This window comes from Ranitomeya imitator, chromosome 3, assembly GCF_032444005.1.
Source record: "Ranitomeya imitator isolate aRanImi1 chromosome 3, aRanImi1.pri, whole genome shotgun sequence".
Taxonomy (NCBI): domain Eukaryota; kingdom Metazoa; phylum Chordata; class Amphibia; order Anura; family Dendrobatidae; genus Ranitomeya; species Ranitomeya imitator.
This window is the reverse complement of record NC_091284.1, coordinates 486887067-487031245: the sequence shown is the minus strand read 5'-3', so window position 1 is coordinate 487031245 and position 144179 is coordinate 486887067. Positions and strand designations below refer to the sequence as shown.

The following is a 144179-nucleotide window of genomic DNA, read 5'->3' as shown; positions in this document are numbered from 1 at the left end:
ACATTATCTGCTTGCCTCTTACAAGATACTTGCTGCATGGTCGTGAGAAGAAGGTCAAGCTTTATTGTAATTGCTGTATTTGTAGAACCGTCTAGCAAAATCATTAAATAATGCACCAAAGATATCTCTGCTTTTAACTACTTGGAGACCACTGAATATGTACCAGGTCCTTAAAGGACTGCCACAACATTTTTTTCTGTATTAAATATGTGTGTGCCTGCGTACTGTAGTGTGAATGTAGTAATATATTCACCTATCGCCAGTGTCTCCAGTGTCCAATGCCATTCTTCTGATGTCACCGCTATGCAGACTGGTCAGGGTCATGCTGGGCCCTGCGTGACCTGGAAATATCTTTTAGGCCGGTTTAACACGTCAGTGGCTCCGGTACGTAAGGTGACAGTTTCCTCACGTACTGGAGACACCGACTCACGTAGACACATTACAATCAATGTGTCTCTGCACATGTCAGCGTGTTTTCACGGACCGTGTGTCCGTTTGGAAAACACGGAGACATGTCAGTGTTCGTGGGAGCGCACGGATCACACGGACCCATTAAAGTCAATGGGTCCGTGTGCAGTCCGTGTGCCGTGCAGGAGACAGCACTACTGTAAGCGCTGTCCGCCCCGTGTGTGGTGCTGAAGCCCCATTCATTTCTTCTCCCCAGCAGCGTTTGCTGGAAAGAAGGAATGAATAATCGTTTTTTGTTTTTTTTTTTAAATAAAGTTGCCGGTAATCTGCCCCCTCCTGCCCCCTGTGCGCCCGCCCGCCCGCTGGCATTAAAATACTTACCCAGCTCCCTCGGCGCTTACATCCTCTCAGCGTCGCTGTTTGTCCTGTATGAGCGGTCACGTGGTGCCGCACATTACAGTGATGAATATGCGGCTCCACCTCCCTTAGGGGTGGAGCCGCATATTCATTACTGTAATAAGCTGAGAGGATGTAAGCGCCGAGGGAGCTGGGTAAGTATTTTAATGCCAGCGGGCGGGCGCACAGAGGGTGGGAGGGGGCAGATTACCGGCAACTTTATTTTAAAAACAAAAACGCTGCTGGGAAGAAGGGATGAATACCGGCTTCAGCACCGCACGCAGGGGACAGCGCTTAACTGTAGCGCTGTCTCCTGCATGGTCCGTGTGGTCCTCAGTCGGCACACGGGCGGCACACGGCTGCCGCTTGTGTGCCACCCTGATGTTCAACGTAAGCACACGGACAAACGGATAATTCCGGTACCGATTTTTCCGGTACCGGAATTATCTGGACGTGTGAGACTGGCCTTACATTGAAAGCCTATTGAGGATCAGAACAAGGTTGGCCACCTTGTGCCAACAAGGCTGCTACATCATTAAGGAGGTAGCAAAATCATGCTTTGGGCCAGATTCATGGGGAGAACTAGTAGGCTCCTTTAACCCCTTCATGACCCGGGGTATTTTCATTTTTTTATTTTTGTTTTTCGCTCCCCTCTTTCCCAGAGCCATAACTTTTTTATTTTTCCATCAATATGGCCATTTGAGGGCTTATTTTTTACGGGACAAGTTGTACTTTTGAACAACATCATTGGTTTTAGCATGTCATGTACTACAAAACGGGAAAAAAAAATCCAAGTGCGGTGAAATTGCAAAAAAAGTGCAATCCCACACTTGTTTATTGTTTGGATTTTTTGCTAGGTTCAATAAATGCTAAAACTGACCTGCCATTTTGATTCTCCAGGTCATTATGAGTTTATAGACACCAACTAGATTCTTTTTTATCTAAGCGGTGAAAAAAATTCCAAACTTTGCTAAAAAAACAATTTTCTCATACCTGAAGTATCTCAATTTTTTGTGATATGGGGGTCAGGTGAGGGCTTATTCTTTGCACGTCGAGATGACGTTTTTAACTACATCATTTTGGTGTAGATACGTACTTTTGATCGCCCGTTATTGCATTTTAATGCAATGTCACGGCGACCAAAAAAACGTAATTCTGGCTTTCAAAATTTTTTCTCGCTACGCCGTTTAATGATCAGGTTAATCCTTTTTTTACTGATAGATTGGGCGATTCTGAACTCGGGTATACCAAATATGTGTATATTTGATTTTTTTTTTACTGTTTTATTTTGAATGGGATGAAAGGGGCGTGATTTAAGCTTTTATATATTTTTTTTTTTTTCATATTTTTTTTTAATTTTTTTTTTACTTTTGCCATGCTTCAATAGCCTCCATGGGAGGCTAGAAGCTGGCACAACTCGATCGGCTCAGCTACACAGGAGCGATGCATAGATCGCTCCTATGTAGCTGAATTCCTGCATTGCTATGAGCTCCTACCACAGGGTGGTGCTCATAGCAATGCGGCATCAACAACCATAGAGGTCTCAAGTAGACCTCTGTTTGTTATGTCGACGCATCGCTGACCCCGATCATGTGACAGGGTCAGCGATACGCTCATTTCTGGCCCGATGGCCGGAAGCGGTAGTTAAATGCCGCTGTCAGCGTTTGATAGCGGCATTTAACTAGTTAATAGCGGCGGGTGAATCGCGATTCCACCGGCCCCTATTGCTTTCACATGTAAGCAGTTCAAAACAGCTGACATGTCCTGGCTTTGATGCAGGCTCACGAGGTCAGAAAGGGGTTAAGGTCCCTCAAGATGTGAAAATGACTAACAAAGTGTGTAGAGTTTCTGTCAGATCACTTTCTTCCGTGGCACAAAAAGAAGAACCGTGCCATCAGCAGCAAATTATCTTCATGCATGACAATGTACCATGCTGCAAAGAATATCTCTACGTCATTGCCTGCTATGGGCATAAAAGGAGAGAGTCATGGTGTGAACACTATCCTTATCTGACCTCAAGCCTTTTGAGAACCTTAAAGCTATGTTCACACTAGGCTTTTTTGCAGCGTATTTTTATGCCAATTTTTGACAGTACCAGCTATCTGTATAAGATTTCAGAATTCAGATATTCATGCACACAGCTTGGTTTTTTTTGTTATCAGTATTTTCTGCTTTACTGCATTTTTTGGACATCAAGAAGGTCACTTCTTTCAGCAATTTTTCAGTATTTTTCACCCACTGAATTGAATGGAAAAATCACATGAAAAAAACACACCAAAACCACCACAAAAAAACGCAGCAAAACCCTCAGCTTCTTTCCTGCCAAGCATTCAGGTTTTGCTGCAGAAAAAAATGCCAGGAGTAAACTTAGCCTTAAGGTACCGTCACACTAGACGATATCGCTAGCGATCCGTGACGTTGCAGTGTCCTCGCTAGCGATATCGTCCAGTGTGACAGGCAGCAACGATCAGGATCCTGCTGTGCTGTCGCTGGTCGGGGAAGAAAGTCCAGAACTTTATTTGGTTGCTGGACTCCCCGCAGACATCGCTGAATCGGCGTGTGTGACACCGATTCAGCGATGTCTTCACTGGTAACCAGGGTAAACATCGGGTAACTAAGCGCAGGGCCGCGCTTAGTAACCCGATGTTTACCCTGGTTACCAGCGTAAAAAAACAAACACTACATACTTACATTCAGCTGTCTGTCCCTTGCCGTCTGGTTCCTGCACTGACTGCTGGCCGTAAAGTGAAAGCAGAGCACAGCCACAGCGGTGAGTCACCGCTGTGTGACTCACCGCTGTGCTGTGCTTTCACTTTCACTTTACGGCCAGCAGTCAGTGCAGGAACCAGACGGCAAGGGACAGACAGCTGAATGTAAGTATGTACGGTTTGTTTTTTTACGCTGGTAACCAGGGTAAACATCGGGTTACTAAGCGCGGCCCTGCGCTTAGTTACCCGATGTTTACCCTGGTTACCGGGGACCTCGGGATCGTTGGTCGCTGGAGAGCTGTCTGTGTGACAGCTCTCCAGCGACCAAACAGCGACGCTGCAGCGATCCGGATCGTTGTCGGTATCGCTGCAGCGTCGCTAAGTGTGACGGTACCTTTAGAGTACCCTCAAGCAATAAATCTATGAGGGTGAGAGGCAGTTCACATCAAAACAGCAGCTCTGAGAGGCTATTTTGTCATCATGCAAAGAAATTCAAGCAGAAACTACAGGTGCCTCTCACAAAATTAGAATATCATCAAAAAGTTAATTTATTTCAGTTCTCCAATTTAAAAGTGAAACTCATATATTAGATAGATGCATTACAAACAGAGTGATTTATTTCAAGTCTTTATTTCTGTTAATGTTGATGATTATGGCTTACAGCCAATGAAAACCCAAAAGTCATTATCTCAGTAAATTGGAATACTTTATAACTCTAGATTGAAAAAACGATTTTAACATCTGAAATGTTGGCCTACTGAAATGTAAGTTCAATAAATGCACTCAATACTTGGTCGGGCTCCCTTTCCATCAATTACTGCACCAATGCGGTGTGGCATGGAGGCAATCAGTCTGTGGCACTGCTGAGGTGTTATGGAAGATCAGGTTGCTTTGAGCCTTCAGCTTGTCTGCATTGTTGGGTCTGGTATCTCTCATCTTCCTCTTGACAATACGAGGTCAGACGAGTTTGCTGGCCAATCAAGCACAGTGATACTGTTGTTTTTAAACCAGGTATTGGTACTTTTGGCTGTATGGACAGGTGCCAAGTCCTGCTGGAGAATGAAATTTACATCTCCAAAAAGCTTGTCGGCAGAGGGAATCATGAAGTGCTCTAAAATTTCCTGGTTGACGGCTGCGCTGACTTTGGTCTTGATAAAACACAGTTGACCTAGACCAGCAGATGACATGGCTCCCAAAGCTATCATTGATTGTGGATACTATTACTCTATCTAATATATGAGTTTCACTTTTTGTATTGAAGAACTGAAATAAATTAACATTTTGATGATATTCTAATTTTGTGATATGCACCTGTATCAAAAACTCACAAGCTCAATGGATGCAAGAATTGTGAAGGTGCTAGAGGTGCATTCCCGCAAACCGCCATACATGTCTGGCATGAAGATCACTTTGAGCGGTGGCGTGATCAAAAGCAGGTGTTAAAGCCCTATGAGAGCTGACACGCTACAGCAACCCTCATGATTGGTGCTAGTGACAATCGCAGGTGTTTAACCACTCTGATGACTCTGTCAATCGTGACCGTGACATCGATTGGGTTGCAGGAGGCATTGCCATGTCCACGGTGACCTGACCTATAAAACTGGCACACTAGTTAACGTCTTCAGTGAACACCATAAAAAAAAAATAAAAACATGGCAAAAAAATTATTCTTTTTCATCATACCAAACAAAAAGAGGAATAAAACACGGTCAAAAAATCGAATGTAAATATAAATGGTATACCTGAAAACATCAATTTGTCCTGCAAAATACAAGCCACTAGCAGCAGAAAAATAAAATAGCTATAGCTCTCAGAATATCGCAATACAAAAACATTTTTTTATACATTAGTTTTTATTTTGTAACAGTGGCAAAACAAATTTTTTTCAATATAAGTGTGGTATTGCTGTAATTGTACTGATCCAAAAATTGAGCTGCCTTATCACTTTTACCACACGGGAAGTGGCATAAAAAACCCCACAAGAGCAATTCCTGAAAAAAATGGGTTTTGTTCATTCTGCCTCCCAAAAATCAGAATAGAAATGGATCAAAAATTGTTGAGTGACTGTTAATGATACCAATAAAAATGTCAACTCGTCTTGCAAAAATAAAGCCCTCTCATGACTCTGTCAGAAGAAATATAGAAAAATTTTAGCTCTCAAAATATTGCGATACTTTGTTTTGCACAAAAAAGCGGTTTTCAGTGTGTGATAGCAGCCAAATATAAAAAAAGATATAAATCTGGTATCACTGTAATTGCACCAACCCGAAGAATAAAGTTGTCTAATCATTTATACCACACGAGGAACAGCATAAAAAATATATAAAACCAATTCTTAACCTGATTTTTTATTAATCTTCCTCCCAAAGATTGCAGAAAGGCTTGGTTCACATTTATCCTGCGCTCTGTGCTGAGCATTTACAGCGGGGTTTCTGTGTAAATATCTGAAAAACATGATTCAGATGAATCCACAACAGAATATTCCCTATAATGAGGCAGATGGAGACACTGGACGCCTTCTGACCTGTGATTCGGCATTGTCCGTCTCTTTAAGCGAACACAAAAGAGCGATAAACCAGTTTTGTGCAACTGAAAATAAGAACAGACCGTTGAACAGAAGCCAGACGTAGTCAAGATTAAAGCTACTGCGTCATCAATGTCGACCCTTTAATGAGTCTTGGATCAAAGCCAAAACCGGAATCTCAAGTCATGTGGCAAGACTCGTTGAAGGGTCAACATTGACTTCTAGGATTGCTGCTTCCTTTAGGTGGCATTTGAGTTCTAGTCCTCTCTGAAGAGACAATTTGCATATTTCCCAGAGGAGCATTGTGGCTTTAAGTCTCCTCATCTCGGTATGCTTAACATGTCACTCTACATAAGGAAAAAAGTTACCCTTTGGATACTAGTCAGGCGCCTCTCATACAGCCAAACCAAAGCTCACAATTTGCACTGATACGGGGCAGTACAGGGGCTGCAAATTGAGACCTCACTTCTCGGCCTTTTGGCTAAGATCAAGTGTAGAGTCTTTCGAAAAGGTGGCTTTTGGCCTGAGCTGCCCTAGTAGATTGATAAATTGCACACTGGGGTTTGGCTTGTTAGTACGCCAGGTGGCTCATATAGTCAATTGGTGGAAAACATGGCCCTCCAGGATCAACGCCATTGGGCTGGGTAAGTTTGAAAGCCCGAGGTGCGAAGTGCCCCAGGAGTGGTGACCCTTGGGTGCCTTAACTCACTGGGCTTGGGAAACCCACAAGTTTGGGCACATTTTGCACTGCACTTCAACTATTCTTTTTAAGCACACACCCTTAATCCAAGCCTTCTGGCTAGGATAGGGGAATTTTTTAATTCCCTGTGGAAGGTCTGGCCAACATTATGTTGTGGAAACCTTTACCTTAACTTATTTATTTTTCACTGTTTGTGTGTTCACTATTTCATGTGTTTGTCACTTGGAATTGTTGGATGCGGTTCCCTTATGGGTTTCCTTCTGATAGGTCTATTGGGGTGTGGTCATCAGGTTCCGCTCCCCGCTGACCCCTGACTGTCCTCTTTCAGGAGGGGAGTCGACAGTTGAAGGTTCCCACCTCTCGCTTGGGTGACAGCCTGGGCTGAAGCTGGGAGTGCGACTGAGGCTCCCTTGGCTTCAGCTGAGGGAGACAACTTAGTCCCTGACCCTCGCTGTGGCCATTTGGCTCAGAAGGATGGGGAATGTTTTTGGGGTCATAATTCTGTAATTTGTTTTAGCAAAAAAGCAATATGAGAGATTGTTTTTTGCAGGACAAGTTGTACTTTTAAAAACCACCATTCATTTTACCGTACAATGGACTAAAAAATGGGCACAAAACTCTAAGTGCAGTGAAATGGTAAAAACATTGCCCTTGTTTTTTGGCAACCTGATTTTCCAGGGCAGTATGATTCCAGTGATACTAAACTTTTGTAGTTTTTTTTTAAATTTATTTATTTAAAGCGGGGAGAGAAATTCAGAGATTTAAAGCAAAAAAACAATTTGATTTGTGCCGCGATTTTCTGAGGTCTGTAACAATCATACTAGCAGTGACTGGGAAAATAACTTAATTTGCATGCAAATAAGGGGACGTAAAGGTGCACCATTACACCACCTCATTTTGCATGTTAGGGGCTTCCCTTACTGATTGACAAGAGTCTCCTACAAGAGTGAGTGCTTCCTAAAGTCAAGCATCATGTGACCGCAGAGACACTGTATATACTCGGTCGCATGTGGACACAGTGGCCGGGTGCGTTCTACTCCTTGGCTCCTCTCTGCTGACACCGCATACTGCAGGATAGCGAGAAGCATTAGCAGAGAGGAGACACAGAGAAAAACACAGCCGGGCATCAGCAGTATCGGTACACACGTCGGTTGACTTTAGGTAGCTCTCGCTGTCAATCAGAAGTGGGAAAAGCCTTCAACTTGCAAAATAATGGGGCGTAACGGTGCAACGAACTCTTGGTCATGCCAAGTGTGCACTGAAGCCTGTTTAGTACCATTGCAACCTATTATGACATTAGATACTCCTACAACTAGCAGGCTTATATTAGGCGCTTCCCACAACCATACAAATCCAAATAGAAAGCAGAAGCAAATGCCCAAAAATAAAATTATCAACTTTATTATCACAAAAAAGACTAAAATAGTACACAGACAAATAAAAGATTGAGATGCAATACAAAAAAGGACTTTCCAATCACTTAGTACACCAACCAGTAATAGTTATCAAAGATGAGCAGCTTGTTCCTCAAATATTTTCTACATATCCACTCATGGCCTTTTTATAACAATAAATAAGTTAGACTGCATCTTAAATTAAAGTAACATCAAGTGATATATATATATATTAGAGCCAAAAAAGGGACTATTTTTATGTAGTACACAGAGCGTGCTAAATTATCTAGTTGCCCATGACAAAGTAATGTCAGTACATAACATCTGAATTCTAAATGGATTACTTTACTAACGTTAACCGCTATTTACTCAAAATAATTAATCAAATCCAGGTAAAGTGCATAGTGCTTGAAATATACAGTACATAGGTCCCATCATAGAAAGAAAGAAAATGCCACATTGACATGAGTCATGGGTATAACAATGTGCAGAAGCACCTTGAAAGTCCTTAGATGTCAGAATGAAGGGGTGTGTTTATATTGATATAGTGGTGTACCACCTACTTGTATTATTCCACTGTCCTAAGGATAAACGCCTTAAGCGCTCCAAATGTGCTAAGCACCCAAAGTATCCATGAGATGGCATATACATATATATATATATATATATATATATATAGAAAAAAATTGGAACAGCATCTACAGAATACCTTAATGCAGTGCAAAGCTTTCCCAGCCAGTAATCAATGTATGGACTGTGAGTGTCACAGTAAACGGATAGGAGGGGCTTGTAGGGCTTGCGCCTCCAATATTTTCCATGTCCGGCTGTGGTGGGAGGTGCTATACTTGTGATCAAGTGCATCTCAAACACTGTGACTTTAGTTTGGGCTTATGTCCTGGTCCTATTATGTATGGCACACTGTAGTTTCTTCTAAGAATATGATTGTATCTCTTGTTTGGTTGGTCTGAGTGGTGGTGCTCCGGTTCAATAGTCAGAAGTATTATGGATCCAACAATATAACAGAATATCTGGCCAGTTATTATGAGTCCGCCGCTACCGTTTTGTTAATATTAGTTATAGTTTATTCTGTTTTCCTGCCTGAATTACCGGCATCCTGTGTGGGCGAGGTTTTCCCTTAATTAAAATGGCGGCTTGATCCTCGGGATCGTTCTGCGCACCTGCGAACCGTGGCATTGTGGGTTTTTTGCCTCTGACGTCACGGACATGCGCAGTGTGTGCGGACAGACGCCGTGAGCTGAGACATGTGGATTTAGGTAATGTGCTTACTGTTTCATATGATCGCGGTACTTGGGAGTGGAGCACCTGATGGAATTTGATTTTAAATGATTGGTAATTGATCATTGAGGTTGTTTTATGAATAATCACGCGACACTTAATATTTAATGTTCACTGATTATGTATATTATGGAAGCATTGTGCTTCATATAGACTCACTGATTTATGAATAGCTGCTACATGTAATTTATTTATATTTGAGATATTGCACATAATGATTTTTATAATGAGATTGACATGTGTTTGTTATAAAAAACCCTTTCACCTTTGTATTCACTGCATGAAAAAGGATTGTTGTATCCGAAACGTTGCCACGCCGTTCAGGCAATAAAGTCCACTTTTTTCTTTATTTTTTGTGCTGCTTTTCTTATTTTTTTCATATTGTTGGAAGCCATTGGATTACTGGCTGGGAAAGCTTTGCACTGCATTAAGATATTCCGTAGATGCTGTTCCAATTTTTTTCTATATTACTTTTTTCGTGGAAATTTGCATCAACTGTTTGTTTCTTCTGTTTTCTTCAATTTTTCGTTTTTTGTATTTTTTTCTTTTGATTTTTGTCTATATTGTGCTGTGGACTATGGAGCACAAGATGCCTGAACCTGGCGTATTTGCATACACTAATGAGGACGAAGATAGAATTATTGGAGAGGTGGTAACTGATGCCACTTTTCTGAGTACACCGTCATTGTACGATTTAAAATTCAAGTATGAAAATATTCTGAAAAAGTCTACGACCCTGCAATTACATTTTACCACACTCAGTGAATATTACAAGGTTAAAAAAATCCCGAGGGGTCTCCGCTCCAACATACGCCCCAACCTTATGATTAATGACTCTTTTTTCTGTGAAAAATTTAGCATGATATCGAACAAATATGGGCTTGATATTATTTTGCTGAACATTGAATTCCTACAACAAGAACTGAGGAGGATTAATTTGGAAATTCCTACCTTGGAATCTGGGTTAAAAAGTCTTATGAAGGATGATGAACTGATAAATTGGAAAGAAAATTTAAAAACTAAAATTGACAAACTGCGTCTGGAATTAGAGGATACAAAACGAAGGAAGTGGAACCGTGATATGGATGATTATAAGGAAGGAAATATTTATAACTGGCAGAAGGATAATACGGGAAATTGGAGAAAAAAAGGTCCTTTCCTATCAAAGAACTTTTCCTATGTATGTGATGATAATTTATTGTTGTTTAACCATGATTCTCCTAGGTTTAGACTCCATAAAAGAAAAACCGAAAATGGTAGAAAAAGAGGAGGAAAAAAACATCGGAGACGGCAAAAAAGAGAAAAAAGGGAAAAACAAGTCACCAGTGGAGAAGCAAATGGCGACGAGAAGCAAGGAGCAGGCCAGATTGTGAACATCTCGAACAAAATACTCTCTCAGGATCAGGTATCAGTACTAAACAAGGGTTTATCCTTTGGTCTCAGTACACATGTGAACTGGTTCCAGTTAAACTTAGACTTACAATATTTTTTTAGGCTGATAAAATTAAAAGAGTGGTTCAGCTCCAATCCCGGTAATGAAAAAATCCCTTTAAGTGAATTGAGTCTTAACCCCTTAGCGACCGCCGATACGCCTTTTAACGGCAGCCGCTAAGGGTACTTAAACCACAGCGCCGTTAATTAACGGCGCTGTGGAAAAAGTCAATAGCGCCCCCCAGAGGCCGATTTTCTCCGGGGTCTCGGCTGCCGAGGGTAGCCGAGACCCCAGAGAAAATGATTCGGGGGGTTTTTAACCCACCCCGCATTTGCGATCACCAGTAATTAACCGTTTACCGGCGATCGCAAAAAAAAAACGCGATCTCTTTTTAATTTCTCTGTCCTCCGATGTGATCGCACATCGGAGGACAGAGAAAAGGGGTCCCAGGTGGCCCCCCAATACTCACCTAGATCCCCCGATGCTCCTCGTGTCTCCCGGTGGGCGCCGCCATCTTCAAAATGGCGGGCGCATGCGCAGTGCGCCCGCCGGCCGGCACCGGGAGAATCTTTGGGGTCTCAACTGCCGGGGGTAGCCGAGACCCCAAAGAGCATGATCGGGGTCGGTATTACCGACCCCTGTTTTGCGATCGCCGGTAATTAACTGTTTACCGGCGACCGCAAAAAAAAAAAAAAGGTAAAGTGTAATTCTCTGTCCTCTGATGTGATCGCACATCAGAGGACAGAGAAATAGGGGGATTCGGGAACCCTAGCATACTCACCTAGGTCCCTGGATCCTCTTGCTGCTCCTCCTGGCCGCCGGCAGAAGAACATGGCGGACGCATGCCCAGTGCGCCCGCCATCTGTCTCCATCTGCCGGCCGGCAGGAGAACAGCAGTTGGGGCTAAAATTAGGGTTAGGGTTATGGGTAGGGGTAGGGTTAGGGGTAGGGTTAGGGGTAGGGCTAGGGTTAGGGGTAGGGTTAGGGGTAGGGTTAGGGGTAGGGTTAGGGGTAGGGTTAGGGGTAGCGTTAGGGGTAGGGGTAGGGTTAGGGTTAGGGGTAGGGCTAGGGTTAGGGCTAGGGGTAGGGTTAGGGGTAGGGTTAGGGCTAGGGTTAGGGCTAGGGTTAGGGCTAGGGTTGGGGCTAAATTTATGGTTAGGGTTGGGGCTAAATTTAGGGTTAGGGTTGGGGCTAAATTTAGGGTTAGGCTTCTTTCACACTTACGTCGGTACGGGGCCGTCACAATGCGTCGGCCCGACATACCGACGCACGTTGTGAAAATTGTGCACAACGTGGGCAGCAGCTGTAGTTTTTCAACGCATGCGCTGCCCAATCTATGTCCTGGGGAGGAGGGGGCGGAGTTACGGCCACACATGCGCGGTCAGAAATGGCGGATGCGACGTACAAAAAAACGTTTCATTGAACGATTTTTTGGGCCGACGCTCCGCCAAAACACAACTGATCCAGTGCACGACGGACGCGACGTGTGGCCATCCGTCACGATCCGTCGGCAATACAAGTCTATGGGCAAAAAACGCATCCTGCGGGCACATTTGCAGGATCCGTTTCTTGTCCAAAACGACGGATTGCGACGGAATGCCAAACGACGCAAGTGTGAAAGTAGCCTTAGGCTTCTTTCACACTAGCGTCGGAATCTCCCCGTCGCAATGCGTCGGGGAGAGATTCCAACGCTAGCGTTTAACGCTTTGCACAATGGGTGCAGCGGATGCATTTTTCCGGCGCATCCGCTGCCCCATTGTAAGGTGCGGGGAGGTGGGGGCGGAGTTCCGGCAGCGCATGCGCGGTCGGAAAAAGCGGTCCGTCGGGAGAAAAAAACGTTACATGTAGGGTTTTTTTTCCCGACGGTCCGGCAAAGCACGACGCATCCGTCGCAAGACGGATGCGAAGTGTGCAAATCCGTCGCAAAAGCGTCACCAATAGAAGTCTATGGGGAAAAAACGCATCCTGCAAGCACTTTTGCAGGATGCGTTTTTTCTGCAAAACGACGCATTGTGACGGATTTACAAAAAACGCTAGTGTGAAAGTACCCTAAGGGCTAGGGTTAGGGTTGGGGCTAAAGTTAGGGCTAGGGTTGGGGCTAAAGTTAGGGTTAGAGCTGGGATTAGGGTTAGGGTTTGGATTAGGGTTGGTATTAGGGTTAGGGTTGGCATTAGGGTTATGCTTGGGATTAGGGTTAGGTTTGGGATTAGGGTTAAGGTTAGGGTTGTGAATAGGGGTGTATTGGGATTAGGGTTAGGTTTGAGGTTAGGGTTGAGATTAGGATTAGGGGTGTGTTGGATTTAGGGTTTTGATTAGGGTTATGGTAAGGGTTGACATTAGGGTTGTTTTGGGGTAAGGGTTGTGATTATGGTTAGGGTTAGTGATTAGGATTATGGATCAGGTTGGGATTAGGGTTAGGGGTGTGTTGGGGTTAGGGTTGGAGCTAGAATTGGGGGGTTTCCACTGTTTAGGTACATCAGGGGGTCTCCAAACACGACAGCCAATTTTGCGCTCAAAAAGTCAAATGGTGCTCCCTCCCTTCTGAGCTCTGCCGTGCGCCCAAACAGTGGGTTACCCCCACATATGGGGCATCAGCGTACTCGGGATAAATTGGACAACAACTTCTGGGGTCCAATTTCTCTTGTTACCCTTGTGAAAATAAAAACTTGGGGGTTACAAAATCTTTTTTGTGAAAAAAAAATTTTTTTATTTTCACGACTCTGCATTCTAAACTTCTGTGAAGCACTTGGGCATTCAAAGTTCTCACCACACATCTATATAAGTTCCTTGGGGGGTCTAGTTTCCAAAATGGGGTCACTTGTGGGGGGTTACTACAGTTTAGGTATATCAGGGGCTCTGCAATCGCAACATAATGCCCACAGACCATTCTATCAAAGTCTGCATTCCAAAAAGGCGCTCCTTCCCTTCCGAGCTCTGCCGTGCGCCCAAACAGTGGTTTACCCCCACATATGGCGCATCAGCGTACTCGGGATAAATTGGACAACAACAATTGCAGTCCAATATCTCCTGTTACCCTTGTGAAAATAAAAACTTGGGAGCTACAATATCTTTTTTGTGGAAAAAAAAATATTTTTTATTTTCACGACTGCATTCTAAACTTCTGTGAAGCACTTGGGCATTCAAAGTTCTCACCACACATCTAGATAAGTTCCTTGGGGGGTCTAGTTTCCAAAATGGGGTCACTTGTGGGGGGTTACTACAGTTTAGGTACATCAGGGGCTCTGCAATCGCAACATAATGCCCACAGACCATTCTATCAAAGTCTGCATTCCAAAAAGGCGCTCCTTCCATTCTGAGCTCTGCCGTGCGTCCAAACAGTGGTTTACCCCCACATATGGCGCATCAGCGTACTCGGGATAAATTGGACAACAACTATTGCAGTCCAATTTCTCCTGTTACCCTTGTGAAAATAAAAACTTGGGGGCTACAATATCTTTTTTGTGGAAAAAAAAAATATTTTTTATTTTCACGACTCTGCATTCTAAACTTCTGTGAAGCACTTGGGCATTTAAAGTTCTCACCACACATCTAGATAAGTTCCTTGGGGGGTCTAGTTTCCAAAATGGGGTCACTTGTGGAGGGTTTCTACTGGTTAGGTACATCAGGGGCTCTGCAAACGCAACATAATACCCGCAGACCATTCTATCAAAGTCTGCATTCCAAAACGGCGCTCCTTCCTTCCGAGCTCTGCCGTGCGCCCAAACAGTGGTTTACCCCCACATATGGGGTACCAGCATACTCAGGACAAATTGGACAACAACTTTTGGGGTCCAATTTCTCTTGTTACCCTTATGAAAATAAAAACTTGGGGGCTAAAAAATCTTTTTTGTGGAAAAAAAAATATTTTTTATTTTCACGGCTCTGCATTATAAACTTCTGTGAAGCACTTGGGCATTCAAGGTTCTCACCACACATCTAGATAAGTTCCATGGGGGGTCTAGTTTCCAAAATGGGGTCACTTGTGGGGGATTTCTACTGTTTAGGCACATCAGGGGCTCTCCAAACGCGACATGGCGTCCGATCTCAATTCCAGCCAATTCTACATTGAAAAAGTAAAACAGCACTCTTTCTCTTCCAAGCTCTGCGGTGCGCCCAAACAGTGGTTTACCCCCACATATTGGGTATCGACGTACTCAGAAGAAATTGCACAACAACTTTAGTGGTCTAATTTCTCCTGTTACCCTTGTGAAAATAAAAATTTGTGGGCAAAAAGATCATTTTTGTAGAAAAAATGCAATTTTTTTTTTCACGGCTCTACGTTATAAACTTCTGTGAAGCACATGGGGGTTCAAAGTGCTCGCCACACATCTAGATAAGTTCCTTAAGGGGTCTAGTTTCCAAAATGGTGTCACTTGTGGGGGGTTTCCACTGTTTAGGCACATCAGGGGCTCTCCAAACGCGACATGGCGTCCAATCTCAATTCCAGCCAATTCTACATTGAAAAAGTAAAACGGCACTCCTTCTCTTCCAAGCTCTGCGGTGCGCCCTAACAGTGGTTTACCCCCACATATTGGGTATCAGCGTACTCAGGAAAAATTGCACAACAACTTTAGTGGTCTAATTTCTCCTGTTACCCTTGTGAAAATAAAAATTTGTGGGCAAAAAGATCATTTTTGTGTAAACAAAAGCGATTTTTTATTTTCACGGCTCTACGTTATAAACTTCTGTGAAGCACTTGGGGGTTCAAAGTGCTCACCACACATCTAGATAAGTTCCTTAAGGGGTCTAGTTTCCAAAATGGTGTCACTTGTGGGGAGTTTCCACTGTTTAGGCACATCAGGGGCTCTCTAAACGTGACATGGCGTCCGATCTCAATTCCAGCCAATTCTGCATTGAAAAAGTCAAACGGCGCTCCTTCACTTCTAAGTTCTGCGGTGCGCCCTAACAGTGGTTTACCCCCACATATGGGGTATTGGCGTATTCAGGAGAAATTGCATAACAAAATTTATGGTTACATTTCTGTTTTTACACTTGTGAAAATAAAAAAATGGTTCTGAATTAAGATGTTTGCAAAAAAAAGTTAAATGTTCATTTTTTCCTTCCACATTGTTTCAGTTCCTGTGAAGCACGTAAAGGGTTAATAAACTTCTTGAATGTGGTTTTGAGAACCTTGAGGGGTGTAGTTTTTAGAATGGTGTCACACTTCATTATTTTCTATCATATAGACCCCTCAAAATGACTTCAAATGTGATGTGGTCCCTAAAAAAAAATGGTGTTGTAAAAATGAGAAATTGCTGGTCAACTTTTAACCCTTATAACTCCCTAAAAAAAAAAATTTTGTTTCCAAAATTGTGCTGATGTAAAGTAGACATGTGGGAAATGTTATTTATTAACTATTTTTCGTGACATATCTCTCTGATTTAAGGGCATAAAAATACAAAGTTTGAAAATTGCAAAATTTTAAAAATTTTCGCCATATTTCCGTTTTTTTCATAAATAATCGCAAGTAATATCGAAGAAATGTTACCACTAACATGAAGTACAATATGTCACGAAAAAACAATCTCAGAATCAGCGGGATCCGTTGAAGCGTTCCAGAGTTATAACCTCATAAAGTGACAGTGGTCAGAATCGCAAAAATTGGCCTGGTCATTAAGTACCAAATTGGCTCTGTCACTAAGGGGTTAAACAACTAAACCTCAAGAAAAAGAGTAATTTTACCCCATCAGAGAACTCCACAGCTGTGGATGCATTTATTACCGCGGTGTCCAAGGACATTGAGAAACTACGAAATAATTGTCCAAAAGACTTTAAACATCCAAATATGACGGGGAGTGAGATTAAGGCCCTACACGATTTGATGAATGATGAAAATATTATAATAAAAAAGGCCGATAAGGGGGGAGCAGTTGTGGTACTCGATAAAAATGAATATGTTAAAGAGATTATGGGACAGTTGGCGGATCCGGGGGTGTACGAGAAATTAACCAGTGATCCAAAATTTACTATTGCCAGAGAAATCAAGAATATCTTGGACCTGGCGATAGGGAACAAAATAATTGATCAGGATTTATATGATTTTTTGATTATTAAATCCCCGGTTACCCCTGTGCTATATACATTGCCTAAAATTCATAAATCTCTCGTGCACCCTCCGGGTAGGCCGATTGTTTCGGGTTGTAATTCCATTTTGTCAAATATTGGAGTCTTTCTGGACAAAGTTCTTAATCCGATTGCAAGTAGTGCAGAGTCCTTTATTAGAGACACAACAGATTTTCTGGATAAGGTGGGTGGCATAGAGATAGTGGGTGAAGTGCTGTTGGCATCTTTTGATGTCACATCACTGTACACATCTATTGACCATGGCCGAGGGTTAGATGCAATACGTAAGAAACTGGCGACTACAGAATATTCTACTGAAACAAGGGAGTTCTTGCTACAGTTATTGAAATTGGTGTTGACTAATAATTACTTTTTATTTGGTGATTCTTTTTATTTGCAATTACGCGGGACCGCCATGGGCGCGAACATGGCGCCCGCGTATGCAAATATTGTAATGAGTGTCCTTGAGGAAGACCTCGTCTGTGTGTCCCACCACTTTAGCTATGTAGCGGCGTGGTGGAGATACATAGACGATGTCTTCCTCATTTGGACTGGTACCAGAGATACACTGCTCGAGTTTCATGGATATTTAAATACAATTGATGAAACAATCAAGTTAACTCTTGTGTACTCGGACGCCAATTTACAATTCCTGGACGTGAATGTCAGGATGGAAAATGGTAGACTTGTTACCCAATTGTATACCAAAGCTACAGACAGGAATGACTTGCTGCTCTTTAGTAGCCAGCATCCGAAAAAAACGAAAGAGTCCATCCCTTATAGCCAATTAATAAGAGTAAAAAGAATTGAAAGTAATGAACAATCTTTAAAAAAATCTATGGAGGAGACTCTTGAGAAATTTTCGAATCGTGGCTACTCAAAAAATTTGTTACAGAGACAAAAAAACAAGGTGGATTCAGTACATAGGGAAAGTTTGCTTCAAATTAAACCTCGTTCAAATGAAATTAGTCGCATCCCTTTTGTAACCGCTTACTGTGAGGAAAGTAACATGGTTGCAGAGGTTATACGAAAACATTGGGGAATGCTGCACAGGTGTATACCTCAGGTGAAGGAGTTTTCCAAACCTCCAATTCTTTCGTACAAACGGAATCGTACTATCGCTTCGACTCTAATTAAGTCAGATATTGGCACTTTTAAAAAACAAGGTCAGGCTACACTGACGGGTATGGGTAGGAAAGGATGTTATCCGTGCCTATCATGTGTCAATTGCAGTTTAATTTTAAAGGGTCAAAATTTCTTTCATCCTAAAACTAATGAGGAGTTCAAAATACGGCATTATCTGACGTGTGACTCAGACTTTGTAATCTATTTGTTACAATGCCCCTGTTTGTTATGGTATGTCGGTGAGACTACATGTGAATTCAAAACAAGAATCAACCAACACCGACATACCATAAGAAAAAAACGTATGGACCTACCAGTCTCTAAACATTTTGCAGAGAAAGCACACACAGAGAAAGATCTGCGGTTTCGTATCATTGATACGATACCAGTCCAAAGGAGAGGGGGTGATCGTGTTCAGTTAGGGAGATGGAGTGGATAATGAGGCTGAGGACACTTAAACCATATGGTCTTAATGTAGACTTTAAATTTAGTCAGATTATGTGAAAGTATCTGTAATACAATGACGATTTCATTCTTTTCCTGACTCTTTTGATTACAATTTTAATGCTAGTTGATTAGTAATTTCTGTTTGTTTTTTATTTATTTGCAGGGGGTTCCATCTTGTGCTGCGATCATGTGGAAACATAAAGGTCTATGTCCTTTGCCTATGGGGATGTCGGTTTCTAATGGCAAAGATATTTAAGACAAAAGAATTTGTTTTGCTTCTGTTATAATACTTTTATTATTTATATTAAAAAATATTTTTTTCTTTATTCGGTACTGGCGGATTCATCCTAAGTAGAGATGTATATAACAATATTAAATAATAAATGATATGGTACCGTGAGCAACCACGATATGGCTGTGCGTCTGATTATTCTCAAAGTGATCTACAATATGTGGCCACAATGTATGGACTGTGAGTGTCACAGTAAACGGATAGGAGGGGCTTGCGCCTCCAATAGTCTCCATGTTCGGCTGTGGTGGGAGGTGCTATACTTGTGATCAAGTGCATCTCAAACACTGTGACTTTAGTTTGGGCTTATGTCCTGGTCCTATTATGTATGGCACACTGTAGTTTCTTCTAAGAATATGATTGTATCTCTTGTTTGGTTGGTCTGAGTGGTGGTGCTCCGGTTCAATAGTCAGAAGTATTATGGATCCAACAATATAACAGAATATCTGGCCAGTTATTATGAGTCCGCCGCTACCGTTTTGTTAATATTAGTTATAGTTTATTCTGTTTTCCTGCCTGAATTACCGACATCCTGTGTGGGCGAGGTTTTCCCTTAATTAAAATGGCGGCTTGATCCTCGGGATCGTTCTGCGCACCTGCGAACCGTGGCATTGTGGGTTTTTTGCCTCTGACGTCACGGACATGCTCAGTGTGTGCGGACAGGCGCCGTGAGCTGAGACATGTGGATTTAGGTAATGTGCTTACTGTTTCATATGATCGCGGTACTTGGGAGTGGAGCACCTGATGGAATTTGATTTTAAATGATTGGTAATTGATCATTGAGGTTGTTTTATGAATAATCACGCGACACTTAATATTTAATGTTCACTGATTATGTATATTATGGAAGCATTGTGCTTCATATAGACTCACTGATTTATGAATAGCTGCTACATGTAATTTATTTATATTTGAGATATTGCACATAATGATTTTTATAATGAGATTGACATGTGTTTGTTATAAAAAAAAACCTTTCACCTTTGTATTCACTGCTTGAAAAAGGATTGTTGTATCCGAAACGTTGCCACGCCGTTCAGGCAATAAAGTCCACTTTTTTCTTTATTTTTTGTGCTGCTTTTCTTATTTTTTTTCATATATATATATATATATATATAAATATATATATATATATATAAAGATGTACATAAAGATGGAGGAGGAAGCGGCGTGTCTACGCCGCGAAACGCGCGTTGGGGCGTTTTCACCGGTGAGGTCCCCTCATCCCTCTCCCCCCACGGGCATCAGGTGAGCTCTCCCTGCGATTGTATGTCTGACATTGGGGCCGTTCTGGCCACCCACGGCCTTTGGCTGTGCGCTCCTATTTGAGTGTGAGGGCAACGGCGAATCCCTCTCACACCATACTACTTTTACCATATGATTTACTTGTTTCTATTTGGTGTGATAGGGAACGTTATGGATGCCATTTTGTACATGCTGCTAGGCTCTGCACACATTTAGTCATCCATTAGTCAGGCACTGCCACTGCGGTGGGGGCTTCTCTTTGGCCAGTGTATTTTGGCTCCTGTCGGCTTGGTGGGACATATTTTGTTCTGTGTTCCCACCTATCCCAGTTTATGGTACCACGCTTTTTGCAGGGGTACTCCCCTTTATTGCCAGATTACAACCACCTTATTACTCTACGTGGGGGCGGTGGGTTGTGGGATGTGTTTCTCCCCCCCTTTTTTCATGTTCTGTCATGGTTTACAAGATTACGCTCATTGTGTGTCCTATACCCCTCTTTTAACTTTGTTATATTAATAAAGATTTTTTACATTATTACTATATGCTCCTGTTCCTCCTTCCATTTCATGTTTAGCGTTTGGAGCGATTATATAGAGTCTGGGTGACTACTACATATACTTGTTTAATTTTCTTTCCCAGATCTCTGATATTATGTACTCGGTATCTTGTTTGGCATAAAGATGGTGGTGTACGACCTGATTGGTGTTATGACCTGGTGGTCAGGACAATAATGGACCTGGTGGTTAAGAGCACACGGAATGACCTGATAGTTACTGATAATAAGGACGAGCTCTGGGACGTGGGAACTCTGCTGACTGCAATCCCTAATCCTATAAAACACACTAGAAATAGCCGTGGATTGCGCCTAACGCTCCCTATGCAACTCGGCACAGCCTAAGGAACTAGCTAGCCCTGAAGATAGAAAAATAAAGCCTACCTTGCCTCAGAGAAATTCCCCAAAGGAAAAGGCAGCCCCCCACATATAATGACTGTGAGTAAAGAAGAAATACAAACACAGAGATGAAATAGATTTAGCAAAGTGAGGCCCGACTTACTGAACAGACCGAGGATAGGAAAGGTTACTTTGCGGTCAGCACAAAAACCTACAAAAAGACCACGCAGAGGGCGCAAAAAGACCCTCCGCACCGACTCACGGTGCGGAGGCGCTCCCTCTGCGTCCCAGAGCTTCCAGCAAGCAAGACAACAATAAAAATAGCAAGCTGGACAGAAAAATAGCAAACCAAAGAAATACAAGCTGGAACTTAGCTTCTGCTGGGAAGACAGGTCACAAGAACAATCCAGGAGAGAACTAGACCAATACTGGAACATTGACAGGTGGCGTGGAGCAAAGATCTAACTGGAGTTAAATAGAGCGGCAGCTAACGAATTAACCTCGTCACCTGTGGAAGGAAACTCAGAAACACCCACCAGAGGGAGTCCATGGACAGAACTCGCCGAAGTACCATTCATGACCACAGGAGGGAGTTCGAAAACAGAATTCACAACAGTACCCCCCCTTGAGGAGGGGTCACTGAACCCTGACCAGAGCCCCCAGGCCGATCAGGATGAGCCAAATGAAAGGCACGAACTAGATCGGCAGCATGAACATCAGAGGCAAAAACCCAGGAATTATCTTCCTGACCATAACCCTTCCACTTGACCAGGTACTGGAGTTTACGTCTCGAAACACGAGAATCCAAAATCTTCTCCACCACATACTCTAACTCCCCCTCAACCAACACCGGGGCAGGAGGATCAACGGATGGAACCACAGGCGCCACGTATCTCCGCAATAACGACCTATGGAACACATTATGGATGGCAAAAGAAGCAGGAAGGGCCAAACGAAATGACACAGGATTGATAACCTCAGAAATCTTATACGAACCAATGAAACGAGGATAAACTTAGGAGAGGAAACCTTCATAGGAACATAACGAGACGACAACCAAACCAAATCCCCAACACGAAGTCGGGGACCCACACAGCGCCGGCGGTTAGCGAAACGTTGAGCCTTCTCCTGGGACAATGTCAAATTGTCCACCACATGAGTCCAAATCTGCTGCAACCTATCCACCACAGTATCTACACCAGGACAGTCCGAAGACTCAACCTGCCCTGAAGAGAAACGAGGATGGAAACCAGAATTGCAGAAAAACGGCGAAACCAAAGTAGCCGAGCTGGCCCGATTATCAATGGCGAACTCAGCCAATGGCAAAAAGGACACCCAATCATCCTGATCAGCAGAAACAAAGCATCTCAGATATGTTTCCAAAGTTTGATTAGTTCGTTCGGTTTGGCCATTTGTCTGAGGATGGAAAGCCGAGGAAAAAGACAAATCAATGCCCATCCTAGCACAAAAGGATCGCCAAAACCTCGAAACAAACTGGGAACCTCTGTCAGAAACGATGTTCTCCGGGATACCATGTAAACGAACCACATGCTGGAAAAATAATGGCACCAAATCAGAGGAGGAAAGCAATTTAGACAAAGGTACCAAATGGACCATCTTAGAAAAGCGATCACAAACCACCCAAATGACCGACATCTTTTGAGAGACGGGGAGATCCGAAATAAAATCCATAGAAATATGCGTCCAGGGCCTCTTCGGGACTGGCAAGGGCAAAAGCAACCCACTGGCACGAGAACAGCAGGGCTTAGCCCGAGCACAAGTCCCACAGGACTGCACAAAAGAACGCACATCCCGTGACAAAGATGGCCACCAGAAGGATCTAGCCACCAAATCTCTGGTACCAAAGATTCCAGGATGCCCAGCCAACACTGAACAATGAATCTCAGAGATAACTCTACTAGTCCATCTATCAGGGACAAACAGTTTCTCCGCTGGGCAACGGTCAGGTCTATCAGCCTGAAATTTTTGCAGTACCCGCCGCAAATCAGGGGAGATGGCAGACAAAATTACCCCCTCTTTGAGAATTCCCGCCGGCTCAGGAACACCCGGAGAGTCAGGCACAAAACTCCTTGACAGGGCATTAGCCTTCACATTCTTAGAGCCCGGAAGGTACGAAACCACAAAATCAAAACAGGAGAAAAATAACGACCATCGAGCCTGTCTCGGATTCAACCGTTTGGCAGACTCAAGATAAGTCAAATTCTTGTGATCTGTCAAGACCACCACGCGATGCTTGGCTCCTTCCAGCCAATGACGCCACTCCTCGAATGCCCACTTCATGGCCAACAACTCACGATTACCAACATCATAGTTACGCTCAGCAGGCGAAAACTTTCTAGAAAAGAAAGCACATGGCTTCATCACCGAGCCATCAGAACTTCTTTGCGACAAAACAGCCCCTGCTCCAATCTCAGAAGCATCAACCTCAACCTGAAACGGGAGCGAAACATCTGGCTGGCACAACACAGGGGCAGAAGAAAAACGACGCTTCAACTCCTGAAAAGCCTCTACAGCTGCAGAAGACCAATTGACCACATCAGCACCTTTCTTGGTCAAATCAGTCAACGGTTTAGCAACAGTAGAAAAATTAGCGATGAAGCGCCGATAAAAATTAGCAAAGCCCAGGAACTTTTGCAGGCTCTTCACAGATGTCGGCTGAGTCCAATCGTAAATGGCCTGGACTTTAACAGGGTCCATCTCGATAGTAGAAGGGGAAAAAATGAACCCCAAAAATGAAACCTTCTGAACTCCAAAGAGACACTTTGACCCCTTCACAAACAAGGAATTCGCACGAAGGACCTGGAACACCATTCTGACCTGCTTCATATGAGACTCCCAATCATCCGAAAAGACCAAAATATCATCCAAATACACAATCAGGAATTTATCCAGGTACTCTCGGAAGATGTCATGCATAAAGGACTGAAATACTGATGGAGCATTGGAAAGCCCGAATGGCATAACTAGGTACTCAAAATGGCCCTCGGGCGTATTAAATGCTGTTTTCCATTCATCGCCTTGTTTAATACGCACAAGATTATACGCCCCTCGAAGATCTATCTTGGTGAACCAACTAGCCCCTTTAATACGAGCAAACAAATCAGACAGCAACGGCAAAGGATACTGAAATTTGACTGTAATTTTATTAAGAAGGCGGTAATCAATACAAAGTCTCAAAGAACCATCCTTCTTGGCCACAAAAAAGAACCCTGCTCCTAACGGTGATGACGACAGGCGAATATGGCCTTTCTCCAAGGACTCCTTTGTATAACTGCGCATAGCGGCGTGCTCTGGCACAGATAAATTGAACAATCGGCCCTTAGGAAACTTACTACCAGGAATCAAATTAATTGCACAATCGCAATCCCTATGAGGAGGTAGGGCACTGGCTTTGGGCTCATCAAATACATCCCGATAATCCGACAAAAACTCTGGAACTTCAGAAGGAGTGGAAGACGAAATAGACAAAAATGGAACATCACCATGTACCAAAGAAATAATGATCTTTACTTGTTGAACAGGGTCACCTGAGGAGCGAGGTTTCAAAGCAAGAAACAATTTACAATTATTTTTGAAATTCAAGAACTTAGATCTATCACCAAAAAACAAATCAAGAATTGGAATCCTAGGCTCTGACATCGGATTCTGAACCACAAAATCTTGAATGTTTTGTACCCTTGTAGTGAGATTATCCATCCAGGAGGACAGACCTTGAATGTCCATGTTTACACCAGTGTCCTGAACCACCCAGAGGTAAAGGGGAAAAGAGAGACAAAACACACTGCAAAGAAGAAGAAAAAAATGGTCTCAGAACGACTCTTATCCCTCTATTGAGATGCATTAGTACTTTTGGCCACGTGTACTGTTATGACCTGGTGGTCAGGACAATAATGGACCTGGTGGTTAAGAGCACACGGAATGACCTGATAGTTACTGATAATAAGGACGAGCTCTGGGACGTGGGAACTGTGCTGACCGCAATCCCTAATCCTATCAAACACACTAGAAATAGCAGTGGATTGCGCCTAACACTCCCTATGCAACTCGGCACAGCCTAAGGAACTAGCTAGCCCTGAAGATAGAAAAATAAAGCCTACCTTGCCTCAGAGAAATTCCCCAAAGGAAAAGGCAGCCCCCCACATATAATGACTGTGAGTAAAGATGAAAATACAAACACAGAGATGAAATAGATTTATCAAAGTGAGGCCTGACTTACTGAACAGACCGAGGATAGGAAAGGTTACTTTGCGGTCAGCACAAAAACCTACAAAAAGACCACGCAGAGGGCGCAAAAAGACCCTCCGCACCGACTCACGGTGCAGAGGCGCTCCCTCTGCGTCCCAGAGCTTCCAGCAAGCAAGACAACAATAAAAATAGCAAGCTGGACAGAAAAATAGCAAACCAAAGAAATACAAGCTGGAACTTAGCTTCTGCTGGGAAGACAGGTCACAAGAACGATCCAGGAGAGAACTAGACCAATACAGGAACATTGACAGGTGGCGTGGAGCAAAGATCTAAGTGGAGTTAAATAGAGCGGCAGCTAATGAATTAACCTCGTCACCTGTGGAAGGAAACTCAGAAACACCCACCAGAGGAAGTCCATGGACAGAACCAGCCGAAGTACCATTCATGACCACAGGAGGGAGCCTGACAACAGAATTCACAACAGATTGGGTTGTCCGGGTCCCTAACGCGCGTTTCGCGTGCAGCTTCTTCAATGGGTGGTTTCATGTGTGTGTGTTAACTGCCTGTGTCTTTATACCGCTGTGGGTTAGGGGAGGCGGCGGTTGGATTCGGCACTTCCACCGGCATGCCTGTCATGACGTCACCCCCAGATCAGTGTCACGTACCTCTGGCCTGTAAACTCCCATCCGATGCGTCAGAATGGGGGCGCAGTCAAGGGCAGCACAGACGCGTCTCCAGGGAGACACATAAACAGGAAGCCAGCGAGAGCGCTCACCGCACATGGTGCTGGGGCCAGGAAGTAAAGACATCGTGTGAGACATTAAGTGTCACCCGACTGTATCACCTGACGTGTCAGGATGTCATATCCACACATCAGGTGATACAGTCAGTCTTCTCCTACACTTTACATAATATATTTATACTTAAGCACTATGCACTTGGGAGCTTTCTCTCTTACATATATGCCCTCTACCACTGGTGTGGATATAGATTATATTAAGCCAATATTTTGGCAATTTTCTATTAATTGTTTGCACGTGATCTGGCTATCATGATCGGAGGCATTTTTGTATTGTTTTCATTTTTTCTGTATTGTGTACAAAAGCTTCAGGCTTTTTTTAGTGATTTATTGAATACATTATATACTGTTTGAACTATACATTCATTGTGGCCTGTCTTGTATTTCTTGGGAGGTCGTTGTGTTAATTGTTAAACGAATTTGTTCTTTTGACTTATACTAGGACTAATATGTACACCCGTTTGATTTCTGTTTTTAGACAGATAGTCCGCAACAGTACCATGGATTCTAAGGCCAGAAAATCAGTCTGGCGGAAAAAAGCTACTAATGTGTTTAATACGAATGCCTCCGTATCTAATATTGATTCATCTGTATCAGATAAAGAAATGTTTAGAAAATATAAAAACGCAATGTACAAGAAAACTAGATTCTGGTGGACGAGGACGGCATTGAAAAATTATGTTGACCAAGAGATTGTACCTAGAGGTTTGCGAATGCAGTTATTTCCTACGTTTGAATTGAAGGACGAGAAATTAATCAAAAGATGGTCTAATGCACCTACATTGTGCTCATTAGAATTTCTTAAAATAATCATTGAGAGCAACATACAAGCTATGTCAGAGATTGAGATTGAATTGGAAAAACTGGAAGAGTCTATGAAAAAGGACATTAAAAAAGAAACATTAGAAGTTTGGTCCACTGATTTTAATAATGATCTAGAGAAATGGGAAAATGAAGTATGCCAGAGGAAGCATAAAAAATACCTGAGGGATGTTAGAGATTATGAAGAAAACAAAATCTATAGATGGCAATGGAAAAAGAATAATATTGACACCAATAGACAACGCCAATCATCATTTAGCTCGGTGTCCTCTGTGTCGGACACTAGTGCTTCCAGTCTCAATCGTGGATCTGATATGACCACTAGATTTAGAGCAAGAAAAAATGAGTATCCCAAACAAGCTGACATTTTTCTAGGGCTCCAAAGCACAGAGCTGATAAATTTAAGGTAATCAACCTTTCTGACCATTGCCTTACTAAGATACAAATTGAGGTTTTAACCAAGGGACAAACTTTTTCTCCCTCCCAACATTTAGACCCATTCATAGCCATCACGGATCTTCATCTCTTCTCTAGAAAAATGTTACTACAACGCATGCATTATAGATCTGATTTGGATGATCTCTTTGCATCCATCCATGAAAGGGAAGCACTCGCCAACCTCGAGGCCTTTGAGGAAAACAGCACCACATTGGTAAGCCAAAAATTCCCTGTCACTATTGGGCAAATCAAAAAAATTTCCCCCTCTCAGTCTCTGCTCAGCAGTTGATGTTTTCACGAGATTGGTTACCACTGATATCGAAAATCTATGTCACAATAGGTATGGTGGTTCCAATTGCAGCAGAGCTGAGAGGGAGGCTATCGACACGCTGGCTAATCTTACTGATGTGGTGTTCAAACCCTCCGATAAGGGTGGAAACATCGTTATCTGGCCCAACACAATGTACGAGAAACAAACTTTGAAGTTGCTTAATGATAGAAATTGCTATTGCAAACTGGCTTATAGTCCAATGCCCTCCTTCCAAGCTGATCTAGTTAAGATTTTAGAGGCCTTTGCCCAAGGTATTAGACCAAATGGAAAAAAAGAGCGCACTACCAATAATTTTAAATGCTAAATCCTAGTCGGGGTGCAAAGAAGCGGCCAATATCATGAAATGGAACAAAAGAAAGGAGCCACTTATATGAATGCACACCACGAACAAATAGAATAATGATACTCAAATATAAGAGCAGGAATTTTTATTGACAAACCACAACTTCAAAAAAAGCACATAAAACATAATTAAAACCAATGATGCATGAAACAATTGATCCGTATGTAAATGTTACAAATGATATACAAATACAGACCTGCACAACCTTATAAATAATGAACAGCCAACCCTCTGACTCATGGGAATAAAGGCACAGAAATAGGTGAGGCCTAAAACCATAAAAGGTTTTAGGCCTCACCTATTTCTGTGCCTTTATTCCCATGAGTCAAAGGGTTGGCTGTTCATTATTTATAAGGTTGTGCCTCACCTATTTCTGTGCCTTTATTCCCATGAGTCAGAGGGTTGGCTGTTCATTATTTATAAGGTTGTGCAGGTCTGTATTTGTATATCATTTGTAACATTTACATACGGATCAATTGTTTCATGCATCATTGGTTTTAATTATGTTTTATGTAACATAGTAACATAGTTAGTAAGGCCGAAAAAAGACATTTGTCCATCCAGTTCAGCCTATATTCCATCATAATAAATCCCCAGATCTACGACCTTCTACAGAACCTAATAATTGTATGATACAATATTGTTCTGCTCTAGGAAGACAATAGTAACATGTGCTTTTTTTGAAGTTGTGGTTTGTCAATAAAAATTCCTGCTCTTATATTTGAGTATCATTATTCTATTTGTTCGTGGTGTGCATTCATATAAGTGGCTCCTTTCTTTTGTTCCGTTTGCCCAGGGTATTATCCCCCAAAAATTTGTGGACATCATTAGGGATATGCACCCGCATTTGCCTACTCTATATCTGATCCCTAAGATCCACAAGGATCAATTGGACCCGCCAGTTCGATCTATAATTTCTGGAGGTGGTAGCCTATGTGAGATGGTCTCCAGAATCATTGATCACTACCTCAAACCCCATGTAAGTGAATTGCCGTCCTACATACAAGACACAAATGCCGCTTTACGTAGAATTGAAGACATCCATCTCAGCGACTCAGCTGTAATGGTTACAGCTGATGTCGAAGCATTGTATACTTCCATCCGACATCACGATGGTTTACAAGCGGCACGGCTATTTTTGAGTTCTAGTAATATGGACCATGACATGGTTGCATTATTGATGCAGCTCCTTGAGTATGCACTAATGGATAACATTTTTATATTCAAAAATAGCACGTATTTACAACTACAAGGTACGGCGATGGGGGCAAGATGTGCCACCTCATACGCAAAGTTGTTTCTCGGGGCCTGGGAACGTGATATTTTCACATGTGCACCTGTACCTCAATCCAGCCTGGTTTCGGGCTGGATGAGGTACATTGACGACATTTGGTTCATATGGGATGGTTCGGTGAATATGTTGAATGCCTTTATGGCTCTTCTCAATTACAACAATTTAAACATTAAACTCATCTACAAATTCGGCAAACTTAGGAGAGGAAACCTTCATAGGAACATGACGAGATGACAACCAAACCAAATCCCCAACACGAAGTCGGAGACCAACACAGCGCCGGCGGTTAGCGAAACGTTGAGCCTTCTCCTGGGACAATGTCAAATTGTCCACCACATGAGTCCAAATCTGCTGCAACCTATCCACCATCCACCACAGTATCCACACCAGGACAGTCCGAAGGCTCAACCTGCCCTGAAGAGAAACGAGGATGGAAACCAGAATTACAGAAAAAAGGGGAAACCAAAGTAGCCGAGCTGGCCCGATTATTAAGGGCAAACTGTTGTGAATTCTGTGGCAGAGCTCCCTCCTGTGATCACAAGTGGTACTTCGGCTGGTTCTCTCTGTGAGCTTCCGTTGGTGGAGGAAAGTGGTACTGCGGCTTCTGAGTTTCCTTCCTCAGGTGATGTGGTGAAGTCGTTAGGTGCTGCTCTATTTAACTCCACCTAGTGCTTTGATCCTGGCCTCCAGTCAATGTTCTAGTATTGGACCTGTTTCCTCCTGGATCGTTCCTGTGGCCTGCTGCTCTGCATAGCTAAGTTCCTCTTTGCTATTTGTTTGCTGTTTTTTTCTGTCCAGCTTGTCTATTTGTTTTTTACTGCTTGCTGGAAGCTCTGGGACGCAGAGGGTGTACCTCCGTGCCGTTAGTTCGGTACGGAGGGTCTTTTTGCCCCCTTTGCGTGGTTTTTGTAGGGTTTTGTGTTGACCGCAAAGTTACCTTTCCTATCCTCGCTCTGTTCAGAAAGTTGGGCCTCCCTTTGCTAAATCTATTTCATCTCTACGTTTGTCTTTTCATCTTAACTCACAGTCATTATATGTGGGGGCTGCCTTTTCCTTTGGGGTATTTCTCTGAGGCAAGGTAGGCTTATTTTCTATCTTCAGGCTAGCTAGTTTCTCAGGCCGTGCTGAGTTGCATAGGGAGCGTTAGGCGCAATCCACGGCTGCCTTTAGTGTGGTTGGAGAGGATTAGGGATTGCGGTCAACAGAGTTCCCACGTCTCAGAGCTCGTTCTTGTTTTTTGGGTTATTGCCAGGTCACTGTATGTGCGCTGACCTCTATGTCCATTGTGGTACTGAATTACCTTTCATAACAGTACTGGAGGCAAAAGTACTAATGATTCCCAATAGAGGGAAAAAAGAAGTTCTGAGACCATTTTTTTTCTTTGCACTGTGTTTTGCCTTTTTTTTTTCCCCTAGACATTTGGGTGGTTCAGGACACAGGTGTAGCAATGGACATTAAAGGTCTGTCTTCATGTGTGGATCAGCTCACGGCAAGAGTACAAAGTATTCAAGACTTTGTGGTTCAGAATTCTATGTTAGAACCGAGAATTCCTATTCCTGATTTGTTTTTTGGAGATAGAACTAAATTTCTGAGTTTCAAAAATAATTGTAAACTATTTCTGGCTTTGAAACCTCGCTCCTCTGGTGACCCAGTTCAACAAGTTAGGATCGTTATTTCTTTTTTGCGTGGCGACCCTCAGGACTGGGCATTTTCTCTTGCGTCAGGAGATCCTGCATTAAGTAATATCGATGCATTTTTCCTGGTGCTCGAATTGCTGTACGATGAGCCTAATTCTGTGGATCAGGCAGAGAAGAATTTGCTGGCTCTGTGTCAGGGTCAGGATGAAATAGAGGTATATTGTCAGAAATTTAGAAAGTGGTCCGTACTCACTCAGTGGAATGAAGGTGCGCTCGCAGCAATTTTCAGAAAAGGTCTCTCTGAAGCCCTTAAGGATGTCATGGTGGGATTTCCTATGCCTGCTGGTCTGAATGAGTCTATGTCTTTGGCCATTCAGATCGGTCGACGCTTGCGCGAGCGTAAATCTGTGCACCATTTGGCGGTATTACCTGAGCTTAAACCTGAGCCTATGCAGTGCGATAGGACTTTGACCAGAGTTGAACGGCAAGAACACAGACGTCTGAATGGGCTGTGTTTCTACTGTGGTGATTCCACTCATGCTATCTCTGATTGTCCTAAGCGCACTAAGCGGTTCGCTAGGTCTGCCACCATTGGTACGGTACAGTCAAAATTTCTTCTGTCTGTTACCTTGATCTGCTCTTTGTCATCGTATTCTGTCATGGCATTTGTGGACTCAGGCGCTGCTCTGAATTTGATGGACTTAGAGTATGCTAGGCGTTGTGGGTTTTTCTTGGAGCCCTTGCAGTGTCCTATTCCATTGAGAGGAATTGATGCTACGCCTTTGGCCAAGAATAAGCCTCAGTACTGGACCCAGCTGACCATGTGCATGGCTCCTGCACATCAGGAGGTTATTCGCTTTCTGGTGGTGCATAATCTGCATGATGTGGTCGTGTTGGGGTTGCCATGGCTACAAGTCCATAATCCAGTATTAGATTGGAAATCCATGTCTGTGTCCAGCTGGGGTTGTCAGGGGGTACATGGTGATGTCCCATTTCTGACTATTTCGTCATCCACCCCTTCTGAGGTTCCTGAGTTCTTGTCTGATTACCGGGATTTATTTGATGAGCCCAAGTCTGATACCCTACCTCCGCATAGGGATTGTGATTGTGCTATCGATTTGATTCCTGGTAGTAAATTCCCAAAAGGTCGACTGTTTAATTTATCTGTGCCTGAGCACGCCGCTATGCGGAGTTATGTGAAGGAGTCTTTGGAGAAGGGGCATATTCGCCCGTCATCGTCGCCATTAGGAGCAGGGTTCTTTTTTGTAGCCAAGAAGGATGGTTCACTGAGACCTTGTATAGATTACCGCCTTCTAAATAAGATCACGGTTAAATTTCAGTACCCCTTGCCATTGTTATCTGATTTGTTTGCTCGGATTAAGGGGGCTAGTTGGTTCACCAAGATAGATCTTCGTGGTGCGTATAATCTTGTGCGTATTAAGCGAGGCGATGAGTAGAAAACTGCATTTAATACTCCCGAGGGCCATTTTGAGTATCTAGTGATGCCATTCGGACTTGCCAATGCTCCATCAGTGTTTCAGTCCTTTATGCATGACATCTTCCGAGAGTACCTGGATAAATTCCTGATTGTGTACTTAGATGACATTTTGATCTTCTCGGATGATTGGGAGTCTCATGTGAAACAGGTCAGAACGGTGTTTCAGGTCCTGCGTGCTAATTCTTTGTTTGTGAAGGGATCAAAGTGTCTCTTTGGTGTTCAGAAGGTTTCATTTTTGGGGTTCATCTTTTCCCCTTCTACTATCGAGATGGACCCTGTTAAGGTCCAAGCCATCCATAATTGGACTCAGCCAACATCTCTGAAAAGTCTGCAAAAGTTCCTGGGCTTTGCTAATTTTTATCGTCGCTTCATCTGCAATTTTTCTAGTATTGCTAAACCATTGACCGATTTGACCAAGAAAGGTGCTGATTTGGTCAATTGGTCTTCTGCTGCGGTGGAAGCTTTTCAAGAGTTGAAGCGTCGTTTTTCTTCTGCCCCTGTGTTGTGTCAACCAGATGTTTCGCTTCCGTTCCAGGTCGAGGTTGATGCTTCTGAGATTGGAGCAGGGACTGTTTTGTCGCAGAGAAGTTATGATTGCGCGGTGATGAAACCATGCGCCTTCTTTTCCAGGAAGTTTTCGCCTGCTGAGCGAAATTATGATGTGGGCAATCGAGAGTTGCTGGCCATGAAGTGGGAATTCGAGGAGTGGCGTCATTGGCTTGAAGGAGCTAAGCATCGCGTGGTGGTCTTGACTGATCATAAGAACTTGACTTATCTCGAGTCCGCCAAGCGGTTGAATCCTAGACAAGCTCGTTGGTCGTTGTTTTTTGCCCGTTTTGACTTTTGTGATTTCATACCTTCCGGGCTCTAAAAATGTGAAGGCGGATGCTCTGTCTAGGAGTTTTGTGCCCGACTCTCCGGGTGTATCTGAGCCGGCGGGTATCCTCAAAGAGGGAGTAATTGTGTCTGCTATCTCCCCTGATTTGCGGCGGGTGCTGCAAAAATTTCAGGCTAATAAACCTGATCGTTGCCCAGCGAAGAAACTGTTTGTCCCTGATAGGTGGACGAATAAAGTTATCTCTGAGGTTCATTGTTCGGTGTTGGCTGGTCATCCTGGAATCTTTGGTACCAGAGAGTTAGTGGCTAGATCCTTTTGGTGGCCATCTCTGTCGCGGGATGTGCGTACTTTTGTGCAGTCCTGTGGGATTTGTGCTCGGGCTAAGCCCTGCTGTTCTCGTGCCAGTGGGTTGCTTTTGCCCTTGCCGGTCCCGAAGAGGCCTTGGACACATATCTCTATGGATTTTATTTCAGATCTTCCCGTCTCTCAAAAGATGTCAGTCATTTGGGTGGTCTGTGATCGCTTCTCTAAGATGGTCCATTTGGTACCCTTGTCTAAATTGCCTTCCTCCTCTGATTTGGTGCCATTGTTTTTCCAGCATGTGGTTCGTTTACATGGCATTCCAGAGAATATCGTTTCTGACAGAGGTTCCCAGTTTGTTTCGAGGTTTTTGCGAGCCTTTTGTGGTAGGATGGGCATTGACTTGTCTTTTTCCTCGGCTTTCCATCCTCAGACTAATGGCCAGACCGAACGAACCAATCAGACCTTGGAAACATATCTGAGATGCTTCGTTTCTGCTGATCAGGATGACTGGGTGTCCTTTTTGCCTTTGGCTGAGTTCGCCCTTAATAATCGGGCCAGCTCGGCTACCTTGGTTTCACCGTTTTTCTGCAACTCTGGGTTCCATCCTCGTTTCTCTTCAGGGCAGGTTGAGTCTTCGGACTGTCCTGGTGTGGATACTGTGGTTGACAGGTTGCAGCAGATTTGGACTCATGTAGTGGACAATTTGACTTTGTCCCAGGAGAAGGCTCAACGTTTCGCTAATCGCAGACGCTGTGTGGGTCCCCGACTTCGGGTTGGGGACTTGGTTTGGTTATCTTCTCGTCATATTCCTATGAAGGTTTCCTCTCCTAAGTTTAAACCTCGTTTTATTGGTCCATATAGGATTTCTGAGGTTCTTAATCCTGTGTCTTTTCGTCTGACCCTTCCAGATTCTTTTTCCATACATAACGTATTCCATAGGTCATTGTTGCGGAGATACGTGGCACCTATGGTTCCATCTGTTGATCCTCCTGCCCCGGTTTTGGTGGAGGGGGAGTTGGAGTATATTGTGGAGAAGATTTTGGATTCTCGTGTTTCAAGGCGGAAACTCCAGTATCTGGTTAAGTGGAAGGGTTATGCTCAGGAAGATAATTCCTGGGTCTTTGCCTCTGATGTCCATGCTCCCGATCTTGTTCGTGCCTTTCATATGGCTCATCCTGGTCATCCTGGGAGCTCTGGTGAGGGTTTGGTGACCCCTCCTCAAGGGGGGGTACTGTTGTGAATTCTGTGGCAGAGCTCCCTCCTGTGATCACAAGTGGTACTTCGGCTGGTTCTCTCTGTGAGCTTCCGTTGGTGGAGGAAAGTGGTACTGCGGCTTCTGAGTTTCCTTCCTCAGGTGATGTGGTGAAGTCGTTAGGTGCTGCTCTATTTAACTCCACCTAGTGCTTTGATCCTGGCCTCCAGTCAATGTTCTAGTATTGGACCTGTTTCCTCCTGGATCGTTCCTGTGGCCTGCTGCTCTGCATAGCTAAGTTCCTCTTTGCTATTTGTTTGCTGTTTTTTTCTGTCCAGCTTGTCTATTTGTTTTTTACTGCTTGCTGGAAGCTCTGGGACGCAGAGGGTGTACCTCCGTGCCGTTAGTTCGGTACGGAGGGTCTTTTTGCCCCCTTTGCGTGGTTTTTGTAGGGTTTTGTGTTGACCGCAAAGTTACCTTTCCTATCCTCGCTCTGTTCAGAAAGTTGGGCCTCCCTTTGCTAAATCTATTTCATCTCTACGTTTGTCTTTTCATCTTAACTCACAGTCATTATATGTGGGGGCTGCCTTTTCCTTTGGGGTATTTCTCTGAGGCAAGGTAGGCTTATTTTCTATCTTCAGGCTAGCTAGTTTCTCAGGCCGTGCCGAGTTGCATAGGGAGCGTTAGGAGCAATCCACGGCTGCCTTTAGTGTGGTTGGAGAGGATTAGGGATTGCGGTCAACAGAGTTCCCACGTCTCAGAGCTCGTTCTTGTTTTTTGGGTTATTGCCAGGTCACTGTTTGTGCGCTGACCTCTATGTCCATTGTGGTACTGAATTACCTTTCATAACAGCGAACTCAGCCAAAGGCAAGAAGTACACCCAATCATCTGAAAAGACCAAAATGTCATCCAAATATACAATCATGAATCTATCCAGGTACTCTCGGAAGATGTCATGCATAAAGGACTGAAACACAGATGGAGCATTAGAAAGCCCGAATGGCATAACCAGGTACTCGAAATGGCCCTCGGGTGTATTAAATGCTGTTTTCCATTCATCGCCCTGTTTAATTCGCACAAGATTATACGCCCCTCGAAGATCTATCTTGGTGAACCAACTAGCCCCCTTAATCCGAGCAAACAAATCAGAAAGCAGCGGCAAAGGATACTGAAATTTGACTGTGATCTTATTAAGAAGGCGGTAATCAATACAAGGTCTCAAAGAGCCATCCTTCTTGCCCACAAAGAAGAACCCTGCTCCCAATGGTGACGACGACGGACGAATATGACCCTTCTCCAAGGATTCCTTTATATAACTCCGCATAGCAGCGTGCTCTGGCACAGATAAATTAAACAGTCGGCCTTTAGGAAACTTACTACCAGGAATCAAATTAATAGCACAATCGCAATCCCTATGAGGAGGTAGGGCACCGGATTTGGGCTCTTCAAATACATCCCGGTAATCTGACAAAAACTCAGGGACCTCAGAAGGAGTGGAAGGCGAAATTGACAACAATGGAACATCACCATGTACCCCCTGACAACCCCAGCCGGACACAGACATAGATTTCCAATCCAACACTGGATTATGGACCTGTAGCCATGGCAACCCCAAAACGACCACATCATGCAGATTATGCAACACCAAAAAGCGAATATCCTCCTGATGTGCAGGAGCCATGCACATGGTCAATTGAGTCCAGTACTGAGGCTTATTCTTGACCAAAGGCGTAGCATCAATTCCTCTCAATGGAATAGGATACTGCAAGGGCTCCAAGAAAAAACCACAGCGCCTGGCAAACTCCAAGTCCATCAAATTCAGGGCAGCGCCTGAATCCACACATGCCATAACAGAATAGGACGACAGAGAGCAAATCTGAGTAACAGACAAAAGAAATTTAGACTGTACCGTACCAATGGTGGCAGACCTAGCGAACCGCTTAGTGCGCTTAGGACAATCGGAGATAGCATGAGTGGATTCACCACAGTAAAAACACAGCCCATTCCGACGTCTGTGTTTTTGCCGTTCAGCTCTGGTCAAAGTCCTATCACATTGCATAGGCTCAGGCCTATGCTCAGAGAATACCGCCAAATGGTGCACAGCTTTGCGCTCACGCAAGCGCCGATCGATCTGAATGGCCAGCAGGCATGGGAAATCCCACCATGACATCCTTAAGGGCTTCAGAAAGACCCTTTCTGAAAATTGCCGCCAGGGCACACTCATTCCACTGAGTAAGCACAGACCACCTTCTAAACTTCTGACAGTACACCTCCGCTTCATCCTGACCCTGACACAAAGCCAGCAAGATTTTCTCTGCCTGATCCACTGAATTTGGTTCATCATAAAGCAATCCAAGCGCCAGAAAAAACGCATCAACATCACGCAATGCAGGATCTCCTGGCACAAGGGAAAATGCCTAGTCTTGAGGGTCACCACGCAACAAAGAAATAATGATTTTTACTTGTTGAACGGGGTCACCAGAGGAGCAGGGTTTCAAAGTAAGAAACAGTTTACAATTATTTTTGAAATTCAGGAACCTAGATCTATCCCCAGAAAATAAATCAGGAATAGGAATTCTAGGCTCTAACATCGGATTCTGAACCACAAAATCTTGAATGTTTTGTACCCTTGCAGTGAGACGATCCACACAAGAGGACAAACCTTGAATGTCCATATCTACACCTGTGTCCTGAACCACCCAAAGGTTTAGGGGAAAAGAAAGACAAAACACAGTGCAAAGAAAAAAAAATGGTCTCAGAACTTCTCTTATCCCTCTATTGAGATGCATTAATACTTTGGGCCAGCTGTACTGTTTTGGACCTGGTGGTTAGGAGCACCCGGCACGACCTGATAGTTAAACTCACACAGGACAAGCTCTGGGATGTGGGAGCTCTGCTGACCGCAACCCCTAATCCTATCACACAACTAGAAATAGCCGTGGAGCGTTCCTGACTCTCCCTAGACGCCTCTTCACAGCCTATGAGCTAGCTAGCCCTAGAGATAGAAAATAAAGCCTACCTTGCCTCAGAGAAATTCCCCAAAGGAAAAGGCAGCCCCCCACATATATTGACTGTGAGTAAAGATGAAAGTCACAAACGCAGAAATGAAACAGGTTTCAGCAAAGGGAGCCAGACTTACTAAACAGACAGAGGATAGGAAAGGTATCTTTGTGGTAAGCACAAAAACCTACAAAAGACCACGCAGAATGTGCAAAAAGACCTCCGCACCGACTAACGGTGCGGAGATGCCACTCTGCATCCCAGAGCTTCCAGCTAGCAAGGCAAAATCATAATATGCAGCTGGACAAGGAAACAATGAACAAATAATAACAAGCAGGAACTTAGCTTCTGCTGGAGTAGACAGGTCACCAGAAAGATCCAAGAGCGAACTGAACCAATGCAGGAACATTGACAGCTGGCATGGAGTAACGATCTGAGTGGAGTTAAATAGAGCAGCCAACCAAAGGATAAACCACGTCACCTGTGTAAGGAACCTCAGAAGCAGCAGCTCCATTCACAGCCACCAGAGGGAGTCCATGGACAGAACTCGCCGAAGTACCATTCACGACCACAGGAGGGAGTTCGACAACAGAATTCACAACAGTAATGGCCTTAAAAACCCTACCCCGTCACTTCAAGTTACACCACAATTGCAGCACTGTGGGTCTTGTAGTGAAGGGGATAGATATTGTTACAATGGGCATCCGTGGCGGCGATCTCAGCAGGTTTTTGGCTCAGACCGAAAGCCGTTGGATATACAGGTTGGGCACTATGGCCCCTCAGGGGTTAAATGAAAGCCTGGGCTTTGGGGCTTTCTTGTAGATAGATTTATTTGTCTTTGTTATCTGATATAGTTTTATGTGTAGGTTGGGTTATTTTATATTGTTCAATATTATTTTATTTTTATTTAACATTTATTATTTTTTCATTCCTCATATTTTTTCATTTCTCATTTTTCTTATTTGCAGTACTTCAGCTTCAGTATGCCAGTTGGCAGTTTTACTATCCAAGTAATCGAATGGACTAGCTTACTGCATAGTTGGATATTTCCCTCTTGGACATGCATTTTATACAGTGACGTCCCACGCTTTGTGATCTGATCCAAATTGGGTTGATCCCTGTGAAGACTCTTCCCAGATATGGACTTGATACCAACATCGCTAAATATTTTTATAATTCTTTAATGCTGTTATTATGTTTGTTTGTATTATTGTAATTTGTTGTATCATTTTATCAATTAATATGTTTATGAGGTACATCACTTGTCACGCTCCCTTTATATAGGAATATGGCACTTGTTTTGGCATCTGGCGGTGCGCATGCACCTTTGCACCACGGCTGGATTCTCCTGCTTGTGGCACAGGCTTGACTCATGGCGTCACCTGGTATTCCCGGGTCAGTACGTACGTCTCAGCCCTCGCCGACGGCGGGTGGATCCTGTGGCTGTGTGTGCCGATAGTGCATGCGCCGACACGCTTGCTGCCAGGCACAACAAGCTGCGGCTTGTCACGTAAGGTTCAGCAACATACTAGGGTTACCTAGCAACTGTGGGGTCACTTCCGGTTTTTCCGGCACTAACCAACTACGTCTTATTTCTTAATATTTGCCATGAGAGGCAGGTGTATACACTTCATTTTAGTATGTTGGTACAAACAGGGCTGGCTCCAGGTTTTTGAGGGCCCCGGGCGAACGAGTCTCAGTGGGCCCCCCCCCCTTTAACACATACCACGATTATAATGCACAGATAAGAATCAGCCCACGCCACGCAGTATATAACACACTAACACAGCCCACGCAGTATATAACACAGCCCACGCACGCAGTACATAACACAGCCCACGCACGCAGTATATAACACACAGCCCACGCACGCAGTATATAACACACAGCCCACACACGCAGTATATAACACAGCCCACGCAGTATATAACACACAGCCCACGCACGCAGTATATAACACAGCCCACGCACGCAGTACATAACACAGCCCACGCACGCAGTATATAACACACAGCCCACGCACACAGTATATAACACAGCGCACGCAGTATATCACACAGCCCACGCACGCAGTATATAACACAGCCCACGCATGCAGTATATAACACAGCCCACGCACGCAGTATATAACACACAGCCCACGCACGCAGTATATAACACTTCCCACGCACGCAGTATATAACACACAGCCCACGCACGCAGTATATAAGTGTTATATTCTGCGTGCGTGGGCTGTCTGTCATAATAACACACAGCCCACGCACGCAGTATATAACACAACACAGCACAGCCCCGCGACGTAGTATATAACCACGGCAACACCTAAAATGGGTGACACTGGCTGAGATCAGATCTGGAAAGTAAAAGGGTCAGTCACGCAGCAGACCCAGGCTCAGTCAGCAGCAGGTTGCCTGTATCCCATTCCGATTAATTCCCCCCCCCAGCCCCCCGCAATGCGCAGTGTTGGGGTCGGGGAGTCACTCACTCACAGTCACTGCTGCTAGCCTTCGCCGGCCCGTCGCCCTCGTTGTGGACACACAGGAGAGGGCACCGACCGTGCACCTCCTCACTCACTGCAGCTGCTGCTCGTCTTCTCCTGCTTGGCGCTGCTAGACCTGTCCTCTTGTGCTGGATTGGTGGCTCTGTCTTCTTGCGCTTAGGATGACAAGCTGACTGGAAGTAACAGGACAGATGACCCAGTGCCGCCCGGAAGTGACTCTCTCTGTATTGTGTATCCATGGTGACGGGCCGGCGGAGGTGAGTATTGCTGCTATTGCAGCTGCGCAGCGCCAGGCACCAGCGAAACGGCTCAGACAGAGCTCTGTTGTCTGCCCCCTGCTGCCGAGGTGCCGCCAGGCGCCGGAGATGATGAGGGATTTGATTTGATCACTGTACACACAAAGCAGCGATGTAGACAGTGACAGTGTGTACTACCATAAATGGGCCCCCCGTCTCGCCAGGGCCCTGGCATTTGCCCAGGTACGCCGGGTGCTGACGCCGGCCCTGGGTACAAATCAGACCATTAATTGGGAAATAATCGGGCATACCCCATGAATGACTTGGGATTGTCACTTCCGCTATTACGCAGTGGACGCACACAGCTACATGCTTTTACGATACTTACGGCCGGCTGTAATTCACGCTGTGATTGGCTGGGGTTTATTTAAATACTTCCCACCTCCTTCCATGTTATACGCCCCCGGAAGAAGAATCATCGAAACGCGCGTAGGGGTTGGCTCCGGTCTCGTGCTCTCCTGGGGTAAATATGTATTGAGTCTCCTTCTTATATACTTTATCTGCAGTGTCATGGGAGTATTAGTTGGGAGGCTTTTGTCAGGAGTTTAGTACGTTGCCCATGATTTAGTTCCAGGTATTACTACCTGCAGCCCCCTCTTCTCCTACACTTTACATAATATATTTATACTTAAGCACTATGCACTTGGGAGCTTTCTCTCCCTTTGAGATACTCTTACATATATGCCCTCTACCACTGGTGTGGATATAGACTATATTAAGCCAATATTTTGGCAATTTTCTATTAATGGTTTGTACGTGATCTGGCTATCATGATCGGAGGCATTTTTGTATTGTTTTCATTTGTTCTGTATTGTGTACAAAAGCTTCAGGCTTTTTTTTGTGATTTATTGAATACATTATATACTGTTTGAACTATACATTCATTGTGGCCTGTCTTGTATTTCTTGGGAGGTTGTTGTGTTAATCGTTAAACGAATGTGTTCTTGTGACTTATGCTAGGACTAATATGTACACCCATCTTTATATATATGTATATGCCGCCTCATGGATACTTTGGGTGCTTAGCACATTTGGAGCGCTAAAGGCGTTTATCGTTAGGACAGTGGGATAATACAAGTAAGTGGTACACCACTATATCAATATATACACACCCCTTCATTCTGACATCTAAGGGCTTTCAAGGTGCTTCTGCACATTGTTATACCCATGACTCATGTCAATGTGTCATTTTCTTTCCTTCTATGATGGGACCTATGTACTGTATATTTCAAGCACTATGCACTTTACCTGGATTTGATTATTTTGAGTAAATAGCGGTGAACGTTAGTAAAGTAATCCATTTAGATTTGAGATGTTATGTACTGACATTATTTTATCATGGGAAACTAGATAATTTAGCACGCTATGTGTACTACATAAAAACAGTCCCTTTTTTGGCTCTAATATATATATATCACTTGATGTTACTTTAATTTAAGATGCAGTCTAACTTATTTATTGTTATAAAAAGGCCATGAGTGGATATGTAGAAACTATTTGAGGAACAAGCTGCTCATCTTTGATAACTATTACTGGTTGGTGTACTAAGTGATTGGAAAGTCCTTTTTTATATTGCATCTCCATCCTTTATTTGTCTGTGTACTATTTTAGTCTTTTTTGTGATAATAAAGTTGATAATTTTATTTTTGGGCATTTGCTTCTGCTTTTTATTTGGATTTCTATTATGACATTATCATCGCCATGGCAACCATTATGACATCATCTTCATCATGGCAACCTTTATGACATCATCATCGCCATGGCAACCATTATGACATCATCTTCATCATGGCAACCATTATGACATCATCGTCAATACACACATACATACACTCGTCTTTATAATCCCACTAGCTGAAGAGCCCGGCGTTGCATGGGCATAGTTACTAACTGTGGTTTATATGTACAAAAAAAGAAAAAGAAAAATAGACGGCACCGCTGCACATTTGTGATCATAAGCCAATACAGTCCACGGGTGTTGCAACCAACCTGCACAGTTGTATGCTATACAAAAAGATCACAGGTGCTCTTCTTGGAAAAAACAGGTAAATCCACTTGCATGAGAGAAAAAAAGGCACTCACCGATCTAAAACTTTCTTGCTTTATTGAATCTTTGTTAAAAATTCATGGCTGGGAGAGTGAGGACAGGAGCCCCTGTGAGCAGGTGTGAACAACGGCCGTTTTGCGCTGTACCAGCGCTTCTACGGGTCAGTATGTAGGAGGCCATGACAGCAGAAGAAATATACCCCGGCCACAGCATACTCCTCCTCCTCAAATCTCCTCCCAGAATACAGCGAGATACAAAACTTAAAACCAAATAAATCAAACATATTTAAAAACAAAACATTACACCATATGTCTAAGGACTACCATTATCATTGGAGCAGGAAAATAAATGCCCATATTCATAACACGCAACACCATATGCAGGGATACATATCGGAAAAAAAAAACAATCCCACCATCTATCAGGCGATCATGATCAAAACTCCGGGTTTTTTTTACAAAGGAAAAAAGGTTTCTACGCTAAATCACAGAAAAACTGACATATCCAGTTTATCATTAACCCCTTAAGCCCCAAGGGTGGTTTGCACGTTAATGACCGGGCCAATTTTTACAATTCTGACCACTGTCCCTTTATGAGGTTATAACTCTGGAACGCTTCAATGGATCCCAGTGATTCTGACATTGTTTTCTCGGGACATATTGTACTTCATGATAGTGCTAAAATTTCTTTGATATTACCTGCGTTTATTTGTGAAAAAAACGGAAATTTGGCGAAAATTTTGAAAATTTCGCAATTTTCCAACTTTGAATTTTTATGCAATTAAATCACAGAGATATGTCACACAAAATACTTAATAAGTAACATTTCCCACATGTCTACTTTACATCAGCACAATTTTGGAACCAAAATTTTTTTTTGTTAGGGAGTTATAAGGGTTAAAAGTTGACCAGCAATTTCTCATTTTTACAACACCATTTTTTTTTAGCGACCACATCTCATTTGAAGTCATTTTGAGGGGTCTATATGATAGAAAATACCCAAGTGTGACACCATTCTAAAAACTGCACCCCTCAAGGTGCTCAAAACCATATTCAAGAAGTTTATTAACCCTTCTGGTGCTTCACAGGAATTTTTGGAATGTTTAAATAAAAATGAACATTTAACTTTTTTTTCACAAAAAATTTACTTCAGCTCCAATTTGTTTTATTTTACCAAGGGTAACAGGAGAAAATGGACCCCAAAAGTTGTTGTACAATTTGTCCTGAGTACGCCGATACCCCATATGTGGGGGTAAACAACTGTTTGGGCGCATGACAGAGCTCGGAAGCGAAGGAGCGCCATTTGACTTTTCAATGCAAAATTGACTGGAATTGAGATGGGACGCCATGTTGCGTTTGGGGAGCCCCTGATGTGCCTAAACATTGAAACCCCCCACAAGTGACACCATTTTGGAAAGTAGACCCCCTAAGGAACTTATCTAGAGGTGTGGTGAGCACTTTGACCCACCAAGTGCTTCACAGAAGTTTATAATGCAGAACCGTAAAAATAAAAAATCATATTTTTTCACAAAAATTATCTTTTTGCCCCCAATTTTTTATTTTCCCAAGGGTAAGAGAAGAAATTGGACCCCAAAAGTTGTTGTACAATTTGTCCTGAGTACGCTGATACCCCATATGTGGGGATAAACCACTGATTGGGCGCATGGGAGACCTCGGAAGGGAAGGAGCGCCGTTTGACTTTTCAATGCAAAATTGACAGGAATTGAGATGGGACGCCATGTTGCGTTTGGAGAGCCACTGATGTGCCTAAACATTGAAACCCCCCACAAGTGACACCATTTTGGAAAGTAGACCCCCTAAGGAACTTATCTAGAGGTGTGGTGAGCACTTTGACCCACCAAGTGCTTCACAGAAGTTTATAATGCAGAACCGTAAAAATAAAAAATCATATTTTTTCACAAAAATTATCTTTTCACCCCCAATTATTTATTTTCCCAAGGGTAAGAGAAGAAATTGGACCCCAAAAGTTGTTGTACAATTTGTCCTAAGTACGCTGATACCCCATATGTGGGGGTAAACCACTGTTTGGGCGCATGGGAGAGCTCGGAAGGGAAGTAGCGCCGTTTGACTTTTCAATGCAAAATTGACAGGAATTGAGATGGGACCCCATGTTGCGTTTGGAGAGCCACTGATGTGCCTAAACATTGAAACCCCCCACAAGTGACACCATTTTGGAAAGTAGACCCCCTAAGGAACTTATCTAGAGGTGTGGTGAGCACTTTGACCCACCAAGTGCTTCACAGAAGTTTATAATGCAGAGCCATAAAAATAAAACAAAAATTTTTTCCCACAAAAATTATTTTTTCAGCCCCCAGTTTTGTATTTTCCCGAGGGTAGCAGGAGAAATTGGACCCCAAAAGTTGTTGTCCAATTTGTCCTGAGTGCGCTGATACCCCATATGTGGGGGGGAACCACCGTTTGGATGCATGGAAGGGCTCGGAAGGGAAGGAGCGCCATTTGGAATGCAGACTTAGATGGAATGGTCTGCAGGCGTCACATTGCGTTTGCAGAGCCCCTAATGTACCTAAACAGTAGAAACTCCCCACAAGTGACACCATGTTGGAAAGTAGACCCCCTAAGGAACTTATCTAGATGTGTGGTGAGCGCTTTGACCCACCAAGGGCTTCACAGAAGTTTATAATGCAGAGCCGTAAAAATAAAACAAAAATTTTTTCCCACAAAAATTATTTTTTTAGCCCCCAGTTTTGTATTTTCCCGAGGGTAACAGGAGAAATTGGACCCCAAAGGTTGTTGTCCTATTTATCCTGAGTACGCTGATACCCCATATGTTGGAGTAAACCCCTGTTTGGGCACACGGGAGAGCTCGGAAGGGAAGGAGCACTGTTTTACTTTTTCAACGCAGAATTGGCTGGAATTGAGATCGGACGCCATGTCGCGTTTGGAGAGCCCCTGATGTGCCTAAACAGTGGAAACCCCCCAATTATAACTGAAACCCTAATCCAAACACACCCCTAACCCTAATCCCAACAGTAACCCTAACCACACCTATAACCCTGACACACCCCTAACCCCAATCCCAACCCTATTCACAACTGTAAATGTAATCTAAACCCTAATCGTAACTTTAGCCCCAACCCTAACCCTAACTTTAGCCCCAACCCTAACGGTAGCCTTAACCCTAGCCCTAACCCTAGCTCTAACTCTAGCCCTAACCCTAGCCCCAACCCTAACCCTAACCCTAGACCTAACCCTAGCCCTAACCCTAGACCTAACCCTAGCCCTAACCCTAGCCCTAATGGGAAAATGGAAATAAATACATTTTTTTTTATTTTTCCCTAACTAAGGGGGTGATGAGGGGGGGTTTGATTCACTTTTATAGCGGGTTATTTAGCGGATTTTTATGATTGACAGCCTTCACACACTGAAAGACGCTTTTTATTGCAAAAAATATTTTTTGCGTTACCACATTTTGAGAGCTATAAATTTTCCATATTTTGGTCCACAGAGTCATGTGAGGTCTTGTTTTTTGCGGGATGAGTTGACGTTTTTATTGGTAACATTTTTGGGCATGGCACATTTTTTGATCGCTTTTTATTCCGATTTTTGTGAGGCAGAATGACCAAAAACCAGCTATTCATGAATTTCTTTTGGGGGAGGCGTTTATACCGTTCCGCGTTTGGTAAAATTGATAAAGCAGTTTTATTCTTCGGGTCAGTACGATTACAGCGATACCTCATTTATATTATTTTTTTATGTTTTGGCGCTTTTATACGATAAAAACTATTTTATAGAAAAAATAATTATTTTTGCATCGCTTTATTCTGAGGACTATAACTTTTTTATTTTTTTGCTGCTCATGATGTATGGCGGCTCGTTTTTTGCGGGACAAGATGAATCTTTCAGCGGTACCATGCTTATTTATATCTGTCTTTTTGATCGCGTGTTATTCCACTTTTTGTTCGGCAGTATGATAATAAAGCGTTGTTTTTTGCCTCGTTTTTTTTTTTTTTCTTACGGTGTTTACTGAAGGGGTTAACTAGTGGGCCAGTTTTATAGGTCGGGTCATTACGGACGCGGCGATACTAAATATGTGTACTTTTATTGTTTTGTTTTTTTTATTTAGATAAAGAAATGTATTTATGGGAATAATATTTTTTTTTCATTATTTTGGAATATTTTTTTTTACACATTTGGAAATTTTTTTTTTACGTTTTTACTTTGCCCCAGGGGGGGGACATCACAGATCGGTGATCTGACAGTTTGCACAGCACTCTGTCAGATCACCGATCTGATAGGAGTGCAGGCTGCTTCACAGTGCCTGCTCTGAGCAGGCTTCTGTGAAGCCACCTCCCTCCCTGCAGGACCTGGATCCGCGGCCATCTTGGATCTGGGCTGGAAGATGCAGGGAGGGAGGTAAGACCCTCGCAGCAACGCGATCACATCGCATTGCTGCGGGGGTCTCAGGGAAGCCTGCAGGGAGCCCCCTCCCTGCGCGGTTCTTCCCTGCACCGCTGGCACATCGCGATCATCTTTGATCGCTTTGTGGCAGGGGTTAATGTGCCAGGGGCGGTCCGTGACCGCTCCCGGCACATAGTGCCGGATGTCAGCTGCGATAGGCAGCTGACACCCGGCCGCGATCGGCCGCGCTCAGCCCGTGAGCGCGGCCGATCGCATATGACGTACTATCCCGTCACTGGGAATTAAGTCCCAGGGCACCTCGACGGGATAGTACGTCATATGGGATAAAGGGGTTAAACCCCACCGGGCCCATTGCGCTAGTGCGCATGATCCATTTTGCTTCATGTCTAAGGAGGAGATTATTCCAATCCCCGCCCCATGCAGGTAAGCTAACTCTTTCAATTCCCGCAAATGTCAGGACATTGGGATTTCCTCCATGCACGTCTTTAACATGAGTAATCAATCTAGGAACCCCTTTCCCGTAAGTGATCGGTTTATAATGTTCCCGAAAAAGTACATACAACGGTCGTATTGTTTTTCCAATATAATAATACCTGCATGGACAGAAAATCACGTACACTACATGGTCCGTCTTACAGGTTATAAATTCTGAAACCAAATATTCAATACTTCCCATATGTAGCACCCGACTCGTGACATGATACTTGCAGAAGGGGCAATGTCTACATTTATAATTACCCCTCGGGACCCCATATTTAGCCAATTCCTATCTTGTCTCTCAATACGATTCTTCACTAATTTATCCCTTAATCTAGCGCTACGTCTATTCGATATTAGAGGACACCTGGCTACAATATCCGCTATATCCTTATCTCGTTCCAAAATGTGCCAGACGAATGTATATGTCCGTCCATTGTGCTATATTGAAAACAGAAAGTAAACCTCCTTTCTTTATCTTTCTCTCTTTTATTCCTCCTAATCAGTGTTCCACCATCAAAGCCCTCTGTGTCATTCGTCATGTTGTCTTTCACTTTCTCAAACACTCTGCGTAGTAATATTTAGTGGTTAGTTATAACAAATTATGATGATTATCCTCCATCCCATAGTCCCGTGCCCATATACCCATCATACATATCCTCCATCTCATAGACCAGTGCCCATATACCCATCATTCATAACCTCCATCCCATAATCCCGTCCCCATATACCCATAATACACATCCTCCATCCCATAGTCCCATGCCCATATACCCATCATACACATCCTCCATCCCATAGTACCTTGCCCATATACCCATCATACACATCCTCCATCCCATAGTCCTGTGCCCATACACCCATCACAGATCCTCCATCCCATAGTCTCGTGCCCATATTCCCATCATACATATTCCCCATCCCATAGCCCCGTGCCCATATTCCCATCATACATATCCTCCATCCCATAGTCTCGTGCCCATATACCAATCACACATCCTCATCCCATAGTTCCGTGCCCATATACCCATTATGACATCATCTTTGCCATGGCAACCATTCTGACATAATTGTCAACATGGCAACTTATTATGACATCATCGTCACCATGACAACCATCTATATATATCTATATATATAATTGTCTAAGGGTTTTTCCGTCTGTCTTTCTGTCTGTCTGTCCTGGAAATCCCGGCTCTCTGATTGGTCGAGGCCGCCAGGCCTCGACAAATCAGAGACCTGCACAGCATCGACGTAGAAATCCCGCGTCTCTGTTTGGTCGAGGCCGCCAGGCCTCGACCAATCAGCAACGGGCACAGCGACGATGATGTCATAAAGGACGTAGACATCTCACGTTTCTGATTCAGCGACGGGCACAGTATCGACGTAGATGTCATAATGGTTGCCATGGCGACGATGATGTCATAAAGGTTGCCTCGACCAATCAGCGACGGGCACAGTCTGCCGCGAATTCTGGAATCATCATTGTCCATATACTATGGGGACATGCATATTCTAGAACACCCGATGCGTTAGAATCGGGCCACAATCTAGTCTATATATATAATTGTCTAAGGGTTTTTCCGTCTGTCCTGGAAATCCCGCGTCTCTGATTGGTCGAGGCCTCGACCAATCAGCGACGGGCACAGCATGGCAATGATGATGTCATAAAGGTTGCCTCGACCAATCAGCGACGGGCACAGTCTGCCGCGAATTCCCCTCGACCAATCAGCGACGGGCACAGTATTGACGTACATGTCATAATGGTTGCCATGGCAACGATGATGTCATAAAGGTTGCCTCGACCAATCAGCGACGGGCACAGTCTGCCGCGAACTCTGGAATCATCATTGTCCATATATTACGGGGACATGCATATTCTAGAATACCCGATGCGTTAGAATCGGGCCACAATCTAGTATATATATAATTGTCTAGGGTTTGGCTGTCTGTCCTGGAAATCCCGCGTCGCTGATTGGTCGAGGCCGCCAGGCCTCGAACAATCAGCAATGCGGTCTCTGATTGGTCGAGGCCGGCTGGCCTGTGTGCGTTGCTGATTGGTCAATCAGCAACGGGCACAGTCTCTGATTGGTCGAGGCCAGCCGGCCTCGACCAATCAGCGACGGGCACAGTCTGCCGCGAATTCTGGAATCATCATTGTCCTCCACTGCTGTCAAGTGCTGCCATTGTGTTGTCTAAGGGTCTAATTATCTGTCTGTCTCGGATATCAGCCAATCAGCGATATTAGTGCGGGATTTAAACACCACTGACAGCGCAACATACATACATACATATTCTAGAATACCCGATGCTTTTGAATCGGGCCAACATCTAGTCTACTATATAATTGTCTAAGGGTCACTTCCGCCTGTCCTTCTGTCTTTCTTTCTGTCACGGATATTCTTTGGTCGCGGCCTCTGTCTGTCATGGAATCCAAGTCGCTGATTGGTCGTGGCAAAACGCCCACGACCATTGCCACGACCAATCAGTGACGGGCGCAGTCCGGCGGCAACATGGCCGCTCCTTCCTCCCCGCAGTCAGTGCCCGCTCCGTACTCCCCTCCAGTCAGCGCTCACACAGGGTTAATGGCAGCGCTAATGGACCGCGTTATGCCACGGTGTAACGCACTCCATTAACGCTGCTATTAACCCTGTGTGACCAACTTTTTTACTATTGAGGCTGCCTATGCAGCCTCAATAGTAAAAAGATCTAATGTTAAAAATAATTAAAAAAAATAAAAAATCATCATATACTCACATTCCAGCGCCTTTCCCGCTCCTCGCGACGCTCCAGTAACCGCTCCATGCAAGTGGCAGGTTCCAGTGGCAAGGATGGTATGCGACAAGGACCTACCATGACGTCACGGTCATGTGACCGCGACGTCATCACAGGTCCTGCGAGAAAGACCTGCCATGACGTCACGGTCATGTGACCGCGACGTCATCACAGGTCCTGCGCCCATACCAACCCTGGGACCGGAAGCTGCCGCGTGCACCGCACACAGGGCCAGGACTTCAACGGAGGGTGAGTATATGTTTATTTTTTATTTTAAGTCTGTATACTACATGGCTCTGTGCTGTATACTCCGTCGCTGTGCAATATACTACGTGGCTGGGCAATATACTACGTGGCTGGGCAATATACTACGTGGCTGGCCAATATACTACGTGTCTGGGCAATATACTACGTGGACATGCATATTCTAGAATACCCGATGCCTTAGAATCAGGCCACCATCTAGTATGACATAACCATCACCATTGCAACCTGTTATGACATCATTGTCCCCATGGCAACCATTATGAGATCATCTTCGCCATGGCACCTTTATGATATCATCATCATGGCAACCATTATGACATCATCGTCGATACACACATACACTTGTTTTTATATACTTAGAAGATATGTGCCCATATTCCCATCATACATATCCTCTATTCCATAGTCCCGTGCCTATATACCCATCACACATCCTCCATCCCATAGTTCCGTGCCCATATACCCGTTATGACCTTATCTTTGCCATGGCAACCATTCTGACCAGACTGGTTGGCGCGGGCGTGCGGCCTGTTGTGAATTCTGTGGCAGAGCTCCCTCCTGTGGTCACAAGTGGTACTTCGGCTGATTCTCTCTGTGAGCTTCCGTTGGTGGAGGGAAGTGGTACTGCGGCTTCTGAGTTTCCTCCCTCAGGTGATGTGGTGAGGTCGTTAGGTGCTGCTCTACTTAACTCCACCTAGTGCTTTGATCCTGGCTTCCTGTCAATGTTCCAGTATTGGACTTGTTTTCCTCCTGGATCGTTCCTGTGGCCTGCTGCTCTGCATAGCTAAGTTTTCCTTTGCTATTTTGTTTGCTTTTCTTCTGTCCAGCTTATCTATTTGTTTGCTGGAAGCTCTGGGACGCAGAGGGTGTACCTCCGTGCCGTTAGTTCGGTACGGAGGGTCTTTTTGCCCCCTTTGCGTGGATTTTAGGGTTTTGTGTTGACCGCAAAGTTACCTTTCCTATCCTCGCTCTGTTCAGAAAGTCGGGCCTCACTTTGCTAAATCTATTTCATCTCTACGTTTGTCTTTTCATCTTACTCACAGTCATTATATGTGGGGGGCTGCCTTTTCCTTTGGGGTATTTCTCTGAGGCAAGGTAGGCTTATTTTCTATCTTCTATCTAGCTAGTTTCTCAGGCTGTGCCGAGTTGCATAGGTAGCATTAGGCGCAATCCACGGCTGCCTCTAGTGTTGTTGGAGAGGATTAGGGATTGCGGTCAACAGAGTTCCCACGTCTCAGAGCTCGTTCTATGTTTTTGGATTATTGTCAGATCACTGTATGTGCTCTGACCTCTATGTTCACTGTGGTACTGAATTGCCTAATCATAACAGCGGCCCCACTGGACCACAGACCAAACTTCCCTGGAAGGGGCGTAACTAAGTAGCTTCCTAGGTGTTCGCTGGAGCCTCTGATGGTGAGGTCAGACTTGTGCAATAGGAAGCTACCAGGTACCACTCCAGGGTGGTGTCTGGCTGTGGCTGCTGATCCCACCGGGGAACGGAACCTAGACAGGCAAGTGGGCACGGCTGGCACTCTGGCAGACAGGCGGGCACGGCTGGGACACAGGCAGACGGGTACAACAGAGACACTGGCAGGCAGGCGGGCACGGCTGACTCTCTGGTAGGCAGGTACGGCTGGCTCTCTGGCAGGACAGGCGGACAAGGCTGGTACAATGGAAGAACCGGTAGGGACCGGTCTGCAGACAGGTATGTAAAACAGGTAACCTGTTCAGACAGGAGGACTTAAGAAAAGGTAGGGGAAGACCGCAAGAGCGGATGCAGAGCGAAAGCAAAGGAGCTAGAGCCAATAACAGAGATGCCGGAGGCGGAGCCAAGTGCAGAAACGCAGGAAGCGGAGCCAAGAGCAGGAGAAGTAGAACAGCAAAGAGCGGAGCCAGGTAGAACCGCAAAGAGCGGAGCCAGGTAGAACCGCAAAGAGCGGAGCCAGGTAGAACCGCGAAGAGCGGAGCCAGGTAGAACCGCAAGGAGCGGAGCCAGGTAGAACCGCAAGGAGCGGAGCCGCAGAGTGCAGAGCAAAGCCACAAAGTGCAGAGCAAGGTAACAGAATGCAGAGCAAGGAGCAAAGCAAGGTCGGAGAGCGGAGCCGAAAGCGGAGCAAAGCAAGACACAGAGAATGCACAGCAGAAAAGGCAAACCAAGACAGAGATATAAACAGACACCGGAATAGGACTAGACTAAGACAGAGTCAGGAACGAGACAAGACACAGAGACATGGACACAAGTCAGGGTACGATGCCCCTCTGGGTGGCAGACATAGGCCAGGGTACGAAGCCCCGCTGGGTGGCTACACAAAAACATAGGCCAGGGTACTAAGCCCCACTGGGTGGCTACACAGGACACAGACCAGGGTACAACGCCCCCCTGGGTGGCAGACATGAGCGTAACCGAGACAGGGCCTGGCACCTCAGCAGCTAAGAACTGACTGAGGGAGTAAGTTGCACAGGCCCCCACCAATGGGTGGGGATGTCTTAAATACAGGAAACCTCATGGCGATTGGCCAGGGACACCTTAGCAAGGTGCACACAGTCTCTATAAGAAACAGGAGTTGCTGGGTCCGCCCCTTATGCACAGACAGAGCATGCACAGAGCAGACATGAGGCACACAGCATGGAGCTGGCAGCAGAGAGAAGTCACCACAAGGCCCAGAGAACTGAGTTTGAGTGTAATGCAGGTGGGGGATGGGAGGCCATGCAGTGATGCCAGCAGGGTTGTTACAGGTATATGGGCACGGAACTATGGGATGGAGGATATGTACATAGGGGCAGTATTGTAGTAGCTATATTCGTGTGCCCCTATGTACATATCCTCCATCCCAAAGTCCTGCGCCCCATCACACATCCTCCATCCCATATTCCCAACATACATATCCTCCATCCCATTGTCCCATGCCCATATTCCCATCATACATATCCTCCATCCCATACTCACATGTCCATATACCCATCACGGCAGAAGTTTTGCTTTCTTGGCCTTTTTTCAGAGAATATGAATGATAATACCGAAACCTTTTCTCCACTCATGGATAGTGGTTATCATGCCCTCAGCTGCAGGTTCGGTCTCTGCTGTGAAGGGAGACCGGCACCTTTCACACAGCTCCACTGGTACTACTCACCCTGTCCGTGGCTCCAGACGATCAGCGGCTCCTTTCTCTGCTAAGAACCTGCATCCTCTTGGCAGGTCTCCTGGAAATGCTCTTAGGAGGCGCGCCCCGCTTCCTGCACATACTTAAAACAGCAGAACACCTGTTCTCTATTAAGGCTCTCTGTGCTATGATGCTCTGTGCATAAAAGGCATCCTCCTATTATGGGAGGTGCCTGGACAATGTGTTCATTCTATTGTTTATGGCCCTCTGCTCAGTCCACACTCTGCTGTGCTCTGCAAAGTGTAGTTTACTTTTGGTTTTCTAATCCCTCTGTCTCCGCAGTATCCTCCGCTGGCAGTTCCCTATTCTGGATCCTTCTGGACTCCCCGGTTTCCACTCCAGGCTGACTGAGCTGCTCCTCGCAGAACTATCCTGATATTGCTGCCGGCTGGAACAGCCTTTCCGAAACTACACAGAGCTTCCAGGATCCTCTTCACTGATAGAGCTTGAATTCCACCGTCTTGTTTATATGGTCTGTACGGGTCGTCCCTCTGGTCCGGGTGCTGCGGCATTTAGGCCATCTGGTGTTGTGACAGGGGAATCCCTGTATAGGGGTACACCTTGCCCGGTGCTCCACTACGTGGTTCAGTGTTGTGGTCCAGAGGGTTCTTCTCTCAGGCACCTCTTTCTGTTTGTTTAAAACTTCATTTAATTAAATACCTTTGCATTTTGAAGCCATTCTCCTGTCTCTTGTGTACCGGGTATACAGCTGCCACTGCTCCATCAGTGGTCTAGTGAGTCCACTATATTTCCCCATGCCCTGTGGGCGTCACAGTGGTTGGGTGAAGCCAAGTATTGTCAAACTAATGTGTTTTTTCTTTTCAAATCACAATGACAACCCAAAACATCCAAATGACCCTGATCAAAAGTTCACATACCCTGGTGATTTTGGCCTGATAACATGCACAGACGTTGACACAAATGGGTTTGCATGGCTACTAAAGGTAACATCCTCACCTGTGACCTGTTTGCTTGTAATCAGTGTGTGTGTATACAGGTCCTTCTCAAAAAATTAGCATATAGTGTTAAATTTCATTATTTACCATAATGTAATGATTACAATTAAACTTTCATATATTATAGATTCATTATCCACCAACTGAAATTTGTCAGGTCTTTTATTGTTTTAATACTGATGATTTTGGCATACAACTCCTGATAACCCAAAAAACCTGTCTCAATAAATTAGCATATCAAGAAAAGGTTCTCTAAACGACCTATTACCCTAATCTTCTGAATCAACTAATTAACTCTAAACACATGCAAAAGATACCTGAGGCTTTTATAAACTCCCTGCCTGGTTCATTACTCAAAACCCCCATCATGGGTAAGACTAGCGACCTGACAAATGTCAAGAAGGCCATCATTGACACCCTCAAGCAAGAGGGTAAGACCCAGAAAGAAATTTCTCAACAAATAGGCTGTTCCCAGAGTGCTGTATCAAGGCACCTCAATGGTAAGTCTGTTGGAAGGAAACAATGTGGCAGAAAACGCTGTACAACGAGAAGAGGAGACCGGACCCTGAGGAAGATTGTGGAGAAGGACCGATTCCAGACCTTGGGGAACCTGAGGAAGCAGTGGACTGAGTCTGGTGTGGAAACATCCAGAGCCACCGTGCACAGGCGTGTGAAGGAAATGGGCTACAGGTGCCGCATTCCCCAGGTAAAGCCACTTTTGAACCATAAACAGCGGCAGAGGCGCCTGACCTGGGCTACAGAGAAGCAGCACTGGACTGTTGCTAAGTGGTCCCAAGTACTTTTTTCTGATGAAAGCAAATTTTGCATGTCATTCGGAAATCAAGGTGCCAGAGTCTGGAGGAAGACTGGGGAGAAGGAAATGCCAAAATGCCTGAAGTCCAGTGTCAAGTACCCACAGTCAGTGATGGTGTGGGGTACCATGTCAGCTGCTGGTGTTGGTCCACTGTGTTTCATCAAGGGCAGGGTCAATGCAGCTAGCTATCAGGAGATTTTGGAGCACTTCATGCTTCCATCGGCTGAAATGCTTTATGGAGATGAAGACTTCATTTTTCAGCACGACCTGGCTCCTGCTCACAGTGCCAAAACCACTGGTAAATGGTTTACTGACCATGGTATTACTGTGCTCAATTGGCCTGTCAACTCTCCTGACCTGAACCCCATAGAGAATCTGTGGGATATTGTGAAGAGAAAGTTGAGAGACGCAAGACCCAACACTCTGGATGAGCTTAAGGCCGCTATTGAAGCATCCTGGGCCTCCATAACATCTCAGCAGTGTCACAGGCTGATTGCCTCCATGCCACGCCGCATTGAAGCAGTCATTTCTGCCAAAGGATTCCCGACCAAGTATTGAGTGCATAACTGAACATTATTATTTGATGGTTTTTTTGTTTGTTATTAAAAAACACTTTTATTTGATTGGATGGGTGAAATATGCTAATTTATTGAGACAGGTTTTTTGGGTTATCAGGAGTTGTATGCCAAAATCATCAGTATTAAAACAATAAAAGACCTGACAAATTTCAGTTGGTGGATAATGAATCTATAATATATGAAAGTTTAATTGTAATCATTACATTATGGTAAATAATGAAATTTAACTCTATATGCTAATTTTTTGAGAAGGACCTGTAAAAGCTGAGTGAGTTTCTGGAATCCAGACAGACTCTTGCATCTTTCATCCAGCCACTGATGTTTCTTCCATCACACACCCCACTCATTAATGTAATGAATATGAAGGAAAAAGTGTGGTAGAAAAAGGTGCACAAGAAACCGGGAAAACCGCTATCTTGAAAGGATTGTTAAGAAAAGGCTATTCAAAAAATGTGGGGGAGATTCACAAGGAGTGGACTGCTGCTGGAGTAATTGTTCCAAGAGCCATCACACACAGACGTACCCAGGACATGGGCTACAAGTGTTGCATTCCTTGTGTCAAGCCACTCATAACCAATAGACAATGCCAGAAGCGTCTTACCTGGACAAAGGAGAAAAAGAACTGGACTGGTGCTCAGTGGTCCAAGGTGTTGTTATCAGATGAAAATAAATTTTGCATTTCATTTGGAAATCGAGGTCCCAGACTCTGGAGGAAGAGTAGAGAGGCCACAATCCAAGCTGCTTGAGGTCTAGTGTGAAGTTTCCACAATCAGTGATGTTTTGGGGAGCCATGTCATCTGCTGGTGTAGATCCACTGTGTTTTTCAAGATCAATGTCAGAGTAGCCATCTACCAGGAAATTTTAGAGCACTTCATGCTTCCCACTGCCGACAATAAGTATGATGGGTATATGGGCACGGGACTATGGGATGGAGGATAATCATAATTTGTTAGGCTAGGTTCAGATTGCGTAAGTGCAATCCGTTTAGCGCCTAGCGCTAGCGGATTGCGCTAACGCAATGTGATATAAAGGGGTCGCGTTAAACGTCCCCGCAAGCAGCGTCCGCGGCGCGCCACAAATCACCGGCGCATCGCTAGCACGTGCCGAAAATGGCACGCGCTAGTGATGCGCGTCCCCATTGCTGTTAATGGGCGCGCTAACGGACGCGTTGCACGGCATTAATTTCACCGTGCAACGCTGTCCGTTAGCGCGGGCCCATTAACGCAATGGGAACCTAGCCTTATAACTAACCACAGTTAGTTACTATGCCCGGGCAATGCCGGGCTCTTCAGATAGTAAGAAATAAATTGGAATATTGTTTTAATAAGCACTATTCAATTTTATCTATTTAATGATGATTGGAATAAAGCACATTTTAATTACCATATTTTGCGGATTATAAGATGCACCGGATTATAAGATGCAGCCCAAATTTTGAGAAAAATAGGAAAAAAACTTTTTTAATAAAATCATGGTGCTTCTTATAATCCATGTGTCTTATTGCTTACCAGTGGTGGTGGCTGCGGTGAAGCGGGGTCCCTGCTGGAGGAAGCAAGAGTGGAGCGCGTCGCTGCGGGTATTAGGTGCTGCGGGACTCTGCCAACATTTTGTGAAAGCCCCGAGCCCCCGCAGTTACATGGTTTCGTATGCGGGAGATTTCATGGTGCATGGGGTATCTCTTGGTGCCGAGATCTCCATCTTCATTATACCGCTATGGGGGTGCATTATATACTATGTGGGCGTATTATCCTATTATGGGACTACATTATACCGCTATGTGGATGCATTATACTACTATGGGTGTGCATTATACTGCTATGGAGATTCATTCTGCTGTGGGGGGGGGGGGGAAGGGTGCATTATTCTTCTATGGAGGCGCATTATACTGCTATTGGGGTGCATTATACTCCTAGGGGGAGGAATTATACTACTATGGGGGTTCATTATACTACTATGGGGGTGCATTATACTGCTATATATGACTGTAGGGTGCATTATACTATTATATGACTATGAGGGTGTATTAAACTAGTATATATAACTATGGGGGTGTATTATTCTACTATGGATGACTATGGGGTGCATTATACTATTATGGATGACTGAGGTGCATTATACTACTATATATGACTATGGGGTGCATTATACTATTATGGATGACTATGGGGCAATATGGAGGGACGGGGGGGGCAGTATGGACATGGGGCAGTATGGAGAGACATGAGGCAAAATGGGAGGATATGTAGGGCCCAGAATGGGAGGACACGTGGATTCCAGAATGTGGGATATTACTGTTGCTTTTTTTCTTCATCTGTAGTGTGTAGTAAATTTGTGAATGTGCTGTTATTTTCTGCAGAGATGAGTCCTGGCTGGAAGAAGTGATGGTGGTCTCTGCTAGATGAAGAACTTCAACTAGAGACGTCACCGGTAATCACTGTATTACCTGTACATTGACACTATACACAGAGCGACTGTGTATAATGTCACCAGTTATCGCTGTATTACATGTACACGGACAATATACACTGTGTACTATATACAAATCTCCTGTGTATAATGGCACGTATGGTAAAATTAGTAGTTTTTTTTATTAATGATCAGTATTGTAGTATTCGGTCACTATGTGGTGGTAATATGTGGTCTGGTCATGGTGTGGCCGCATCTGTCCCTTGTATGTGGTATTATTGGTCACTATGGGGTAAGTAATATGTGGTCTGGTCATGGTGTGACAGTATTTGTTCTTTTTATATACTGGTAATATGTGGTCTGGCCATGGTGTGATATTTGTCCCTTGTGTGTGTTATTATTCAATTATGTTATTATTCAATTATGTGGTGGTAATATATGGCTTGGTCACCATGTGACGTATTTGTCTCTTGTATGTGATATTATTCAGTCACTATGTGGTGGTAATATATGGTATTGTCACAGTGTGATAGTATTTGTTCCTTGTATGTGGTATAATATTGTTCATTTAAAAAAATACAGTATGTGTGACACCATCCCTTAAAGAAACAAATAAAAATATACCTAAAAAGATTATAGGATATTTTTGCATATTATATTTCCCAGAGGAGCATTGCACGGCGAATAAGCCTCCTTACCTTGACAAGCCAGAGATGGTATGTCACTCTCCATAAGGAGAAACGATTCCCCTTAGACCCCAGTCCAGAGCCTCTCACCTAGCCAAATTAGTTCTCATGCTTCGCACTGACGAGGGCCAACAGCCCGAAACACCGTGTCTGCGAATTGAGATACTAATTTAGCTTTTATCCTAAGTCATATTGCACGACCCGTTAAAGAGTTGATTGTGACTTGTAGGATCGCTACTTCCAACAGGTGGCGCTATAGAGTTTAAGTCCTCTTTTTCTCAGAAGAGGCAATTTGCATATATTTCCCAGAGGAGCATTGCACGGCGAATAATATATGTAATTTGGTGTTAGATGGGACCTGTTAATGTGTGATTAGTGAGGATCTGGCGCAAATGTGGAGTTTTTCTATGAGTGGACGGTGGGACTATGGAAGGATCGAGGGTTGAAGGTGGAGCTATGGTGGATTCTCAAGGGGACGTGAAAATTTTGACGTACGGGACCCCAAAATTCCTGGTGACAGCCCTGTTTGGTTTTTTTAGCACAATCATACTGACCTGATGAATTATGTTGCCAGGTCAGTTCTACTACATACTGGCCGTATGGCAAAAACAATGGCAAAGTGTATATTTTTTCATAAGCCTATCCCATTTGTATTTTTTTCAAGTTTTTTAATACACTATATGGTAAAATGAAATCCATCATTCAGAACTCCAACTCATCATGCAAAAGCAAGCTCTTATACGAAAATGTTGATGGAAAAATTAAAAAGTAATGGCTCTCGTAAAAAGGGGAAAAAAAAATCAGAGACCAAAAGCAACCTATTGCCTGGTCATAAAGCAGTGAAAGATAGTATTCACAGGTACAAAAAATGTTAACCTTATCTTCTTGCTCTTTCATGTAAACAATGCTTGTCATTGTCAATGGCAAGACTTGGGTGTAAATGAGAGGTGACACCTCAGAACAAGTCACTCAATAGCTGCACAGGAAATGAATTTGTCATGTGTGGACCGTTCTGCTGCAGATGCTATTTGAAGAAGAAACTGAGATCAGTAAAATAATCATTTTTTTCTAGGAAATTTGAGATTTTCTTGTAAACTTAACCCTTTAATAATGCATCCCCTTTGTGCCTTAATGCTATGGCAATCTCTTTTCATTTTTGCCTATCTGCATTTCATCAGCCATGATTTTTTTGTATTTTTTAAATGGCTTTAAGGTCATATAAAGAAGAAATTGTAGTCATTTCTGTTTAATTTGTTTTTCTAGACAATACACTGTTTGTTATATGTACTTTACGGACACACAGCATTATTTTCTCTATAATGTTCCATTGTGAAAAAAATACATATACTACCTTATTTTCTTAAGTGGCCTTGGCTGTTCATTGGCAGCTGTACTAAATGACTACCTGATGAAACTACATGAGAGAATGCGAAGAGGATGTAAAGTTGTCATCAAAATAAAAGTAGGGCACTCTGAAGAATCTAAGGTTGATCGGAGCCTAAAAGACTGCAGTGTCTGATTCCACATACCCCACATCACTTGATCACGTGTAGCCAATCAATGTGTGTGAGGGGGGCAATTATAGCCAGCATAAAAGTTGAGGGCCAAAGTAGAATTTTTTGGGCTAGTTGGAAAATGCTTTGTTTGGCGTAAAAAATGAACACTGCAAACCACCCAGAAAACACCATCCCCACAGTCAAAAATAGTGATGGCAGCATCATGCTGTTGAGATGCTTTACTTCACTTTACAGGGACAGGGAAGCTGGTCAAAGTTTATGAGAAGATGGATGGAGCTACAAGGCAATTCTGGAGGAAAACCTGTTAGATTCTGCAAAAGACTTTGAACTGAGGTGTAGGTTGACCTTCCAGTAATGACCTTAAACATACTGCCAGAGCTACAATGGAATGGTTTAGGTCAAACCATATTCTTGTGTTTGAATGGCTTGAAAATTGCTGTTCACAGAAACTCTAAATCCAATCTGACTGAGCTAGAGCAAGTTTACAAAGAACAATAGGCAAAAAATTCAACCTCTAGATGAGCAAAGCTGGTAGAGACATACCCCAAAAGATTTGCAGCAGTAATTGCAGTGAAAAGAAGTCCTACAAAGGATTGAATTGTTATTGTAAACCATGTATAATTTCCTTTACACTTTACTAATACTTGCAATTTTGTGTTGGTATCTTCTATATACATAATTGTCTAAGGGGTACTTCCGTCTGTCTGTCTGTCCTTCTGTAACGGTTATTCGTTCGCTGATTGGTCTCGGCAGCTGCCTGTCATGGCTGCCGCCACCAATCAGCGACGCGCACAGTCCGGAAGAAAATGGCCGCTCCTTACTCCCCGCACTCACTGCCCGGCGCCTGCATACTCCCCTCCGGTCTGCCCTCACACAGGGTTAATGGCAGCGGTAACGGACCGCGGTCTAATACAGTCCGTTGACACTGCTATTAACCCTGTGTGACCAAGTTTTTTTTACTATTGACGCAGCATATGCAGCGTCAATAGTAAAAACATTGAATGTTAAAAATAATTAAAAAAATAAAAAATTATTATATACTCACCTACGCCGCCTTTCCCGCTCCTCGCGATGCAACCGGCACGCTCCGGACGCACGGATGGTCTAGCAGAAGGACCTGCCATGACGTCACGGTCATGTGACCGCGACATCATCACAAGTTCTGTGCGCCTGCGCGAAAAGGACCTGCCGTGACGTCACGGTCATGTGACAGCGACACGGTCACGTGACCGCGACTTCAGCACACCCTCGGACCGGAAGATACCGCCTGCACCCCACAGAGGTGACAGTGCTACAACGTGCCTGCGGAAGGTGAGTATGTTTATTTTTTTAACCTGTGTCATACGTGGCTGGGCAATATACTATATAGCTGGGCAATATACTACATGGGCTCTGCAATATACTATGTGGCTCTGTCCTGTATACTACGTCACTGGGCAATATACTACGTCACTGGGCAATATACTATGTGGCTCTGTGCTGTATACTACGTCACTGGGCAATATACTACGTGACTGGGCAATATACTATGTGACTGAGAAATCTACTACGTGGCTGGGCACTATGCTACGTCACTGGGCAATATACTAAGTGGCTGGGCAATATACTACGTGGCTGGGCAATATACTACGTGGCTGGGCAATATACTACGTGGCTGGGCAATATACTACGTGGCTGGGGAATATACTACGTGGCTGGGCAATATACTACGTGGCTGGGCAATATACTACGTCGCTGGCCAATATACTATGTCGCTGGGCAATATACTACGTGGCTGGGCAATATACTACGTGGGCTGGGCAATATACTACGTAACTTGGCAATATACTACGTGACTGGCCAATATACTACGTAACTGGGCAATATACTACGTGACTGGGCAATATACTACGTGACTGGGCAATATACTACGTGGCTGGGCAATATACTACGTGACTGGGCAATACACTATGTGGACATGCATATTCTAGAATACCCGATGCGTTAGAATCGGGCAGCCATCTAGTATTACATAAAATCCCAGGAAAATACATTTAAATTTGCATTATAAAGTGGAAAACTTCATGGGGTATAAACAGTTTTCAAGACACTATAGAAATGATTCGTGGTTCCATCAGTGGAAATCACATCTAACACCTAAATCTGTGGAAGGAAATTTATAAAACATTAAGTAACAATGTAAATACTTAATCCGGTATATCGCTAGAAAGTCAAAAAAGGGAAGGGACAAGAGAAAAGAATTGAAATGGCAGCAGGGAGAGGAAGGGTGGAGAATGGAAGTCTGAACTGCATTACTGCACTAGAAATATGAAAAATGAGAGCTTTTAGCGCATAAAAATGGCCAATTTTATGTGTACCTGGTAGCCCCTTTACGGCATCTCTCTTATACCAGGTCCTACGCTTGCCTTACCTCGCTGAGAATAAACGTCTCCATCTGAATGGGTACATGTGAAACCTCTTCTTAGACTAAAATTCTCTCTCTCTGTGGAGGGGTATTGGACCTGCAGTGTGCTGCCTTATTTACTTAACTATATACGAGTTGGTGACTCTAGGTTCAGCACCTGTTCACACTGAGTCTATGTTTGGATGTGCAGGTCAGGTTTTTGAAATGTATTCTCTAGCCTTCTGATCGTGCACTCCGCCTCCTAGCTTCAGGTGTTTTAATTACAGCAGGTCCAATACCCCTCCACAGAGAGAGAGAATTTTAGTCTTAGAAGAGGTTTCACATGTACCCATTCAGATGGAGACGTTTATTCTCAGCGAGGTAAGGCAAGCGTAGGACCTGGTATAAGAGAGATGCCGTAAAGGGGCTACCAGGTACACATAAAATTGGCCATTTTTATGCGCTAAAAGCTCTCATTTTTCATATTTCTAGTGCAGTAATGCAGTTCAGATTTCGTGTTTTCAAGTTTGCATGTTTTAGCGCTGCAGTATGCTGCTTTATTTACTTAACTATATACGAGTTGGTGACTCTAGGTTCAGCACCTGTTCACACTGAGTCTATGTTTGGATGTGCAGGTCAGGTTTTTGAAATGCATCACTCAATGATGGCGCATCACTAGCGCACGCCCATTGTGGGCGTGCGCTAGGCGATGCGTCCGGCATTGCATTTAATGGCGGCGTTAACGGAGTACGTTACACCGCGTTATGCCGTGGTGTAACTTACTCCATTTAACGTTGCCCCTGAACGCAATGTGAACCAAGCCTAACAGAGTTTGCTTCTACCGCCAAATAGGGCCGCCATTTGCCAGCAGCAGGTTCTCTCCTGCACGGTGGACCCCAGGCTGCGAACGCACCAAATATCATCTCACTGTTTACTCGGTGCGTTCCGCCAGCCCTAACAATGTGTGGTGAGCACTTTGACCCACCAAGTGCTTCACAGAAGTTTAATGCAGAGCCGTAAAAAAAAAAAAACATTTTCCCACAAAAATTATTTTTTATCCCCCAATTTTTTATTTTCCCAAGGTTACCAGAAGAAATTGTACCCCAAAAGTTGTTGTCGTCCAATTTGTCATGAGTACGCTGATACCCCATATGTGGGGGAGGGACCACTGTTTGGGCGCATGGCAGAGGTCGGAAGGGAAGGAGCGCCATTTGGAATGCAGACTTAGATGGATTGGTCAGCAGGCGTCACGTTGCATTTGCAGAGCCCCTGATGTACCTAAACAGTAGATACCCCCAACAAGTGACCCCATATTGGAAACTAGACCCACCGAGGAACTTATCTAGATGTGTTGTGAGAACTTTGAACCCCCAAGTATTTCACTACAGTATATAATGCAGAGCCGTGAAAATAAAAAATCATTTTTGTCCCACAAAAATGTTTTTTTAGCCCCCCAAATTTTTATTTTCCCAAATGTAACAAGAGCAATTGGACCCCAGAAGTTGTTGTCCAATTTGTCCTGAGTACGCTGATACCCCATATGTTGGGGTAAACCCGTTTGGGCGCACGGGAGAGCTCGGAAGGGAAGAAGCACTGTTTTACTTTTTCAACGCAGAATTGGCTGGAATTGAGATTGGACGCCATGTCGCATTTGGAGAGCCCTGATGTGCCTAAACAGTGGAAACCCCCAATTCTAACTGAAACCCTAACCCAAACACACCCCTAATCCCAACCACACCCCTAACCTTAATCCCAACCATAACCCTAACCACACCCCTAACCCTGACACACCCCTAACCCCAACCCTAACGCTAGCTCCAACCCTAACCCTAAAGGGAAAATGGAAATAAATACATTTTTTTATTTTTCCCTAACTAAGGGGGTGATGAAGGGGGGTTGATTTACTTTTATAGCCGTTTTTTTTAGCGGATTTTTATGATTGGCAGCTGTCACACACTTAGGCTGTGTGCGCACGTTGCTGTTTTTTTTCGCGTTTTTTTCTGATAAAAATGCTATAAAACGATAAAAAAAAAACGCATACAATAAGCATCCCATCATTTAGAATGAATCCGCATGTTTTGTGCACATGATGCGTTTTTTTCCACGAAAAAAACGCATCGCGGTAAAAAACACAGCATGTTCATTAATTTTGCGTTTTTTTTTTGTGGATTTCCCACTACAAAATGCATTGGGAAATGTCCGGAAAAAAACGCATTAAAATGCGGCAAAAATGCATGCAGATTTCTTGCAGAAAATTTCAGGTTTTTCTCAGGAATTTTCTGCGAGAAATCCTGAACGTGTGCACATAGCCTAAAAGACGCTTTTTATTGCAAAAAATATTTTTTTGCGTTACCACATTTTGAGAGCTATAATTTTTCCATATTTTGGTCCACAGAGTCATGTGAGGTCTTGTATTTTGCGGGACGAGTTGACACTTTTATTGGTAACATTTTCGGGCATGTGACATTTTTTTATCGCTTTTTATTCTGATTTTTGTGAGGCAGAATGACCAAAAACCAGCTATTCATGAATTTCTTTTGGGGGGGCGTTTATACCGTTCCGCGTTTGGTAAAATGGATAAAGCAGTTTTATTCTTCGGGTCAGTACGATTACAGCGATACCTCATTTAGATTTTTTTTAATGTTTTGACGCTTTTATATGATAAATACTATTTTATAGAAAAAATTTTTGCATCCCTTAATTCTGAGGACTATAACTTTTTTATTTTTTCACTGATGATGCTGTATAGCGGCTCATTTTTTGAGGGACAAGTTGACGTTTTCAGCTGTACCATGGTTATTTATATCCGTCTTTTCAACGCAGAACAGAGGCCTCCAGCCAAAGAATCCTCCCAGACCTTGCCCGAAGGTGTGGACTGGTGGGGGATCCCAAGTCCAGAATGGAGATGGGAGCAATGCTCGGGGAGGAGAGGTAAGTCTGCTCGGTCCCCTGCTGCCTGGCCTGTATTTAATTACCCCCGGTGACTGTTGCAGACACAGCACACCATGGATGACCTCTTCATCCCTAGTAGGGACAGGAAAGAACATTGATGGGGAGGATGTGGAAGGGGTTATTTAACCTTTTTCATGTTTCCTGTCCCTATTAGGAAAGGGGTAACATCCTCCGATGTGCTGTCGTGGAGGGTTACTACAGAAAATTTGATTTATCAAGCCACTTCAGTTTGCATATTGAGCACTTTTTAATATCTTTATTGACAAGAGCTCAAAACAAGCACTGCCTGAACTTGATCAGCGGCTCTGAATGGACACTGCAGCTGCACATACCTTGTTTCATATAGACAGAAGCCAGTGATCACTGCTGGCCATGGCACTCGTCTGATCGTGGCTTCAGTGTTCGTGCAGAGCTGAGTGCAGGCAGTGCTTGCTTGAGATCTTCCAATCATAATATGACAAAGGGCTCAGTATTGGCGGAATGGTGCACTGAACACCTTGGCAATGCCAAGTAGTGATGAGTCGATCGTGACTGATACGAGACACAGCGACAGCTGCTTGATAACGATGGGAGCCGGCACCCCAGGAGAGCCACTAAAATCTGAGAATGGGGGTAAAATGACGGTTTTCAGCAACCAAAACACTTCCCAACCGAATAACCTCCACCCATCGATTTAATCGGCTGGCTGCAAGTAAGAGGGGTTTTGGCTGAGTTAATATCGTATGTGTTTACCTAGGGATTAGTGATGAGCAAGTATGCTCATTACTTGAGTTTCTCTAAGCATGCTAGGAGATTTAGTTTATGTCGACGAAGCTGCATGATTTGCGACTGCTAGACAGCTTGAATACATGTGGGGATTCTCTAACAGGCAATCCCCGCATGTATTCAAGCTGTCTAGCAGCTACAAATCATGTAGCTGCGTCAACATAAACTAAATAACCAAGCATGCTGAAATACTTGGGCGACCACCCTTGCCTACTCAGAGAAACGCGAGTAACGAGCATACTCGCTCATCACTGCTAGGGATCCATTTCCAATCCAAAAAAGTCACCAATTTGGTGAGCGGAGCCAAATGACGGCAAAGAGCCAGACAGCCCACCACTAATGTCCCAGGGCATATGGCACACACGGTTATCTTTCTGGCTAGTTGCCATAACTGAATCTATAATACAGGTGTGGTGTGTATATCGTCCTCGCATACCTGGAGACGTGCGTTAGCCTTTTGGGGTGGCATGACGATGGGCGGCAAATTGGTAAGATTGGCATGTCACCTACCCACGGTACAGCTGATTAGCCGCCAACCATGCTGCACATTTGCCACAGCCGACTATAGTGGTAGTTAAAAGGGACACGGCTAGTGCAAAAGGCGATGGCGGAGAACCTGAAATGAGCCATCACCTCAAAGAAGGGCACACAGCACTGAACCAATACTGGACCCCGCTCTCCGCATTGTGGGTGCCCCAAGGCTGTATCCAGCCATCATAAAGGGATCACACCACCTGCTATCACATGGGAACACCCTTTCAGCCCACAATGGCGCCTAAACAGAAGGTAGCAGATAATCTAGTGAGCGGAGCAGAGGCAATGGCGGCCCGGGAGCTGCCCCGTCACCCGCCGCTCACACAAACTCCTCACGGCTGCTGCCGACTCCACGTCGTTCTCCCGCCACATAGCTTTAGGCTTGGAAGAAGGAGCAGTCACGTGACACAGTGATGCAGCGTCTGGGTCCGGTCATGTGGCCGTGACGTCATCAAACGGTCTGTATCAGTGTACCACAGCTCTGAGAGTAGCTGGGTCCTGTCAGAGCAGCGAGGAGATCCTGCCCGCTACCTCAGCATGCTGCCAGGTGTAAGGTAAGAGCATTGCCAGCCCTCATATATGGCAGCACAGTCCACATATCATTGCCATGGAAAACCCTGGCATCTTCCCAGCTAATGCAATGGCTGCTTGGCATCTGATCAGGTGCCCTGATTCTGTCAGAAGTGTAGCTGCAGCTCCTGCCCTCTGTCCTGGGTGGCACCCCAGTGTGTGATATTGGGGCGCTGTGCAGTGCCAGTTATGGCCACATATCACTGCCGGAGGGGCCAGGACTGGAGACCCTGAGGGCGGCTCGTGCCAGCATGGTGTACCTCACAGGGCTGCACTCATTTACAGGGTGGGCCGGTGTGTTCTGCTATCAGCAGCGAAGGCGATAATAAATAGAAGACCCCCTCGCCCGTTAATAATAAATAGAAGACCCCCTCGCCCGTTAATAATAAATAGAAGACCCCCTCGCCCGTTAATAATAAATAGAAGACCCCCTCGCCCGTTAATAATAAATAGAAGACCCCATCGCCCGTTAATAATAAATAGAAGACCCCTCGCCCGTTAATAATAAATAGAAGACCCCCTCGCCCGTTAATAATAAATAGAAGACCCCCTCGCCCGTTAATAATAAATAGAAGACCCCCTCGCCCGTTAATAATAAATAGAAGACCCCCTCGCCCGTTAATAATAAATAGAAGACCCCCTCGCCCGTTAATAATAAATAGAAGACCCCCTCGCCCGTTAATAATAAATAGAAGACCCCCTCGCCCGTTAATAATAAATAGAAGACCCCCTCGCCCGTTAATAATAAATAGAAGACCCCCTCGCCCGTTAATAATAAATAGAAGACCCCCTCGCCCGTTAATAATAAATAGAAGACCCCATCGTCCGTTAATAATAGAAGACCCCATCGTCCGTTAATAATAGAAGACCCCATCGCCCGTTAATAATAAATAGAAGACCCCATCGCCCGTTAATAATAAATAGAAGACCCCATCGCCCGTTAATAATAAATAGAAGACCCCATCGTCCGTTAATAATAAATAGAAGACCCCATCGTCCGTTAATAATAAATAGAAGACCCCATCGCCCGTTAATAATAAATAGAAGACCCCATCGTCCGTTAATAATAAATAGAAGACCCCATCGTCCGTTAATAATAAATAGAAGACCCCCTCGCCCGTTAATAATAAATAGAAGACCCCATCGTCCGTTAATAATAAATAGAAGACCCCCTCGCCCGTTAATAATAAATAGAAGACCCCATCGTCCGTTAATAATAAATAGAAGACCCCTCGCCCGTTAATAATAAATAGAAGACCCCTCGCCCGTTAATAATAAATAGAAGACCCCATCGTCCGTTAATAATAAATAGAAGACCCCATCGTCCGTTAATAATAAATAGAAGACCCCATCGCCCGTTAATAATAAATAGAAGACCCCTCGCCCGTTAATAATAAATAGAAGACCCCCTCGCCCGTTAATAATAAATAGAAGACCCCATCGTCCGTTAATAATAAATAGAAGACCCCTCGCCCGTTAATAATAAATAGAAGACCCCATCGTCCGTTAATAATAAATAGAAGACCCCATCGTCCGTTAATAATAGAAGACCCCATCGCCCGTTAATAATAAATAGAAGACCCCATCGCCCGTTAATAATAAATAGAAGACCCCATCGCCCGTTAATAATAAATAGAAGACCCCATCGCCCGTTAATAATAAATAGAAGACCCCATCGCCCGTTAATAATAAATAGAAGACCCCATCGTCCGTTAATAATAAATAGAAGACCCCATCGTCCGTTAATAATAAATAGAAGACCCCATCGTCCGTTAATAATAAATAGAAGACCCCATCGCCCGTTAATAATAAATAGAAGACCCCATCGTCCGTTAATAATAAATAGAAGACCCCATCGTCCGTTAATAATAAATAGAAGACCCCATCGTCCGTTAATAATAAATAGAAGACCCCATCGCCCGTTAATAATAAATAGAAGACCCCTCGCCCGTTAATAATAAATAGAAGACCCCCTCGCCCGTTAATAATAAATAGAAGACCCCATCGTCCGTTAATAATAAATAGAAGACCCCATCGTCCGTTAATAATAAATAGAAGACCCCATCGTCCGTTAATAATAAATAGAAGACCCCATCGTCCGTTAATAATAAATAGAAGACCCCATCGTCCGTTAATAATAAATAGAAGACCCCTCGCCCGTTAATAATAAATAGAAGACCCCTCGCCCGTTAATAATAAATAGAAGACCCCCTCGCCCGTTAATAATAAATAGAAGACCCCATCGTCCGTTAATAATAAATAGAAGACCCCTCGCCCGTTAATAATAAATAGAAGACCCCATCGTCCGTTAATAATAAATAGAAGACCCCATCGCCCGTTAATAATAAATAGAAGACCCCATCGTCCGTTAATAATAAATAGAAGACCCCATCGTCCGTTAATAATAAATAGAAGACCCCATCGTCCGTTAATAATAAATAGAAGACCCCATCGCCCGTTAATAATAAATAGAAGACCCCTCGCCCGTTAATAATAAATAGAAGACCCCCTCGCCCGTTAATAATAAATAGAAGACCCCATCGTCCGTTAATAATAAATAGAAGACCCCTCGCCCGTTAATAATAAATAGAAGACCCCATCGTCCGTTAATAATAAATAGAAGACCCCATCGTCCGTTAATAATAGAAGACCCCATCGCCCGTTAATAATAAATAGAAGACCCCATCGCCCGTTAATAATAAATAGAAGACCCCATCGCCCGTTAATAATAAATAGAAGACCCCATCGCCCGTTAATAATAAATAGAAGACCCCATCGCCCGTTAATAATAAATAGAAGACCCCATCGTCCGTTAATAATAAATAGAAGACCCCATCGTCCGTTAATAATAAATAGAAGACCCCATCGTCCGTTAATAATAAATAGAAGACCCCATCGCCCGTTAATAATAAATAGAAGACCCCATCGTCCGTTAATAATAAATAGAAGACCCCATCGTCCGTTAATAATAAATAGAAGACCCCATCGTCCGTTAATAATAAATAGAAGACCCCATCGCCCGTTAATAATAAATAGAAGACCCCTCGCCCGTTAATAATAAATAGAAGACCCCCTCGCCCGTTAATAATAAATAGAAGACCCCATCGTCCGTTAATAATAAATAGAAGACCCCATCGTCCGTTAATAATAAATAGAAGACCCCATCGTCCGTTAATAATAAATAGAAGACCCCATCGTCCGTTAATAATAAATAGAAGACCCCATCGTCCGTTAATAATAAATAGAAGACCCCATCGTCCGTTAATAATAAATAGAAGACCCCATCGTCCGTTAATAATAAATAGAAGACCCCATCGTCCGTTAATAATAAATAGAAGACCCCATCGTCCGTTAATAATAAATAGAAGACCCCATCGTCCGTTAATAATAAATAGAAGACCCCATCGCCCGTTAATAATAAATAGAAGACCCCATCGCCCGTTAATAATAAATAGAAGACTCCATCGTCCGTTAATAATAAATAGAAGACCCCATCGTCCGTTAATAATAAATAGAAGACCCCATCGTCCGTTAATAATAAATAGAAGACCCCATCGCCCGTTAATAATAAATAGAAGACCCCATCGTCCGTTAATAATAAATAGAAGACCCCATCGTCCGTTAATAATAAATAGAAGACCCCATCGCCCGTTAATAATAAATAGAAGACCCCATCGCCCGTTAATAATAAATAGAAGACCCCATCGCCCGTTAATAATAAATAGAAGACCCCCTCGCCCGTTAATAATAAATAGAAGACCCCATCGTCCGTTAATAATAAATAGAAGACCCCTCGCCCGTTAATAATAAATAGAAGACCCCATCGTCCGTTAATAATAAATAGAAGACCCCATCGTCCGTTAATAATAAATAGAAGACCCCATCGTCCGTTAATAATAAATAGAAGACCCCATCGTCCGTTAATAATAAATAGAAGACCCCATCGTCCGTTAATAATAAATAGAAGACCCCATCGTCCGTTAATAATAAATAGAAGACCCCATCGTCCGTTAATAATTAGAAGACCCCATCGTCCGTTAATAATAAATAGAAGACCCCATCGTCCGTTAATAATAAATAGAAGACCCCATCGTCCGTTAATAATAAATAGAAGACCCCATCGCCCGTTAATAATAAATAGAAGACCCCATCGCCCGTTAATAATAAATAGAAGACCCCATCGTCCGTTAATAATAAATAGAAGACCCCATCGTCCGTTAATAATAAATAGAAGACCCCATCGTCCGTTAATAATAAATAGAAGACCCCATCGTCCGTTAATAATAAATAGAAGACCCCCCTCACCTGTAAATACTAAATAGAAGACCCCTATCTCCTGTAAGTATTAAATAGAAGACACCCCTCGCCCTTTAATTTCCCCGTCACTTTGCCTCTTGTGAATTTATTTTTCCTGCATGGATCTGGTGCTCCGGCCAGATGTAAAATGGTACATGTATCTCTGCAAGCTGCACATGCTCCTTGCTTAGGTAACAGGCCTCTCTGAGATTGCAGGATAGCCGATAACCTTGGCAACAAGCTGAGCCATAACAAAAAAATCCCTCCATTCCTCAGAACACAGATAATTTTTAATAAGAAGTAAAATGCAGACTTGCTTGTTTTTACAAGCTCTTTGTTTCACCCATTTAAGATCCTGAGACAGCGCCCTGTAAAGGGAGCCTGTCATGTCCCCAAATGCTGTCCGTGTGCAGGTTAGTAATGGTACGATGCTCTCTGGTCGCCGTCCTTAAAGTGCGGTTAATGGGAGAAACTGAAAGGGGCTGTCCACCACTAGGACAACCTCTTCTTAATCTAAATGTTTGGCTCCAATAAAATAAAAAAAAAGCTTCTACTCTTCTCCTGTGACAGCGCCATCCCCATGGTGTTGGCACTCATGATTCCGGGGCTCCTGAGTGGTTGTGACACACGAGCCCAGCCCAATCAGTGCTGGTGTCACTGTCGCCGTCTTCATACTAATTGAACATAAAGAGGAAGTCAGGGATGCCACTGCTCTCTGCCATCCTCCTCATGTTCAATTCGGTCAAAGATAGTGACGCCAGCGCTGATCGGGCACCACGTGTCACAACAATCACATGACATCCCTGGGACCGCGAGTTCTGACACCACTGGAATGGTACCAGCACGGGAGGTCAGTATAAGCTTTATTTTATCGGGGTCAGACATTTAGATCAAGAAGGGGTTGTCCTAGTAGTGGACAGCCCCTTTAACTTTTCTTTTTTTTTTTGCCCAGGAGTTGCTGGCTTTCAGTCACAGAGGAGCAGTTACACTCCTACTCAGTATACAGTCGGTGGCTGCTGTAAGAAAGCCCCCCACTTGGATTGACATAAATGCAGAGCTTGGGTGTGCTTTCAGCTGTCGTTCACTGTCTACTGAGTGGCAGTGTAGCCATGCCTCTGTGACTGAAAGCTGGCGGATGCTGGGAGAAGTGGTGTTCATTTATTCGGACTCCCATGACAGCACACGAGAGAGGGGATCCGCCCTTAAGGAACAGGAAACCTACAGATACAAAAGGGCGGCACCTCTCCCCATGCATCAGTTGGTTTCCTGTTCCTGAAGGGACTGGATGCCTATAGATACTACAGGAGTCCAGGCCGGCCGGACCGATTCTGGTGGCGAGAGGGTCTCCCACTTCGGCCGGTGCGGGTACCTGAAGTAGTCACGGTGGCCCTGGCAGGGCGGCACGGCGGTGACTAGGCAGCGAGGAGCGGTCGCCAGGGGGTGTCCGGTCTCCGGGGCCAGCGTCTGGTAAGTCGCCCTTCCCGTGGGCTGTGGGTCTCTCTGGAGCAGGGGGGAGCGCGGCGGCATCTGGGGGGCGCCGATCGGATCGTAGCTGGCCGGCCTCGGCGTTCCACGAGAGCTGCAGCGCTGACAGGAAGCGCTGTAAGCTGTGGTGACGTCGGGGGGCGGAGCCAGCGACGTCTTCCGGATCGGTAAGCTCCTGCGCATGCGCGGGGGCTCCAAGATGGCGGCGCCCACCGGAGATCATGCCGCAATCCCTCCGGAGCGATGATTGATTCCCCACAGCTGCGGGGGGGCGGGAAAATTAAACAAGCAAGCTGGGCAAGGTGCGCTGACCGAAGGAGGGGCCTTATAAGGCGGCTCCAGCAGCATGTTCCCGGGTTCTGGCTCCAATTTACTGAAAATGGATTCAGATCAGGATCAGCAGGTTGTGCTGCTGGAACAAGCATCCCAGAGACCCAAGGAGAAGGAACATGAAAAAAGAAGCGATGGTTCGGGCCGCAGAAGCTCCTCCAGACAGGGGTCTGGAGGGTCAGTCAAAAAGGATCCCCCTCGTGCTTCGGTATTTCTGGGTGTGAGCAGCCACTGGTAAGTGATCTTCGAGAAACTTCACTTAGTGACTAGTCTCCCCTCATGTGTTTTATGCAGGGAAGGAAAAACGTCAGTAAGGCGAAGCATAGGGAATGTGCCATCTGCGGGGTTCCCTTGCCTGACTCACACCCTAAAAAACTATGTGACCCCTGTATCCAGCAGACGGTGAGGTTCTGGAAGGAGGGGACGGGGTATAGCATGTAGATTTTACACTCTAGTCTACCTTACTTATCCCCGTAGGTAGCCGAAGAATCCTCCTCTATTACGGCCAGTCTCAAGGAGATGATTAGAATGGAGGTTAAAGAGTCCTTTAAAAACCTTTCACAGTCAGGAGGTTCTAGGCAGAGAACTGAGTGGGCATCGGATTCGTCTGTGGAAAAGGACAAGTCCGAAGAATCAGACAATTCAGCAGCATCATCCTCCTCTTCGGAAGAAGACGCTGCTCGGTTTTGCCTACCCCTAGAAAGGATAGACAAATTGGTAAAGGCGGTCAGAGGCACAATGGGTATATCGGAACCCAAGCCTCAACTATCCAAAGAACAAATGATGTTCAGTGGATTGGAGCAAAAGAAGCGCAGAGTGTTTCCTTTAAATGAGAAAATACAAGATCTTATTAATAGGGAATGGAGGAAACCTGAGAGAAAAGGCTCCTTACCACCTGCGCAAAAACGCCGATACCCTTTTGATGACCCAGCAGTAGGTAACTGGGAGAAAGCACCCAAGCTGGATGCAGCAATTGCCAAGGTAGCTAAACGATCTTCTCTCCCATTTGAAGATATGGGAACACTTAAAGACCCCCTGGATAGGAAAGTGGATACCTTCCTGAAGGGAACCTGGGAGATGGCAGCTGGCTCCTTAAGACCTGCGGTAGCTTCAACCTGCACGGCAAGGTCAATGATGGTCTGGCTGGACCAGTTGGAGACCCAATTAAAACAAGGGGCCTCTAGAGAGTCCATTCTCTCAGCATTACCTGTAATCCAGGAGGGGGCGGCTTTTTTATCAGACGCCTCAATTGACTCCGTAAAGTTGGCAGCTAGAGCAGCAGGACTTTCTAATGCTGCAAGGAGAGCCCTATGGCTGAAATGCTGGCCGGGGGATATGCAGGCAAAAGCGAAGCTCTGCGCTATCCCTTGTAAAGGCGAATATTTATTTGGGCCTACCCTGGATGAACTCCTGGAGAAAGCAGGAGATGATAAGAAAAAGTTTCCCAACCTGTTCAATCCATACCGTCGTCCCTTCAACAAAAGAAGGTTCAACCGGGGAGGAAAGCGAGCCTTTTCACCAGGGAGAGATCGTCCCAGATGGGAGGATAGGCGAAAGCGAGGTACAGGTCTCATGTTTCGCCGTAACCAGACGGAAAATAAAAAACAAGACCAATGACTGGCAATTCCAGTGGGAGGGAGACTATTGCATTTCTCGGCAGAGTGGTCGAAAATCACAAACAGCGTTTGGATAAAAGACACTGTTTCCCATGGTCTCAAGCTGGAATTTGTTCATATTCCACAGGACAAATTTAGGCTAACACCCTGGCGCTCATCTCCCACTGAACAATTCGCCCTAGAAGAGGAAGTGAGGACTTTGTTCCAAAAATGTTTTGGTAGAAGTGCCGTATTCTCATGCAGGGGAAGGGTTTTACTCTCCCCTGTTCCTAATCCAGAAGCCTGATAAATCTTACAGGACCATTATAAATCTTAAGGGTCTCAATAAGTTTTTGGTGAAACATACTTTCAAAATGGAGTCCATCAATTCGGCAATAAAAATGCTTTTCAACAACTGTTTCATGGTAGTAGTAGATTTGAAAGATGCCTACTATCATGTACCCATTCATGCTGATTTCCAACGATACCTGAGGGTAGCGATACTAATGGGGGGTAGGATTCGACATTTTCAATTCAGAGCGCTCCCCTTTGGGATCACCTCGGCACCTAGGGTGTTTACTAAAATAATTGCGGAAGTTATGGCGCATTTAAGAGAGTCAAATATCCTTATAGTCCCCTACTTAGACGATTTCCTCATTGTAGGTAACTCGGTAGATCATTGTCTGTCACAATGGGAGATTGCTAAAACCAAACTAGAACGGTTGGGTTGGATCATAAACTTTGAAAAATCTAAATTACAGCCCCTAAATGTTCAAAAATTCCTGGGGTTAATGTTGAATTCAGTGACACAGCAGTGTCTCCTCCCTATAGAGAAAATGGACCAAATTCAGAGTTTTGTATTAAGAGCAATCAATACACCTTCCATGACACTTAGGCAAGCAATGTCTCTACTTGGGTCACTCACATCTTGCATCCCAGCAGTTAAGTGGGCTCAGTTCCACACCAGGTCCCTACAAAATGAAGTCCTGTTCCATGACAGAGCCTTAGGAGGCGCATTGAATGGAAAATTGACATTGAGGCCGATAACATTGAATTCCCTTAGATGGTGGCTAGATAAACAAAATTTATCAGCAGGGGTTCCCTGGATGATAGATGTCACCCACGTGATAACCACGGATGCCAGCTCTTCAGGGTGGGGAGCCTATATGGGAGACATGGTGGTCCAGGGACAGTGGGAACCCTTCACAACATTTTCATCAAATCAAAGAGAGTTGTTGGCGGTTGAACTGGCTGTTAAAAAATTCCTCGTATATCTGCAGGGCCAGCACGTCAGAATTCTGTCGGACAACAGAGTGGCGGTCGCTTACATAAACCGGCAAGGGGGAACTCGTTCCGAAACTTTAATGCAGATCACGGATCGGTTGTTCCAGGTGGCAGAGCTCAATTTTCTATCTTTGACAGCTCTTCACATCAAAGGAAAAGAAAATGTGGCAGCAGATTTCCTCAGCCGAAATGTGTTAAAACAGGGAGAGTGGTCTCTCAACGAGGACATTTTCAATCTTGTCGTCCGCAGATGGGGTCAACCAGTGGTGGATCTATTCGCCACCAGAAACAACAGAAAAGTAAAACTTTTTTGCTCCCTAAATCCCAGGGAGAATCCCCTGGCGGTAGACGCGTTTCTCATAAAATGGGATTTTCCACTAGCCTATGCTTTCCCACCACTGAACCTGATACCTCTAGTGGTGAGGAAAATCAGGGAGGATCGAGCGAAAGTCATCCTTATCGCCCCCTTTTGGCCCAGAAGAACCTGGTTTGCCTGGCTCAAGACAATGTCTGTAGCGGTCCCCTGGGTACTGCCAGAGATCCCGAACTTGCTTTCGCAGGGACCGATCTCCCATCCACAAGTGACGGGGCTCCATTTGACGGCATGGTGTTTGAACGGTCACTATTAATGGGAAAAGGCTTCTCTCCAAACTTGGTGGAGACGCTCCTAAAGAGTAGAAAGCAAATAACTACGAAAATCTACTCTAGGACTTGGAGAAAGTTCTTGTCTTGTTCAAAGTTTAATATCCAAGACGGGGTGCCAGTACAACAAATCCTAGAGTTCCTACAAAAGGGGTTCGAGTTGAAACTCTCTCCTAGTACCCTTAGGGTACAGGTCTCAGCTTTAGGTGCCCTGTTTTCCTGTAATATAGCGAATAACTACTGGATAGCGAGGTTTATGAAGGCAGTTAGTAGATCTACACCACTGCATAAAGACAGAACAGTTCCATGGGATTTAAATTTAGTTCTGTCCTCTCTAACTAAACCCCCCTTTGAACCTCTGCAGGAGGCCTCGATCAAAATGTTGACACTTAAGACAGCCTTCCTGATCGCCATAACCTCAGCTCGCAGGATAGGGGATATACAGGCACTTTCCAGAGCTCCTCCATACACTGAAATCTTGTCAGACAGAGTAGTCCTTAGACCAGACCCAGCATATCTGCCAAAGGTGGCGACACGGTTCCATAGATCACAGGAGATAGTTTTGCAGTCCTTTATTCCTAATCCCTCTAATCCTAAAGAGCAGGAGCTTCATACGTTAGACGTCAGGAGATCTCTTCTTCAGTATATTTCAGCTACTGATAATTGGAAGAAGGATGGGGCACTGCTTCTTTCCTTCCAAGGTCCAAAGAAAGGATTTAGAGTATCGAAATATTTACTGGCTAAATGGATTAGGGAAACTATCTCTCTAGCTTATACAGCAGGTGGGGGGCCAGCTCCGCAGAACCTAAAGGCACATTCCACCCGGGCCATGGCGTCATCCTGGGCAGAAAGATCTGGAGTGTCAGTGGAGCAGATATGTAAGGCGGCCACATGGTCATCCCCTTCCACTTTCTTTAAACACTATCGGTTGGATTTGGGGTCCTCCTCTGATCTTTCCTTTGGGTTAAGGGTGCTACAATCTATAGTCCCTCCCTAAGGTAGCTTACATCTCTGTAAATCTCTCGTGTGCTGTCATGGGAGTCCGAATAAAGCATTAAGCTACTTACTGGTAGCGGCATTTTTCGGAGGCCCATGACAGCACCCTTAGTTCCCTCCCTATTCACGTGGGGGTAGCACTTCCTGATATGTATATAGCGTAATATGTAAATCTCACGTATGGTGTCTTATTACAATAATGGGTTATTTTGTTTCAAATGTATATAATGTATATATTGTATATTTGTGTACCACTAACCGCGGCAGTCCTCTCAGGCTCTGAAATACAACTGATGCATGGGGAGAGGTGCCGCCCTTTTGTATCTGTAGGTTTCCTGTTCCTTAAGGGCGGATCCCCTCTCTCGTGTGCTGTCATGGGCCTCCGAAAAATGCCGCTACCAGTAAGTAGCTTAATGCTTTTTTCCCAGTAGCTGCACTTTCACTAAGGCACCTGAAAAGTATTGTACCACTAATAACCCGCAGGTGCAGTATTGAGGCACGTGACAAGTTCCCTTTAAAAGTATTGTACCAAGAATGAAAATTACAAACTGTCAACCGAACCTGTGCTAAGTTGCTGTTTGCTGGATGTGGAGAAACGGGGTCAGTGGGTGCTCTCGTCCGCTGGCCCGGCTGTCTTTAGCAAGACTGCATGGACCACGGCTCATACCACTGAACGCCCGCTCTATCTCCCAGTGGGCAATACACTACACAGACAACACAGGGTTAAGGTAAAACAGTGTGGCAATACTTTATTGAACCACAGCACACAATAGCAAACAGAACAATCCCAACATGGCTGGAATTGCTTGATTACATGGGCGCATATAAAAGATCACTGCGTCTCCACGTATTTCCAGTATGACATGGTGTCAGAGCTCCCAGGGTCGCTATTCCACCTGTGATACACACACAGAGAAGAGGTAACGACAAGCATAGGTATATGACCAAGAAATGTCCATAGAGTCCGTACAAGGTCCAAAGCCAGTTGATACGAGAGTCACCACCTGGCTTATCTGACCATCTCCATGGAACCAGGCGACCAGCGGGTCCCAAACCTGGCTTTCTCCAAACATATCCATGGTTCAGAGATGGTCACTGGATCAGATCTGTGTCCTTCCAACCGGAGCCAAAAACCCCTAGGTTGTTTCCTATAGAATCATAGATCAGTGTCCCTCGTGATGGTGCCATGATGAATTGGCTGCAGTCCTCTTGTCTGTTGGGTGGTTTGCAGAATGTCTGGCTGATAGCTCTGTGTTACTTTCGTCTCCCAGGATGTGATCTCTGAGTCTTTTTATACCCAAGGCATGTAAGCTATTTTTAGAATTACCCAGGGTCCTTCAGTCCAACATCAAGATAAGGTAAACAATGGTGATGGGATTAACCACTTAGCGACCGCCAATACGCCTTTTAACGGCGGCCGCTAAGGGTACTTAAACCACAGCGCCGTTAATTAACGGCGCTGTGGAAAAAGTAAATAGCGCCCCCCAGAGTCGGATTTTCTCCGGGGTCTCGGCTGCCGGGGGTAGCCGAGACCCCAGAGAACATGATTCAGGGTTTTTTTTACCGACCCCGAATTTGCGATCGCCGGTAATTAACCGTTTACCGGCGATCGCAAAAAAACCGCGATCTCTTTTTAATTTCTCTGTCCTCCGATGTGATAGCACATCAGAGGACAGAGAAAAGGGGTCCCAGATAGCCCCCCGATACTCACCTGTCTCCCCCGGTGCTCCTCGTGGCTCCCGATGGGCGCCGCCATCTTCAAAATGGCGGGCACATGCGCAGTGCGCCCGCCGGCCGGCACCGGGAGAATCTTTGGGGTCTCGGCTGCCGGGGGTAGCCGAGAACCCAAAGAACATGATCGGGGTCGGTTTTACCGACCCCTGTTTTGCGATCGCCGGTAATTAACTGTTTACCGGCGACCGCAAAAAAAAAAAAAAGGTCAAAGTGTAATTCTCTGTCCTCTGATGTGATCGCACATCAGAGGACAGAGAAATAGGGGGATTCGGGGACCCTATTATACTTACCGGTGTCCCTGGATCCTCCTGCTGCTCCTCCTGGCTGCCGGGGAAAAGAAAATGGCGGGCGCATGCGCAGTGCGCCCGCCATCTATCGCCATCTGCCGGCCAACAGGAGAAGAGCAGTTGGGGCTAAAATTAGGGTTAGGGTTAGAGCTAGGGTTAGGGTTGGGGTTAGGGTTGGGGCTAAATTTAGGCTTAGGGTTGGGGCTAAATTCAGGGTTAGGGTTCTTTCACACTTACGTCGGTACGGGGCCGTCGCAATGCGTCGGCCCGACATACCGACGCACGTTGTGAAAATTGTGCACAATGTGGGCAGCGGATGTAGTTTTTCAACGCATCCGCTGCCCAATCTATGTCCTGGGGAGGAGGGGGTGGAGTTACGGCCACGCATGCGCAGTCAGAAATGGCGGACGCGACATACAAAAAAAGTTACATTGAATGTTTTTTGTGCCGACGGTCCGCCAAAACACAACTGATCCAGTGCACGACGGACGCGACGTGTGGCCATCCGTCACGATCCGTCGGCAATACAAGTCTATGGGCAAAAAAACGCATCTTGCGGGCACATTTGAAGGATCCGTTTTTTGTCCAAAACGACGGATTGCGACGGATGCCAAACGGCGCAAGTGTGAAAGTAGCCTTAGGGTTAGGGTTGGGGCTAAAGTTAGGGCTAGGGTTGGGGCTAAAGTTAGGGTTAGATTTGGGGTTAGGGTTTGGATTAGAGTTGGTATTAGGGTTAGGGTTGGCATTAGGGTTACGCTAGGGATTAGGCTTAGGTTTGGGATTAGGGTTAAGGTTAGGGTTGTGATTAGGGGTGTATTGGGATTAGGGTTAGGTTTGAGGTTAGGGTTGAGATTAGGATTAGGGGTGTGTTGGATTTAGGGTTTTGATTAGGGTTATGGTTAGGGTTGACATTAGGGTTGTTTTGGGGTAAGGGTTGTGATTATCGTTAGGGTTAGTGATTACGATTATGGATCGGGTTGGGGTTAGGGTTGGAGCTAGAATTGGGGGGTTTCCACTGTTTAGTTACATCAGGGGGTCTCCAAACACGACAGCCAATTTTGCGCTCAAAAAGTCAAATGGTGCTCCCTCCCTTCTGAGCTCTGCCGTGCGCCCAAACAGTGGGTTACCCCCACATATGGGGCATCAGCGTACTCGGGATAAATTGGACAACAACTTCTGGGGTCCAATTTCTCTTGTTACCCTTGTGAAAATAAAAACTTGGGGGCTACAAAATCTTTTTTGTGGAAAAAAAATTTTTTTTTTTATTTTCACGACTGCATTCTAAACTTCTGTGAAGCACTTGGGCATTCAAAGTTCTCACCACACATCTAGATAAGTTCCTTGGGGGGTCTAGTTTCTAAAATGGGGTCACTTGTGGGGGGTTACTACTGTTTAGGTACATCAGGGGCTCTGCAATCGCAACATAACGCCCACAGACCATTCTATCAAAGTCTGCATTCCAAAACAACGCTCCTTCCCTTCCTAGCTCTGCCGTGCGCCCAAACAGTGGTTTACCCCCACATATTGGGTATCGACGTACTCAGGAGAAATTGCACTACAACTTTTGTGGTCTAATTTCTCCTCTCCTGTTACCCTTGTGAAAATAAGAATTTGGGGGCAAAAAGATCATTTTTGTAGAAAAAATGCGATTTTTTTTTAAATTTATTTATTTATTTATTTTTTTTTTCACGGCTCAACGTTATAAACTTCTGTGAAGCACATGGGGGTTCAAAGTGCGCACCACACATCTATATAAGTTCCTTAAGGGGTCTAGTTTACAAAATGGTGTCACTTGTGGGGGGTTTCCACTGTTTAGGCATATCAGGGGCTCTCCAAACGTGACATGGCGTCCGATCTCAATTCCAGCCAATTCTGCATTGAAAAAGTCAAACGGCGCTCCTTCACTTCCAAGCTCTGCGGTGCGCCCAAACAGTGGTTTACCCCCACATATGGGGTATTGGCGTATTCAGGAGAAATTGCATAACAAAATTTATGGTTACATTTCTGTTTTTACACTTGTGAAAATAAAAAAATGGTTCTGAATTAAAATGTTTGCAAAAAAAGTTAAATGTTCATTTTTTCCTTCCACATTGTTTCAGTTCCTGTGAAGCACGTAAAGGGTTAATATACTTCTTGAATGTGGTTTTGAGAACTTTGAGGAGTGTAGTTTTTAGAATGGTGTCATACTTCATTATTTTCTATCATATAGACCCCTCAAAATGACTTCAAATGTGATGTGGTCCCTAAAAAAAAAAATGGTGTTGTAAAAATGAGAAATTGCTGGTCAACTTTTAACCCTTATAACTCCCTAACAAAAAAAAATTTTGTTTCCAAAATTGTGCTGATATAAAGTAGACATGTGGGAAATGTTATTTATTAACTATTTTTTGTGAAATATCTCTCTGATTTATGGGCATAAAAATACAACGTTTTTTTCATAAATAATCGCAAGTAATATCGAAGAAATGTTACCACTAAGGCCGGCGTCACACTAGCGAGTTTTACGGACGTATGAGCGCATAAAATCAGTCCGTAAAGCACGCCTAACAAACGTCCCAATTATTCTCTATGCCCCTGCTCCTATCTGCCGTAATTTACTGATCAGTATTATACGGCTTTTCACGGCCGTAGAAAATCGCAGCATGCTGCGTTTGTCACCGTATTGCGCAAAAAAAACGCCAATGAAAGTCTATGGAAGCCCCAAAAATACGGATTACACATGGACCAGCAGTGTGACTTGCGAGAAAAGCCGGCAATTCAGTGCGGTGTACAGTAAAATCACACTGACAGCTTACATTAGAATAGGTATAATAAATGTGTACACATAGAATAGGTATATATATATATATGTATATATATATCTATATATATCAGTGAGACACATATATGTATATATATTATTACTTCATACAGCGCTAGATAGCTTTAAAGCCGGTAATTCAATTACCGGCTTTTGCTATCTCCTTCCTAAACCCGACATGATGCGAGACATGGTTTACATACAGTAAACCATCTCATATCCCCATTTTTTTGCATATTCCACACTACTAATGTTAGTAGTGTGTATATGCAAAATTTGGCCGTTCTAGCTATTAAATTAAAGGGTTAAATGGCGGAAAAAATTGGCGTGGGCTCCCACGCAATTTTCTCCGCCAGAGTAGTAAAGCCAGTGACTGAGGGCAGATATTAATAGCCTGGAGAGGGTCCACGGTTATTGGCCCCTCCCCCCTGGCTAAAAACATCTGCCCCAAGCCACCCCAGAAAAGGCACATCTGCAAGATGCGCCTATTCTGGCACTTGGCCACTCTCTTCCCATTCCCGTGTAGCGGTGGGATATGGGGTAATGAAGGGTTAATGCCACCTTGCTATTGTAAGGTGATCTTAAGCCAGATTAATAATGGAGAGGCGTCAATTATGACACCTATCCATTATTAATCCAATACTAGTAAAGGGTTAAAAAAAAACACAAACACATTATTAAAAATTATTTTAATGAAATAAAAACAAAGGTTGTTGTAATAATTTATTCTACGCTCAATCCTTCTGAAGACCCTCGCTCTGTAACAAAGTAAAAATAATAAACCAACAATATACATACCTTCCGAAGATCTGTAAGGTCCCACGATGTAAATCCATCTGAAGGGGTTAAAATATTTTGCAGCCAGGAGCTCTGCTAATGCAGCGCTGCTCCTTGCTGCAAAACCCTGGAGAATAGCCATGTGGAAGAATATTAGTCGCTATCAGGAATATTTCCATACTTGTGCAGTACATTTTGGGTGCAATGCTTTTACAGAATGTCACTTCAAGTGGATCTGTCACCAGATTACATTTTACAAAAAAAACCTTGTTTTAGTTTGTATATTATGCAGGCAATCTGAAATGGATTTTTAAAATAATTATACCAGCCCAAACAAGGTCTAAGATCTATTTAATAATGTATGCAGTTTGTGAAGATAAATTTGGTGACAGTTCCTCTTGTTCGTTTTTTCAAAAAAGCATTTAACAAGTATCAAAACACTGGTGCGGAGTTTTTACCAAAAAAACTGCACATAACTGCTGGCACTGTGCATTTTTATAAAAGCATAAACTCTTAGGAGGTTCTGATTCTGTAAGTGGAGACCTAGTTGGTAAAATGTGGTAATTACATTCAATGGATCTGCTCAAGGAGAATCTGCAGCTTCCTTTTGAAGGAAAATAAATTTTTACATAAGAGGGAGTACATAAATACCAAACCTGTCTTAACCCGATCTCTGATCCGTGTTGGAGAGCTGTAGAACCTCCCAGACCTGCTGACTGCATTTATCACCAAGCTAATCTTATGTCATGTCCCCTAGCTGTGCCCCCCCACTTCTAATCCATCGGCTAAAACCGAGGTATCCAGTATATGAACAGCCTCCTCTTATCTGCCACCTGCATTTACTTGTTTGTAGGGAAAGTCTGTGTTCTCGTTTTCGCTCATTCCTATCTATATTGTTATTTTATGAGCTAGGTTTTATAGACTTCAACAAAGTCTATTACAGTATGCACATCAAGGATCGTAACTTTTTAATCATCACTGAGCGCAAAAAAGAGTGATTATCGAGAAGTGGTGGTAAAGATTTTCATTGGCCGGGGAGCAGCCACTGAGCGATGATCGAGGCAGTGGTGTTCTACTTCCTACACTGTTTGCAGTCAGCCACTAAAGGATCAGGCAACAGCTGTTCGGCGGGTTGCTGCTTGTCACATATCGTTGACCTATGCTAAGGATACAATTTGACTTTTTTCTTTAGCGCAATAAACTGATGAAATTCACATCCCTGTAATGAGCACAGTAGACGGTGTTCTTCATGTCGGTACCAGTCTGTTTTTTTTTTCCTCTCATTTGAGTAATTGTATCTATTGATAATTAATAAGGTTGATGTTTTAGTGGCATATCCTTGTTTTGCAGGACACTGTAGTGGATTTATGGCCAGCAGGTGACATCATGCACCATCGTTGGCTGCTACTTATTGCATGCTTCTGGGTCCTGTTCATGCTAATGGTTGCAAGCAAGTTCATCACCCTCACAATGAGAAGCCCAGAGAGTAAGTATTGCATTCATTATTATTATTTTGTTTTACAGGACACAGTACTATTATTAATTTTGCAGAAGCAGTCCAGTTAGGTGGATCTTCTCTTTAACATTCCTATTTTCACTTCTTTGCAATTTTAGTCGCTTCAATAATAGCACATCCTAAAGTGTTTTTTCTAGACACCGATATTTGATATTGCAGATTTGTTGCACCTTTTAGCTATATCAGGGTTTTGTTTTTTTTTCATTGCATTTTTTCACATGCATGTGTTTTTGTCACACTTTTGACGCTGCGGTTTTTATGTCTTAAAGGGAACCTGTCACCCCGTTTTTTGAGATTGAGCTATAAATACTGTTAAATAGGGCCTGCGCTGTGCGTTACTATAGTGTATGTAGTGTACCCTGATTCCCCATGTATGCTGAGAAATACATTACCAAAGTCGCCTTTTTCGCCTGTCAATCAGGCTGGTCTGGTCAGGTGGGCGTGTTCACAGCGCTCTTTTCTTCCCCAGCTTTCCGTTGGTGGCGTAGTGGTGTGCGCATGTCCAGAGTTCCGACTTCCCTGCGCCCACGTGAAGACACAGCGCGCGATCTGCGCTGTAATCCCTTGCATCGGTGGGGGCGGCCATCTTCCTGGGGCCGCGCGTGCGCAGATGGAGTGCTCTGCTGCACGGGGCTTCAGGAAAATGGCCGCGGGATGCCGCGCGTGCGCATTAGAGATCGCGGCGGCCATTTTCCCAAAGCCGAGATGCAAACTCGGCTTTGGGAAAATGGCCGCCGCGATCTCTAATGCGCACGCGCGGCATCCCGCGGCCATTTTCCTGAAGCCCCGTGCAGCAGAGCACTCCATCTGCGCACGCGCGGCCCCAGGAAGATGGCCGCCCCCACCGATGCAAGGGATTACAGCGCAGATCGCGCGCTGTGTCTTCACGTGGGCGCAGGGAAGTCGGAACTCTGGACATGCGCACACCACTACGCCACCAACGGAAAGCTGGGGAAGAAAAGAGCGCTGTGAACACGCCCACCTGACCAGACCAGCCTGATTGACAGGCGAAAACTGCGACTTTGGTAATGTATTTCTCAGCATACATGGGGAATCAGGGTACACTACATACACTATAGTAACACACAGTGCAGGCCCTATTTAACAGTATTTATAGCTCAATCTCAAAAAACGGGGTGACAGGTTCCCTTTAATGATATGTCATGTTCTAAATTAGGCTGTTTTGTTTTTAATACTTCCTGGTATTTGGGTTTGATAAAACTTTATTGATAAAATCATGTGCAGATTACATTCTCTGATATAGTGATTCCGCTGCAGAAACCCACTGAAACCGTGTTTGTATTTTTTTTTTTACCTGATTTACCGCATCTAATGCAATTGTAAGGGAGAAATCCATCCATAAATATCAGCATACTCACAAGAGAAATTAAAGGAAAGTTGCTATTAACAAAAAAAAAGTGAACAATTAAAAAAAAATGTAAAGCATTAATGTTTAAAAAAAAAAAAAAAAAAAATATATATATATATATCTCATTTTGTTATTGATCAAGTAAAATATGAAAAATTATTTAAAAGGCATCCTGTCACCTCATTTTTTCGCATATAAGCTGCGGCCACCGCCATTAGGGGCCTGTCTAAAGCATTCTAATGCTGTAGATAAGGCCCCGATGTAACCTGAAAGATAAGAAAGAAAATCAAGCTAGATTATATACACCCAGGGGCGGACCCGGTTCGGATCGGGTCCCATGGGCGTTGCGGGTGCGGCGCCTCCCATCTTCATGCGATGATGTCCTCTTCCTTGCTTCTGTTGTGGCTCCTGCGCAGGTGTAATTCTGTAGATAAGCCCCTAATGGCGGTGGCCGCAGCTTATATGCGAAAAATGAGGTGACATATTCCCTTTAAAAAGGCTTGGTATTTCCACTAGGGTGAGCAACTTCTCTAATTTGTGATGAAAACCTAGAGTACAACTTGCTCAGATTACCACTGCAGTAAATGTGGGCGGGCTCTGCTCACGTGTCTGATTTCGCCCATCTTGTCTTCTGATTGTAAAAGACTAAGCGAGGATAAAGTTTAGGATCACAGTGAGGAGCCATTTTGTTGGTGACTTCCAGTGATACTGACAAATACAGTGTCACCAAGGACTGCCAATAGCGCAGATTCTGTTGGTTGGTGCTGCTCGTTTTATCATGAGCCAGTGTTAGATACCTGGAGTGTATCTCATGCATTATTAGATAGGCGTAGAGAAACATATGCTGGAATTTTCACATTATAGGATTATATATTGAGCTTAGTGGAGTGCATGACATAGGATGGGATTAGATACGTAGTATCTAATGCATGTAATGTGTGACCCTGCTCCATCCACTTCTATAGGAGCAGTGGTTTAATGTTTGCATGCACTGTAACTATTATACTCTATAGCAGAGCAGGGAGACATGCTCTCCCTGCACTGCCACGCAGCCACTGTGGGACCCTTGAGCTGGGCGGGGAAACCGAGCATAGAAGTAGATAGAGGAGGGTCACACATTACACCACTGCTCCCATAGAAGCGGATGGAGTGGGGTCACACATTTGAAAAGGTGAGCAGTGGTGTAATGTGTGATTCCGCTCTGTCCACTTCTATGGGAGCAGTAGTGTAATGCGTTAACCTTCTTCGTCCACCACTTTGCTACTCCAATAGAAGTACAGTAGATAAAGCGGGCTCACACATTACACCACTAATCCCGTATATGTGGACTGAGTGGGGTTACACGTTTCTAATGGAGCAGTCATATATATCCACAAAAAAACCAAAAGATAGTCAGCTCACCTGAATATCGGCTATTCTACACCTGTTCCTGCACGGAAAAGTTGAGCACTCAGTCCACAGAAAAATCAATGAATCCAGCAGGAATGTAGTAAAATCACTAAATTTATTTCTTCATTTTTTTTTAAAAAAGGAAAGGGTTGTATCCGATGGTACACCACTTGTAAATAAGTATAATTTCTTACAGCATTATGCACACATGGCAGCGTTCTTCCGACGCGTTTCGACTAACGTCATCCAAGATTAAGACGTTAGTCGAAACGCGTCGGAAGAACGCTGCCATGTGTGCATAATGGAGCAGTGGTGTAATACTTGACCCCACTTAGTCCACTTCTAGGGGAGCAGTGGTGTAATGTGTGACCCCACTCTGTGTCCACTATATTAGTATCCCATAGAAGTGAACAGGGCAGTGTCACACATTACACCACTGCTCTCTTAGAAATATGTAACCTTGCTCTTTCCACTTCTATGGGATCCGTGGTATAGTAACCTAGATCTCCTGTATTTATATGTCACAAGCCTTCTGCATATAATAAACTTGCACCTTTTTAGTGCACCCATTAGTGGCACGAAAGGGTGTTTAGCCAGGTTTACACTAACAAATGAAAAAAACGATGTAGGGTCTCCAGTATTATTGATAACCAGGCAAGGTAAAGCCGACAGCTGAGGTCTTATATTATGAGGCTTAGAAGGTCCCTGATTATTGGGCCCTTTCCATATAAAAAATAGGAGCCCAAAGCTGCCTCAGAATTGGCGAATCACATTAGATGTGCCAATTCTGGCGCTTCGCCTTTGCTTTTCCCGACTGCCTTGGTGCGGTGGCAATCCGGATAATGGTAGTTGGAGTTGATGACAGCTGTGATTTGTCAAAGATCACAGTTGGCATCAAGCACTGTGGTTAATAATGGAGAGGTGTCTATCAGAAACCCCCAATACTGGAGGCTCGTTCAGAGAATGAGTCTCCATAGCCTGGATCAGCAGCCACTCTGGGTCCTGCTGCACTCCGAGATCCGGTGGCTGTGATGAGCAGTGACATCAGTAACTACACCGCTCAAGTCACCGACCCCTCTGTATAATGGATACATATAGTGCTCCACTGTATAATGGGCCCCATGCTGTTATGTCTCCATCCTTGTATATGGTCCCATCCTTGTATATGGCTCCCTCTCTGGTATAGGTCTCTATATTGACCCCATATATTCAACATAGAAAAACAATAAACACTTCTACTTGCATTCCCTGCACTCTTTTTCTGTGAGTTCATGTCTGCGGTGAACGGTGATCGCAGCTTGTACAGGCTGTGATCACTGCTCTCCGCCGATACTCTCCTCAATGCAAGGAGCTTCCTCAATACAAGAGATTCGGTTGCTGTCCAACCGCAGTCTATGTGCAGGGGCTGCCATATGTGAGGTGTGTAAGTGTCCTGCTCACATATTTACACATCCCCAAATAAAAATGGCAGCCTTCACCTTCAGGGGCTAAACTAAAACTTAATAAATAAATAAAAAAAATGTACATTTAATTTTGTATTAAAAATAATTTAATAATCAATAATTATTAAGCAAAATTAAAAATTTTGCATTTCCAGTTAACGTCCAATATTTTTTTGTGCAGTAAAAATAAGCAGCATCAAAAACGCCTAGTTTGATCTTAACCTAAAGAACAACAGTGGATTTTGATCATTTTTGGTAATTTGGTTTTTGCTCTTTTGTTTTGTTTTTTGTTTTTTTTCTGTCCAAAACAAGGGTATGGAATACGGCAGGGATCATTAACAATTGTACCGGACTTGGAGAAAATTACAGTGACTGAAGCAAGAAAGTTCCAAGTTGAAAGTCAGGTATATACCCTACATTTACAAGAAAATAAATATATTACAGAACATTGCAATTTTATTTCTATAATTTTTTTTTTTTTAACCCGTTAGACCTGGATTTTGTGTTTTGGCTAAAGATTTCATTTTCACAAAAACTGACAATTTTGTCAAGTATTTCTTGTCCCATTTATGTGTGTTTTGTGATTTGCTATTGGGATTTAACACAGGGCATGTACACAGATAATTTACTCACTGCTGAGAAAATACGCAATGTAAAATTGTCATTTTAGACCCAAGTTCTCACGATGAGTATTTGGTGAGTTTTTGATGCTGTAGGATTTCTGCACTAATTTGCTGAATTAGTTTACTTGCGTTTTTTGATGCTTTTTTTTTTCAATCGCATTTTTGATTCTTCAGCTCTTCTCTCCTTTTGGTTGATAATCTTTTAACCCCTTAATCCCATATGACGTGCTAACCCGTCAAGGTGACCTGGGACTTAATTCCCAGTGATGGGATAGTACGTCATATGCGATCGGCCGCGCTCACGGGGGGATCGCGGCCGGGTGTCAGCTGACTATCGCAGCTGACATCCGGCACTATGTGCCAGGAACGGTCACGGACCACCCCTGGCACATTAACCCCCGGCACACTGCGATCAAACATGATCGCAGTGTTCCGGCGGTATAGGGAAGCATTGTGCAGGGAGGGGGCTTCCCTGAGACCCTCGGAGCAACGCGATGTGATCGCGTTGCTCCGAGGGTCTCCTACCTCCTTCTCCCTGCAGGCCCCGGATCCAAAATGGCCGCGGGGCTACATCCGGGTCCTGCAGGGAGGTGGCTTACCAGCGCCTGCTCAGTGCTGTGCAAAGTGTCAGTATCAGCGATCTGTCACTATAACATGATGCCCCCCTGGGGCAATGTTATAAAGTAAGAAAAAAAAAAATCACATATGTAAAAAAAGAAAAAAAAAAATCCTAAATAAAGAAAAAAAAATATTGTTCCCATAAATACATTTCTTTATCTAAATAATAAAAAAATAAAAGTACACATATTTAGTATCGCCGCGTCCGTAACGACCCCACCTATAAAACTGTCCCGCTAGCTAACCCCTTCAGTGAACGCGGTAAAAAAAAGCAAAAAAAAAGGCAAAAAACAACGCTTTATTATCATATTGCCGAACAAAAAGTGGAATAACACGCGATCAAATGGATATAAATATCCATGGTACTGCTGAAAACGTCATCCTGCAAAAAATGAGCCGCCATACAGCATCATCAGCAAAAAAATAAAAAAGTTATAGTCTTCAGAATAAAGCGATGCAAAAATAATTATTTTTTTCTATAAAATAGTTATCGTATAAAAGCGCCAAAACATAAAAAATTATATAAATGAGGTATCGCTGTAATCGTACTGACCCGAAGAATAAAACTGCTTTATCAATTTTACCAAACGCAGAACGGTATAAACGCCTCCCCAAAAAGAAATTCATGAATAGCTGGTTTTTGGTCATACTGCCTCACAAAAATCAGAATAAAAAGCGATCAGAAAATGTCGCATGCCCGAAAATGTTACCAATAAAAACGTCAACTCGTGCTGCAAAAAACAAGACCTCACATGACTCTGTGGACTAAAATATGGAAAAATTATAGCTCTCAAAATATAGAGACGCAAAAACTATTTTTTGCAATAAAAAGCGTCTTTTAGTCTGTGACGGCTGCCAATCATAAAAATCCGCTAAAAAACCCCGCTATAAATAGTAAATCATCACCCCCTTAGTTAGGGAAAAATAATAAAATTTAAAAAATGTATTCATTTCCATTTTCCCATTAGGGTTGGGGCTAGGGGTTGGGTTAAGGCTAGGGTTGGGGTTAGGGTTTCAGTTAGAATTGGGGGTTTCCACTGTTTAGGCACATCAGGGGCTCTCTAAACGTGACATGGCGTCCCATCTCAATTCCAGCCAATTCTGCTTTGAAAAAGTAAAACAGTGCTCCTTCCGAGCTCTGCCATGAGCCCAAACGGTGGTTCCCCCCCACATATGGGGTATCAGCGTACTCGGGACAAATTGGAAAACAACTTTAGGGGTCCAATTTCTCCTGTTACCCTTGGGAAAATACAAAACTGGGGGCTAAAAAATAATTTTTGTGGGAAAATTTTTTAAAAAATTTTCACGGCTCTGCGTTATAAACTGTAGTGAAACACTTGGGGGTTCAAAGGTCTCACAACACATCTAGATAAGTTCCTTAGGGGGTCTACTTTCCAAAATTGTGTCACTTTTGGGGGGTTTCAATGTTTAGGCACATCAGTGGCTCTGCAAACGCAACATGGCGTCCCATCTCAATTCCTGTCAATTTTGCATTGAAAAGTCAAACGGCTCTCCTTCCCTTCCGAGCTTTGCCATGCGCTCAAACAGTGGTTTACCCCCATATATGGGGTATCAGCGTACTCAGGACAAACTGAACAACAACTTTTGGGGTCCAATTTGTCCTGTTACCCTTGGGAAAATAAAAAATTTGGGATAAAAAAATCTTTTTTTATGAAAAAATGATTTTTTTTTTTTTTTTTTTTTTACGGCTCTACATTATAAACTTCTGTGAAGCACCTGGAGGTTCAAAGTGCTCACTACACATCTAGATTAGTTCCTTAGGGGGTCTATTTTCCAAAATGGTGTCACTTGTGGGGGGTTTCCACTGTTTAGGCACATCAGGGGCTCTCCAAACGCGACATGGTGTCCGATCTCCATTCCAGCAAATTTTGCATTGAAAAGTCAAATGGCACTCCTTCCCTTCCGAGCTCTGCCATGTACCCAAACAGTGGTTTACCCCCAACATATGGGGTATCGGCGTACTCAGGACAAATTGTACGATTTTTTTTTTTTTGGTCCATTTTCTCCTGTTACTCTTGGTAAAATAAAACAAATTGGATCTGAAGTAAAAATTTGGTGAAAAAAAGTTAAATGTTCAAATTTTTTTTACACATTCCAAAAATTCCTGTGGAGCACCTGAAGGGTTAATAAACTTTTTGAATGTGGTTTTGAATACCTTGAGGGGTGCAGTTTTTAGAATGGTGTCACTTTTGGGCATGTTCTGTGATATGGACCCCTCAAAGTCACTTCAAGTGGGAGGTGGTCCCTAAAAAAAATGGTTTTGCAAATTTTGTTGTAAAAATGAGAAATCGCTGGTCAATTTTTAACCCTTATAACTTCCTAACAAAAAAAATTGTTTCCAAAATTGTGCTAATGTAAAGCAGACATGTAATGTTATTTATTAACTATTTTGAATGATATGACTCTATGTTACTAAGACACTGGCAGTAAAAGATACTAAAGCTCAGCACAGCAGACAGTTTCTCCAGACCTTAGTGGAAAAAGTTCTGCAAGATCATGAACTCAAAAAAGAACAGGTTCTTGCTATTTTAACTGATAATGCTTCTAACATAAGTACAATTAAACTGATGAATGAGAATAATGGTGAACAGCAGCTAGAAGAACATGTCACATTTAGTATGTTGCAAATGGAAGGCCACAGTCCTGTTACCATAACGGAGGAACAAACAGATATTACTACAGAAGAACAGCAAAATGATTCTTTACAATTAGATGATCTTGTTGAAGCTGCTTCACACGTCTTTACTGTTCATCACATGCGCTGTGTTGTGCACAAGCTGCAGCTGGCAATAAGAGGCTGCAAGAGGGACATGCTAGAACTCTGATTAGCAAAGTGAGGAAATTTGCTATTGCTGCCAGAACCCCTAAAATTGATTCCATCTTGAAGAAAAGTGCTGGAAAAGGGCAATTGTGGATCAAGCCACTGGGGGGGGCAGCACCTATTTAATGACTGAGCGATTGCTTGAGCTGAAACCCTTCCTTGTAGATATGTCCAACCCTCAGGTAACACTACATGAAGGTCAATGGACACAGATGGCTGAATTGAAGTAATTGCTTCATCACCCATTTACAGTGACTAAAAAGTTACAAGCTGAGGATTTACCTCCTTAAAAAGAAGTGGAAGAACTTGTTGTTTTGCCTGTCCCAAAGAGGAGGTTTAATCGCAGATGGCATTGCTGCTTCAATGAAACGGAGAGAGACACTGCTATTAGAAAATAAAATTCTTCTGGCAGCTGTTTATGTGGACCCGAGTCATCGTATATTGCTTGATGTTCAACAGCTTACTAAAGGAAAAGAAGCTCTGATTGAGGTAGCAGTTTGGATGAGTGGGCTACAGGACGGCCAAGAGCAAGAGGACTCGGGTCCTACCAGTGCTGCTGCTGCTGCCGTTCCTTCATCCTCATCAGATGAGGAGTTTGATTTTGACAAGTATTTGAACGACATGGAGCAGGCAAAGCGTTGCTGCAGGGAAAAAGATTCCACTCCCATAGAAAACAGATTGAACTCTTCTACTTCTTTGAGAGCAAGTGAAAATTTTGCTGAAATATGGTCAATTGTTCATCAAAACTGACACAAGGCAATTCCTTTATACCCTGAAATTGTTAGAGATGTTGCCCATGTGGTTACTGCTTTGCTACCAGCCCACGTTAGTGTAGAGAGGTTGTTCTCTAGCCTTAAAATAATTACGTCAGATTTGTGGTCACCAATAAAGGAGGATCTGATGGAGGCGATACTAATTCTCAGAACAAATTCATAGACTGCACAAATGCTATTCAGTACGTTTTTGTTAAACTGTTTTTTTTTCCATTTACTGTAGAGTGTATAATTGTAAATATGCATTTTCTTTTTTGTTCTAAGGTTGTTTTCCAATAAATAGAACATAAGGTATATCTAAATGGCCTGATTATTGTATAAAAAAAAAATAAGAGCATGATGTCACCATTTTACTACAGTAAATATATCACGTAAACATGAGCCATGTCTATGAGGAAGGCGGAGTCGGTGAAATAGTGTTATTCTTCAAGTATACACACGACAACCTTAGAGTGTGCACATTTGTTGTCTAGAAATTTGCTGCATCAAAAAGCTGAAAGACTTGACATGCTGCTGATGTGAAACTGCTTCAAATCTGCAAGGATAAAATAAGCACCATGTGCATGGGATTTCAGAGATCAGTAAAATGCTGCCTTTTTCATGGTAAAAATGTTGCAAAAGCACGACATGTGCATATCCTCTTGGCCTAATTCACACGGCTGAGAAACATGGATGACTATGCTCGGCATAGTTGGTGGGTCTCCTGACCTGAGCTATCTTTCTCCTATGAGAAACATGTAACATTCTCGGATAACAATCCTCTGCTTGACCATTGAGGCTCCTGGCCTAAGCGAATTGCCCCATATAGGAAGCCGTTATCTCAGACCAGGATACTTGGCATTAGGCTGCCGTCACAGTAGCAGTATTTGGTCAGTATTTTACATCAGTATTTGTAAGCCAAAACCAGGAGTGAAACAAATAGAGGAAAAGTATAATAGAAACATATGCACCACTTCTGCATTTATCACCCACTCCTGGTTTTGGCTTACAAATACTGATGTAAAATTCTGACCAAATACTGCTAGTGTGACGGCAGCCTCGCTCACCGAGCACAGTCTGTGTCTCATGGACTTGTGAATTCGGCCTTTTCTGAATAGTCACTGAAAAGTGCCACAACACTACATTTATTATAGTAAATGTTAAAATTAAATTCTCAATTTTATTGACGTGCACTGAAAGCGAATGGAAAAGCTGCTGATGTGTATTAGATCTAATGCCTGACTTTAGTTTATAGCTAGGCTCCTGGTGAAATGACAAAGATAAAATAGACAGGCGTGTAATTGGACTGCTAGCCAAGGCAGCCTATAACGCACTAGTTTAGAATTGGTTAAATATAAATCACATTATTTTGTCATTATATTGCCTAGCTGTTGCCATTCTTCTCCACTTTCCCTGGTGGTGCTATAGACAATGAATGAAGCGGAGGTCAAGATTGCGCACATACGCTCAACTCATGATGGGGCTTTTCAGAGCCAGATTTTCTGAACTCTAGGATGTCTAAGGCTACTTTCCCACAATGAGCTGTTGACAAATTTTTGATGCTGCAGAATTTCTGCACCTTTTGTTTAAATTAGGTTACTTGCAGTTTTTCATTGTTTTTATGTGCGTTTCCGTTACTTCCTGGGATTTGGGTTTGACAACTTTATTGATGTACCATATTTTCCGGATTATAAGATGCACTTTTTTGCCCCCTTATCGGCGTGGTGCTGCGCTGTGTCCCTGGTGGCAGTGCTAAGCTGTGTCCCCGGTGGCGGTGAGGTGCTGCGCTGTGTCCCCCGCTGCGGCAGGGTGGGGGGCTCTGCTGACATTTTGTGAAAGGCCAGAGCCCCCAGCAGTCCTTCCAAATTTTACTTGCAATTTTTTGGTATCTAATGCAAGTATATGGGAAAAATCTGCACAGAAGACTGTGTACCCGCAAGAGAAATTGACATGCTGCAGATTGGAAACATGCATATTTGAAAAACATCAGTCTAAGTAAATAAAAGCCCAGTGTGCATGAGATTTCTATAAATCCCATCCACTCTGCTGGAACTATAAGGCCATGTTCACACAGTGCGTTTTTTACTGCGGAACCGCAGCGGTATTGCCGCTGCGGTTCCGCAGCAGTTTTCCATGCAGGGTACATAACAATGTAACCCTATGGAAAACAGTCACTGCTGTGCACATGGTCCGTAATTTCGTTTAAAAAGCCGCGCAGAATAGCTGCGGCAAAAAAGAAGGAGCATGTCACTTCTTTTTCCTGAACCGCAGCGGTTCTGCACCCATAGACCTCCATTGTGAGGTCAAAATCGCAGTAAAACCCGCAGATCAAAAATATATCTGCGGGTTTTACTGCGATTTGATGTGCAGAACCGCTGCAGCAGGAAGTGCGTGGGCGGAGTGTGGCTGCCCCCCCGTGCTCCGATCCCGCCCCCCCCGTGCTCCGATGCCCCCCCCCCGTGCTCCGATGCCCCCCCCAGTGCTCCGATGCCCCCCCCCCGTGCCCTAATCTCCCCCCCTTATACTTACCCGGCGTCCCGGTGTCCGTCCGGCCGTCTTCTCCCTGGGCGCCGCCATCTTGCAAAATGGCGGGCGCATGCGCAGTGCGCCCGCCGAATCTGCCGGCCGGCAGATTCGCTCCAAAGTGCATTTTGATCACTGAGATAGGTTATATCTCAGTGATCAAAATAAAAAAATAGTAAATGACACCCCCCCACACTTTGTCACCCCCATTGGTAGGGACAATAAAAAAATTAAGAATTTTTTTTTTTTTTTTTTTACTAAGGTTAGAATAGGGTTAGGGGTAGGGTTAGGGTATTTTCAGCCATTTTAGCCCTAAAAAGCTTCCTAGGAAACACACAGTCTCTGCATAGAAAACTGCATAAAAAAAGGATAAAAAAACGCATCAAAAAACGCATCAAAAAAGGACAAAAAAAGGACCTGCGTTTTCTGCCAAGAGCTGCAGTTTTTAAAAAAAACTGTCCTGAAAAAAAAAGGATGGAAATCCTGAACGTGTGAACATACCCTAAGACGCTGTGTTTAGCATACAGCAAAAATACGCAACAAAAAAAAACCTCACAAAACGCTCATCGTGAGAACAAAACCTTTAGAGATCGGGCCCCGATTAGTAAGTTATTGCTTTTGTCTAAGCTTGATGTTATGTATCGTTTGGATATATGGTCCACATTTGCTTAATTATCCCCTATTTTATTGTGTGATCTCATTGTTTAGCATAAGAGCTTGCAAGTGCTCGTTTATCATTGGGTCAATTTTGTTTAGAACAAATAACCAGGAATACATTTAGAACATCCTTAAAGTGATATATTGCATGACATTTTTGTTGTTTTGAAAAGTGAGTGAAAATTGTTATACTAAGGGCTCTCCCACATGAGCATAGATATACATCAGTCAAGTGCAATCCAGTAAAAAAAAGTATTTCACTCCGACCAATGTTATTCAATGAGGCCATGTAGATCTGCATATGTTTTCTCAGCTGTATTTGGCAAGCTGCAATTTGACTCCTAAGGCTATGTGCACACGTTGCGGATTTGCTGCAGATCCGCAATGTTTTTTTCTGCGCGGAATTGCACCAAATCCGCAAAGGATTGCTCAAACAATGTTTATCAGTGGAAATCCAGAATTGGTGTGCACATGCTGTGGAAAATTCTGTCCTGATTCACAGAGTTTTATTTTCCGCAGCATGTCAATTCTTTTTGTGGATCTGCAGTGTTTCTGCACCCATTGACTTCTATTGTTAGACAAATCCGCAGCAAAACCGCAGGTGTAAAATTTTTTGCTGAATTGCGTGCCAAAACGCTGCAGAAAAGAAATGTCAGAAGGAGGAAGAGTGTGAGGGCGGAGAATGTGTGTGGGCAGAGAATGTGCGTGTCTCTCTGCGGGTGTCTGTGTGTGTGCGGTAACGCTACCACCGGTACTGTCGGTCACAGCTCTGTGGGATCATGCTGTCCGATGTCAGCGTGATCCCGCAGCTGACTGACACGCAGTGGTGACCTGCGGTAAAAAGCTGGCGTGGGCCAATGAGACTGCTGCTTTCATCGGGTTATGTCTGCTGTCACTGATAAGTGACCGCAGGTGCCGCTGATGGCCCACGGGGATCTCGCGTGTAGAACAGTCACCTCTCTGACTGCTCTACCCCGCCATCGGCGATACACTGACAGGAGATAATCGCTCGAGCAGTGTATCGGCTGATCAGCTCCTATGCTCTCACTTGCAGCACCGCTGCATTGGAAAGTTCTGACACAGTGGTACTGCTGTAAGTGACAGCATCAAAGCTGATGAACTCCGGTGAACTCTCCCGGCAGGGCAGTGATACACTGCGGGAGGTATTACCTCCTCTCAGTGTATCACCGGAGGCCGGGTAGAGCAGTCACATCTCCCGATATGACTGTTCTACACCTGGAACACTTGGTAAACGGACTACGTTGGACAGGGAGTATTATATGTTGGTTTATTTTATTTTTCATGCAGGAGACGAGGGAGTCGGGGATTAGGCGTTCAGTAAGTATGGTAAACTAAGATTCAATAAAGGAGTCTGTGTGATTATTTCAAATATAGGATTTTATTCTGGCTGTGTCTTTTACCCTATAATTATAGGATTAGTAAAGGATAGGTGTCTTATTAACGCCTCTCCATTACTAAGCTGTTGGTTTGATGTCACCGGACAATACAAAGATGACATCAACCCCACACATATGAACCCCACTTGCCACCGCTAAAGGGCAAGTGGGAAGAGCGAAGCTAAGTGCCAGAATTGGCACATCTACAAGATGTGCCATTTCTGGGGCGGCTGAGTGCTGATGATTTTAGCCTGGGGGGTGCCAATATACATGGCATGTACCGTTTTATTACTGAGAGTAATGACACCTGTTCATTACTAAACTTCAGGCATGGTTAAAAAAAATAAAAATAATATATATATATATATATGACCTGGGACTTAATTCCCAGTGACGGGATAGTACGTCATATGCGATCGGCTGCGCTCACGGGGGGGAGCGCGGCCGATCGCGGCCGGGTGTCAGCTGCCTATTGCAGCTGACATCCGGCACTATGTGCCAGGAGCGGTCACGGACCGCTCCCGGTACATTAACCCCCGGCACACCGCGATCAAAGATGATCGCGATGTGCCGACGGTGCAGGGAAGCATCGCGCAGGGAGGGGGCTCCCTGCGTGCTTCCCTGAGACGATCGGTACACGGTGATGTACTCACCGTGTACCGAGCGTCTTCTCCCTGCAGTCCCCGGATCCAAAATGGCCGCCGGGCTGCATCCGGGTCCTGCAGGGAGCACTTCCGGGTCAGGATCAGGCTGCAGCTGCAGCTCTAATCCTGCCCGGCTGTATGTCAGATCACCGATCTGATAGAGTGCTGTGTACACTGTCAGATCGGTGATCTGTGATGTCCCCCCCTGGGACAAAGTGAAAAAGTAGAAAAAAAAATTTCCACACGTGTAAAAAAAAAAAATAAAAAAAAAATTCCTAAATAAAGAAGAAAAAAAAAATATATTATTCCCATAAATACATTTCTTTATCTAAAAAAAAAAACAAAAAAAACAATAAAAGTACACATATTTAGTATCGCCGCGTCCGTAACGACCCGACCTATAAAACTGGCCCACTAGTTAACCCCTTCAGTGAACACCGTAAGAAAAGAAAAAAAACGAGCCAAAAAAACAACGCTTTATTATCATAACGCTGAACAAAAAGTGGAATAACACGCGATCAAAAAGACAGATATAAATAACCATGATACCGCTAAAAGCGTCATCTTGTCCCGCAAAAAATGAGCCGCCATACAGCATCATAACCAAAAAAATAAAAAAGTTATAGTCCTCAGAATAAAGTGATGCCAAAATAATTATTTTTTCTATAAAATAGCTTTTATCGTATAAAAGCGCCAAATCATTAAAAAAATGATATAAATGAGGTATCGCTGTAATCGTACTGTCCCGAAGAATAAAACTGCTTTATCAATTTTACCAAACGCGGAACGGTATAAACGCCTCCCCCAAAAGAAATTCATGAATAGCTGGTTTTTGCTCATTCTGCCTCACAAAAAATCGGAATAAAAAGCGATCAAAAACTGTCACGTGACCGAAAATGTAACCGATAAAAACGTCAACTCGTCCCGCAAAAAACAAGACCTCACATGACTCTGTGGACCAAAATATGGAAAAATTATAGGTCTCAAAATGTGGAGACGCAAAAACTTTTTTGCTATAAAAAGCGTCTTTTAGTGTGTGACAGCTGCCAATCATAAAAATCCGATATAAAAAACGCTATAAAAGTAAATCATTCCCCCCTTCATCACCCCCTTAGTTAGGCTAGGTTCACATTGCGTTAATGGGTTAACGCTAACGGACAGCGTTGCACGGCGAAAATGTCACAATTAACGCCGTGCAACGGGTCCGTTAGCACACCCATTGACAGCAATGTGATTTTCGGGTGTAGCGCATCGCTAGAGCGTGCCATTTTCGGCTCGCGCTAGCAAGGTGCCGTTCTTTTGTGGCGCACCTCGGACGCTGCTTGCAGCGTCCGCGGCGCGCCCGAGGTCCGATCCCCGATCTTCCAGAGCGGGGACGTTAACGCGACCACTAAACACGACACCTAAAAAGACATTGCGTTAGCGCAATCCGCTAGCACTAAACGGATTTCCCTAACGCAATGTGAACCTAGCCTTAGGGAAAAATAATAAAATTTAAAAAAATGTATTTATTTCCATTTTCCCATTCGGGTTAGGGCTAGGGTTAGGGTTTGGATTACATTTACGGTTGGGATTAGAATTAGGGGTGTGTCAGGGTTAGGTGTGTGGTTAGGGTTACAGTTGGGATTAGGGTTAGGGGTGTGTCTAGGTTAGAGGTGTGGTTAGGGTTACAGTTGGGATTAGGGTTAGAGGTGCGTTTGGATTAGGGTTTCATTTATAATTGGGGGGTTTCCTCTGTTTAGGCACATCAGGGGCTCTCCAAACGCGACATGGCGTCCGATCTCAATTCCAGCAAATTCTGCATTGAAAAAGTAAAACAGTGCTCCTTCACTTCCGAGCTCTCCCGTGCGCCCAAACAGGGGTTTACCCCAACATATGGGGTATCATCGTACTCGAGACAAATTGGACAACAACTTTTTGGGTCCAAGTTCTCGTTATCCTTGGGAAAATAAAAAATTTGGGGGGCTAAAAATCATTTTTGTGGGAAAAAAAAAGGATTTTTTATTTTCGCGGCTCTGCGTTGTAAACTGTAGTGAAACACTTGGGGGTTCAAAGTTTTCACAACACATCTAGATAAGTTCCGTGGGAGGTCTAGTTTCCAATATGAGGTCACTTGTGGGGGGTTTGTACTGTTTGGGTACATCAGGGGCTCTGCAAATGCAACGTGACTCCTGCAGACCAATCCATCTAAGTCTGCATTCCAAATGGTGCTCCTTCCCTTCCGAGCTCTGCCATGCGCCCAAACAGTGGTCCCCCCCCCACATACTGGGTATCAGCGTACTCAGGACAAATTGGACAACAACTTTTGGGGTCCAATTTATTCTGTTACCCTTGTGAAAATACAAAACTGGGGGTTAAAAAATAATTTTTGCGAAAAAAAAAAATTATTTTCACGGCTCTGCGTTATAAACTGTAGTGAAAGACTTGGAGGTTCAAAGCTCTCAAAACACATCTAGATAAGTTCCTTAAGGGGTCTACTTTTCAAAATGGTGTCACTTGTGAGGGGTTCCAATATTTAGGCACATGAGGGGCTCTCCAAACGCAACATGGCGTCCCATCTCAATTCCAGTCAATTTTGCATTGAGAAGTCAAATGGCGCTCCTTTCCTTCCGAGCTCTGTCATGCGCCCAAACAGTGGTTTACCCCCACATATGGGGTATCGTCGCACTCAGGACAAATTGCACAACAACTTTTGTGGTCTAATTTCTTCTCTTACCCTTGGGAAAATAAAAAATTGGTGGCGAAAAGATCATTTTTGTGAAAAAATATGATTTTTTATTTTTTCGGCTCTGCATTATAAACTTCTGTGAAGCACTTGTTGGGTCAAAGTGATCACCACACCTCTAGATAAGTTCCTTAAGGGGTCTACTTTCCAAAATGGTGTCACTTGTGGGGATTTCAATGTTTAGGCACATCAGGGGCTCTCCAAACGCAACATGGCATCTCATCTCAATTCCAGTCAATTTTGCATTGAAAAGTAAAATGGCGCTCCTTTCCTTCCGAGCTCTGCCATGCGCCCAAACAGTGGTTTACCCCCACATATGGGGTATCAGCGTACTCAGTACAGATTGTACAACAACGTTTGGCATCCATTTTATCCTGTTACCCTTGGTAAAATAAAACAAATTGGAGCTGAAATAAATTTTGTGTGAAAAAAAGTTAAATATTCATTTTTATTTAAACATTCCAAAAATTCCTGTGAAACCCCTGAAGGGTTAATAAACTTCTTGAATGTGGTTTTGAGCACCTTGAGGGGTGCAGTTTTTAGAATGGTGTCACACTTGGGTATTTTCTATCATATAGACCCCTCAAAATGACTTCAAATGAGATGTGGTCCCTAAAAAAAAATGGTGTTGTAAAAATGAGAAATTGCTGGTCAACTTTTAACCCTTATAACTCCCTAACAAAAAAAAATTTTGGTTCCAAAATTGTGCTGATGTAAAGTAGACATGTGGGAAATGTTACTTATTAAGTATTTTGCGTGACATATCTCTGTGATTTAAGGGCATAAAAATTTAAAGTTGGAAAATTGCGAAATTTTCTACATTTTCGCCAAATTTCCGTTTTTTTCACAAATAAACGCAAGTTATATCGAATAAATGTTACCACTAAAATGAAGTACAATATGTCACGAGAAAACAATGTCAGAATCGCCAAGATCCGTTGAAGCGTTCCAGAGTTATAACCTCATAAAGGGACAGTGGTCAGAATTGTAAAAATTGGCCCGGTCATTAACGTGCAAACCACCCTCGGGGCTTAAGGGGTTAACACATGTGGAATTATATACTTAACAAAAAAGTGTGAAACAACTGAAATTATGTCTTATATTCTAGGTTCTTCAAAGTAGCCACCTTTTGCTTTGATGACTGCTTTGCACACTCTTGGCATTCTCTTGATGAGCTTCAAGAGGTAGTCACCAGGAATGGTTTTCACTTCACAGGTGGGCCCTGTCAGGTTTAATAAGTGGGATGTCTTGCCTTATAAATGGGGTTGGGGCCATCAGTTGTGTTGTGCAGAAGTCTGGTGGATACACAGCTGATAGTCATACTGAATAGACTGTTAGGCTGCCGTCACACTATCAGTATTTGGTCAGTATTTTACATCAGTATTTGTAAGCCAAAACCAGGAGTGGGTGATAAATGCAGAAGTGGTGCATATGTTTCTATTATACTTTTCCTCTAATTGTTCCACTCCTGGTTTTGGCTTAAAAATACTGATGTAAAATACTGACCAAATACTGCTAGTGTGACGGCAGCCTTAGAAGTTGTATTATGGCAAGAAAAAAGCAGCTAAGTAAAGAAAAACGAGTGACCATCATTACTTTAAGAAATGAAGGTCAGTCAGTCCGAAAAATTGGGAAAACTTTGAAAGTGTCTCCAAGTGTAGTGGCAAAAACCATCAAGCTCAACAAAGAAACTGGCTCACATGAGGACCGCCCCAGGAAAGGAAGACCAAGAGTCACCTCTGCTTCTGAGGATAAGTTTATCCGAGTCACCAGCCTCAGAAATCGCAGGTTAACAGCAGCTCAGGTTAGAGACTAGGTCAATGCCACACAGAGTTCTAGCAGCAGACACATCTCCACAACAACTGTTAAGAGGAGACTTTGTGCAGCAGGCCTTCATGGTAAAATAGCTGCTAGGAAACCACTGCTAAGGACAGGCAACAAGCAGAAGAGACTTGTTTGGGCTAAAGAACACAAGGAAAGGACATTAGACCATTGGAAATCTGTGCTTTGGTCTGATGAGTCCAAAATTGAGATCTTTGGTTGCAACCACCGTGTCTTTGTGCGATGCAGAAAAGGTGAACGGATGGACTCTATATACCTGGTTCCCACCGTGAAGCATGGAGGAGGAGGTGTGATGGTGTGGGGGTGCTTTGCTGGTGACACTGTTGGGGATTTATTCAATATTGAAGGCATACTGAACCAACATGGCTACCACAGCATCTTGCAGCGGCATGTTATTCCATCCGGTTTGCGTTTAGTTGGACCATCATTTATTTTTCAAGAGGACAATAACCCCAAACACACCTCCAGGCTGTGTAAGGGCTATTTGACCAAGAAGGAGAGTGATGGAGTGCTACGCCAGATGACCTGGCCTCCACAGTCACCAGACCTGAGCCCAATTGAGATGGTTTGGGGAGAGCTGGACCCCAGAGTGAAGGCAAAAGGGCCAACAAGTGCTTAGCATCGCTTGGAACTCCTTCAAGATTGTTGGAAGCCCATTCACGGTGACTACCTCTTGAAGCTCATCAAGAGAATGCCAAGAGTGTGCAAAGCAGTCATCAAAGCAAAAGGTGGCTACTTTGAAGAACCTAGAATATAAGACAAAATTTCAGTTGTTTCACACTTTTTTGTTAAGTATATAATTCCACATGTGTTAATGTGTTGAACAAGGAAATGACATCACAATTCTTTTTTTTTTTTCTTCAAAAACCTATATTTAGCTTACAAAAGCACCTACATGTCTGCATAAACATCCACATCAAAAACGCACCAAATCCGCATAAAAACCAAGTGGATTTTCATGCCAAGTTCGTTTTATGCCAAGAGAGACAGAATCTGCGCAGAATAATTCACAAGCAAATCTGCAGCGTGCGCACAGCCTAAATCAGTTCAGTGTAAGAAAAAAAATCAGATGCCATACATCCGATTTTTATGGATACATTACAGATCTGTAAGATGGGAAATTATAAATGGTTCTGTAACAGATTAATAACAGCTGAGTAAAAAAAAAACCAGACCCCACATGGACAGCACATGCATAACAAGTGACCAATCTTTTTTGTTTTTTTAAACACTTGTGTGACGCATTAGCGTATCACATCTGATGTGGGAGCATCCAATGCGATATTCTAATAAAACTAGTCACCTTTGTTTTGTCAGGTGACATAAAGCCCACGGATTAGTAATGGAGGGGCGTCTGTACAACACCTATCCGTTACTAATCCTATAGTTGTATGGTCAAGAAAGACACAGCCAGAATAAAGTCCTTTATTAATCTTAATTTACCATACTCACTGCATCGCCTAATCGCTGATCGGGGAATTAGGTGTTTGGTGAGTATTGGTGATGAGTGAGTATACTCGGGTGTCCTCAGCTGAATGATTTGCATCTGTTAGCCAGCTTGATTACATGTGGGGATTCCCTAGCAACCAGGCAACATGTACTTATGCTGGCTAATGTAAATCATTCAGCTGCGGCAAAGAAAACTAAATCTCCGGGCACTAAAAAAATACTCGGAGGTCACCCGAGCATACTCACTCTTCACTAGTGAGTATGAGTGTGTATGTGAATATGTAAATGTTTTTTTTTTTTTTTACACTTGAACACAGTCGCCAGATGAAGGAACTACTGCCCCGTCATTGGCTCATGCTGTCACTGTTATGTGACAGCAGACATAGCCAGATGGGAGCAGTAGTCCTATGAGACGATGCCTGGCTACACACAGCCGCACAGACAGACACACACACACACCCACACAGACCCGCAAAAACCCGCACACACACCCACATACACACCTGCACATATTCTTCGCTCACACATAGTCTCTGCCCACACACTCTTCCTCCTTCCTTTCTGCATCGTTTTTGGTACGCTAATCTGCAGACATTTTACACCTGCGGTTTAGCTGCGGATTTGACTGACTCAATGTAAGTCAATGGGTGCAGAAAAGCTGCATATCCGCATAAAGAATTGACATGCTGCGGAAAATAAAACGCTGAGAATCAGTGCGGAATGTTCCGCAACATATGCACACCAATTCTGGATTCCCATCTGGATCTTGATTCTAGAGCAGTGTTTCTCAACTCCAGTCCTCAAGACCCACCAGCAGGTCATGATTTCCTTAGTATTGCATAGGTGATGGAATTAATGCTTGAGCAGGTGATAAAATTATCACCTGCGCAATACTAAAGGTACCGTCACACTAAGCGACGCTGCAGCGATACCGACAACGATGTCGATCACTGCAGCATCGCTGTTTGGTCGCTGGAGAGCTGTCACACAGACAGCTCTGCAGCGACCAACGATCCTGAAGTCCCCGGGTAACCAGGGTAAACATCGGGTTACTAAGCGCAGGGCCGCGCTTAGTAACCCGATGTTTACCCTGGTTACCGTTGTAAATGTAAAAAAACAAACACTACATACTTACATTCCCGGTGTCTGGTCAGGTCCCTCGCCTTCAGCTTCCAGCACTGACTGAGCGCCGGCCGTAAAGTACAGCGGTGACGTCACCGCTGTGCTTTGCTTTACGGCTGGCCGGCGCTCACCAGTCAGTGCGGGAAGCTGAAGGCGAGGGACATGACCAGACACCGGGAATGTAAGTATGTAGTGTTTGTTTTTTTACATTTATAACGGTAACCAGGGTAAACATTGGGTTACTAAGCGCGGCCCTGCGCTTAGTAACCCGATATTTACCCTGGTTACCAGTGACGACATCACTGAATCGGCGTCACACACACGCCGATTCAGCGATGTCAGCGGGAGATCCAGCGACAAAATAAAGTGCTGGACATTCCCCAGCGACCAACGATCTCCCAGCAGGGGCCTGATCGTTGGTCGCTGTCACACATAACGATTTCGTTGCTACGTCACAAAAAGCAACGATATCGTTAACGATATCGTTCAGTGTGACGGTACCTTAAGGCAATCCTGAAAACGTGACCTGTTGGTGGGTCTTGAGGACTGGAGTTGAGCAACACTGATCTAGAGTGAGTGTACTCACGTACCTTCAGGGGGAACCTGTCATCAGCTTATCGCCCATTGTTCTGTGATATACTGATGTCAGCAGTGAAATGATAATTGCAATGGTGTTTGTAGATAAGCTGTATGATTTGTGGTTTTCCTAAAGTTCTCTAATAAATAAACATGACCAGCTCCTTTGACGTGTATGGGTCATTGTGTTGTCTGTTTTTAAAACTGCACAAGTACTAGACGCAGTCATCTGATAGAGGAGGCTAATTTTATTGTTGCACAAAATTCCCATTAAACGGGATTCAACTGGATACAAAAAGAGGCAGGATCCTTTTATTTCTTCCTGTTTTCAACAGGATCCAGGTGGATTCTGTATTTTGCAATATAGAACGCAATGGTAAGAGGATAGCCATCATGTGGCAAACTGTTTCAAAGGAGCCTTATTTCTAAATTTTAACTTTGAACCAGATACAAAAACATGTTATCTGTCAAACGTGTTCTAACGTCTTTGGTGCTTTTTAAATGGGAATGACCCAACTGTGACTGGCAATCCTGAAATCCATTGACATGTTGCTGCTCCGTATGGACAGTGCCATATGCACAGCCAGTGCGGAGAACATGTGGATTCAATAGCAGCTCAGCATTGCAGTAAATCTTTAGCGGCTAAGCAATATGTTCTGCTTGCTTCAGGACTGTGGCTTTTGTTTCCCATAATAAGATCAGAAATAATCTTCTCATATCTTCTGGCAGATGGTTCGCCTCTGCAACTAGACAGGACTGCAAACATTTACACACATGAAAGCAATAAGCAATTGTGTGTATTGTTTAATTAATCCAAATTCTACTATTGAATCTTGACTTCTATGATGTGGCATTTCAGTGCTTCCAAAGAGTTAAAAAATGCTGCTTGTTCAGCAAAAACAAGCCCTATACTACGTCTGTCAGCAGAAAAAAAGACAAGTAAAAATATATATACAATAATGTGTATATACTGTATAATATTTTTTTTTCTTCCTGACATATGTTGTACAGTGGCTTGTGAAAGTAATTAATCCCCTCCCCCTGGCATTTTTTGTGTTCTGCTACCTCATAACGTAGAATTTCATTGACTTGAGTGTTTACATTAATTCAGAGCCTCCTTTTTACAGCAATTACAGCTGCAAGTCGCTTTGGATAAGTGTCTGTGAGATTATGACATTTGGCCACTGGGATTTTTGTCCATTTCTCAAGGCTAGGGATTGGCGAGCCCGAACTGTAAAGTTCTGGACCGAACATAGTGTTCGGTCACAAGGTTCCGAACACTGCCGGAAAAAGCCGACGAGTGCAGTGAATACCGCCGGAAGTTAATGAGCGGCCCTGGAAGCAGATGCTGCCAGGAGACAGCGGGACAGGAGGATGCGTCGCTGGACAGGTAAGTATAATTATAATGTTTATTATTAATTTTATGCTTTGTTTTACAGCCGCCCCATCCCATATCTGTAAAGTCCAAGCTCGGGGTTCGGATGCAAGTTCGCATCATCTCCAGCCCTGAGCTCGAACTTAAAACTCTGGTGAACCCACCAATCCCGATCATCGGGGGGTTCGCCCATCACTACTCATGGCAAAAATGTTCCCGCTCCTTCATGTTAGATGATTTCCTCTGGTGAACAGCAATTTCAAGTCTGACCACAGATTCACAATTGGATTAAGGTCTGGGCTTTGACTAGGTCATGCCAAAACACTTACACATTTCCCCTTAAACCACTCGAGTATTGCTTTAGCAGTATGCTTTGGGTCTTTGTCTTGTTGGAAGATGAATCTCTGTCCCAGTCTCAAATCACTGACAGACTGAAAAAAGTTTTGCTCAAGAATATTGTTGTATTTCGCACCATCCATCATCCTCTCGACTCTGACCATTTTTCCTGTCCCTGCTGCTGAAAAACATCCTCACAGCATGATGCTGCCACCACCATGTTTCACTGTGAGGATGGTGATTTTGGGGTGATAAACTGTGTTTTGGTGCCAGACATGGTGTTTTCCTTTGTAGCCAAAAAGTTCAATTTTGATCTTATCTGACCATAGTACCTTCCTCAATACATTTGAGTAGTCTCTCACGTCTTTTGTAAAACTCAAAACAAGCCTTACAATTGTTCTGTATAAGCAAAAGGATTTTTTTCTGCCTACTCTTCAATAAATGCCACCTCTCTGGAGTGTACTGCTTATTGTGGTCGTATAGACATAGTCCAGTCTCTGGGAACTCTGCAGCTATTTCAGGGTTCCTTTTTCGTGTCTGTGCTGCCTCTGATTAATGCCCTGCTTGCTCGGGATGAGAGTTTTGGTGGGCGGCCCTCTCTTGTCAGGTTTGTTGTGGTACATGTTCTTTTCATTTGATCATGATGGATTTGATGGTGCTCCAGAGAATCATCAGAGACTGGGATATTTTTTTTATAACCCATCCCTGACATGTTTGAAGATCCCCTTGTTCTTCATGGTGTTTGGTTACTGGTGCCTCATGCTTAATGGCGTTGAAACCTCTGTGGCCTTTCAGAAAAGGTGTGTGTGTGTATATACTGACAGACCATGTGACACTTAACATGGTGTCAAAATAGGTAAAAAGCCAAGGGAGTGAAAACTTTTGTAAGCCACTGTATAAAAATTAAAATGGCATTGCTGAAAAAGTCATTGCATCCAACAACATACAAGCCCCCACTTAGCTCCATTAGCGGAAAAATAAAAAAAAATTATAGCCTTCAGAATATGGCAATGCAAAAACAATTTTTTTCTATTTTTTTTGTGAAGAGCAGCAAAACATAAAAACCTATATAAATATGGTATCGCTGTAATTGTACGTACCTGAAGAATAAGGCTGTGTGCACACATTGTAGATTTGGTGCACTTTTTCCTTGCAGATTTTGTAGATAAACCTAAAACAATACTGATACTAGGAAAGTGAATGAGTAACCTGAAGTGTCATTCACACATTGCTTATTTGTGGCTTTCAGATTTGGTGCAGAAAATAATCTGCAGCATGTAAATTCTCTGTGCGTTTTTGCCCATTGACTTCTGCCTCCCAAAGATCACAGTAAGGCTCGGCTCACATTTATCCTTCATTCTACCCTGAGCGCTGAAACCAGGGTTTCTGTGTAAATCTCTTAAATGCGTGATTCAGATGGAACCCCCGACCGAAGATTCCCTATTGTGAGGCAGATGGAGTCACTTTAGACTTTGATCAGCCCATGTTCTGGTGGTGTCAGTTTTTTTTTGGGGGGCAAGCAATAAAGCGCGCTGGACCACAGTTTCGTGCACCTCTGAAAAGACTGACACCGCTGAACAGAGGCCAGACAGAGCCCAAAGTAACTGTGTTCCTTTATTGTAGTGAACGGATCCATCTGGGGTTCCATTTCAATTACGTACTTCAGAGATTTTAGATGTACCGTATATACTCAAGTATAAGCTGACCCTCACCCCCCCCCCTAATTTTGCCACAAAAAACTGGGAAAACTTAATGACTCGAAGTATAAGCCTAGGGTGGGAAATGCAGCAGCTACCGGTAAATGTCTAAAGTAAAAATAGATACCAATAAAAGTAAAATTGAGACATCAGTAGGTTAAGTGTTTTTGAATATTGATATTGAATCAAGAGCCCCATATAATGCTCCATAAAGTTTATGATGGGCCCCATAAGATGTTCCATATTAAAATATGCCCCATATAATCCTGCATAAAGGTTAATAATGGCCCCATAAGATGCTCCATAGACACATTTGCCCAATATAGTGCTGCACAAACGTTGATTATGGCCCCATAAGATGCTCCACACAGACACTTGCCCCATTTGCTGTTGCTGAGATTAAAAAAAAAAAAAAATCACATACTCACCTCTTGTCGCTGAGGCCCCCGGCACTTGCAGTATTCGCCTTTCCTTGTTCCGGCCGCCGCTCCATCTTCAGCGTCTTCTGCACTGACGTCACTGCAGAAGGCGCTGAAGACGGAGCGGCACCGGAACGAGAAAAGGTGACTATCGCGCAGCGCTCCCCCTCCCCATTATATTCACCTGCTCCTGGCGCAGTCCCTGGTTCCCCGGCGCCGCAGCTTCTTCCTGTACTGAGCAGTCACCGTTACCGCTCATTACCGTAAGGAATATGCGTCTCCAACCCTATGGGAGGTGAAGCTGCATATTCATTACTGTAATGAGCGGTACCATGTGCCCGCTCAGTACAGGAAGAAGCTGCGGCGCCGGGGAACCAGGGACCTGCAGGGACCACGCCAGGAGCAGGTGAGTATAATTAGACAGCCCCCGCTCCCCCTCCCCTGCCGACCCCTGGGTATGACTCGAGTATAAGCTGAGATATATGCATATTTGCAGTTTTCACTCTACAAGCACTGCGTACTTGTATCTGTAAAATGCCACTGAAATCAAAATAATCACAACACCAATATAGATGCATTCCCTGAGGGGTGTAATTTCCAAAATGTCATTTGAGGGGGTTTCTGTTGTTCTGGGACTTTAGAGGCTCTGCAAATGGAGTCTGCAAACTATTCTTAGAAGATCTGTGCTCCAACAGAGCCTATTTAGTGCTCCTTCCCTCCCGAGCTTTGCTGTGTGGCCAAGCAGTACTGTACAGCCACATATGGGGTATGGACACGATCAGGATAAATTGTGTAACAAATTATTGGGACATTTTCACCTATTTGCCTTTGTGAAAATGGAAAGTCGGATGTAAAACAATATTTTAGCGGTAAAAATGTACCGGTAATTATTTTTTCTTCATCCTACAATACTGTAAAATTTTGTGGGAAGCTTGTAGCGTCAACATGTTCACTGCACCCCTAGCTGAATTTAATGAGGGGTGTACTTTGTAAAATCTGATCACTTATTGGAGGGCCTTGCCAATGTGACATGGCACCCTGAAGCTCCAATATATAGCGCTCCTTCCCTTCTAAAGTTTGTGCTGGAACGGAAAATAATTTTTAGGATAAATAAATGTAATATTTCATTTTTCTTCCAGCTTGCATTAATTCCTGTGAACCACATAAACGGGTAATAAACGTTCTGATTGCAGTTTTAAAAAAACTGAGGGTTGCAGGTTTTTACAGTGAGGTCTTGTTTGCTTTTTTAATATATTTATTATTATTTATTATCGGCTCTTTAACCCCTTTCTGACATTGGACGTACTATTCCGTTCATGTGGAGTGGGCCCTAATTCCCAAGGACGGAATAGTACGTCCAGCGCGATCGGCCGCACTCACGGGGGGAGCGCGGCCGGGTGTCAGCTGCTGACATCCGGCACTATGTGCCAGGAGCGGTCACGGACTGCTCCCGGCACACCGCGATCAAACATGATCGCAGTGTGCCGGTGGTATAGGGAAGCATCGCGCAGGGAGGGGGCTCCCTGCGTGCTTCCCTGAGACGATCGGTACAAGGCCATGTGCTCACCTTGTACCGAGCGTCTCCTCCCTGCAGGCCCCGGATCCAAAATGGCCGCCGGGATACTTCCGGGTCCTGCAGGGAGTACTTCCGGGTCCAGAGCAGGCTCTGGTAACTAAGCAGCAGGGCACGCCAGATCGCTGATCTGACACAGTGCTCTGCAAAGTGTCTGATCAGCGATCTGTCACTATACAGTGATGTCCCCCCTGGGACAAAGTAAAAAAGTTAAAAAAAATTTTTTTTAGATGTGTAAAAAAAAAAAAAAAAATTCCTAAATAAAGAAAAAAAAAAATATTGTTCCTATAAATACGACCCGACCTATAAAACTGTCCCACTAGTTAACCCCTTCAGTGAACACCGTAAAAAAAAAAAAAGGCAAAAAACGCTTTATCATTCCGCCGAACAAAAAGTGGAATAACACGCGATCAAAAAGACGGATATAAATAACCATGGTACCGCTGAAAACGTCATCTTGTCCCGCAAAAAACGAGCTGCCATACAACATCATCAGCGACAAAATAAAAAAGTTACAGTCCTCAGAATAAAGCGATGCAAAAATAATTTTTTTTCTATAAAATAGTTTTTATCGTATAAAAAGCGCCAAAACATAAAAAAATGATATAAATGAGGTATCGCTGTAATCGTACTAACCAGAAGAATAAAACTGCTTTATCCATTTTACCAAACGCGGAACGGTATAAACGCCCAACTCCAAAAGAAATTCATGAATAGCTGGTTTTTGGTCATTCTGCCTCACAAAAATCAGAATAAAAAGCAATCAAAAAATGTCACGTGCCCGAAAATGTTACCAATAAAAACGTCAACTTGTCCCACAAAAAACAAGACCTCACATGACACTGTGGACCAAAATATGGAAAAATTATAGGTCTCAAAATGTGGTAACGCAAAAAATATTTTTTACAATAAAAAGCGTCTTTCAGTGTGTGACGGCTGCCAATCATAAAAATCCGCTAGAAAACCCGCTATAAAAGTAAATCAAACCCCCCTTCATCACCCCCTTAGTTAGGGAAACAAAAAAAAAATTTAAAAATGTATTTATTTCCATTTTCCCATTAGAGTAAGGGTTGGGGTTAGGGTTGGGGCTAGGGTTGGGGTTGGGGCTAAAGTTAGGGTTGGCGCTTAAGTTAGGGTTCGGGTTACATTTACGGTTGGGATTAGGGGTGTGTCAGGGTTAGCGGTGTGGTTAGGGTTATGGTTGGGATTAGGGTTAGGGGTGTGTTGGGGTTAGGGTTTCAGTTAGATTTGGGGGTTTCCACTGTTTAGGCACATCAGGGGCTCTCCAAACGCGACATGGCGTCCGATCTCAATTCCAGCCAATTCTGCGTTGAAAAAGTAAAACAGTGCTCCTTCCCTTCCAAGCTCTCCCGTGCGCCCAAACAGGGGTTTACCCCAACATATGGGGTATCAGTATACTCAGGACAAATTGGACAACAACTATTGGGGTCCAATTTCTCTTGTTACCCTTGGGAAAATAAAAATTTGGGGGTCAATAAAACATTTTTGTGGGAAAAAATTAATTTTTATTTTCACGACTCTGCGTTATAAACTGTAGTGGAACACCTGGGGGTTCAAAGCTGTCGAAACACATCTAGATAAGTTCCTTAGTGGGTCTACTTTGCAAAATGGTGTCACTTCTGGGGGGTATCTACTGTTTAGGTGCATCAGGTGCTTTGCAAATGCAACGTGACGCCTGCAGACCAATCCTTCTAAGTCTGCATTCCAAATGGCGCTCCATCACTTCCGAGCTCTGCCATGCGCACAAACGGTGGTTCTCCCCCACATATGGGGTATCGGCGTACTCAGGACAAATTGGATAACAACTTTTGGGGTCAAATTTCTCCTGTTACCCTTGGGAAAATACAAAACTGGGGGCTAAATAATAATTTTTGTGATAAATTTTTTTTTTTAATTTTCACGGCTCCTGTTATAAACTGTAGTGAAACACTTGGGGGTTCAAAGCTGTCAAAACACAGCTAGATAAGTTCCTTAGGGGGTCTACTTTTCAAAGTGCTGTCAATTTTGGGCGGTTTCAATGTTTAGGCCCATCAGGGGCTCGCCAAACGTGACATGGTGTCCCATCTCAATTTCTGTCAGTTTTGCATTGAAAAGTCAAATGGCGCTCCTTCCCTTCCGGGCTCTGCCATGCGCCCAAACAGTGGTTTACCCCCACTTGTGGGGTATCGGCGTACTCGGAACAAATGGCACAACAACTTCTGCGGTCCAATTTCTTCTCTTACCCTTGGGAAAATAAAACAAATTGGAGCTGAAGTAAATTTTTTTGTGGAAAAAAAGTTAAATGTTAATTTTTTTTAAAACATTCCAAAAATTCCTGTAAAACACCTGAAGGGTTAATAACCTTCTTGATTGTGGTTTTGAGCACCTTGAGGGGTGCAGTTTTTAGAATGGTGTCACACTTGGGTATTTTCTATCATATAGACCCCTCAAAATGACTTCAAATGTGATGTGGTCCCTAAAAACTATTGGTGTTGTAAAAATGAGAAATTGCTGGTCAACTTTTAACCCTTATAACTCCCTAACAAAAAAAAATTTCGGTTACAAAATTGTGCTGATGTAAAGTAGACATGTGGGAAATGTTACTTATTAATTATTTTACATGACATATCTCTGTGATTTAAGGGCATAAAAATTCAAAGTTGGAAAATTGCAAAATTGTAAAAATTTTCACCAAATTTCCGTTTTTTTCACAAATAAACGCAAGTTATATCAAAGAAATTTTACCACTATCATGAAGTACAATATGTCACGAGAAAACAGTGTCCGAATCGCCAAGATCCATTGAAGCGTTCCAGAGTTATAACCTCATAAAGGGACAGTGGTCAGAATTGTAAAAATTGGCCCGGTCATTAATGTGCAAACCACCCTTGGGGGTAAAGGGGTTAAAATTACTTCATTCTGTGAAAAAAAAAATGCTGCTAAGCGTTTAGCTTTTTTCAAGATGTTAGGGTTATTTATGAAAATAAATGATTCTGATGTAAAGTAGTAGTAAACCTTACTTATTAACTATTTTTTGTGATATGACTACCTGTTAAGGCATAAAAACGCAAAGCTCCTCCGCAGTAAGGCAAGGAGCAGTAATCTTTAAGGGCCTCTCTAGGGTCTGTATAGATTCTTTATCTGTTTCCCTGAACATCCTCTCTTCATATCTTGTCTCGGGTAAAAAGTACATAATATTGTAGTAGATTTGACTAGTATTTTTTTTTATACTATTGATACTGCTTCCCTACTTGGATTATAATAATAAATATACATACTGTGTATATGTGTATATATATTCACGCTCACATATACACATACATATATATATATATATATATATATATATATATATATATACACACTAGATGGTGGCCCGATTCTAACGCATCAGGTATTCTAGAATATGCATGTCCACGTAGTATATTGCACAGCCCACGTAGTATATTGCACAGCCCACGTAGTATATTGCCCAGCCACGTAGTTTTTGCCCAGTTACGTAGTATATTGCCCAGCCATGTATGTCACAGGTTAAAAAATAAACATATTCTCACCTTCCGAGGGCCCCTTGTAGTTTGGTCACATGACCGTGACGTCATGGCAGGTCCATCTTGCACAGGGCCTGTGATGACGTCGCGGTCACATGACCGTGACGTTATGGCAGGTCCTTCTCCCATACCATCTGTAAAGCTGTGGCCTCTGATACAGCTAGGGGGTGCTGTTTGTTCTCCCCAGAATGTGCATGCAGACGGGTGAAGTCCATAGGTGTGCATGAGAGTCACGGATCACCATTGTGATTATATCAGGTTTAGATAGATGTTTTGCTACTTTTGCACAAAAAATGTTTTGTGTCCTCGCATTCAAAGTCCCTTAGCATTTATACGGCATTATAATTCATGGAGCTGTTCACGAGTCCTTACATGTCTGCAAAAACTAAAACACAGAAACATGTTCACTATTTTTGTGTCTGTCATGAATCAAAATTACCCATACAGGCCTAGGAGTCCATGAAATATCACTGACTGCACACATTGCAAAAGTGTGCTGTCAGTTTTTAACATTGCAGTGGGCAGGAGAAGCTTTGCAATTAATTTTTTTTCCAACTAGAAAAATCACTGATGGTAAAAACTGGCAAACTACTGATACTACCTTCCCCGCTCTATCGCTGGCTCTCTGCCACTGCTTCGGTCTCTGTGTTTTAGCTGCAGCGGTGACTTTACCGGCTATGTGCGCACGTTGCAGATTATTTGCGGTTTTCTAGCATTTTTGCGCTATAAAAACGCTATAAAACCGCAAATAATCTGCATACATTAAGCATCCTATCGTTTTTAATGAAATCCGCAATTTCTGTGCACATGATGTGCGTTTTTCCGCATCAAAAACGCATTGCGGAAAAATAATGAACCTGCTCATTAATTTTGCGATTTTTTTTTTTTTTTTTTTTTTTTTTTTTTTTTTTTTTTTTTTTTTTCGCTGTTTTCCCACCGTCTAATGCATTGGGAAATGTCCGGAAAAAACCGCGTCAAAAACGCGTCAAAACCGCGTAAAAAAACGCATGCGGATTTCATGCGGAAATCTCAGAGATGTCCGGATTTTCACAGGAATTTTCTGCATGAATTCCTGAACGTGTGCACATAGCCTAACGGTTCACATCACCACTGCAGCCAGTCAGATCAGCAGTTCTCCCAATATAGATGGCTCGAAATGCTGAGCTTGGTGGATTGGCTGCAACAGTGATGTGCAGTGTTGACATAACCTCTCTAAGGCTACGTTCAGACTAGCGTTGTGCGCCGCTGCGTCGGCGACACAACGCACGCAAAAACGCTGCGTTTTGCGACGCGTGCGTCGTTTTTTGCCGAAAATCAGACGCAAGAAAAATGCAAACGCAACAAACAAAAACGCATGCGTCCCCCATGTTAAACATAGGGGCGCATGACGCGTGCGTCGCCGCTGCGTCGCCCGACGCACACTAGCACAACGCTAGTCTGAACGTAGCCTTATTCAGCCAAATACTAAGATTGAGGCAGCGATTGAGAACCAGCGCAAAGGAAGAAGAGTACGGTCTATCTATTTTTGCTATTTTAAATTCCAGTAATCGTATGGGATCCACTTTTCTAAAAGTGAATCACCCTTTAAAACTTGTTGGAGAGGCTGTTTCCACAAGTGGAATTATTTAGCCTTCTGTTACTTTTCGTGCCAATATATTGCAAATAAATATATTGCTGTACAATTGATTTATCCACAGTTCGCTGTAACAATGTGTAACAACTCTGCTGGCATCACGGCATGGCCTCACATCTCTCACACTATCTTACCCACTGCTCCAGGTCATTATGTGGTTTTTGTTTCATGCCAGCTCCATGTTCTGTGTCTCTGCTCTCTGCATGCCTCATGGCTATGTGTATAGGGGGCCGGCGCCTGAACTCTCTGGTTCTTATAGGAATCAGGTGCATTTGTCTAATCAGTTCCTGACCAATTATCAAGAGGCCTCCTGTATATAGTGCAGCTCCACCCTGTGCTCTGGGCCTGTGCAATGTGTTAGCTCAGTTAGTGTTTAGCTGCTGAGTTTGCCTAGCCTTGCTCTGAGTTACTCCCTCTGAGCTTTTCTCTGTGCTATTGCCTTGATCCGCCCTCCAGGAGGCAGAATATCCTGGTCCCTGTGTCTTTGTCCCTGTGTCTTGCTCCATTGCCTTGTCTGTACTTTGTCTTTTCTCGGTATCCTTGTCTGTGGCTTCCTTTCCTGCTTTGTCTTTCCTTGTGTTCTCACTCTGCTTACACTCCGCACTCTTGCGGCTCTGCACTCAGACCTTGCTTCGCACTCTCTGGCTTTACCCTGTGGCTCCGCTCTTTGCGGTTCTATCTGGCTCCGCTCTTTGCGGTTCTATCTGGCTCCGCCTCCTGTGTTTCTACATTTGGCTCCGTCTCCGCTCTTGGCTCCGCCTCCAGCGTCTCTGCTCTTTGTTCCGCCTCCAGCGTCTCTGCTCTTTGTTCCGCCTCCAGCGTCTCTTCTCTTGGCTCCGCCTCCAGTGTCTCCGCTCTTGGCTCCGCCTCCAGCGTCTCCGCTCTTGGCTCCGCCTCCAGCGTCTCCGCTCTTGGCTCCGCCTCCAGCGTCTCCGCTCTTGGCTCCGCCTCCAGCGTCTCCGCTCTTGGCTCCGCCTCCAGCGTCTCCGCTCTTGGCTCCGCCTCCAGCGTCTCCGCTCTTGGCTCCGCCTCCAGCGTCTCTCCCCTTGGCTCCGCCTCTTGCGGCCCCGCCCTTGGCTCTGCCTTCTCCTTCTCTTCTCTTAGTTCCACCTTCTACTTGTTACTTAGTCCTCCTGTCTGTACAGGCTCCTACCTGTTTCTCATACCTGCCTGCAGACCTGTCCCTACCGGTTCTTCCTATGTTCCAGCCGTACCCACCTGCCTACCAGAGAGCCAGCCGTGTCCGCCTGCCCGCCAGTGTCTCTGTTGTACCCGCCTGCCTGCCTGTGTCCCAGCCGTGCCCGCCTGTCAGCCAGAGTGCCAGCCGTGCCCGCTCCGTTCCTTAGTGGGATCAGCAGCCACAGCCAGACATCACCCTGGAGTGGCACCTGGTAGCTTCCTGTTGCACAAGTCTGACCTCACCATCAGAGGCTCCAGCGAACACCTAGGAAGCTACTTAGTCACGCCCCTTCCAGGGAAGTTTGGTCTGTGGTCCAGTGGGGCCACACCCCCATATGCCCGCGCCAACCAGTCTGGGCGCATGCGTGACACAATGGTGACTATATACATTTGTGCTCAAAAGTTTACTTTACCCTGGCAGAATTTTTGCTCTTTTGGCAAAAATATGAATATGGAATATGAATGATAATATCAAAACCTTTTCTCCACTCATGGCTATTGGTTGTGTGAAGCCATTTATTATTATTACTAGATGGAGGCATGATACTATCACATTGGGAGGGCGGTAATGTCACGATGGGGCAGGCTTTGCAGCATTGAGAATCTCTTCCCCCCCCCATGTGCTCACCTACCTATCCACTCTCTCTTTCCCCATGTGCTGACTTCTCCCATCTGTGCTCTCTTCTTTGACCTGTCTACCCCATGTGCTATCCCCATTGTCTGCTGTCTTTCTCCTTCCTGTGCTGTTCTCCCCTCATGTGCTGTCCTGTTTGAGCTGTCTCCCCCCTGTGCTCTGTTTATCTCACCCCTGTGCGCTTTCTCTCTCCTGCATCTTCTGTCTGCTCCTCTCAAGTCATCTCTTCTTTGACCTGTGTACCCCATGTGCTCTCCCCCTTGTAACATAGTAACATAGTTAGTAAGGCCGAAAAAAGACATTTGTCCATCCAGTTCAGCCTATATTCCATCATAATAAATCCCCAGATCTACGTCCTTCTACAGAACCTAATAATTGTATGATACAATATTGTTCTGCTTCAGGAAGACATCCAGTCCTCTCTTGAACCCCTCGACTGAGTTCGCCATCACCACCTCCTCAGGCAAGCAATTCCAGATTCTCACTGCCCTAACAGTAAAGAATCCTCTTCTATGTTGGTGGAAAAACCTTCTCTCCTCCAGTCGCAAAGAATGCCCCCTTGTGCCCGTCCCCTTCCTTGGTATAAACAGATCCTCAGCGAGATATTTGTATTGGCCCATTATATACTTATACATGGTTATTAGATCGCCCCTCAGTCGTCTTTTTTCTAGACTAAATAATCCTAATTTCGCTAATCTATCTGGGTATTGTAGTTCTCCCATCCCCTTTATTAATTTTGTTGCCCTCCTTTGTACTCTCTCTAGTTCCATTATATCCTTCCTGAGCACCGGTGCCCAAAACTGGACACAGTACTCCATGTGCGGTCTAACTAGGGATTTGTACAGAGGCAGTATAATGCTCTCATCATGTGTATCCAGACCTCTTTTAATGCACCCCATGATCCTGTTTGCCTTGGCAGCTGCTGCCTGGCACTGGCTGCTCCAGGTAAGTTTATCATTAACTAGGATCCCCAAGTCCTTCTCCCTGTCAGATTTACCCAGTGGTTTCCCGTTCAGTGTGTAATGGTAACATAGTTAGTAACATAGTAACATAGTTAGTAAGGCCGAAAAAAGACATTTGTCCATCCAGTTCAGCCTATATTCCATCATAATAAATACCCAGATCTACGTCCTTCTACAGAACCTAATAATTGTATGATACAATATTGTTCTGCTCCAGGAAGACATCCAGGCCTCTCTTGAACCCCTCGACTGAGTTCGCCATCACCACCTCCTCAGGCAAGCAATTCCAGATTCTCACTGCCCTAACAGTAAAGAATCCTCTTCTATGTTGGTGGAAAAACCTTCTCTCCTCCAGACGCAAAGAATGCCCCCTTGTGCCCGTCACCTTCCTTGGTATAAACAGATCCTCAGCGAGATATTTGTATTGTCCCCTTATATACTTATACATGGTTATTAGATCGCCCCTCAGTCGTCTTTTTTCTAGACTAAATAATCCTAATTTCGCTAATCTATCTGGGTATTGTAGTTCTCCCATCCCCTTTATTAATTTTGTTGCCCTCCTTTGTACTCTCTCTAGTTCCATTATATCCTTCCTGAGCACCGGTGCCCAAAACTGGACACAGTACTCCATGTGCGGTCTAACTAGGGATTTGTACAGAGGCAGTATAATGCTCTCATCATGTGTATCCAGACCTCTTTTAATGCACCCCATGATCCTGTTTGCCTTGGCAGCTGCTGCCTGGCACTGGCTGCTCCAGGTAAGTTTATTATTAACTAGGATCCCCAAGTCCTTCTCCCTGTCAGATTTACCCAGTGGTTTCCCATTCAGTGTGTAATGGTGATATTGATTCCCTCTTCCCATGTGTATAACCTTACATTTATCATTGTTAAACCTCATCTGCCACCTTTCAGCCCAAGTTTCCAACATATCCAGATCCATCTGTAGCAGAATACTATCTTCTCTTGTATTAACTGCTTTACATAGTTTTGTATCATCTGCAAATATCGATATTTTACTGTGTAAACCTTCTACCAGATCATTAATGAATATGTTGAAGAGAACAGGTCCCAATACTGACCCCTGCGGTACCCCACTGGTCACAGCGACCCAGTTAGAGACTATACCATTTATAACCACCCTCTGCTTTCTATCACTAAGCCAGTTACTAACCCATTTACACACATTTTCCCCCAGACCAAGCATTCTCATTTTGTGTACCAACCTCTTGTGCGGCACGGTATCAAACGCTTTGGAAAAATCGAGATATACCACGTCCAATGACTCACCTTGGTCCAGTCTATAGCTTACCTCTTCATAAAAACTGATTAGATTGGTTTGACAGGAGCGATTTCTCATAAACCCATGCTGATATGGAGTTAAACAGTTATTCTCATTGAGATAATCCAGAATAACATCCCTCAGAAACCCTTCAAATATTTTACCAACAATAGAGGTTAGACTTACTGGCCTATAATTTCCAGGTTCACTTTTAGAGCCCTTTTTGAATATTGGCACCACATTTGCTATGCGCCAGTCCTGCGGAACAGACCCTGTCGCTATAGAGTCACTAAAAATAAGAAATAATGGTTTATCTATTATTTATGGTGATATTGATTCCTTCTTCCCATGTGTATAACCTTACATTTATCATTGTTAAACCTCATCTGCCACCTTTCAGCCCAAGTTTCCAACTTATTCAGATCCATCTGTAGCAGAATACTATCTTCTCTTGTATTAACTGCTTTACATAGTTTTGTATCATCTGCAAATATCGATATTTTACTGTGTAAACCTTCTACCAGATCATTAATAAATATGTTGAAGCGGACATGTCCCAATACCGACCCCTGCGGTACCCTACTGGTCACAGCGACCCAGTTAGAGACTATACCATTTATAACCACCCTCTGCTTTCTATCACTAAGCCAGTTACTAACCCATTTACACACATTTTCCCCCAGACCAAGCATTCTCATTTTGTGTACCAACCTCTTGTGCGGCACGGTATCAAACGCTTTGGAAAAATCGAGATATACCACGTCCAATGACTCACCGTGGTCCAGCCTATAGCTTACCTCTTCATAAAAACTGATTAGATTGGTTTGACAGGAGCGATTTCTCATAAACCCATGCTGATATGGAGTTAAACAGTTATTCTCATTGAGATAATCCAGAATAACATCCCTCAGAAACCCTTCAAATATTTTACCAACAATAGAGGTTAGACTTACTGGCCTATAATTTTCAGGTTCACTTTTAGAGCCCTTTTTGAATATTGGCACCACATTTGCAATGCGCCAGTCCTGCGGAACAGACCCTGTCGCTATAGAGTCCCTAAAAATAAGAAATAATGGTTTATCTATTACATTACTTAGTTCTCTAAGTACTCGTGGGTGTATGCCATCCGGACCCGGAGATTTATCTATTTTAATCTTATTTAGCCGTGTGCTCTCTTTTTCTCCATCACTGTGCTGTCTCTCATGTAAGTAAAAGACAATACTAACATTACAGCAGGAGATGGCAGAGGATACATTTTGTGAGGTAAAATATTTTTTAGAAACAGTCAGTGAAAAATTTTACCTCACAAAATGAATCTTCTGTGATCCCCTGCTGTAATGTCAGTATTGTCTTTTGCTTCTTCCCCTGCCCAGGAGCTGTGGTATGCTCAGTACACGATCAGACACAGTCAGTTTTTAAAATGAACTTTAGTTCATGGGAAAACCCCTTTAATGTGACCGGCTTCCTTTGCCTGTAGACACGTCACGCATCTGCAACTGGGATCAGGTGAATGATTCACTACGCCTGCTCGGAATTCGCACAGGTGTAGTAAATCAGACCGCCTCCATCTTTGTGCAGCCAGATAGCGGCGGTTACATTAAACCTTCGCATGTGTTCCTCCTGTACAAAGATGGCGGCGGTCAGTGAATCATTCGGCTGATCCTGGAGGTGGCGTGTTTGCGACGGTGTTCCGCTGGTGGTACCACGCAAGAGGCTGCGTACGGCGTATACAGTGTGTGGTGCGTACAGCATATATAGTGTTTGTGTGTGGGGGGTGCGTACGGCGTATACTGTGTGTGTGTGGTGTGATGGTGTTCCGCTGGTGGTACTGGTGGTTCCACTGTGTCAAAGGCAGAGGACAGGTTGAGGAGGAGGATAGAGTAGTGTCGCTTGGCCTTGGCGGTTAATAGGTCATTGGTGACCTTAGTTAGGGCAGTTTCAGTGGAGTGGTGCAGCCGGAAGCCAGATTGTAGGCGGTCGAAGAGCAGCAAGAAGAGAGGTGGGCGGACAGTTCAAGATGGACGTTTTGTTCCAGTAGTTTTGAGGCATAGGCGAGAAGAGATATAGGGCGATAGCTACATAAAGTGGATGGGTCAAGAGAGGGCTTTTTGAGGATAGGTGTGATTGAGGCATGTTTAAAGCTGGAGGGGAAAACAACAGTTTTTAGTGATATATTGGGTTGGGATGAAGACTGGTGGGGTTTGGGATGAAGTGGGATTGGATCGGGTCAAGTGCACAGGTGGTGAGATGTGATTTTGAGCGTAGAGTGGAGAGTCGATTTTCTGTAATGGTGAAGTTGGTTTTGGAGGAAGAGGGCTGGGCAGATAGGAGGAAGGTCTCTGGGGGTTGTCGACCAAAACTGTCTCTGATCTCATTTATTGTCAAACTACTGTGTTTTCTGACATTAAGGAAAATAGAAAAAATTGGAGTCTGGTTCAACAGGACTGGATTTTCCTTTTTCTTTTTCAAAAGAAAATATAGTGCATACAAAAGAAAAATTTACATGGTCGACATGACCTAGTTGACGTGTTTTGACTGCACTAGGCAGTCTTACTCATGACTCTTTTTTTCTTTTGTATGCACTATTTTCTTTTGAAAAAGAAAAGGAAAATCCAGTCCTGTTGAGCCGGACTCCAATTTTTTTTTTCTATTTTCCTTGATGTGAGGCCAGGGCGAGGCCGGTGTCTGAACCCCTGGTGGATGAGCATAGAGCAACTGGGTGAGCTGGAATCAAGTTTCTATTACTGTGTTTTTTCTATTTAAATCATAATGACACCCCAAAACATCCAAATGACCCTGATCAAAAGTTCACCTACCCCATTTCTTAATACCATGTATTGCCCCGTCTAACATCAATGACAGCTTTATGTGACATTTATGTTTTTGGTGATTCCAGGAGCTGCTACTACCTTACCTATTTCCTGATAGGGCGAGTCTAAAATGGAAAAATTGCTGATATAACATTTAAAATCAAATCAATTTGATTAAAATATTTTGTATTACTTAACTGAACAAGTCAAAACTGTTATCTCCTCATTTATATTCTTTTTTTTATCCATTCTACCGACAATGTTCTTTTTATCAGGTATTTCAGAAACAATACAGTCGTGTACATATGTCGTATATGGAACAACAATAGTAATTTCTGAACCTGCACCTGAATGTGTAAGTAACCACGAAACGGCAACGTTTTTAAGATGTGTAATCATTCATTTCAGCCGACAGTGGACACGTTGAAGAATCTCACCCTCGTTGATCTCATCCACAAGGAACGACTGGAGCTACTCAGAAGTGTCTGCAGGAATGAATCTCTCAGGAACCTCTCACATTCCTTTGTTTCCAAGTTTGTGTTGGATCGAATATTTGTCTCTGACAAGCACAGAATCTTATTTTGTCAGACCCCTAAAGTAGGAAATACCCAGTGGAAAAAAGTTCTCATTGTTTTAAATGGTAATTGTAAACAATTTAAAATCATTTTCTATATTCCTCTAAGACCAGTTTATTGAATATTTATTTTAACAAGTTAAAAAAAAAATAAAAAAAAATGAAAGGAGTTGTCCCCTTGTTCTAAATTTTGAAAAAAAATGCTGTGTTATATTTATGTTGTATTTGGCTCTGTACTTTCTGCTTCACACCATAGTATAAGATTTCTGGCAGTAGAAATGGTGTCAGTCCTATGCTGATTTCCTCTCTAGATGGGTATCTATCAGCAGCTACAATTCCTTCTAAGGTGTAAAAATAGTAGCTGGAAACAACCAGTGCAGTTTATCTAAACTACTTTAAGGCAAATTGAGGACATTGCCCATAGAAACCAGGTTACATCTTTCATGTCCCTCTTCTCACTTACCGTACATTAGTTTTGCAAATCTGTCCCAACATGTCAATGGTGCAATAAAAAAAAAAAAAAAATTTGATACCCTCACATATGACAGTATGTGCAGAAGAGTACGTTACTTCCCCATACTAAGGACATAGACAATCATGGACAGTCAAATATTATTGCATTATTTTCCCATGGAAAAAATGCTTTATGGGAAAGGCTGTGTGATGCCACATTTATGTATGAATTAAAACTATGGATTTCAGATCTACTGACAGATTTTCTTTTAATTTTAAAATGTCTATTCTGAAATTGCCAGGTTATTTATCAAATAGAGTTCACTTTTTTTTTAAAGCTAGCCATTTGCCTGAAAGAGTGAAAACATTTATATACTGTATATCTCATTTTCCATTGTTTTGCAGAGGCGTTTTCATCAATTGAGGATATCCCAGAAAATGTGGTTCACGACCATGAAAAGAATGGTCTTCCTAGGCTATCTTCATACAGTAGGTCAGATGTTCAGGAGAGGTATGGCTACTGCGGTTTACAGCCGGGTATACAATGCAAAATTACCAAATATTTTTTCTTACCTTTCATCTTAAAGTGCTGCGATGATCCACGTACATCAGAACTTGTCATTGGATCAGTATATTTCTGTGTAGTACCGAAATTTATTCGGTCTTTGATACCCATTGAGGGTGTCAATATTTGTGCGTCTTTATCATGTTGTGTCTCAATATGTCAATTTTAATAACACATTAAAAGTTAAGTTTTAGCTCCCAATTTTTGCTATAATGGTCCATTAATCTATTTGGAATAGTGTTTTCCATGATGATAGGGTTTATATTGCTAATTCTCTGCTCTCAGATGAGGTACAGTACAGCTAAAATAGAAAAAAACAAAAAAAAAAACACAACATGAAGAGCAAACTCACCAAAACTTGTCAAATGACAAATGCACTCGCAGGGTGCAGCAGGCCCCTGATAATAAATGCTAAAGCAGCAGAATCGGTGCAAGCTACTGATGAGAGCAACCACCCGCTCGCCCAATCATTAGAGGGGTTGGCTGCGAAGTAACAAAAATGCACACAGGTAAGGCTTGCATAAGACACTATTCACACAGATAAATGTGCTGCACAGTGTCTGGACAACCTATTGATCACGCCCATAGTCTTAGCAGGCGGGCCGTCCAGCACTATATATATACATGCAACACACAAGGAACAACATAAAGGGGCCCTTCTGCACCCTGCAAAAAGATGATAAAAAGTGCAAAAAAGATGCGAGTGCATTTGTCATTTGACAATTATTGGTGAGTTTGCTCTTCATGTTGTGTTTCTCAGATGAGGTACCAAAAACCTGCTGATGGGATTCCCTCTAAACTAATATATCTTTCCTAACAGCTTATGTTTATCAGAAAATTATCAGAAGGCATTTACTGTTTTTCTATTTAAATAGTTGCCGAGAAAAAGCATGGTCTGGCTGCCCTAAACTACTGCTGTAGGTTGCAGTTGCTTTTGATGAACATACTGGCCTAATATGTTCAGGATCTGTCCCGCTTCTCCTGCTTTTATTACCGTATATGCAATCCATATGATTATTCCCTCACTTCCCAGCAATCTTTGCTCCTGCTGCTCTTCAATTCCTTGTCCTGAATGCCTGTCTCCCTGTATGCTGTTTGATAGTCCAGCACCAGTGGTTTGTCAGGCTAAAAATGTGTTATTTTAAGTTTCCAGCTGGGAGAAATTTGTCACCTTCTGCATGTGTGTCAAATGGGGGACAAAAGAGGTATAGCAACATGGCAAATCTTTCACTGATTGGCAATGGCTGTAAAAATATTGGTCACAAAATAAAATGTATCTACTTTTATCTAGAATTTATATACAGTTAAAGGGACTCTGTCACCTGAATTTGGAGGGAACAATTTTCAGCCATAGAGGCTGGGTTTTCGGGTGTTTGATTCACCCTTTCCTTACCCGCTGGCTGCATGCTGGCTGCAATATTGGATTGAAGTTCATTCTCTGTCCTCCCTAGTACACGCCTGCGCAAGGCAAGATTGCCTTGTGCAGGCATGTACTACGGAGGACAGAGAATGAACTTCAATCCAATATTGCAGCCAGCGGGTAAGGAAAGGGTGAATCAAACACCAAAAAACCCCGCCTCTATGGCTGAAAATTGTTCCCTCCAAATTCAGGTGACAGTCCCTTTAAGTCCATATATATTTGGACAGAGACAACATTTTTCTAATTTTGGTTATAGACATTACCACAATGAATTTTAAACAAAACAATTCAGATGCAGTTGAAGTTCAGACTTTCAGCTTTCATTTGAGGGTATCCACATTAAAATTGAATGAAGGGTTTAGGAGCTTCAGCTTCTTAACCTGTGCCACCCTGTTTTTAACCCTGCTGTTCTGTTCGGTCTGGGGAGACCTATTTTGAACTTTGGTATTTTTTGGGGTGTTCAAGATGCGGTTCTGAAACTTGGTTGATTGACTTAAATGAGGATGGGTCGGTCGGCCACGGGTTTCAGAGCCGCATCTTGAATATTTTAAAGAATATTGAAGTTCAAAGTCGGTCATTTTTGACCAACAGAACAGCAGGGTTAAAGGGACCAAAAGTAATTGGACAGATTAAATAATTTTAAATAAAATCTTCATTTCTAGTACTTGGTTGAAAACCCTTTGTTGGCAATGACTGCCTGAAGTCTTGAACTCATGGACATCACCAGACGCTGTGTTTCCTCCTTTTTGATGCTCTGCCAGGCCTTCACTGCGGTGGTTTTCAGTTGCAGTTTGTTTGTGGGCCTTTCTTTAACAAGTGAAATGCATGCTCAATTGGGTTGAGATCAGGTGAATGACTTTGCCATTCAAGAATATCCCACTTCTTTGCTTTAATAAACTCCTGGGTTGCTTTGGCTGTATGTTTTTGGGTCATTGTCCATCTGTAGTATGAAACGACGACCAATCAGTTAGGCTGCATTTGGCTGGATCTGAGCACACAGTATGGCTCTGAATACCTCAGAATTCATTCGGCTGCTTCTGTCCTGTGTCACATCATCAATAAACACTAGTGACCCAGTGCCACTGGCAGCCATGCATGCCCAAGCCATCACACTGCCTCCGCCGTGTTTTACAGATGATGTGCTATGCTTTGGATCATGAGTTGTACCAAGCCTTCGCCATACTTTTCTCTTTCCATCATTCTGGTAGAGGTTGATCTTGGTTTAATCTGTCCAAAGAATGTTCTTCCAGAACTGTGCTGGCTTTTTTAGATGTTTTTTAGCAAAGTCCATTATAGCCTATTTATTCTTGATGCTTATGAGTGGCTTGCACCGTGCAGTGAACCCTCTGTATTTACTTTCATGCAGTCTTCTCTTTATGGTAGATTTGGATATTGATACGCCGACCTCCTGGAGAGTGTTGTTCACTTGGTTGGCTGTTGTGAAGGGGTTTCTCTTCACCATGGAGATTATTCTGCGATCATCCACCACTGTTGTCTAACGTGGGCGCCCAGGTCTTTTTGCATTGATGAGTTCACCAGTGCTTGCTTTCTTTCTCAGGATGTACCAAACTGTAGATTTTGCCACTCCTAATATTGTAGCAATTTCTCGGATGGGTTTTTTTCTGTTTTCGCAGCTTAAGGATGGCTTGTTTCACCTGCATGGAGAGCTCCTTTGACCGCATGTTTACTTCACAGCAAAACCTTCCAAATGCAAGCACCACACCTAAAATCAACTCCAGGCCTTTTATCTGCTTAATTGGGAATGACATAATGAAGGGATTGACAAGAACAAGCGTATGCATAGAAATAGGGATCACCACAATAGTTCTAAAAGTAAGAAAAGTCTTTATTCAGGGAACAACATACACAAAGACATTTTAAAAACATCTTAAAACATGCATAGGGATAATGGGTCCACCACAATATCAGATAAATGCTGACAAAAATACGCACATCACACAGCTAATTCCAATACTATATCACTATTAAACATAAACAGAAACCGATCGTGATAGCCCACACCATACAAATGTGCGCACTGTATAAATCACTGCTCCAAAAAACCGGGCAGTCAGGTTGGTGCATGTGAGCCACTGAATACCGTGGTCCCACATACATACGGTCACCAGGTGGGGGTATAGCAAAATAAGCACCCGTACCCAATGGTTACCACCAATACACCCCCTCAATCCTAGGGTGACTCTTACCCAACCTAAGGCATACACCTATAAAGAAGGTCCTAGACTGGCAGGCACATCAGATCAGTAAAGCTGTGTGGGTGCCAAGACCCATGCGTATCGACGCTCGAGGCGTCTTTCTCAAGGTCAGTGTGATACTAAACACGTTGTTCCCAGGTATTTATAATCAGACAATCTCAAAAGCACCTACCGGGTGTGTAGGGGCATGGCGGCGCCGGTGATTCATCCCGGCGTGGTGGTGGATTTACTGCGCAGGCGCTGGGAAATATCCCAAAGGGCTGTTCGCGGTAATCCGCGCATGCACCGAGCGACTGTGTGGTTAGTCCGGTAACCATAGGAACCGCCAGCGCTAATCGTAGCAGCGGCGCCTATGGATAACAATACAACACCTACCAGGTGCGCAGAGATCCGGTAGCGCCGGTGCAGCACTCAGACGTGATGGCAGCTTGACCCCACAGACATAGGGGGATTTTTGCATATTCTTTGTCGCGGCGAACCGCGCATGCGCCAGATATAGAAACATCTTCCCCCATTCACAGGGTACACTCAGGCTCCGCCCATAGTTGCAACTTGTGACCCAGAATGTTTCCAGCGGTCACGCACATCGGCAGCAGGGAGGATGCAAAATAACAAGAGCAAGATAACATATGCAGGCATCCGTCAAACAACCCTGGCCAGGGTACATGCTCTAACACATACACGCTATTGAAATACACTGGACACAATGGGATATTAGATACACCCACTACAACCACCTAATTCATGGACAGGGGGCTGAAGCATAGGTGTCCCCACAGAAGTGTCCTGCCATGTAGCAGTAATATCGTACAGAAAATCTTACTCACCCACAACTAAAGATATGCCAAAACCTCCCATGCAGGGTGTATAAGGGGGTCAAGCGATATTCGCCCAATACATCGAACGCAGCCAGACCAACCCTTGGTCCAAGTAATATCTATAGTGATAAAAAAGGGGGAAGATATATACAATGTATCCATTGGACAGAAATATTTTAGCTAGTATGGTTTCAGATTGTGTTAAAAAACATCAATAACTCTAATATCTCAGATCCTCCCATAATATACTAATGTAATAATGACACTAGGTAGGTGGGATTCTTTTTGGGGGAGAAGGAGGGCATACGTGGATGAGGGACAGACCATCCCCCCATCATTTCCTTAGAAGGGGACAGAACAAGAACCACACATCCAACACCAGTAAATCAGTCCACAGTCAACCATAGTGGTTAAGAGGTATCTATTACAAAAGACCTAGTGGCTGCTTTCATTGATCACAGTTCAAAAGACAGTTAATGCTATACAGGTTGATAGGTGAGGAGGGACAAAAGATAAAGTGGTGGACCAGTGCGGACACCACACATAAATGTCCCTCAAATCCAATGATTAAGATCTTTCATCCATCCATAGTTCTTCTCCGCCTAAAGGGTTTCTTCTCCAGAGGGTCCAAGTTCAAATTGGGGCTACAGATCCGTAACATCCGGTCAAACTACCGATAGCCAACTGGGCCACCTATATCAACTAAAATGAAACCAGGGATCAGTTAAACATATAGTAGTGCCCACAACCAACCCGCACTAACAGACCAAGGTACACGGAAAACCACAAGGCGGTCATAGGTCACAGGGTCTAGATTCTTTTGTAGAAACCCGTGTACAATAGCTCTTCATTCAGCCCGCCCGGTGCCAGGCTCTTTAGTTCGAAAATTAGACGGGATTCCTTTCTCAGCAGCTCGTCCTTTATCCTACCACCCCTAATACTGGAGGTCACCCCCTCTAAGCCCATAACGCGAAGGGTCCTGTGGCTGCCATTGTGATGTTCTAAAAAGTGGGTGGCCACCGAAGTAATCTGCTTCCCCTTCTCCCTGTCATTTTTAGCCATAGTGATGTTCGAAATGTGCTGTTGCACCCTGCGGCGCAACTCTTGGGTGGTTTGGCCAACATAGATTTTTTGACATCCACAAATAAGGGCATACACCAGATTCCTCGTACGGCAGTTAAAATATGATTTTGATTTAACCTGGAAAGGCAGAGACGGGATCTAGGTCTCCACCTCGGCCAACATGAGTGGGCAAATAGAACAGCTCCCACAAGGGTAAGACCCAATGACGGTTTTACCTGCACATGTTCTGGTCGTCAGTCGCTTGTAGTGGCTCCTAGTCAGGCAGTCCTTCAGATTAGACGCTCTCCTTGCCACCATCCTAGGTCTACTCGGGATAATTGTCTTCAGTCTCGTGTCACTGAGTTGGATCCCCCAGTTGGACTCCATTATATGGTATACATCTTTCCACTGGTTATTAAACCTCGTAATCAGACTGAGTTGGTTCTTGTTTCTCTGTTGTGTCCTGAGGACCTCTTCTCTTGTTTTTTGCCGAGAAAACTCGAATGCTCTCAAGACAACTCTCCGTGGGTACCCCCGTTCCTGGAAACGTTTTGTAAGTAATTTTGATTCCTCCTGAAAACTTGCCATGGTACTACAGTTCCTCCTAGCACGCAGGAACTGTCCCTTTGGGATACTATTCCGTAGATGGTTTGGGTGGAAGCTGGAGTAGTGCAAGATGTTATTGGTGGCTGTCTTCTTGCGGAAGAGGGTCGTGGTGATCCGATGGTTCTTGAGCATGATCCTCAGATCCAGAAAATCCACCGTACTACTGGAATAACACGACGTCAACCGGATACCGCATTGATTGGTGTTTAACTCCTTGACAAAGTCTTCCAGGGTTTCCGCTGTACCTGTCCATAAGACAATAATGTCATCAATGAAGCGGTACCATTTTAGAACGTGCTCCCGATAGTTCCGATTCCTGTACACCTGAGTCTCCTCCCACCACCCCATAAAGAGGTTTGCATAAGGGGGCGCACACCTCGCCCCCATAGCTGTACCAGACACCTGTTTGTAATAGACCCTGTCAAAAATAAAATAGTTTTTTTCCAAAATAATTTTGAGAAGGTCTAAGACAAACGAGTCATGGCCCCTATTCCCCGTTGTAAATTTGTCCAAAAAGTACCCCACGGCTGCAATACCTAGGTCATGGTTGATGTTAGTGTACAGCGCTTCCACATCAAATGTGGCCAGGATGGTGTCATCAGGTAACACCAGGGGGTCCAACTGCTGGATGTGAAATGAAGAGTCCCGTATATAGGAGTCCAGTTTGAGCACAATGGGCTGCAGAAAAAAGTCCAAATAAATACACGACTTTTCATACAGTCCCCCAATCCCTGAAACAATGGGTCTACCCGGTGGCTCCGACAAAGATTTATGCACTTTTGGTAACATATAGAACGTCGGAACCACCGGGTGTCTCACCGTCAGAAAATCCAGTTCCTTTTTGTTAATAATGCCCTGATCATGAGAACAGTTCAAGAGTCCGTCCAAACTGGATTTAAATACTGGGGTTGGATCCGAGGGCAGAGCAACATAGTGCCGTGAATTGTCCAATTGTCTCCTTGCCTCCTTACAATACATATCCTTGGGCCACAGCACCAGGTTGCCCCCCTTGTCCGCCTCTTTGATCTCAAAGGCCTCATTGGATCTCAGTCCCTTGAGCGCCCGTCTTTCCTCCCCTGATAAGTTGTTGTGGCCCAGTCTGTCTAGCCTCATATCCTGGATGTTCCTACTGACTTTTTTAAAAAAAAAATTGAATAGCGGGGAGCAGGGTAAAAGATGGGGTTGCTTGTGAGGGCAGCCTTCCATCAAACTTCCGCCTACCTTGGTAGTCTTCACTTCTAGCAGATCTGTTAGGTCCCGTAGTAGTTGTCGGTCCATGTCCGTTAAGTCGTCCAACCCTGCCGGATCTCTGCGCACCTGGTAGGTGTTGTATTGTTATCCATAGGCGCCGCTGCTACGATTAGCGCTGGCGGTTCCTATGGTTACCGGACTAACCACACAGTCGCTCGGCGCATGCGCGGATTACCGCGAACAGCCCTTTGGGATATTTCCCAGCGCCTGTGCAGTAAATCCACCACCACGCCGGGATGAATCACTGGTGCCGCCATGCCCCTACACACCCGGTAGGTGCTTTTGAGATTGTCTGTGATTATAAATACCTGGGAACAACGTGTTTAGTATCACACTGACCTTGAGAAAGACGCCTCGAGCGTCGATACGCGTGGGTCTTAGCACCCACACAGCTTCACTGATCTGATATGCCTGCCAGTCTAGGACCTTCTTTATAGGTGTATGCCTTAGGTTGGGTAAGAGTCACCCTAGGATTGAGGGGGGTGTATTGGTGGTAACCATTGGGTACGGGTGCTTATTTTACTATACCCCCACCTGGTGACCGTATGTATGTGGGACCACGGTATTCAGTGACTCACAAGCACCAACCTGACTGCCCGGTTTTTTGGAGCAGTGATTTATACAGTGTGCATATTTGTATGGTGTGGGCTATCACGATCGGTTTCTGTTTGTTTAATAGTGATATAGTATTGGAATTAGCTCTGTGATGTGCGTATTTTTGTCAACATTTCTGATATTGTGGTGGACCCATTATCCCTATGCATATTTTTAGATGTTTTTAAATGTCTTTGTGTATGTTGTTCCCTGAATAAAGACTTTTGTTACTTTTAGAACTATTGTGGTGATCCCTATTTCTATGCATACGCTTGTTCTTGTCTATCTTTACTGTTGTTTGGTATGCATATGGTGATCCCCTTCTTTACACCAACAGTCGGATGGTGCCCGCTCAACAAAGTGTTGCTATAACGAAGGGATTGCCCACACCTGTCCATGAAATAGCATTGGAGTCAAATGTCCAATTATTTTGGTCCCTTTAAAAACAGGTTGGCACATGTTAAGGAGCTGAAACTCCTAAACCCTTCATCCAATTTTAATGTGGATACCCTCAAATGAAAGCTGAAAGTCTGAACTTCAACTGCATCTGAATTGTTTTGTTTAAAATTCATTGCGGTAATGTCTACAACCAAAATTAGAAAAATGTTGTCTCTGTCCAAATATATATGGACTTAACTGTATAATGAGCGCATATATCCTCCACAGTACTTGGGGTGACACCTGTTCATACTTTTCCATATGCGTGGTATATGCAGTGATTTCCAGCTAACAAAAAATCCCCTAAAACCATATTTATTGGTTCTTTAGTACAAAAAAAAATACTGATTTCCAAAAATTGAAAAAGTGCACTGCAAATAGCAGGAATAAATCTATGAATAAACAGTTTCGGACAATCCACGTTTAAACAATTTTGGATACTGCGGGGGTTGGCACCCTAGAGTTTGAGCTCTGTGTAACAATATACTAAGTGACAATTTCAGCAGTGGTTATTGGTCTTCCACCCAAACTTATACTGGCATTTAATAGTAATGGGATTTTCTGTGCAACATATATATTATACCTTGCTGCGCTTGTATGGAATAATTTCTGATAATTTTTAATTTCCATTGTTTTCAGGCTGAATTCATACTTCAAATTTCTTATTGTCAGAGATCCCTTTGAGAGAATCATATCTGCATATAAAGATAAATTTGTACACAATCCCCGTTTTGAGCCATGGTACAAGCACAACATTGCTCCAGTCATTATCCGCAAGTACCGGAAGTATCGCACAGAATCCTGGGGTGGACTGCAATTTCAAGACTTTGTGCGATATCTCGGTGACCCAAACCACAAGTTTCTAGATCTCCAGTTTGGGGACCATATAATCCACTGGGTAACTTATGTGGAACTTTGTGCCCCTTGTGAAATAAATTACAATGTCGTCGGGCACCATGAGACTCTGGAGGAGGATGCACCTTACATCCTAAGGGAAGCAGGAATCGATAGACTAGTGTCTTACCCCGCTATACCGCCAGGAATCACAAAATACAACCAATCAAAAGTGGAATATTATTTTTCCAAAGTAGCCAAGAGGGACATCAAACGTCTTTATGAAAGATTTGAAGGAGACTTCACACTTTTTGGATATAAAGAACCAACTTTTTTGTTTCATTAATATGTCACTCCATTCGTTGGATTCATGCTCCACACTGCAGCTGTAACAAAAGACACCACTACTGAAGTTTTATTTGATCACTTAAGGACGGAATACAGTGAGTGGGTTGTTCCTGACATTATCATATTTGCACTTAACCCACTTAACACTGTATCTAATGCACTACTGTATTATATTTTGTCTGGTGGGGATTGGCTTCTCTGGTAATAATGGTGGTTGGGATTGGAAATCCAATGTGAATAAGGAGCATTTTTTGTTTACAGCTTAAACATATTAGCAATATACACTGTAGAACACAAAGCAATACATTCAAGTGTTGCAATATTTTGCCTTGTTTTTGTTTTTTTAACTCCAGTGCAAAAGAGCCACTATCATAAGGATAGAATGGGGGTCATTCCATGTCAAGTGGACCAGTGGTCCCCACTCGACCTTCTCCGATTTTGCTGAAAATGTATAAGGATGTACATGTATGTTTGAAAAGAGGTTCTGTAAATTTTTAGGGCCAGATCTCAAATACATTGGGCACTGTTGACCTTTCACTGGAGGTTCCACCAAGCCTGCGGCTTCAGCTAAGAGGATTTTGCAAACTTTGGCACATAGCCATTAGAGTTCTATACTGGCTATGATGCTGAAATTTGGCATACTAGCTCAACATTTGCTGCTAAACACGATAAAATTATTACCGGCTATGACACAACAGTATTTCGGCCGCAATTTTGTGTCAAAGTAGCTTGAAAAACGCATCGCATAAAATTTATGCCAAACTTTGCCCATATATAACTCAAGACCAAAAACCAATAGTAACTGGTGCTTTGCCCTGTACACCAAACATCTACATGACTTTGCATTGCTGCAATATCACGGTCAAAGCATATGTATTTGTGGAAATATTCACACCCACATATGATGAAAAACTTAAAAAAAACTAATTTTACCTATTTTTAGGTCAAATTTCTCAAAAAGGGTACCCCTAAAATATATTAATTCTGATATCATTAGAAAGAGCACATTTTTCTCTACAAGGATCATTGTTTGTATTTTTTGGAGTCTCTCAGTTTAAGAAATGAAAAATGCCACTGAACATGGTGTTATTTATGCGCGTAATGCATTGATTTTGTGTTTGATTTTCAGATTCTTATCACATGTTAGAGTTGCATTGTTTCTAGCAATGTCTATTATAATCAAAAACCTATAAACCTTTTTATTTATGAAAAGTTATTGACTATTGTTACATTTTAATGCATATATTATTTATTTTTTAGCGATGGAGAATGAAATTGATGAAGAATCGGCCCAGTTCTCTATCGGCCTTGCGAACAATTCGAAGTGCCACCTTGAGACATTCACCCATAGCAAGGATGAGTTGAAATTGTTTACAAGCTTTGGATTGGATGAACAGAAATTGCTGCGTCGACGAGTGGGACTAAATTTTGACGAACATTCACAAATCTGTTTACACCATGAAGCTTCATTCTTGACCAAATATGATCATGTGCAAAAATCGTGTTGCAATCCTTTTGGGAAGAAAGGTCATAACACCAAAAAGAATTTGCAAGCTATCAATTTGTTAGCAGCTGACCAGTTGATCGAATTTACAAAGAATGATGTGAAGCCTGGCCAGAAGATGTGTGCATCATGTCAAAAAGAATTTGCTAACAGGAAAAAAATCAGCTGATCCAGTTTCCTCTGAATCAGATCCAGATGGAATGGAATGTTCTCCTGAAAGTCTAAATTCAAGCTTAACATCCATTGGCATCTCTCCTCTGAAATATCCACGGGTAAGCCAGCGGGATTCACTTGGATATGCAAGGAGAAAGATAAGCCAGGTACAAAATGCATTTTCTAGCAAGATCGCTTCAATTGGAGGGCTTGAGCCGAAAGACATGGAGCAAACAAAAACCGCACAGTGCAAAATGTGTCTGGATTACAATGACCTTTTGGCAGATTTGAAGATGTGTAATAGAGGGGTTACAAGGACACTAAACTTCAGGAGGGCAAATTTCCAACGGATGAGAGAGGATCTTGGTGCAATTAACTGGAAAGATATCCTGAGACATAAAAATACACAAAGAAAATGGGAGACATTTATTAGCATCCTGGATAGGACCTGTGCCGTATGGGAATAAACATACTAGAAATAGGAGGAAACCATTATGGCTAAATAGAGCTGTAAGGGGCGCAATAAGTGACAAAAAGAAAGCATTTAGAGAATTAAAGGAAGTAGGTAGTGAGGAGGCATTAAATAAATACAAAAAATTAAATAAATTCTGTAAAAAGCAAATCAAGGCAGCAAAGATTGAGACAGAGAGACTCATTGCCAGAGAGAGTAAAAATAATCCTAAAGTATTCTTTAACTACATAAATAGTAAGAAACTAAAAAATGATAGTGTTGGCCCCCTTAAAAATAGTCAGGGTGAAATGGTGGATGAGGAAAAAGCCAATATGCTAAATGACTTTTTTTCATCAGTATTTACACAAGAAAATCCCATGACAGAAAAAATGACTAGTGATATAAATTCCCAATTAAATGTCACCTGCTTAACCCAGCAGGAAGTGCGGCGGCGTCTAAAAATCACTAAAATTGACAAATCTCCGGGCCCGGAAGGGATACACCCTCGAGTACTGCAGGAATTAAGTACAGTCATTGATAGACCATTATTTTTAATCTTTAAAGACTCCATAATAACAGGGTCTGTACCACAGGACTGGCGTATAGCAAATGTGGTGCCAATATTCAAAAAGGGGACAAAAACTGAACTCGGAAATTATAGGCCAGTAAGCTTAACTTCTACTGTGGATAAAATCCTGGAGGGCATTCTAAGGGATGCTATACTGGAGTATCTGAAGAGGAATAACCTCATGACCCAGTATCAGCACGGGTTTACTAGGGACCGTTCATGTCAGACTAATTTGATCAGTTTCTATGAAGAGGTAAGTTCTGGATTGGACCAAGGGAACCCAGTGGATGTAGTGTATATGGACTTTTCAAAAGCTTTTGATACGGTGCCACACAAAAGGTTGATACATAAAATGAGAATAATGGGGATAAGGGAAAATATGTGCAAGTGGGTTGAGAGCTGGCTCAGGGATAGGAAACAAAGGGTGGTTATTAATAGAGCACACTCGGACTGGGTTGCGGTTAGCAGTGGGGTACCACAGGGGTCAGTATTGAGCCCTCTTCTTTTTAACATATTTATTAATGACCTTGTAGGGGGCATTCAGAGTAGAATTTCAATATTTGCAGATGACACTAAACTCTGCAGGGTAATCAATACAGAGGAGGACAATTTTATATTACAGGATGATTTATGTAAACTAGAAGCTTGGGCTGATAAATGGCAAATGAGCTTTAATGGGGATAAATGTAAGGTCATGCACTTGGGTAGAAGTAATAGGATGTCTAATTACGTGCTTAATTCTAAAACTCTGGGCAAAACCGTCAATGAAAAAGACCTGGGTGTATGGGTGGATGACAAACTCATATTCAGTGGCCAGTGTCAGGCAGCTGCTACAAAGGCAAATAAAATAATGGGATGCATTAAAAGAGGCATAGATGCTCATGAGGAGAACATAATTTTACCTCTATACAAGTCACTAGTTCGACCACACTTAGAATACTGTGCACAGTTCTGGTCTCCGGTGTATAAGAAAGACATAGCTGAACTAGAGCGGGTGCAGAGAAGAGCGACCAAGGTTATTAGAGGACTGGGGGGTCTGCAATACCAAGATAGGTTATTACACTTGGGGCTATTTAGTTTGGAAAAACGAAGACTAAGGGGTGATCTTATTTTAATGTATAAATATATGAGGGGACAGTACAAAGACCTTTCTGATGATCTTTTTAATCATAGACCTGAAACAGGGACAAGGGGGCATCCTCTGCGTTTGGAGGAAAAAAGGTTTAAGCATAATAACAGACGCGGATTCTTTACTGTAAGAGCAGTGAGACTATGGAACTCTCTGCCGTATGATGTTGTAATGAGTGATTCATTACTTAAATTTAAGAGGGGACTGGATACCTTTCTGGAAAAGTATAATGTTACAGGGTATATATACTAGATTCCTTGATAGGGCGTTGATCCAGGGAACTAGTCTGATTGCCGTATGTGGAGTCGGGAAGGAATTTTTTTCCCCAATGTGGAGCTTACTCTTTGCCACATGGGTTTTTTTCTGCCTTCCTCTGGATCAACATGTTAGGGCATGTTAGGTTAGGCTATGGGTTGAACTAGATGGACTTATAGTCTTCCTTCAACCTTAATAACTATGTAACTATGTAAGGTGTCCAGTCGGGCAGAAAAGGTCCAAATCTTGACATTGGCACCGAAAAGTTGGTCCATTAAGGCTATATCAGACGAATTCGGTGTCTCTGAACGAATGGTCAAACAAGCTTGAAAGCTTAAATGTGAACATGGATCTTAGCCTTACCTAGAATCAAGTGTGGCAAGAAAGTTTCTGAGGAAGTGAAGAAAAAGGTGCAGGCATTTTTTGAGGATGAGGAATTCAGTCGAATGTGCCCTCGTGAAAAAGACTATGTATCAGTGCGAATAGCAGGAGAAAAAAAAGCAGATGCAAAAGCGAATATTACTGAGCAATATGAGGGAAATGTTTGTTGCCTATTGGGATCGGAATGGCCCTGAAATTGGATTTTCCAAGTTTTGTGAGCTTCGGCCAAAGTGGTGCGTAACCGTTGGATCTGCTGGAAAACATTCCGTTTGTGTGTGTACCATTCACCAAAATGTCAAACAAATGCTTGCAGCATGCCCAATCAATGATGACTACAAAGAGCTCATATGCAAAATGGTCTATGGAATTGAATCCAAGGACTGTATGCTTGGCCGTTGTGATAAATGCCCGGGTCCTGAAGTTGTAAAAGAATTTCTAGTCAATGTGTTTGTCAACAGTGACCCTGAAGATATTATTGAGTTCAAACAATGGATTCACACTGATCGAGACACGCTTCATACCAAACAACTGACTATAGAAGATTTCATTGAAGAATTGGTTTTGAAAATTTCTAAACTTTGTAGCCATCACTACATCGCCAAGCATCAAAGTTGCTATCTGAAATCGTTGAAGGAAAATCTGAGACCTGGAGAGCTTGTGATCCTTATGGACTTTGCTGAAAATTATTCATTTATTGTTCAAGATGCCATTCAAGGTTTCCACTGGGAAAATAGTCAAGCTACAGTACACCCATTTGTAATTTACTTCAAGGAGTTAAATGGTGAAGCTGCGCAGAACATCAGCTTGTGCATAATCAGTGATTGCTCACGACATGACACAGTTGCAGTCCACACTTTCTTAACCGTAATTGTGGAGTATCTCAAGACTCTCATCTATGGGATTCATCATATCCATTACTTCAGCGATGGATCTGCAGCCCAGTACAAAAACTTCAAAAATTTTCTCAACTTGTGCCACCACAATGCTGATTTCAATATCGGCGCTGAATGGAATTTTTTTGGTACCAGTCATGGAAAGTCACCCTGTTATGGGATTGGAGGGACAGCAAAGAGGTTGGCAGCTCGTGCCAGTCTTCAACGCCCAACTGAAAACCAAATACTGACCCCGGTGGATTTATTCAACTTTTGCAATGAGCAACTGCATGGAATCAAGTTTTTTTTTTTTTTGTTCCAAAAGAAAAAATTGACAAAATACGGGTAGTTCAAGAGGAAAGGTTCAAAGATGGACATATAATTGCTGGAGCAAGAGAAAATCACCAGTTTGTCCCAATTGATGACAAAAAGATTCACATTTCAAGGGTGTCAAATGACCCATCATCTTTCATTGCCCATGTAGATAGATCTGTCAGATCAGAAATGCCTTTTGTGCCAATTGCAAACCTTCTGCCAGGGCAATACCAGGAACTGGTGGATTGGAAATATTTCTGAAATTTCAGTCGACGAGCATGATGCATTAATACATTTTATGCATCCTCATGGACCAGCTAGCTTCTTTCACTGGCCTGTGAGAAATGATACATGCTGGATTCCCGAGCAGTCAATCATTGCAATAATTCCAGCACCAGCTGCAACAGCAATGGGCCGACAATACAGCTTCTCTGAACCGATTATGTTGCAAATTCAGCAACAATTCCAGACCACTTAGACTGAACATTATGGCTTGGGAACCAACAAAAGATACCCAATATTAGGCTTGGGATCCTAGGCAAAGACACCCACCCTCAGGCTTCGGAACCTGCGATAAAGAGACCGCCCGAGGCTCGCCTTGTATGGCTATCGGCCATGGCTCCTAGGCGATGGGGCTGCCAATTCTCGAAAGACAGCATTATTACAATTCTTAATCGGATTACAATACCAATTCTTGGGGAATTGGTTGTGGTATAACCACCATGGACCAACGCAAGGGTTTGAATAGTGCAGTTACCATTCATTGCGTATTAATAAATAACACCATGTTCAGTGGCATTTTTCCTTTCTTAAACTGAGAGACTCCAAAAAAACAAACATTGATCCTTGTAGAGAAAAATGTGCTCTAATGATATCAGAATTAATATATTTTAGGGGTACCCTTTTTGAGAAATTTGACCGAAAAATAGGTAAAATGGCTATGTGCCAAAGTTTGCAAAATCCTCTTAGCTGAAGCCGCAGGCTTGGTGGAACCTCCAGTGAAAGGTCAACAGTGCCCAATGTATTTGAGATCTGGCCCTAAAAATTTACAGAACCTCTTTTCAAACATACATGTACATCCTTATAAATTTTCAGCAAAATCGGAGAAGGTCGAGTGGGGACGATTTTTAAAACTGGTCCACTTGATGTGGAATGACTCATGGAGTAGGATGCACCTTCATGTTACTTTACTAATGTTTCGCTTTTTCTTTGTGAAAATGACTGAACTACATGAAGCCTAATAGTGATGTCATATCCATGGGCAAGAGCAGACAGATATCAACTTGTAACTCCTCTAGGAAGCTTCTTCTCTTGTAGCAGTTCTTTAGATACAGGAATTGTTTATTTCTAGGAGTATAGGATGGATGAACGATGTTGTTTTGTCAAATTAGAGAAAATAATTCAATATTAAAGCACACTTCTGTCATTGTGACAGATCAGATTACACTACTTTGCTTTGCAAAACTTACTGACATTTTGGTTTACAGCTGCAACATTTCAGTAACTCTGAAATGGGATTTTGACTGCTAAATTACCAATATCAGATTGGTGGGGGTGCAACATCCAGTATGTCCATCAGTCAGCGGTTATGAGTTTCAGCTATGGCTCCTATTAAAATAGTGGCGCTGATTTGCAGTACCACGGACCTGTCACAAAATACTGTGACTGAGCTGCAGAGTTTCGCTCCATACACTGTTTACATCTGGGAGCAGCTGATTGTTAGGGGTGACGGGTGTAGGACCACCACCAATCTTATATCGATGACGATCCTAAGGAACGGTCATCAATAAAACAGTAATGAAAAAAAACTTAAAACACAATTATAATGCATATTGCAGTCCCAGTAAAGAGCAGGGAGGAATTACCACTTTACACACTATTTTAGCAGCATCATTAACACTTTTTCCTGTAAAAGGACATTGTATTCACATCCTGTGAAGGAGTCTTCATATGTGCAGGGGTCTCAGGGGCTGCATATGTGACAGATACAGGCTATATTATATAGCCAGCATCTGTTTCTAATACCAGAGGATAGCACTGAGCTCCAATTCCAGCAGTTAAACCTGTGACTGCAGGTGTGAATCTCTTCAATGGATTGGGCGCCATCACTGCCAGCTTAATCCTTCTGTGAAGCTTAGCCACAGCCTGTGCGCCATAGCAGACTGAGATTTTCACTACATGCTGCAATACTGTGTTATTGTATATAGAATGTGATAGAAAGCGATTGCAGCTTGATGTCCCCTAAGAGGACTAAAAAATAATGTAAAAAATGTAACTTTTTTTATAATAAAAATAAATACGAGTTCAATTTGCCCACGTTCTTTCCACTTCAAAGTAAAAAAGAAACATATTTGGGATTGCCGTGTTCCTTAACCCCTTTACCCCCAAGGGTGGTTTGCATGTTAATGACCAGGCCAATTTTTACAATTTTGACCACTGTCTCTTTATGAGGCTATAACTCTGGAACGCTTCCATGGATTCCGGTGATTTTGACTTTGTTTTCTTGTGACA

General features: G+C 43.6%; 1 protein-coding gene across 1 annotated transcript; it reads left to right on the top strand.

Moving 5' to 3' along the window:
- The first annotated feature begins 67570 nt into the window (after positions 1–67570).
- CHST10 (carbohydrate sulfotransferase 10) lies at positions 67571–138228 on the top strand. Its single transcript, XM_069757581.1, has 6 exons — positions 67571–67688; positions 85281–85416; positions 89959–90050; positions 125270–125501; positions 126294–126399; positions 135498–138228. The coding sequence occupies exons 2-6, from the start codon at positions 85317–85319 to the stop codon at positions 136036–136038; spliced, it is 1071 nt and encodes a 356-aa protein (XP_069613682.1). The 5' UTR covers positions 67571–67688; positions 85281–85316; the 3' UTR covers positions 136039–138228.
- Positions 138229–144179: the final 5951 nt, after the last annotated feature.

Excerpts from the sequence above, each read along its gene's own strand:
- CHST10 (XM_069757581.1), top strand. The coding sequence starts at position 85,317 with ATGCACCATCGTTGGCTGCTACTTATTGCATGCTTCTGGGTCCTGTTC. Across the intron at positions 85,417-89,958 it reads CACAATGAGAAGCCCAGAGA|GGTATGGAATACGGCAGGGA; the intron begins GTAAGTATTGCA and ends GTCCAAAACAAG. Across the intron at positions 126,400-135,497 it reads AGGTCAGATGTTCAGGAGAG|GCTGAATTCATACTTCAAAT; the intron begins GTATGGCTACTG and ends CATTGTTTTCAG.